The 121896-nt window shown below is 39.9% G+C and overlaps 9 protein-coding genes across 17 annotated transcripts in view; 5 read left to right on the top strand and 4 right to left on the bottom strand.

The window, feature by feature from the left end:
* Window positions 1-308: 308 nt before the first annotated feature.
* On the top strand, window positions 309-8038 carry hmbox1b (homeobox containing 1 b). 7 transcript variants are annotated; one of them, XR_008964380.1, is made up of 10 exons: window positions 309-462; window positions 3556-4077; window positions 4197-4282; window positions 4360-4470; window positions 4559-4712; window positions 4906-4988; window positions 5071-5166; window positions 5260-5391; window positions 5595-5678; window positions 5759-5870. XR_008964380.1 is itself a non-coding variant. In XM_057352220.1 (10 exons), the coding sequence occupies exons 2-10, from the start codon at window positions 3557-3559 to the stop codon at window positions 5923-5925; spliced, it is 1389 nt and encodes a 462-aa protein (XP_057208203.1). In that variant the 5' UTR covers window positions 309-462; window position 3556; the 3' UTR covers window positions 5926-8038. The 7 variants fall into 7 exon arrangements, 3 of the variants coding, with proteins under 3 accessions (XP_057208203.1, XP_057208205.1, XP_057208204.1); XR_008964379.1 differs by having other exon boundaries at window positions 5782-5812; XM_057352220.1 differs by having other exon boundaries at window positions 5282-5391; window positions 5782-8038.
* A 99-nt stretch (window positions 8039-8137) lies between these two features.
* On the bottom strand, window positions 8138-27896 carry kif13bb (kinesin family member 13Bb). 2 transcript variants are annotated; one of them, XM_057352219.1, is made up of 43 exons: window positions 27798-27896; window positions 27643-27730; window positions 27128-27212; window positions 26725-26818; window positions 24636-24648; window positions 24425-24485; window positions 24217-24309; window positions 22840-23020; window positions 22675-22762; window positions 22462-22596; window positions 22263-22375; window positions 21085-21196; window positions 20793-21005; window positions 20605-20715; window positions 20387-20521; window positions 20106-20236; window positions 19938-20024; window positions 19581-19720; window positions 19264-19492; window positions 18766-18928; window positions 18180-18326; window positions 17500-17649; window positions 17302-17427; window positions 17051-17218; window positions 16820-16977; window positions 16598-16730; window positions 14667-14807; window positions 14538-14567; window positions 14354-14453; window positions 14140-14266; window positions 14015-14070; window positions 13820-13938; window positions 13578-13754; window positions 13414-13506; window positions 13186-13335; window positions 13020-13097; window positions 12052-12105; window positions 11263-11344; window positions 10639-10772; window positions 10377-10436; window positions 9958-10092; window positions 8941-9865; window positions 8138-8866 (listed from the first exon to the last, which is right to left on the bottom strand). In XM_057352219.1, exons 3-43 carry the CDS (start codon window positions 27210-27212, stop codon window positions 8634-8636), a joined length of 5760 nt encoding a protein of 1919 aa, XP_057208202.1. In that variant the 5' UTR covers window positions 27643-27730; window positions 27798-27896; the 3' UTR covers window positions 8138-8633. The 2 variants fall into 2 exon arrangements, with proteins under 2 accessions (XP_057208202.1, XP_057208200.1); XM_057352217.1 differs by lacking the exon at window positions 27798-27896 and having other exon boundaries at window positions 27643-27791.
* A 516-nt stretch (window positions 27897-28412) lies between these two features.
* Window positions 28413-35357, top strand: ints9 (integrator complex subunit 9). The gene is made up of 17 exons (XM_057352763.1): window positions 28413-28543; window positions 28725-28852; window positions 29089-29149; window positions 29224-29286; window positions 29397-29536; window positions 29631-29717; window positions 29807-29927; window positions 30006-30140; window positions 30243-30354; window positions 30447-30627; window positions 31538-31598; window positions 31681-31852; window positions 32324-32448; window positions 32541-32708; window positions 32942-33040; window positions 33234-33371; window positions 34970-35357. Exons 1-17 carry the CDS (start codon window positions 28535-28537, stop codon window positions 35144-35146), a joined length of 1977 nt encoding a protein of 658 aa, XP_057208746.1. The 5' UTR covers window positions 28413-28534; the 3' UTR covers window positions 35147-35357.
* A 4843-nt stretch (window positions 35358-40200) lies between these two features.
* On the bottom strand, window positions 40201-61613 carry extl3 (exostosin-like glycosyltransferase 3). The gene is made up of 6 exons (XM_057353228.1): window positions 61458-61613; window positions 48125-50653; window positions 47420-47547; window positions 45216-45360; window positions 44861-44989; window positions 40201-42273 (listed from the first exon to the last, which is right to left on the bottom strand). Exons 2-6 carry the CDS (start codon window positions 50267-50269, stop codon window positions 42064-42066), a joined length of 2757 nt encoding a protein of 918 aa, XP_057209211.1. The 5' UTR covers window positions 50270-50653; window positions 61458-61613; the 3' UTR covers window positions 40201-42063.
* Window positions 61614-62453: 840 nt separating this feature from the next.
* Window positions 62454-66833, top strand: riox1 (ribosomal oxygenase 1). Of its 2 annotated transcripts, none has more exons than XR_008964464.1 (15): window positions 62454-62593; window positions 63248-63385; window positions 63458-63609; window positions 63947-64046; window positions 64153-64266; window positions 64488-64594; window positions 64690-64797; window positions 64934-64968; window positions 65058-65236; window positions 65379-65483; window positions 65770-65911; window positions 66099-66219; window positions 66396-66495; window positions 66576-66655; window positions 66747-66833. XR_008964464.1 is itself a non-coding variant. In XM_057353867.1 (15 exons), exons 1-15 carry the CDS (start codon window positions 62486-62488, stop codon window positions 66813-66815), a joined length of 1665 nt encoding a protein of 554 aa, XP_057209850.1. In that variant the 5' UTR covers window positions 62454-62485; the 3' UTR covers window positions 66816-66833. The 2 variants fall into 2 exon arrangements, 1 of the variants encoding a protein (XP_057209850.1); XM_057353867.1 differs by having other exon boundaries at window positions 66569-66655.
* A 332-nt stretch (window positions 66834-67165) lies between these two features.
* LOC130566410 (NADH dehydrogenase [ubiquinone] 1 beta subcomplex subunit 1-like) lies at window positions 67166-68251 on the bottom strand. Its single transcript, XM_057353868.1, has 3 exons — window positions 68158-68251; window positions 67424-67568; window positions 67166-67332 (listed from the first exon to the last, which is right to left on the bottom strand). Exons 2-3 carry the CDS (start codon window positions 67561-67563, stop codon window positions 67296-67298), a joined length of 177 nt encoding a protein of 58 aa, XP_057209851.1. The 5' UTR covers window positions 67564-67568; window positions 68158-68251; the 3' UTR covers window positions 67166-67295.
* Window positions 68252-68699: 448 nt separating this feature from the next.
* On the top strand, window positions 68700-74238 carry cpsf2 (cleavage and polyadenylation specific factor 2). Its single transcript, XM_057352879.1, has 15 exons — window positions 68700-68855; window positions 69556-69724; window positions 69799-69958; window positions 70068-70173; window positions 70261-70390; window positions 70484-70599; window positions 70817-71004; window positions 71091-71381; window positions 71485-71585; window positions 71828-72031; window positions 72545-72697; window positions 72918-73143; window positions 73233-73547; window positions 73634-73768; window positions 73953-74238. The coding sequence occupies exons 2-15, from the start codon at window positions 69576-69578 to the stop codon at window positions 74043-74045; spliced, it is 2367 nt and encodes a 788-aa protein (XP_057208862.1). The 5' UTR covers window positions 68700-68855; window positions 69556-69575; the 3' UTR covers window positions 74046-74238.
* Window positions 74239-87479: 13241 nt separating this feature from the next.
* On the top strand, window positions 87480-106898 carry slc24a4b (solute carrier family 24 member 4b). Its single transcript, XM_057353695.1, has 17 exons — window positions 87480-88320; window positions 92063-92173; window positions 96110-96186; window positions 97479-97553; window positions 97749-97833; window positions 98879-98982; window positions 99235-99309; window positions 99576-99601; window positions 99689-99742; window positions 99872-99963; window positions 101327-101496; window positions 102354-102495; window positions 102716-102882; window positions 102964-103078; window positions 104110-104222; window positions 104362-104427; window positions 105701-106898. The coding sequence occupies exons 1-17, from the start codon at window positions 88143-88145 to the stop codon at window positions 105848-105850; spliced, it is 1800 nt and encodes a 599-aa protein (XP_057209678.1). The 5' UTR covers window positions 87480-88142; the 3' UTR covers window positions 105851-106898.
* Window positions 106899-113276: 6378 nt separating this feature from the next.
* tmem121ab (transmembrane protein 121Ab) overlaps window positions 113277-121896 on the bottom strand; it is a 28346-nt gene continuing 19726 nt past the window's right edge. Inside the window, exon 2 of the mRNA XM_057352985.1 lies at window positions 113277-116777. Within this exon, the coding sequence (XP_057208968.1) occupies window positions 115061-116011 (951 nt within the window). The 5' untranslated portion in view covers window positions 116012-116777 and the 3' untranslated portion in view covers window positions 113277-115060. The remainder of the gene's footprint in view (window positions 116778-121896) is intronic.

The following is a 121896-nucleotide window of genomic DNA, read 5'->3' as shown; positions in this document are numbered from 1 at the left end:
ATTTTGCAAATCGACTATGGGATCATAATAAAACATCAACCCAGTCATCATCACATACTTGACTTGTCCTTTTCTGATCGTTATTTGTTGTACTTTTCTTATTTAAACTTACCCGTTGGTTTAAATTAGCAGTATAGCTACAGACAATGTACATGGTACCTTTTAGATCAATGAAATAAACTATGATAAACAAACAAATGAATAAATGAACTACAGTCACGAGACGTGGTATATCAAATAACTCGATTAATGCAAGGCTGTGAATGTGATGAACTACATTTCCAACGTGTCTGCGCGGCGTGGTGCGTGACGTCAGCGCGGCTGCTGTCAGTCAGACAAAGACAGTCAGTCAGTCAGGGCGAGTCTTCTTCACAACGTCACATCAAATAACATCTTCACCGCCCGAAAGAGCGCGTTAAATGATCTCCAGCGCTCAGATATTGTGTATTTTCCTCTCTACAGGTAAGAAATGCGATTTTATTTGTGAGGTGATTCAGTTTGTGTTAGCTCGTGCTAAGCTAACTAACAGTTAGCCGCCTGTATAAATCAGTTAGTTTTTGTTTATGTTTAAACGCGCTTCAGAACTCGACATGCAGTTTAAACGCAGAAAGTCTTGCTCACATTTCTAGATAGTTTGCTAATTAATGGCATTGAAAGTTATTGAGTTATGCAGCTAGTTAGCCCCGAGTTAAAGTGCTGAACTCGTGTAACGTTATTTATTAATGCAGTATTGCACATTCGTCATATTTGTTCATGAATATTAACGAGCAATTGTGCGAATAACGCTGCGGGAATTATATATGCAAGTGTGCAGTTATTTAAAATGTAAAGCTCGTTTGGTGTCTGTTTGCAGAGGTCAGGACTCAGGACAAATGAGTCATGCAAAACTCTTTTGTTTATATGAGTTCAATCCGGCCATCTTTGTGATTTACATCACGTTTCATGCAAAGTACGTGTTGGCATTTGTATTCTATGTATTATAGATATGAGTTTGTTTATTTGCATGCACACAGATGAACACTGGGCGTTTGATCTGCTTATGTCGTCATCATCATCATCATCATCATCATCATCATCATATGACATGCATTTAGAAGATTTCTTGTTTTACACTCAACCTGGGCTTTAACAGATTCAGAGATCTCTGAAGGTCCTGCACACCATGTGCTTTCTGAAGTTCTCCGATGGAAATGAAGTGCGGTTTGTCAATAAACCTCATTGATCATCAGTTTGGTGCAGTTTTGTCTGATCTGCATTCAGAACTTGAGTTTACAGAATCTGTAAGTGGCTTGCAGATACTCCACCCATCATGTGTTCAGCGCAGATAAAGGTTCCATTCTTTTTGCTTTACATCATTTGATGCACATTAATGTCGTATACCGAAGCTCATGATTTTAAACACTAAAAGGTCTGTAGCTGTGCCTGTTTCAATAGGTCTGCTGTCAAAATGCATAGATTATTTAAAGGGATAGTTCACCCAGAAAATGAGAATTCTAGAATCATTTATTCACCCTGATGTCATTCCAGACATGTCTGACTTTCTTTCTTCTGCAGAAGACAAAAGAAGATATTTTGAAGAATGTTGATGATCAAACAACCCTGAAACCCATTGACTTTCATTGTATGAACACAAAACCACTAGAACATTTCTCAAAATATCTTCTTTTGTGTTCCACTGAAGAAAGAGTTATAAATGAAGAAAGTTTGATTTTGGGGTGAACTGTTTCTTTATGGTACAGTAAAAGTTTTAGGACAGTAATACAGGTAGCATTCTTTCTTCAGGATATTTTCATGTTTCTGATGTTCATAGTTAACATGACATTTTATATGCTAATTAAAGGGACAGTTCACCCAAAAATGAAAATTCTGTCATTATTTATTCACCCTCAGGTTGTTTCAAATCTGTATACGTTTCTTTGTTCTGTTGAACACAAAGAAAGATATTTGAAAGAATGTCAGCGACTTTCTGCTGTGGGACATCCTCCACTACCATAGTAGGAAAAAACGTTTGTATTTTTTTGTTCCGTGGAACATGGAATTTAGGAAAACAAACAGTTCTGGGGCACCTTTGACTACCATTACATTTTTTCCTGCTATGGATGTCCCGGAACTGAAAATAACTAACATTCTTTCAAATATCTTTCTTTGTGTTCATCAGAACAAAGTCATTTATACGGGTATGAAATGACATGAGGGTGAGTAAATGATGACAGAATTTTCATTTTAGGGTGAACTGTCCCTTTAAGGTTTTTCAAAATGTCTCGCATTATTCTCTTGAATACAGATGAGAAAAGTGTTATCATGACAAATATTATTTTTAGCCGTGGCTGAACTCATGCAGTCAGGATTGTGTTGATCTGATGCACGTGTGTGTGGTGCAGTGAACCGCATCTTTGACAAGCAGTCTCTCTGCAGCTGTGTCTTCTTCACAAAGAGCCCCGCAGTGAGCGTCCGCAGTGTTTCATGCTGGGTTTAGGCTTTTATAAGCGCCACACGGGCAGGAATCCAGCAGGGCTTACGACCGATAACCCCCTGCGCATGCCAAAAAAGGATTGCATTAGTTCTTCAGATCATAAGAACATGGCAGCGTGCCGGCCGTCTCCTTCTCATTTCTCAGCCGTGGCGCAGACTCGCATTTTTGTCAATTTATATTTGTGTCAAAAGCCTTACAGCGATGTATTTTTAGAAAGCCGCAGTGGCTGCCACGTTCCAATCACAGACGACTCATCTGATATCTAAACGGATGCAATTATGTGGAGACTATCACAGCGTTTTTGTGCGGAGTGCTTGGCTTTCAGCGGTGGAAGGTTAACGCATAACCAGTGTAGATATAGTTTGTGTGGAACCACGGAAAACACATAGGCCGCCTCGAACCAGATGCACTGTTGGGATGGTGAAGTTAGTTGCCACGTGGACCCTGGGGTTTTATTTTTCGGGATCGGCTGCTACGTTTAGCTTTAATAGGGGCGTTTGTTGACACAAGCGTCACTTTGCCTGTTTCTCAGAGATATCAACATCTATGTTGTTCCACATAATTAAAATGTAACCTGTTGGCTGGTTATCTATTACCAACCAGTTGCAAAGTTACCCATTTAGTGTGTAACCATTAGCTGAATATAAACCCATGTGCTCGAGATGAACCAGTCAAACAGAACACGCTTTATATTTGTGTTGTGTGCTTTACATGCAAAGTTATATTAACATCTTCATCCGTCGTCGGGGCGGGATGGTTTCCCTGACAACAGAGAGCGTAATGGCTCTTTGTTGATGAAAGCCGTCTTGGATAAGTAGGTCAGATGAAAGGAATTCTGCTATCATAACTCGACTCTTTTGCATTTGATGGCGCTACGCTTGAAAACATGATCATTCACTCATTGGCATCTTGGGTGAACAAAATCTGCAGGATACAGCCAGAAAACATTGTGAACAGTACATTTTCCCGCAATGCAAAGCGTTCAGCTTGACCATTTTTTTATTGTAATGCACAAGCTGGAAGCGAGTCATCTTTATAACTCATCATTTGCAACGATAACGTCCGTTTGTGTCTCTCGACAGAATGTCTCACTACACCGATGAGCCGCGGTTCACCATCGAGCAGATCGACCTGCTCCAGAGACTGCGGCGCACAGGCATGACCAAACCCGAGATCCTGCACGCCCTGGACACCCTGGAGCGACTCGACCGCGAGCACGGGGATAAATTCGGCCGGCGCGGCCCGACGGACTCTAACGCCAACAACAGTACCACCTCCAGCACTACACCCACCTCAAACACCGCTAACAGCGCCCCCCTGGCAACGTCCTCCACCACTTCCACGGCGACGCAGACTCAGTTCCCCGGTAACCTATCGCCGTCTCCCAGCAACAGTTACGCCATTTCTCCACCCACGGTCTTACCCTCGCCGGTCTCTCTGGTCGCCATGGCGCAGAACGGGCGGGACGCTTTGGCAGCCATGCCCAACGGGAAGCTATCTCCAAACCGTTACCCGGTGAACAGCGCGGCGGCTGTGAGGTCATACGGGCTGGAGGCGTCAGAGGAGGACCTGGATGTAGATGACAAAGTGGAGGAGCTCATGAGGTCAGGGTCAAAGGTCAATTTAAAGTGAATATTCTGTCATGTACTCGCAAGCCTGTCGTTCAATAAATATAAAAGCAGAAGTTGCCGTGTTGAATTGCGGTCACGGTGTTTGTGTGCAGACGGGACAGCACGCTGGTGAAAGATGAAATCAAAGCCTTCCTGGGCAACAGACGCATCTCTCAGGCCGTGGTGGCTCAGGTCACAGGTCAGTCTGCTTTCACCCCTCATGTGACATCTTCTGCTCGTTCCAGTCGTAAGTAAATGACATTCTCTCTCTCTCAGGCATCAGTCAGAGTCGAATCTCTCACTGGCTTCTCCAGCAGGGTTCAGATCTGAGCGAACAGAAGAAACGCGCTTTCTACCGCTGGTACCAGCTCGAGAGGACCACACCTGGTAAACACATCCGTGTTTGTGTATAAGAGAGAGAAAGAGGTTCACGAACATGAATGTGTTTGAGCTTGACATGTTTATCTGTCTTCAGGTGCCACACTAAACATGCGGCCCGCCCCTGTGGCGTTGGACGAGATGGAATGGCGTCAAACCCCTCCTCCTATAAACTCCGTCACCGGAAGCTTCCGTCTGCGCAGAGGCAGTCGATTCACCTGGAGGAAAGAATGTCTCGCTGTCATGGAGAGGTGAGACGGAGCGATCGCCACCTCAAACTCGCACCGTTGGCTGAGCTGGAAGTGGACTTCACATCACTCTTCAGCAGCAGTGCATTGGTTGTTTAGATTAAACCGATGTCAGATTATTAGTCAAGTAGACGTCCCTTTGAACTGTCCCGTGTCTAAGATGGAAACATGAACATTTTCACTCTTATCTCTACAGTTATTTCAGTGATAATCAATATCCAGATGAAGCCAAGCGAGAGGAGATCGCCAACGCCTGCAACGCCGTCATTCAGAAACCAGGTGCAGATACTGCAGTCTCATGCCGTACAGACGAGCATTACATTCGTGCTCTTCAGTCATCTCTAAACCTTCTTTTGTTCAGGAAAGAAGCTGTCAGACTTAGAAAGAGTCACGTCTCTAAAAGTCTACAACTGGTTTGCCAACCGTCGCAAGGAGATCAAGAGGCGGGCTAATATCGGTACTGTATTTCTTCCGTCTCTGTTTTTAGCGTGTTTACGAGCTGGGTCACGGGCTGTAAATGTTCGCTGAATGTTTGTTGTGGTTTTTGAAGAGCCTCAGATGTGTCATGACAGGGTCTTTTTTCCAAGAAGCCACAATCCTGGAGAACCACGGGATAGACGTGCAGAGTCCCGGTGGACATTCGAACAGCGACGACGTCGACGCCAACGACTACAACGAACAGGTGACCTATGAATATATCACGTGTTCTGAGACCTCAGACACACGTATGTGAACACAAGCCAGTTTAAGTGAACAGTAAACGAAATGCTTGTCACAGGTACGCAGAGAATTGGTGCGTACTTGCATGTAGTATGAATTAAAGATAAACATTCGTATTTAAATGAGATGTCCTAATACTAGTTCTCATTGATTTCATTACTGTAGGGTTGTGATGTTTCCTATTTTGAAAAGAGAGGCGCGAACCGGCCCTTCGGTTACTACCGGCTGGAGCCAACGTCACCAACACAGGTACATGCATGACTTATTAACATTTATTACGACTGGCAAAGATCTTGCTTTTAAATCTTGTTTTAACTTTACTATGTGAGAAACATCATTGACTCTCTTCAAGGATGATGCTGCCAGTCACACAGACCACCAGGACCCCATCTCTCTCGCCGTGGAGATGGCAGCCGTCAATCACAGCATCCTCGCCCTATCACAGCCTGGAAGCGTGGCCGGTGAAATCAAGACGGAGGCAATCGACGACGACTGAGGAAGGGATAAAGCGGGCTGTGTGTGTGTGTGTGGCAGTTGACCAAAACAATGCTCTTATCTCAAGCTTTTAGAATCTAATATCACCTCGACATTCCTGCTGAACCACTGAACGTACACGGCGTTCAAACCCTCGCAGAACTCAAACCTCGTACCTCATTCCAGTAACTCGAATAGTTTTGTGTGCTTCCAGTCTGTATATTCCACTAAACGTGTTTTCATCGGTTCTCACGGACTCTCCGTTCAGGAGAGAGGCCAGTCGGTAACACTTCCATACAGTTTCTGCTTTAGCATCTGTGACGGATTGTGATGTCTGTATGCTTTATTTCCACGACAGTCAGCTTTTCATTTGATTCGCGAGTCGTTTTGTCACACCGTGATTGGGTGAAAAGCTGTTAAGAAGTCTTCAAGGTCACATTTCACCACAACATCATTTTGCTTAAGCGAGTTTTTAGCGGCATTTAGCTGTTTTGCATTGTGACATTTGCGTTGTCAAAAACAACCCTCACCTCAGCAAATCTCATTACTGTAATGCAAATTAAGACTGTAATGCGTCGTAGTGTTCGCTGTACTGCCATCATGCATGCCATGTGGTGTTCAAGCACTAGATTACAGTATTTCTCCACTGTAGTATGCGTCACATGCAAAATGTCACGGTGCTTCAGAATGGTTTTGGGTGTAATGTGACCTGATCCAGTTTGATTTGGTTAATGCATTAAGAATTATAAGTGGAATGTTACCTTGTGCAAAAGTCTCCTGGACTCTAAATGAACCTGCAGAGAGAGAGAGACCTCAATTTACAGAGACGGCGCTTTATTTAACACTAAATGTCCAGCGTTACCCAAAGTGACTGTTCAGCGTTATTATGTTTGTATTTATTTAGCTTCTGTTTTGTATTCATGCGAAAAGAACCGGGACGTTACCCGTGTCTGTCCAGACGTGACATCATTCGGCTGAAGATGACAGCAGTCAGAAACACGATGTGAAGAGTAAACGTGCACGCTCGCTGTTGTTTTATTTGGCCAGTGCATCACGACGCTTTCGTTTTTACTGTATGTTGATATCATTTCTCAAGTGTTAAGAAGCCAGACTGACTCATGCGTATCTCCTCTCTGCTGAGAGTCTGAACTCTCGTCTCACATAAGCTTGGATCCAAAATGTAGCACATTTAACTCAGAAGAGATTTTAGATGAACTTTATTCCTTCTTTGGGCCGCATTCATGATGCAGGAGCAGATGAATTTTGCGAATTGTTGGTAGAGCTGTTCTCATCACCTGCCAATCAAAATCTTTGTTATGCAAATTTACACAGATTTATTGTGCTCACGTTTCATGAATGAAGCTCATCTTACCTTGTACAAATATTCAAGTGATATTTATGAAACGATGCCATTTTTGTTGATTAAATCAAGGTTTTTTTATTTTTTATTGTCGAACACTATTATTTGTTCAGAGCAGTCTCGTGTTAATGTGTGTCTCAAATACACGTGAAAATCAAGCACCCCTTCGTTCTAAAAACACTATTTTAAAAGCACGAGAGCCATTTCACTTTGTTTTAGCTCACCTTAAACTATCATCGAAAGAAAACTGAGACTTTGCTGTTTACTTCAGCACACAGAATGTGTTTCCAAGTGAGCCATTCTAAGCCTCCGTACACAAAAATCGTGCCAAACTACACAGCATCGCTTCAAGCACCGGTGACACATTATCACAGAGACGCAGAATATTTACTGTCTGTGATTTAAGTTTTTGGGTTGTATCAGACCACCAAATGTTGTTTGTTTGTTTGTTTTTCGTGAACCCTTCTGGTTTAAAGGGGCTGCTTTCAATTCAGTTGTTCAGGGTGCATTCTCTTCTTTCTCTGTCAAACATGTCATGACTGTAAAAAGAAACATAGATCAGTTGAATCAAATAATGATATTGATTTCTGTTCTGAATCATCTGTATTTCCCTTTTAAGAATTTAGTGCCTTTTTTGGACAGTAGACTGTTCTGTAATTATACTATAGTATATATGAACATTTTTGTACAGTTTCTTTGTTTAAAATGACTTTTTTTAAAACTTCTGTTTATTTTAGTACTTTATCTTCTGGAGAATAAAAGTATATTAATGATGCAGAGGGTGTGTTTGCTTGTTCGTTTTGTTGTCCAATAGGTTTAAAGGTTCATACACGCACACAGAGATACACAACGTGATCTAAACTACTATACGAAATATGAATAATATAAGAGTTTATTCATTCAACATTTCAATATAAAATTCTCTGCGAAATAAATAAAAAGGAATTTGATCATAAATTACTCATTTAAAAAGACGACGACAACAACACAAAAGAACCGAGCCAATCGAGAGAGGATACAAAACCACCCCACCAGACTAACACTTGAAATACATTCTCTCATAAAACTGTCTGGCACTTTAAATCTCCATAAATTAAACGCCACATGTTTGCAAGCAAAATATAATCCAATTTAAAAATGATGGATCAAAACATTCTGTTAATATTCTGATTTCACACATTTAAAAAAAGAGAATGCTTTCTGATATACATAAACAAACAAAATATCAAATACTGTTCGTTGAGGCTGAAATCGAGTCTCAAATCACAAGGCACTATGTAATGTTGATATGTATGAGCAAATGGAAGTGTTCCAAATCATCTCCTGCAGTCGTACCAGTAAATCCTCACAGTGGCACTGAAGAGACGTCTTCAGCTAACCCAAGACTTCCTGTTGTCTCCCTTCCGTCCGCCACCGTCTCCTTTGGCCAGCTCTGTGAGGGCTGCCAGGTTTGGACTGGATCCTGACAGGTTCTGCTGCCGCTTCTGTCTCTGTCTTTTAGCCGTACCCGTGGCTTTCGTGACTCGATCCGGTCTCACGAGAACGCCATATCCGGGGTTACAGTGGAAATATTGGCGGCCGCCGACCGAACCGTCATTTTTACCTTGAAATAAAAACACAACACACAGTACTGCACAGGCGTCTGTACTGATGTAAGATTTAAAGCGAACAACGTACCTGCAGGAACATCGAGCTCCACTCCGACCCAAACACCCTTCGCAAAGTCGGTCGGCCCAACGTAACGGACCGTTCCGGTTTTATTGGTACCCACGGTGACGTATTCCCCCTCCTTCAGCCAATCGGGAAGCGGAGCGTCAAGGCCTTCCTCTGAATCGGACAGGATCTCCAGTGTCTCCTGAGATAAACTCAATGTTGATAAAGAGTGGCTGTCTTTATCTTTAGCGTCCTCGTGCAGGATGCCTCCGAAAGACTTCAGGCCTGATGTCTTCACTCTCTGGATGTGGAAAGGATTGCCGGTGGAGGCAGAAAGAGACTTTCGGTGTTGCTCAGGTTTGGATGGATGGATGTTTGCAGACGGCTGCGGTGGAGGAACTGATGGCTCTGATGATTTCGATGAAGCGAAAGGTTTTGACGGGTTTGTGTTTTCTGCACCTGAAGATGAAGGAACCGCGTTTTCTTGAGGACGTTCGGCTGGAGGAGACACCCGACCGTGTTCTTCTGATGCTCTCTGGACGTCTGTAGAAGTCTGTTCTCCGTGTTCTAGGCTGGCAGGTTTAAGCGGTGTCTGGTCTTCTGGCGATGTGCTCGTCGCCGACAGAACCTCAGTGCTCGCCTCTGGTTCGGCTTCTGTAGATTTGCCCATTTCACTCTCATCCAAGATGACCGATTCGGAGAGCGTCGCTGTGGAGACGCTTGTGGAGATGTATCCGCTGGAGACATCACTGACAGGACTGTTTGTGGAATCAGCAGCCGGGCTTTGCTTGGGATCCTCGGCCTCCGCGAGAACAGAAGGTGGATCCTCGTCGAACTCTTGAGGTGGAACACTTTCATCCGCAGGAGAAACAGAAGACTGTGGAACCTCTTCAACCTCTGAATGGGCAGGAGGGGGCGTTTCTGAACGTGACGTCTCCACAGCTGCACCCTGAGAAGATCAGCAGGAACAGATACAGTAAGAGAAGAACTGAATAGACCGAACACAAAGTATATGAAAGTATATTTTAAGATGTCACATACCATCTGAACATCAGTGGTTGTTTCTAAAGGAACATCCGATTCTTCAGTGACGTCACTGCGGTCAGTAATGACAGAAATAATTGGGACGTATGACGCAGACTCTGATTGGCCGGCTGGGAGAGCATCTGCAGGAGCCTGTTGTGTTTTTAATGTAAAACTTCAGTGACGTTTTCACAAGTGCACAAGTTCAGAGATTGCAATTAAAGATTTTAATACTTCTAAAATGTGACTATACATAATATTTTGGTCAAGGCAGATGTTAATGTTTGTGTCTGTGTATGCACGTGTTGGAGATGAGAAAAGAACAACCATCCAAAAATAAACCAACAAACCATCGATCAGAAAAAAACAAGTCAAACATGTATGATGGTTATATCATTGTTATTGCTCTGATTTAAGCGCTAAACAAAGAGATTTACCTGCTGACAGCTGCTGAGGTCCTCGAGACTAACAGACTGTACAACAATGCGGGGTAGATTCTAAGACAAATTCAAAGGGAAAAAAAAGATTTTTAAATGTCTTAAATATATTTGGCAAAAATCTTTCGACTGTTGACTGCAAATGTGTGAATTAATTTATAATCATTGAATCCAAAAAATATATTCAAACACAATAACAAGCCAACATTTTCTATGAATAAATCAAAAACACTGATGGATGAAGCAACGGGAGATATGTCACCTGCTCAAAGACAGCCGGTGGTGACGGATCTTTCTTCTCTTCTTTCTTAGATAACAGAGACATGAACATCTTGGGCACTGGAGCCACGAGAGCTTTAACTGGGGAAAAATAAGATGCAGCTGATCCCGAGACACCTGCAGGGACAGTGACACGGGTTCAAGAAACAGAGACCGAGAGAGCGACAAGAGAAGCAGCAAACTCATCCGAGTACAAAAGTGCAAAGGCAACAGAGAAATACACAAATATAGACAGAAAACCGCTGAAGCCGAGCAGTGATGGGCACGAACCACACAAACACCGTACAAACGAAGCTCAAGATGTCACGCAACATGGGAAATGATGGGAAAGTACATTTCTGTAGTTTCTGAGGATTGTTAGTAACTGGAGATTCATTTTAAATCGACGGCTGGTTTAAATGAACCTTTCCTGGATAGCGATTGGGTCGAATATCGACACGTTCAAGATTCATTTGAACCAGCGGTTGGGTTCCTCATATTTTACCCAACCATGGTTCGAAACATTCCAGCTATTTTTTGTTTTGTTTTGCTTGAGTTCAGTAAAACTCACAGTGATGTGACATTCATCTCATCTCTCAAGGAAGAGAACCAACTTAAGATGTTTTACCTGACTCGGGACTTTGGGTGTGTGATGATGGTGAATGTGAGGAACTCTTTGTGGACCATGTGGATGATGTTAACACAGGAACCTGACAAACACAACATGTGACTGAACAGACGGTTGCCAAAACTCAAAACGAAACGTGCAATACGCAACTTCAGTAACAAATACAACTACAGCCCTTTCAGACGGTCAATGTTTTTCATGAGGACAGCTGGGAATATAAATCTGCATGAAGATACATTTACTGCGGATGTTTGAGCATGTTACCCTATGAACCCCAAAAATACAAAAGCAAGTGATGGGAGAAAAACAACAACAATCAAGATTTAGACAGCGATTAAATGAATCCATCCCGATAAAACACAATCTGAACAGGGGTTATGAGAATGAGGCATAATGATCATGTGAATTTGGGAAGTGGAAAATATCTGCTTACGTCACATTAATCCCGATTCTTTTTCATTTTTGTAACACTTTATAATAAGGTGTCATGCATTAGCTAACATGAACAATGAGCAATAGCGTTTTTCCAGATTTTTTGCTAATGTTATAAATGTTCATGTGAATGAATGTGTGAGATAAATGCTGCAGATGGATCGTTTATTGTTAGTTTATGTTAACATCTGGACATTTACTGTAAAGTGTTACCTAAATGTCATTCTGCCTTCAATAGGACTTGATGTGTTAAAACATGTTCTTGATCATTTTTTAAATGTAATTCATAGAATAGTTGATGGATTTGTGTTACTGATAAAGAAATCTTCAACAGAAACAGGTGAATGCTTTTCTTACTCTGTGTTCTTCTGGGTTCTGGCTGTCGATCAGATCTTTCCTGCTGCCAGACAGCTGAAACATACAGACACAGAATGTGTTTGTGTTTCGTGTGTATGTAATGTGTGTGTGTGTGTTTGTGTGTGCGTGCGCGTGTGTGTATCATGTGTGTGTAATGTGTGTGAGTGCGTGTGTGATTCGTGTTTGTGTGTAATGTGTGTGTGTGTGTGTGCGTGCACGTGTGTGTTGTGGATTCGTATACACTGATGTTTGTGTTATGTAAACTGGTGTTTGGTGTGCGTGCACGTGTGCTGTAATCATGTGTGTGTAATTTGTGTGGTGTGTGTGTAATGTGTGTGAAGTTGCGGTGTGATTTCGTGTAACACTTGTTGAAGTCAGCCCAAGCAACTAAATTAAACACTCAAGTACATATAAGATCTCCAATATCATTCGAGTCCTGTGTTTGTGTGCAAATAGTGTGTGGTGTGTGCTTGTGTGTTGTGCGTGCAAATTTGCTATTTGATCCTCCTGTGGCATGAATCTGTCAGCATTGTGTGTAATGTGTGTTGTGTGTAATGTGTGTGAGTGGCAGCCAATGACGAGATAAAACTGTGTGTGATGTTCTGTGTTGAGTGTTTGTTGTGTGTGGTGTGATAGTGCACATTGTGTGATGATTGTGAGTGCGTGTGTGATCTACGTGTGTTTGTGTGTATCATGTGTGTGTATGTGTGTGTGTGTGTGTGTGTATCTGTAGCATGTGTGTATGTGTGTGATTCGTTGTTTGTGTGTAATGTGTGTGTGGTGTGTGTGTGCGTGCACGGTGTGTGTGTGTGTGTGTGTGTGTGTGTGTGCGTGCACGTGTGTGTAATGTGTGTGTGTGTGAGTGCGTGTGTGATTCGTGTGTTTGTGTGTAATGTGTGAGTGTGTGATTCGTGTGTTTTGTGTGTAACGTGTGCGTGTGTGTTTGTGTGCGTGTATGTGCGTCTTACTCGGTTTACACTGGGTGAGCTGACGGCACGTTTGGGGATTTTTCCTTTTTCTGACAGATGCTCCCGCACTGAAACCTCCTGAATTCACACACAACGCAAACATTCCACATGCATAAAAACATGCAGTATAACACACGACACACACGATGGAGATGTGCGCACACACCTGTCTGAGGCGGTCCAGCGTCAGCACGTTCTCCACAGCTAACACACTCCTCAGATATTTCTCGATGGCAGCCTCACTGTGAGCGCTGGAGTTCTCAGCGCTGGTGGCCAGTCTCGCCAGCGTCTCTCTGTCCTCTGAGCTCTGCATGTCCTGTACGCCAACGACAAAACATCTCTTCAGCGTGCAGACAAAAGCCAAATGCACAGAATTCAGAGAGCCTCGACGTACCCCTGGAATGTTGGAGACCACGTCAAACGTGACTCCACAGCTGTGAACCGAGCTGCGATGTGAAATCCTCCTGAGAAGACTCTGAGCGAAACCCTGCACAATCACATCATCCCGATCAAATCTCAAATCACAGAAACATCAAACGCCCGTGGTGAACGTCAGACCTGTCGTGCGGTGAGGTTGACGCAGATGCGTTTGCGCAGGACGAGCTGCATGCGCGCCGGGTGGCTGAGCAGAACGCCGGTGCAGACGGTGAGATAAACTCGGTGTTCCCGAGCGCCCGCTCGACTCAGCTCAGGACACTCGTGAACCGTGCAATCCCACGATGCCTCAGCCTTCACCTGCGAGAGAGAGTGACGTCAGAACGTGTCTGGCTTCACCGAGCGTCAGGATGCGGACTCATTACCTCGTTCTCGTAGTGTCGGACGATCTGCAAGTCCATGAAATCCTCCTTGTCCTCTCTGCTCAAAACAGCATCCTGACCTCCAGCTGGAGGAGTGGAGAGATGATCGTGGAGGTCGTCGGCTGCGGATCCAAACACAAACGTAAGTGACGGGATTTCTCGGATGAGGTGAAATCTTTGAAAAGGGCAAACATGTACCTCTCAGATTGAGGAAGATGACAGGGACGTGAGTCTCCATCGCTGGAGCAGGAACCCTGCGGAGACAGCACACGTGAGAGAGAAGTCGATCTGAGCTCGGCGAGTCGCTGAACACAGACGCTCACCACTCCGCTGGAGCTCCCGGGATCCCGCTGCCAGCAGACGGCACCATCCCAGCGTTTCTCTCCTCGGTGAGCGTCAGTCGACACTCCAGGAGCCGAGACTCGCTCTCCACGTCTTCCTCAGATTTATCTACGCGCGGCCAGACAACACGGCCTTCTTAAATCTCGGACATCTAACACGACGCTGACAGACCGGCACGTGTGCCCGGAGACTTACCCTGCTTGCAGACCAGTTCCTGGAGACGGCGGTCCAGACATTCCTGGCGTTTGGCTAGAGCCGTCAGCCACTGCGCTCGGAGTCTCTCCAGATCCACTTCCTGCGGTTCGGAACACACAGAAAGTCCTTAAAACCCTGAGCGGGAGCAGAAGAGCGCTGCGAGTTGAAACAGACAGGTCTGTACCTGATAACTGTCTGCGTCTTTATCTCCCGCCTGCGAAACAAGAAAGGCAGAAGACGGAGGTTCAGAAGGACGTGATGATGAATAAATGATGACGGTCTTTGAAGGATTATCATTAAATGAAGGTTTTACCCTCGGTGTGGTTCTGCCAGGCTGGATGTGATGGACCTCCACGTTACCGATGGAGATGTTGAGCACAGAATCTGTGATGAGCGGCATGGTGCCAGAATCCTGAACTGAACGCACGGCCACCTGAACACGCCGCGTCTGACCCTAAACACACACACACCAGATCCAGCGATTATAATCAACACCCACCATTCACAATCTCTACCCATAACATCATTCGGAGCTTGGACATCTCATTATTCATGTCTTCATTATATAAAGAACCAACCACTAAGATTTATGGGCTATTCTGTGAAAATGTCAACCTTACCATGAAAAATCGTTTTTTACCAGGTTTTTACTTCACTAACAGCACAGATATTAACATGTGGTGGTTTAAATATCCACGTGAGGTCTCTCTAAGTTTTTAGAGCAGTTGTTTTATTTTTCATAATCAGGTAAGCGCCATTTTCAGGATTGTCACATCCATAACGGTCCATAGTCCTCATAAAATTAAGCAACTGTGTTTTGTTCTATAAAGAGGAATCCCATCACTATTTGTTGGGTATAATTGCTTCAGGTTTGCGCATTTTAATTTACAAAAATCTTACAAAGTTGATCGTCTCCCAAAAACCGTGTCCTTTTTTTGTCACGTCCATAACGCAGGTTTATTTCCTTTTTTTTTTAAATAGAAAACTTGTGCATAGACTGATCTTTTTCTGATGTTAAAAGTCTATCAACAAGGGTTTAGTCAAATATAAACACTGGAATTGCCTATACTGTATATTGTTTTTTTAGTAGCATTAAGTTTATTTCAATGCTTGTTTTGGCCTTTTTGAAATCATTTGAAGTCATCTTGAGGCCCTCTGGTGGACCAAACCAAAAACATTTCATTTTTACAGTTTCTAAGTAACATTAATCTCTTCATATACAGCCACGGAAACAATTAAGAGACTAGCTCAAAATTATTTTCATTTTTTCTTAATTGACTGTTTATAGGTCTGTGAACTACTAACAATATTTCTCCCAAATCTCAAATCAAAATATTATTTCTATCTGCATTTCTTTGCAGAAAATGAAAACTGGAGAAACAAGAAACAAGTGAAAACAACAGAAAAGATGCTCTGTATTTTTCAGACCTCAAATGCTGCAAAGAAAACAAGTTCAGATTCACTTTGAAGCAACACAACTGTAATATTTCTACATGTGTTTAAAACTATTTTTGAATGTGATAACCTGTATTTTGATCACAGATTTCATGTGTCTTGTGTCAGTCTTTCACGTTGCTGTTGGAGGACTTTGTGTCACTCCTGAGGTCTGATTTGATTGAAATTCAACAGACGCTGGACTGGAATGACCACAATACATCTAGAAATGATGATTACATGAAAATCTGGAATGGTCTCTTTTTCCATGGCTGCACATATTGTTTTGACAAACAACCCAAATTGTACACACAGCTCCTGCTAGTTATTAATACTGTGACCCCAAAAAGAGCTTTTGCTTCTGTTTTGCTCACTTTTGGGTACAAACATGTCCCTGAAATACAGTTAAAGGGACAGTTCACCCAAAAATGAATGTCTCGAGTTGTTCCAAATCTGTATACATTGCTTTGTTTTGAAGAACACAGAGAAAGATATTTGGAAGAATGCGTGTCACCAAACAGTTCTTGGCCATCATTGACTCAAAAGTCAAAAGTGCCCCAGAACTGTTTGCTTTCCTACATTCTTCAAAATATCTTCTTTTGTGTTCATTCAAACAAATACATTTTTCTACTATGGTAGTCAATGTTGGCCAAGATCTGTTTGGTTACAAGCATTCTTCCAATTATCTTTCTCTGTGTTCATCGGAACAAAAAAATTTGGAACAACTCAAGGGTGAGTAAACGATGACAGAATTGTCCTTTTTGGGTGAACTATCACTTTAAGTACACACACACACACACACACACACACCTGTTTCAGTTGAAAGATTCCTCCCGTATGGACATCTTTAGCTGCTTGAACTTCCACCGGCACAAACTCTCCTACATCATTCAGCTCCAGAATCTGCACCCAGAGCTCCAGCCTGCGCGTCACCTCACTCCACCTGCACAACACACACAGCCGATGAAAAACCCGGAGATGAAAGCCGAGAATAATGTGCACTAGAAGATGAAATAGTTGTTGATGTTGTGCCTCTCTCGGAGCGAGCGACTCTTCGACTGAATCACCCCCACATCCCAGAGTGCCAGATTTCTGCGCGGGTTTGACTGCTTGTGACCATAAACCTCAACAGCCACCGCGCCGTCCGTCACAAACTCCAGGAAATCTTCCGTCACCGTCACTTCCAGCTTCTACTGACACACAGAGATGTGTTGACCCACACGCTTCTCAACAAGAAACATTTGCTAAGCGAGTGCGTTTAACCTTGCAGTTATTGAAGAGGACGGATCTCTGCGGCTCTTTACTGCTGACGGCGCTCAGGTTCACCTCGGGAGCTATGAACACAGCTTCTGACTGATCCCAGAAATGATACTGACAGAACACGAAGTTTGAGAGGTGCTGGGGTAATCCTGTCGCCTGCAAGATCTTCATCTGGAAACACAAGACACCATTCACCCTTGACCCGTGACGAAGATCAAGCATCTGTGTAGTAGGGAGAGACTTCCTGGACCCACCATGCAGGTAAATCTGCGTTCTTGCGTCTCGCCGTCTGCTGTGGTCTCGGAGTCTCCTCCCCCTGCTTCACGCTCCTCCGGCCTGCCAATCACACGCTCGACCTCGACGTGAAGCCGACCTGCGACCTGAAGCGCACATACACACCAATGACATCACCGTTCTGAGTTAAACATGCTGGTCTGGTCTGGTTCACACACCTCCCCCTTCTGGTTGATGATGGGTACTGCATACCGCAGCCGGACGTCATACAGCAGACAGGAGAGGAAGACGTTCGCCACACCGATGAGACTGTGATTCTCCTGCTCGTCGAAGAACGGATCAGCACGCTTGAAGTAAGAGCGCATGACCTGCGCAGAGACACCAGCAGAGATTGTGACACACCTTGCTGTTGTGTTTCGATGTGTGTACAGGACACTTCAATCGTCGGGGAAAATTACTTCTGTGTGCAAGAAAATCTGCCAATAAACTGTGTGTGTGTATGTGTGTTTGAAGAATGTTTGGTGTGTGATTTTTTGGAGTGTGTGTATGCAGTGTTTTCAAATTGTGTGTGTGTAGTGTGTTTGAAGAGTGAGTGTAGTGTGTGTGCGCACGTGCGTGCGTAGTGCTTTTGGAGTGTGTTTGAAGAGAGTTTGGTGTGTGTGTGTTTGTGTGTGTATAATGTTTTTGGAGTGTGTGTGTTTGGAGAATGTGTGTTTGTGGCCTTGTTTTAATATCCTGGTGGGGAGCTAAACCCGAATACACACCAACTCGTGGTGACTCGTGTCACCGGGCAAAAAAGCTTATAAATCGTACAGAACACTATGTTTTGTGTTATTTACGCAGTAAATGATTGTTGCTGTTGTTGTTATTGTTGTTGTTCTCGTGTGGTTTGACGTACAGGATCGTCTTCATCGAAGTCTTTCCACTCCTGATAGAGTTCTCTCATATCCACCAGTCTGTTCTCCATCTTCTCCATGGCCCAGATCTGTTTGCCTTTACTGCTCCTCCTCACCTCCACCGCCGGCTCGCTCAGAACAGAGTCGCGCTGCAGAACACACAACAACACTTCTGTGTTTAAAGGAGCGGTTCACCTTCACAATGAAAATTCTGTCATCGTTTACTCACCCTCTTGTCATTTCAAACTCGTTTGACTTTCTTTCCTCTGCAGAACACAAAAGAAGATATTTTGAAAAATGTTTTGAAAGCCCCCCATTCACTTGCATTGGTTACAATAGAGATAGAACAAAGAGAGAACATTTTTCCAAAATATCTTCTTTTGTGTACTCCAGAAGAAAGAAAGAGGGTGGTGATGACAGAACTTTCATTCTGAAGGTGAACTCCTCCTTCAAACTCTTGTCAACTTTAACATCGAGAGCACAGGCAGACAGATCAGTTCTTCATACCACAGCAATGACCTCAAACCTCACACACAGAGAGAGAGAGAGAGAGAGAGAGACAGAGTGTGTGTACGCGCGTGTGTTGACCTTGCGGTTGGCGTTGAGGTTAGCTGCAGGTATCTGTAGAGTGACTCTGTAGTCAGTTTTCTTGTTGAGCTCTTCAGCGATGAATCCAGCTTCCTGCACCAGAAGATTTGCTCTCACAATCTGATCTCTGAGCTTACGAAGAGTGCGACTCATCAAAGCCTCCCTGACACAACACAACACACACACTTCAGACCCCTTCATTCTGCATCACTTTTATCTATTTGGGTCACAGAGTTTTTCTTTACCCTGACAACCAACACAAGACACATGAAGAAAATGTGTGTGTCTGCTGAGTGTGTGTGTGTGTGTGTGTGTGCATGCGTACGTGTGTGTGTGTGTGCAATGTGTATATGTATGTGTGTGTAATGTATGTGTGTAAAGCATAATGTGTGTGTGTGCGTGTGTAAAGTATGTGTGTGTGTGCGCGTGTGCGTATGTGATGTGTAATGTATTTGTGTGTGTGTGTGTGTGTGTGCGTGCGCGCGTGCGGTTTCTCACCTCTCTTCACTCCACTGTTGCAGTCTGCTCTGTGTGTTTGAGGTCACGTTGAGATGTTCAGTGCTTCTGTGTCTCTGTGGATGAGAGCTCTGCGTCTGCAGCTCTGATGACAGCCGTCTGCGCAGCTGCTGCAGCTCCTGCTCGTACATGAGCCGCTGGCGCTCCAGAGCCGAGCGTTTCTCCTCCTCATGTCTGCGCTCCAGAGAATGAACAACTGACTGCATGGGATCTGAGAGAAAGAGAGAGATGTTGTAATGTGCACTACAGTACGGCCTGCATCTTACAAACAGAAAAAAGCAGATGTGCGTTCATCTCACCGTTGTTTTCCAAAGCTTTCATCATCACCTCCGTCTGCGCAGACTCAAAACTGAAGCTGGAGTCATGACTGAGCTCAGTGTTCGGAGCAGCCTTCATCACACCGGCCTCCTCGCCACGGTACACGTGAGACATGCTAATCCTGACAGACAACACAGAATGTACCAGCACTGTCAATGTTTACGTCGTGTGTCATCATGGATAGTGACCTTCATAACAAAGTCAAGAAGCGATATTTTGAACCATCTTTCAAATGTTTTAATGTACACTGTATTATAAAAGATGACATCAAACCGAGGTCTCTGATTGGCCGATTGGAGACATAGTGGAAATAATAACTTGTGATGCATCTCACGGACCTGAAGAAGTGGTTGTTACCCCAGAGGATTCGATCTCCGTGATGTAACTGAACAGGAGAAGAGACGACAGCCCCGTTCACACACGTGCTGCAGACAGACAGACAGACAGACGTGATAGTGGCTGTATTCAGCGCCGAACGCTTGTGATTGGATTAGAAGTGATATTACCGAGCGTTTCTCTTTGGTGTGAGCGTTACACCCGTCTCTGGCTTCATGTCTATCACACAATGCTCGGGGTTAATCGCCAAACCACACAGCTGAATGTCCTGAGAGTCCGCAGAGCCCACACGCGTGTGTTCCTGTATCAAGACACACACACACAAACAAATCCAACAAACCTAACATACCATTCCTCAAGCCACCGTGTTGCAAAATGATTCACTTTCTTGCAAATCAAGAGAAGAAGAAAAGTGATCATAATGATTTTGCAAAACAAATGTCTTCTGTACCTTTAAATAGTAGACGAGGAGCTCGTTGAGGGCGGGGTCAGCGTTCAGATTGACCAGGAAGCATTTATCATCGATGACTCTGATCCCGGACGACTGCAGAGAAATCCCCAAGCTTTCCAGCTGCTTCTGTCTCTCCTGCAGACGAGAAACTCCTTCTCAGAACGACAGACTGCCAGCGACATCACTCACGCACGAATGTGTGTTTGAGAAAGTCTCACCTGTGCGATCTCCTCCGTCTTCCTGAGCTTCTCCTCCCAGCTCACCGTCATCTCCTGGATCAGCTTCTCAGACTCCTCCAGTCTCTCTTTGAGCTCGGGAGCCTTCATCGACTGACCGAACACAAACGCACACCGTTAAACGTCTGCTAAAGGTCAAAGGTCACGTGAGGAGTGTCTGCGCGCATCACCTCGGCCTCCGTCAGCTGACTGCGCAGTTTCTCCACCTCCTCTCTCAGCTCTCTGATGATGCGGGCGTTGGGGTCTTCGTTGACCACGGCGTGATTGACGATGCTTTTGGCCCGGTCAGCGTATCTCAGCGTGGAGAGAGTTTCTTCGTAGTTGTCGGCCGCAGGGCTCACCGTGGCCACCATAGCCGTACGACTGTTTCCTCCTAAACTGTCCTGCATAAAGAGAGGAAATGACATCAGCGCGAACCAAGCCAAAGCATTCCTTTCATCTCTACTGTAAACCTATGATCACCTTCAGCAGCCACGTGAGCACAGAATCTCTGTAGGGGACAAATTTACTCTTGCTTCTTCCAGCGCCCTGCTCTGCTAACGCCGAGATCACCAAGCCCAGTGTAGTGAGAGATCTACAAACACACACACGTATAACATGAAACCAACACTGTGTAGATCTACTGTTCAGCACTCAGAGTTTCATAGACACATAAGCCAGTAGATGACTAAAACTTGTGTTTTAACAATTTTAGATCTGCAGTGGTTATAATAAGCTTCACCGTGGATAATGAGGGACAATTGTTTTGAAACAGAATTGGGTCAAATGACGACCTAAAAATCCCTTTTATAAAAGAAAATAATTGCACCAGATGGACCTAACATCTATTATTTTTTCTAACTTTCTCTATGTTAGGCCCGGAAGACCTATCGTTTCACACAGTCATGTGACCACGGTAATATTGAGACAATTTTGCTATTGCGATAACATGATATCGATCGTATTGTTACATCCCTGTGTGCGCTTGTGCATGTGAGTATGAGCGTTTGGGTACATTGAGTAAATGTGTGTGTGTGTGTGCGTATGAGTGTGTGTGTGTGTGTGTGTGCGTGTGTGTATGTGTGTGCACGTCTTTGTGAGAGTATATAAGTGTGCGTGTTTAAGTGTGTGTGTGTGTGTATGAGTGTGTATGTGTGTGCACGTCTTTGTGAGAGTATGTAAGTGTGCGTGTTTAGGTGTGTGTGTGTGTTCATGTTTGTATATCCCGGTGGGGACCTACACCTGAATACACACCAACACATGGGGACTCGTGTCACCGTGGGGACCAAAATTGAGGTCCTCATGAGCAAAAAAGCTAATAAATTGTACAGAACAATATTTTTTACAAATCTAAAAATACAAAAAGTGTTCTATGATCTTTAGGTTTAGGGGTTGGGTTAGGGATAGAATATACAGTTTCTACAGTATAAAAACATTACACCTATGGACTGTCCCCACGGAGATAGTAAACCATACATGTGTGTGTGTGTGTGTGTGTGTGTGTGTGTGTGTGTGTATGAGTGTGTATGTGTGTGCACGTCTTTGTGAGAGTATGTAAGTGTGCGTGTTTAGGTGTGTGTAAACTTTTGACAGACCCTCACAAGGTCTCCTTGGGTCTGTGTGTATGTGCGAGTATGTGTGGCTGAATGTGTGTGTGTGACCTGTTAATATTGCTGCCTTCTTTAAGTCTCTCTCCAGCAGCTGCGGTTTTATCTGCTCTCTCACTCCCAGCCAGATCCACCAGACTGAGTTTACTCACTTTCTCTCCACTCGTCTGAAACAAACAGTTCACAAATCACACATCACACTCGAGAAAAACGCATGTCAAAGTTCCTGTGGTGTCAGTGATGTGCGTGTCACCCCGGTCTTCAGGTCTCTGAGCGTGTGAGTCAGAACGATGTTAAACACGGCGTGTGAGCGACTGCTCTCCTCGTTCATGTTTGTGGCCGCCACGGTGCGAGATTTATTCCCCTCTGACATCAGCGACTCAATGTCCTGGAATACAAAAGATGAAACTCTACAAACTTTCAACAAGAGGAAGACGAATGAACGAAATGTCGGAGGTTGAAGAACCTTGAAGCTGGTCACAGCGAGTCGAGACAGACCGTCCACGTACGGCCCCAACACGTTATGCTCCCGGACCCTCAAAGCATGTCGGCTCCTGAAAAAAAATCTGTAACTCGATTTTATAAAGTAATGCAATTGAAACACTTCCAGCACAAAGACGGTTGTCCTCACCCTTTAGGATCCAGAAGATCTCGCACCTTCTCATTATAGATCTCCATGAAAGAGACCTCCACGGCGAAGCTCTCGCCCTCCCTCTGCTCTTGAACCGTACGCTCAAACAGAGAACTGCAAAGCCGTGGAATCAGACCCGGCTGCTCGGCCGTTCCCATCATCGTGTATGACTTTCCTGAGCCTGCAGCCAATCGCCACAAAGAGAAACACGGCAGGAGCCAATCAGAAAACAGAATACTGAGAGACACCCATCCCCATAGTTGGGTGAAGGTTGAGCCAATGAGATCAGAACGTTTTTATTAGTCATGAAAAACTCTACCATAACAAAATCTGTCAGAATGATGTTTGATGCCAAATATTAGCAAGTAAACTAGATAACTGTTATATCGTTAAATAAAACTGTTAAAAATGATTAAAACATCTCTGTTAACTGAAATGAAATAAAATATAGTCCTAAATATTATTTGACAACTTTAAAACGAAAATGAGATATGTTGCCAATAAACTGAATCGAGTTTTGGCTGAGCCACTAAAATTATTAACTGGAAATAAATAAAAAATAGAATAGAAACAAAATGAAATAAAAATGACTTAAACCTATATCAATAAATTAAACCTATATTACAATATCTAAAAGAATATCGCTGTTGTCCTTCTAAAACCTTGTATATCCATATTTTGCGATTTTTATTTTTTGCCAAAAATCATTATTATTATTAGTCACCCTTTATGTTTGTCACTGGGTTTTGCAAATATTTAACCAATTAGGAGTCATGAAAAGTTTTGCATTTCATGAAATTTTTCCATTTCCTGAAAAACGGTGAATTTGGAGATCCGAGGTTTTGAGGTTTTAGAACGACAGTGACAATAGAAATATATATATATATATATATACTGTATGAAGAGTGAGATAAATAAAAATGAGATTTTATTAATATAAAAAATCATGTTTTTTATTGTGCCTTCCACACACACACACATATAAACATATATATGTGTGTGTGTGTATGTATATATACACATATATATATATGTATATGTAAAGGAATAATCCACGGCTAGCCGTGCATTAAAGGATTTTAGAAGGGTGGAAGCCTCCACGTGTGCGTCTGTGTAATATGATTACATTATAGGAAGCGCATCCATTTCAAATTGTGATCAAAGTGACTAAAACTACCTGTGCATTAAACAGTTTTAATGCACACCTTCCAGCCAATCGCAATCTAATATTCAGACAGACCATGGTATAAATAAATAAATAAATATATATATATACTGTATATTACACTTACATTAACAAAAATATAAAAACAAAAGCTAATTCAAAATATTAATACAAAATTACCCCGCAAAATAACTCTTTGCATGTATGTGTACCTGTTTGGCCATATGCAAATATACAGGCGTTATATCCCTGGAAAGCGCTGTCCAGAAGACTCTCTCCAAGACACTGAAACACCACATCCTGACCTGTGACATTCATAAAAACCATTAGATATGCACATTTCACCTTTCATAATAAATCAATCTGGTAGATCAGTTTGAACAGAATAATACAAGCTTGTAAATAAATCAACAGACAGACCTGCAAACTTGGTGACCTCAGTCTCATCTATAGACCAGAAGCAATAATCATACGCAAAGACCTTCAGGAAAACATTTGAAATAGCAAGCAACACACACACGGCCTTGTGTCAATTTGACAAATGTTTATTTAACATAACACACATTATTCAGTGATGGTAATGAATTCATTTGTGTTCATAATATAATGCAGAACAGACGTGAGGACTCACCTTCGGTTTGCCCCTGTATTTGTGAAAAAGAATACATGAAACATTAATACATGAAAGCAAAAATCACATGAAGAAATGAACAAAATAAACTACATTTCTATCATTTTTGAAGTGAGAAGCTATGACGCTCGGGTGTTGTAGATGGTTGCCTGCATTTTCTGACTGGTTTAATCATGTTGCTTAGCGGTTTTTAACCGACCCGAGTCAAGAAAGAAGGACGGGTTATGTACTGAAGTCACAAGTATGAGTACAAACATCACAAACAACTGCAGTGTCCTTTTGAAATATCGAAAATAGTCATGCAGCACCGTTCCTTTCTGTTCTTTCCCATAAAGCAATAAACTTTTCTCGAGACAACCTTTCTGGTTTCTTCCACTTGTTTCTTTCTCAAATCTGTGTGATATAGAGATCAGCTCAACCCATGTGTGAGAACACATACATCAAATCCCAAAATGACTCAATTTCCTTCATTACACACGAGAAAAGCGTCATGATTTACATGATAACCGCCGAGCGTGACTTGTCTGCACATAACTTGGGCTGAACAATAAAACCAGCTAATTGCCAGAAGGGATTAATGAGGAATTTGGGTGAACTTTCTTGCACAAGCCTGTTAAACCTGTTTGCAGTAGGTTGAAACACTGAAAACTGTTGCAAGGTACAGCGGAGACAGTTCAGACGTCAGGAACACAACCTGAAGGTTTTCAAAACTTCATTTTGAGTTTTATACAGCTGAAGGATCGAATCTCATCCGGGTCATATTTCGACACCAAATGTAAATTTGACTTTGTTCTTTTGATTTCATGATGAAACGCGTCTTCAGAATTCGGGGTGAAATATGAGCAGGACTGGATTTATCCAGAGAGATTCCTGCAGGAGCAGGTGACCTGAAGGAGGGCCAGATCCTTGAGAAACAGTCACACCCTTTGTAAAGAGACGAGGTGGAATTCATGAGGAGAAACGACGGAAGTCAAAGATCATCTAATAGTCTCTCTTCATATAACACACACACATACATGTAACTGCACGCTGACAAAAAAACAACAAGAACAAACACAGAGTTTAAACATTGAGTTTAAACACACGCCAACTGATACACGAACTACCGCTGACGGATAAACTCATCTGTGTGTGTTTGCAGAGAGCCCTTAAAACTACAGTGACTCAAAAACAAACGACCAATAACAACCAATGCAACATTATAAGCGCTCATATTCATACCTCAAACGTATTCAATTGGATTTACAACCAACTATGGACGCAACACCCAAGAAATCCCACAAAATCCTTTAGAAACACCCTGGCAACCTCTCAGAAAACCTTTCATGTGAATCAATTTTTTTAAGCTGCTCATATATTTAACATATCTTTCTCAAGCCAACATTCAAAAGCTTTACGTTTCTAGCTTTAAAGTGCCTTTTCGACTGAAAAAGAATCAAGTGATGTTGTGTCGGACTAAAGGAACTTGCAAAAGAAGTCCTGACGCTTTGTATTTAGGAGACTTGAAAAGAGCCAAAGAAACACAAGTGATTTATTCTCCTTGGTTTTTAATCACGAGTATTTACGGCTACTTTTGGCCCGCCAATGAACTTTCACGTGTTTCCATGGACACTGAAGGCCACTGGAGAGAAGGAATGTTGGGAAAGAAGAGAACACGTCTGATAAAGAGAGACAGAACTGTATTGTATCTTGTATTATTAGTGCTGTTTGTTAAGGTGCCACCGTTACTACTGATAATAACAAAATCTAAATATTAAACTCGGTTTGCTTTGACATCACGAATGATACCTCAGGTCGTGCGGCTTGTTGAGCACACGAGTGCTGTTCATTTTCTACGCGAGCAGATTTACAAATTTGGCAAAATGTGAAAGAAAGATTTCAATTGGATCGTGAGGCATATCTTATGGCAAAGCCCAGGCGACCACACACAACGCCTGACAGTCACACTGTGGCAATTCTGCAAATTAATTTGTTTAGAATCTACAAAAATCTAGTTATTAACAATCCAGCGACACAAAACTTTTCATGGTAGATTTAGAGAATTGTCATGACGTGTACAAAATCCCACACACCCCTGCTGTCCGTTTACCTGCTGTCACCTTTTCCCAGGTTTCCACTGGCTGGATACAGCACAGTTTGATTTCCTTCCGCATCCACGACACATTTTGTCTTCAGGTCCCGCTCTGTATAAACACAGCCACGATCATGAGCGTTCATCATGCTAACTCTCCCATGAAGGCTTCTAATAATACCCCATTCATCCGTCAGGAATTTATTGGAAAGTGAAAAGTGAGCTCCGTATGACAGGTGGTTGGACGGAGGCGATGAAAACAAGAGGGTTTGATGGTGATGTCATTAAAAACAAAAGGTGTTACAGAATAGAACCAGTTAATAGGAATATGAAAGATGATCCTTTACAGATCAACATAAGGTGCATAAATGATCAAAACACGCACACACTCTTCGTGATCGTCACATGTTTGGAGACTCACCTCTCCTGTTCATGGGTCGGACCCGCACGGCCACTTTCACATTAGAATCACTTTGAGTTCTGTCGTCCATTGTAATCTTCTGCATCTGTCATGTGTTATGAATCATAATGAAACACCAAATCAAACAAGCATGCAGTTTTATGTCTATGATGAACCTAAAAACAAAACAATGTTGCATTTTATCAGTCATTGTTTGTGTTACAATGTTTTTACATTATGAACCCTGCTGAAAATAAGCAACAGAGATTATCTCAGCAATTCTAATAGATTGAATGGCTATAAAATGGGAATTGCATTGGTTTGAATGGAAATGATAATGGTATCTATGGGTCTCTATTGGTCATGTATATTGGTGGGATGTTATCTGCTGAATGAAAACCATTGAAACGCCATTAAATTCCATTAGAACGAGACCCAAAACATGACAACAAAGATTTCTCTACTGGCTTTAATGGTAACCATACTGTAATTACACACACATAAATAAAGGTTTTCATAAGGTAAAAACAGTTTACCTCAGATTTCCTCGTCACAGGTCTGTGTGTGGCATTCCAGCACAGATTACAGATTAAACGACACGATTATCCAGCGTTTCACATCCACCTGCGGAACACACGGGCGGTCGTTAGCGCTCAAACACAAGTGCATTTCCTCATTTTCGCCATATTACCGTGTTAAACTCTCGAAGCTGTCGAGCCGGTGTCGCCGGTGTGGGACTGAACGAACGAAAACTGTGCTGTGCCTGACTGCCTGTGCGCGTGAAAGTGAGAGAGTCTTCATGCGGCGCTGCGCAGACCGACAGCCATTTGACATCGGTATCGCGAGAGCGACTGGAAAGCCCAGTTTTAAAAATGGATCTCGCGATACTTATGTGCCAGACGTGGATCGGTCTGCGCAGCGCTGCGTCAAGTTGAAACACACTGAAAGCAGGCACGGTTGTGATTAGTAACGTAACATTTGTGTGCGATACACACCAAATGAACTAGATCAAGAGGCTAAAGGTTAATAAAGCGTAATTTCTTCACAGTCACAATTTAAGATTGCTGCTAAACGCATTATCATGTGACACCTGTTACGTTACTAAGCTGTTAAAAGGCCCCCACCAAGAAGGTTTTCACAGAAATGTAATTTTATTGTATTGTGTGCGTAGATTTATACCAAAGCATTCCACTGCGTGTCGTACTTTGGTTGTGTATGTAACCAATAAACTTGCAACTAAAAAATGCAACTTGAACTGACAGTTGTAACGCAGTGTCGCTCCCGCCGCTAGAGGGCGATGAATCAGTCATGAGCTGAATCACTCACGCAGAGACACACAACAGAAGAAAACAACATCGCCTCCCAAATACGTGTATTCGCTTTACAGAAAACAAAACAAGAGAATTATCCACTGTATAAGGATCAAACATGAAATTAGTGAGTATATTAATAGGTTTTTATTAATGCGTGGATGGGATCTATATATATATATATATATATGTGTGTGTGTGACTGTGTCTGATGAAAGTCTGTGTGCTGCAGGCTGCACTTGAATCATTCCAGCTGTATGTTCGTACATGATTGTGTGTGTTTATGACCATGTGTGTGTGTTGTGCAGTACTGTCTGTCGGGTCACCCGACTCTTCCCTGTAATGTGCTGAGGTTTAAGTCCACCACCATCATGCTGGACTGTGGGCTGGACATCACAGCTTCACTGTATTTCCTGCCACTGCCTCTGGTTCACAGGTAAGATCACATGACTCATGTCATGTCAAGATGTCTGAGAAGATGCCTAATGATCATCATAACATTTGAGTTATTCACATATATTTTGATATGATTGATATTATTCACTATTATGTTTTGTTCACATGTATGTTATGCACAAACTTTACATATGAAAGATAAATGTCATTTAAGCTGTAATGCAAGGCTTGGTTTGATCTACTAATTCAGATTCATTTTGTTTCATTCATTTACAGTCCAAGATTATCCAAACTCCCAGGATGGGTGTCCAAGGATGGAGCCGTCAACCTGGAAAAAGTGAGAGCTTGTTCTCAGTTTTCAAGATAAAAACCGATGGCATTCATTGAAACGTGTCTTTGTGTGTGTTGTAGGAGTTAAAGGAATGCTCTGGCCGAGTGTTTGTGGACTCACAGCCGGAATTTTGTCTCCCTGAAGTAAATATTTGAATTGCCCCTTTTTAAGAACATGTCATTCAAACTCACAAAACTAGATTTTCACGATTAAGAAAGATGTTTTTACTAAAGGAATTACGTGACTTTTTCAGAGAGAACTGCTGGACCTCTCCACCATAGATGTGATCTTGATATCCAACTATCACTGCATGATGGCTCTGCCGTACATCACAGAACACACAGGGTTTACAGGAACAGTATACGCCACAGAACCCACCCTGCAGATCGGCAGGTGTGCTTTCTTAAGCCTCCCATTGTCCACCATGTAACACTTTATTTTGGGTTAAAGGGCTCAGTTTGGTTGATTTCGGTGTTTCTTGCTGTAGGCTGTTGATGGAGGAGCTGGTGGCGTTCATGGAGAGGGTTCCAAAAGCTCACACCGCCACCTGCTGGAAGAACAAAGACATACAGAGGTACTGACGCAGAGTCAACATGGCTTTAATATGATCTTGAAAAGGAGACTCGTGAAGGTCCTGATGTTTGCTTGTTTGTATGGCGTCAGGTTGCTCCCGGCTCCTCTGAAAGACGCTGTGGACGTGTGCAGCTGGAGGAGGTGTTACAGCATGCAGGAGGTGAATTCTGCTCTCAGTAAAGTCCAGCTGGTGGGATATTCACAGAAAGTGGTGAGTCGTTCTTCTCGTGTCCGATGCTTTTTGTCATGTCCGGCTGTATGAGCTCTCAGGATCTTCTCTGTCTCTCAGGAGTTATTCGGAGCGGTTCAGGTCTCTCCTCTGAGTTCTGGATATTCTCTGGGCAGCTCCAACTGGATCATTCAGTCGCATTATGAGAAAGTGTCGTACGTGTCGGGGTCTTCGCTGCTCACCACGCACCCTCAGGTGATGATGTCACACGGGCATGATGTTCTCATACAGAAGTTTTTCCTCAGCTGCACACTTGGACACTGAAAATGTCCTGAGACGTGTGTTGTGTTTCTTCAGCCCATGGACCAGAGCTCACTGAAGAACAGTGATGTTCTCATCCTGACAGGCCTGACCCAGATCCCCACCGCTAACCCAGACGGCATGCTGGGAGAATTTTGCAGTAATCTGTGTGAGTTCTTCACACCCGTCTGATGACAGAAAGAGATCACGTGTGAACGTCAGTGATCCAGTGAGTGTTTGTTGTGTCTCTCTCTCTCTCAGCGATGACCATCCGTGCCGGAGGGAACGTGTTGGTTCCGTGTTATTCCTCTGGGGTGATTTATGATCTGCTGGAGTGTCTCTATCAGTTTATGGACTCGGCTAACCTGGGCAACACTCCCTTTTACTTCATTTCTCCCGTGGCCAACAGCTCTCTGGAGTTCTCACAGATCTTTGCAGAATGGTGAGATCACAGTTGAACCGCCTGATGTCTGAGATCATCTGTATTATTTTAGACCACACTAAGTTACATTATACTAATCAGAGTTGTTTAAGGTCATTATAAATCTTTTATACAACAATACATTTACATTTATGCATTTGGCAGACGCTTTTTTCCAAAGCGACTTACGTTGCATGACACTATACATTTGTATTTGAGTATGTGCAATCCCTGGGATCCAACCCATGACCTTGGCGTTGCTAGCGCCACGCTCTAACCACTGAGCTACAATATTTATACAACATTTTAAATGTTTTTACATTTCATGTTATTTTGGTGTAATTTTAGGAACTTTGTTTTGCGCTTTTGTCATTTCATTTTTTATTACTTTCATATAATATTGTTTTAAAATTCCTAATAGTTTAAAAGTCTTTTTTCATAAAAAATATTTTATAGTTTTTTATAATGAAGTGTGGTTTTTTTTAGGTTAGGTGCAATTTCATTTATATACTATACTGTATTTTATTCTCTATCATATTATATTAAACTATTATTACGAGTTATTTTCTTTTTTTCGTAGTTGTATTGACATTTTGAATTAGCTTTCATTGTAAACTTTTAGTTTTTATTACGTTTTTATTTATTTAAAGTAAAGAATTTTAGTGACTTAATCCATTTAAATTGAGTGAACTTAAGTTTTAGTTTATTGTTATAATATTGTTATAGTTATACCTTTTTAATATTTAGATCTAGATTATATTTGATTTCACCAAACATTTAATAGTTTTAGCTGCAGTTATAAATGCACTTTATTATATTATGTCAGATTATACCGTACTAATATGTTATTGGTATATGTACACTACTATCATTGGTACTGTCATATGTTAGCAGAAGTGTTTTCTCTCTGATTTTCTTTGTTTTGGTGAAGGTTGTGTCAGAACAAACAGTCTAAAGTTTATCTGCCCGAGCCGCCGTTCCCTCACGCTGAGGTAAACCATCATCCCAATCCCAGCGTTCTGTGGTTCAGCATCATGTTCAGAAGAGCGCTCAGTGTTTGTGTTTCTTGTGCAGCTGATCCAGACCAATAAACTGAAGCATTATCCCAGCATTCACGGAGACTTCAGCAGTGAGTTTCGTCAGCCCTGTGTGGTGTTTACAGGACATCCATCGCTGAGGTTCGGTGATGTGGTGCACTTCATGGAACTGTGGGGTAAATCAAGCCTGAACACCATCATTTTTACTGGTGAGTCACAAAAACACCACAGTCTGTAACGTCTAATGATTTCTCTCTAGTAACATATAGCTTTTATCTGTCCGAAATACAACTAGAGTTTCTGAAAATCGAAAACCAAAAAATGATATATGACTTTTCAATTCATAATTTTTTTTAAATAATGACCTGCTATATCGATCGTTTCCATTTGCTCCTCTTTTAATCTCACTGATGTCTTTAAAAAAATTGAGATATTAACATGCTCACAAGTGTTTTCCCACATGAATATGCTAATTCATAATTGTGTGAAAAAACCTTAAAAATTATTTGGATGATGAGGATGAAAAGGTCTCACTGATAAACTAATAGAATGCGCAGAGAGTTACGGATGCAGTTGCCATGGAAACCGAAACGGAAGAATTAGTTGTGATGTGTTTTCTGGCCCTGAAGCTTTGTGGTAGTTTAGCTTTGCCAACTTTGATTTAATACGATCGCAAACAGAACCAGACTTCTCCTACCTGGAAGCTCTGGCGCCGTACCAGCCGCTGGCCATGAAGTGTGTTTACTGTCCCATCGACACGCGCCTCAACTTCCACCAGGTGTCTAAACTCCTCAAGGAGATCCAGGTACAGCCTGACTCATCTCTTCGTCTTCTGTAGCGTGTTGTGATCCAGAAATCCAGAAATCGACGTTTCTCTGTAATGACCTTTCCCATCAGCCTCTTCACGTGGTCTGTCCCGAGCCGTACACTCAACCTCCTCCAGCTCAACCTCACCGCACGGACCTGATGCTGGAGCTGCAGCATCCTCCCATGGCGTACCGCCGCTGCTCCGTCCTGGGGCTTCCCTTCCGCCGGCGCTACGAGCGCATCCACCTGCTGCCCGAGGTCAGAACCGCCCAAGAATTACTCTGATTAAAGCTGCAATCCAAAACCCGTTTGTGTGAAATGAAAAGAAATTCACTTATATATGAAAAATAAGACACGAAGTCAGTATTTGTATAGGTTGTCAAAAGGATATCGATGTCTATCAGAATATCTCTATCTCAGAATATCTCAGTCTATCATGGATTTGGAGGTTTGACAGGTGATGTTCAGCGTGTGTTTTGTCTCGCACACAGCTGGCTAAATCTCTGGTTCTTTCTGAGATGAAGACGGGTGTTTCTGTGGCTACAGTATCTGCAGTGCTGCACTCAAAAGACAACAAGCACGTGCTGCAGGTGAGAGAGTTTCAGAACAAGCCCCGCCCACATGCGTCATGTCATGGAACTGCTTAAACGTTGTGTGACCTTTTGCACTTTTAAAATGAGCATTTGATGTTCGCAACTTAACATCTTCACAGTCCGTACTGTAAAAGTGACCCCGTGACGGTCCACATACGCGCTCGTTTGTGTGTTTGTTTTTGTGTCGTAGCCGGTGGCCAAACCCGCTCCGGTGCCGCCCAGTAAGAAGAGGAAGAGAGTGATGGAGGATCCTCCTGAAGTTCTCGACCCTAAACCTCTGCTGACCGGAGCCGTTCCTCTGGAACCTTTCCTGGCTTTACTACACAAGGTACATTATTCTGACAACACAACACATTCTGACACATTTAGGAAAGCGTTCGGAGGCTTGAGTATATTCAGATCTGTAGTTCTCCTCGGTCTAGACGATCGTGTGAAATGAGTTCAACGGAACTGAAGCTTGAGGTCAAGATGATTGACCGGAGAGATTTGCTCTCGCTCTTTCTCCACAGATCCCAAAACACTTCCAAAAAATAGTAGGTGTACATAAAACAACAAGCAAAGTGATATAAATCTTGAGTCTCTTCGATATGTCAAACTGCACGTTCTGTACCACAGATCATGAATCAGGAAACAGAATTTCAAGGTGACTTTGTGTTTTTCTAATCAAGTCTTCTCATTACTGAAAAGCGCTTTAGTGCTGAACAAGCACCTCACCGCAAGTTCTGTTGGCTTTTTATCAAGAAACCTTGTATTTGTAAGCATTTTATTTCATCGGTGACCTAATACGACCCAAACAGAATGCCATGGCAGCCGTCCATGAACACCTTAGTAACCGCATAGCAACATCCCCATCATCCCAGGAAGTCTGTACGAGCGAGCATCACTCTCGCTCGGGTGCACATGTAACGGAGGCCAGCTAGTGAAGAGCTGTGCAGAGTGTAAACCAACAGAGACGCTCTAGCGACAGACGCTAGAAACTGCGATCTTTAGCCTCCTCGTTAGAGCGCCCGTCTCCCATCCGGACCGACGCCGGTTCCAGGCCCGCGCAGAGTAGAACCGGTTACACACAGACATGCTGCACATAGATGTTGCATTGATCACATGATGGTGATGTTGTGAAAGTGAGAATAGTTGATGGTTCGTGCATCAGTGATCTGCTGGAGATCGTACCGAACGTCCCACCGAGAGTCTGTGGCTTTGACCGCAGCTGTTATCAGACCCATTAACCGTGAGATCGGCCACCCAAATCCACCGTGAGCCGTTTGCCAGCGTCTGATGCTTTTTAAACACCATTAAAGTATCAAATAAAGCATTTCCCCTGATGAATTCTTAAACACAGATCAGATGTTGTTATGAAAAACATCACTGGTTAAGTCTACAAAAAAAATCAGCTCTAGAGCTGTAAATATCTGACGCATCTACCGCAGCATAAACGTAAATGTAAACGCAAAACGTATGAAACCTTCCGGGTGATAAATGGGGTGGAATGATATATTATGACCCAATATATCACTGTTTTTTATTGCATCAACCTTAATGTTTGTCTGTGGGGTTTGCTGATATTTAACCAACAAAAAGTATTTAAAAAAAGAGCTTTTCTGCTTTGATAACATGGTTAGAAAATTCTGTGTTTTTCCACTTTCCTAAAAAGTAGTGGTTTTGGACATGCAAGGTTTCCATTTCAAATGTTTTCCTATTTTTCGTGCTTTTATTTGTTTAATAAAAGTTCCCTCTTAGGATTTAAGCTTCTCACCGTCTGTCCTGATTTTAATTTTGGGAGTTTTAGACCCGTTCGATTTATTTTCACTTACATACAGAAGGTCCAGTTAAACAAGTGTGTATGTTTAACAGAAAACATTGAAAAGTTAACGTCAGCATCTTTCAGTCTGTGAATGAGGTGTGTGTGTGTGTGTGTGTGTCCTGTAGAACGGCATCATGGAGGTGAAGGTGGAGGAGACGTCAGGCGGTCACATTCTTCACCTGCAGGCGGAGGATGTGCTCATTCAGCTGGAGGAGGAGGGAACGCACATCATCTGTGACCACAATGAATCTCTGCGGACCGCCCTGAGAGACCTGGTGCTGCGCTTCCTACACAAACTCTGACCTCTCCTACCATTCTCCCTGACAGTGACTGAAGGTGTCGGTATGTGCATTATTTCTGCTGCACAGCAGATGGCAGGATCTAAAGCAGCTCAGTTCTGCTCATTTGCAGACACTCGGATGCTATTATCCCATTCACTTTTGAATAAGAGTTTTAGTTTGTTGTTAAATATCATTGTAAAATATTTTTTGGAATAAAATGTTTTTTTATAGATTTGTTGTCGGCTGATTTGGGTTTTTCTTTGTACCAAACATGTTTCGAGAGTGTACTTTTAATGTGAAACTGATCATATACAGTCTACGGCTGTGTCCGAAATCGCCTACTTCCGTACTATATAGTAGGCGAAATTGAGCATGAGTCATGAATAGTATGTCCGAAACCTCAGTATGCAAAAAACAGTAGGCGAGAAATACCCGGATGGTCTACTACTTCCGCCAAGATTCGTGAGTGTGGATCGGATGGACACTTCTCTATCCATGATGCCACGGGAGCTGAGCAACGGTCACATTTCAAAAGTAACTCAAATAAATATAGTGGAAAACTTCAAGGTGGACGTCCGTTTTTAATGTAAGTGCCAATAAATGAATTTCTTGTGACTTAATTATGTTTTTCTAAGCGCTCACATATAGGTTGTTGTTAAAACATCATAGGTCAAAGAGCATATGGGTCACATGACCATAAAACATGGTGGACGCAGTATGTCCCAAATGTATTCATACTACACCCACTCACACTATATAGAACGTACTGTTTTAACGGCCGATAGATACTTATTCAAATTCAGTACGTACTGTCACAGTATGCCATTTCAGACGCAGCCAATGGCTTTGTGTCTCCTGCTGCACCAGAGGTCAAAGTTCATCAATGCACAACTATAAAAATACAACTTCACATGCTTTTCTGTAAACTAACTTGGATAGCCACGTAATTGACCTCATTACCCTTCTGAGTGCGATTCATTGGCCAAAGCGCATTATTTTCTGCAATAAATATTGCGAAAAGAACACTTTCTCGGGATAATGTTGTAGTAGTGAAAATCTGATATTGTTTGGAAACATTAAAGAGCAAGCATTGGCAGAGGTTAGAATCATGTTAAATTATATTACAGAAATATTGAGCTGTAATGATTTTGAGACTTGAAAGTAATCATTCCGTTACGATAACTGTTTTCTCAAATGCATCTTAAGATTTCTTGTTTATCTCATTTCTGTGTTGTACCGCACCAGTCGGTCAGGGTGGGAAGTGAGAAGGTAATGGGATTCTCTCTCTTCAGGGGCGTAGGCTGTGTTCTCAGTCTTCAGTGAGCTCAAGATCGTGTGTCTCTGAGGGGCTGTAAACACATGCATAGTTGTGTGATACTATCAGGAGGACTGGGAAACCCCATTTTTGTTGGACACAAACTAAAGTTCAGTTTAGTTTTCTCTATTTAATGAGGAAAACAAATGAACTTCGTTTCATTCATTAGGATTTCATTGGATGATGTCATATCAGAGGAGTCTGAATATGACATCACAGGGGATTGTGGGAGATTTACTGTCCTTCACAAACACAACCGACTCACAATATCTCCATGTGTATCAAACTCGCCTTGTTGATGCCAAACGTTTATCACGTTCATCTGACAGACATTTGAAAACGATATCAAATAATGGCAAGATTTTAGAAAAGCTACAGTAACATGATCTAATGTCCATTGCTTTGTTGGGTTTGAAGTCGGCATGAAACGGAAGTAGCGAATGTGTTTTTCCCGTATCGTGTCCCGAGTGAAAGGTTTTGACTAGATGGGATACAGCTACCTCCACTGGGCATGCGCACTTCAATACCGCATATTTTTTGTCACGCGAAAACAGTAAATTACTTTTTTTTATTGTAAGGTTAGTTTTAGGGTTGGGGTAGGTGTAGGCGATAGCTAATGTAATTTATTGTAATTATATGGCGAGATATTGCACTACTTCCGGCCGTGCCTGTATCCCTTCTAGCAACAACCTGAAATGAGGGAAAATATGTAGGGCGGGACTTGATTTCAGACACAGACAACTGATTGGATCGTTAAAAAGTGAAAGATCTAAACGTCAGTTTGCAATCTGTCAGTCATTGCAGCCCCGCCCTCGCGCCATTCCTCGTGACCAGAAGTGAAGCGAGGTCGTTTTGAGGCACTCACTTAATCCTTGGTGTTTCGAGTCAGATCCGTGGGCGTGGCTTGTTGGTTTTGACTATATCTTTGGTGTTTCAAAGTCTTACGAAACCTTTACCCACACCCACACCCTAACCTTACTCTAACCATGTAAACTACCTATGATTGTTAAAATTGATAAAAAAACACGTTTGGGTGATGACGTCAGACTCGAAACACCAAGGATTTAGTGAGAGCCTAGTTTTGACGTGGGTGGGGGGTTAACGTGTTTGATTAGCGATTGCAAGTGCATAAAATACTAATTGTTAACCAACTTATTGACAAGAATGGGGAACTATACACCTATCAACGTTTTATTTCAACATATGGATTTTCCATAAATGAAAAAGAGTTGAAGAAAGTAATTAAGGCCATTCCCTGTGGCATAATAACATTAACCAAACACTTAGAGATTGAACAAAATTGTTCATAGATATTATCCTGTGAATGTTACCATTGGTAGATATATTCATACAATTTGTGATAAATGTACCTTTTGTAATGCATCTGTTGAGGATATTGAACACTTGTTCTATTACTGCCCTTACTCACTTTCATTTTGGATTGATTTTAAAACGGATATCACCAAAAATTTACACCTTGACACCTTAAGCTTGGAGTCATGCTATATCTTACTTGGGATACAGAACCCTTATTTGTCTGACAAAACAAATTATGTTCTTAACCTTTTTATTATTTTAGCCAAGTTTTACATCCATAAAACCAAAATAACACATTCAAAACCATCATATATTACTTTCTGCCATACTGATCTTGATTTTTATCTTAAAACCATTTTAAATATAAAAACACAGAATAAGAAACTTGAAAAAACTAAAAAAAGTTTTGAAGCTTTTCAAATTTTTGTAATTGAATGCCCTTTTTATTTTTTGTTTTTAATTTCTTCTTTTATATTTTGTATCGTTATTTAATTGGTATATTGTTATTCATTTTTCTCTTATTTTATATATGTCTTTGTTTATATTGTGTAATTACGGTGCTTTTGTTACTTATATTAATCTTTAATAAAAAATAATTAAAAAGTGCAAAATTAAAAAAATAATGATGTGCACGGACAAATAATTAATAATAAATACGTCACCACCACTGTGTAAAACCATTAGAATGATCATTTTTAATTTCATGCCGACTTTAAAGTGAAACAAAAATAAGTTATTGAGCAAGTTAATAATATATAAAGCAATGTTTAAAAGTGTGTACTTACACCAGTTCACAAGGGAAAGCTTAATGATTTAAAGAGCTGTCCAGTGTGATTCTGTGGGAAATGCAAGTTCTGCAGTATGAGTGCTTCCTGCGTTTTCATTAAATATAACAAAACAATTGTTTTTTTCTTTAGAACATTATGTTGACTTAAATTAAACCTAAAACACAAATGTATTTGTTTGTCTAGTCAACATGAACTAAACATAATATTCCAGTACATGCCGAGTTTCAGGAGGAGGTGGTTTAATATCACTTTGGGCCGGTTTAGTGCTGGTTTGAAGTCTCTCATCATGTTGTAGAGAGGCAGATTTGTGTCTGGTCTTTCATTACACACCGCAGGGTTTCCGGATGTTCGACACCTACTGAAAACGCCACGGCTGAGGTGCGGACCCGCCTGAGCCCCAGGCAAAAGAAAACAGCTGTGTGTGACGGAAAGCAAAACAAAAGCACTTCTGTCAAGACGTGTTCACACTACACACCTCTGATTCTTTTTTAATCAGTTCATTCATATCAGAATGCAAAATGTATGAAAATCACACAGAGAACGTTGGAATAGAACAGGGCTGCGTTCAGCCCCGACAAAACGTTGCAAAACGTTTTTTAAACGGAAACGGTGGTGCGGTTGAACACCCTGTTGTGATGACGCAAGAGTTGAACTATGGCAGCTGAGAAGGCCATTCTTAGTGTTCTTTTTGAAGAATTTTCGGAGCCTGATGAAATCGGTATAAATACGTGTAGAATACTGCAAAATACATGTCTTTTAATATCTTTAATTGTTGCGTATACCGAGCTGCAGCGGACACATTTAAACGACTTTACTTGGACCCATTGTGCGAGCTGTCTCTTTAATACCACGTGGGTTATATACATGTTGCTGCTGATTGGGCCGACATTCTTGACACGCCCACCAAACAAGAGAAAACGCATCTCAAACCCTGTTGCACACCGTTTCCAGGAAACGTGTCGTTCAACCCGGAAACCGTAGCGCACCGGTTTGAGCTTGAACATGCCCCTGGGTATTTTTCCAAGATTTTGATAACTTGTTTTATTTACTTGGATGTTTTTTTCTCCATTCAAATTTGGCTGGGTGGTTAATAACACACGTTTCTGTTGTGTGACAAACTCAGAACGCATATTTCAATGTCACTTTACTCGGACTTTAATGTTTTTGATTAAAGATTACAAGTGCAAATGAATTTTGAAAAAATAGTGGTGTCCGCGGATAAATCATTTATAATAATCACTGCAGCACTGTGTTAAACACTTGGCATATTCCTGTTGGATTTCATGGTGATTTTAAAGTACCCGTGAACCGGAAAGTTGTGACCGTTTTTACTTCCGTATTTTGACGCATTTCCGAGTGAAATCGAATTTTTAATGAGGAAAATAGTAGGCGTGTCTTTCGTCTCTGTGATTTGATTGGATGTGTACAAACAGCCGTTGCATTTTGAAATGGAACTGGCAGCAGACTGACAGTTGAAGAGGAGGAGTTAACAGATGCTCCACCCGAGCCGTCTAACATACGTCATTTGAGATGGATGGTCATTACAGGAAGGAAGTGCATTTTCAGATTTTAACTCAAGATTATGAGGGCACGAGAATTTTAAAAAGAGAATGACCCACATTGATAAACAATTTACAATAAACGCTGCGATATTTCATGAAAAAATAGGCATTGTCATGTTTTATTAGACTGGGACTTTAAACAAAGATGGGCTAAAGTTACAGACTGGAGCTTTAATTATTTTATTTACAAAATAAAGCCACCTGGCACGACCCACAAATTTATCAAACTTTAGCATCATAAAAACAGCCACAACAGTATTTAAGAACTAAAATTTATTTGACAACAAAAATGATTCTTTGCCCTGGTTGAGATGGATTTGTGGTGCGTGAACACACTGACGCTGGACTGATGGAGATGTTCACCAGAATGAAAGCTGATGGCTGGTTTATTAGTGTGCTTGAAGAACATCTGCTGGCATTTAATGACACTTAACTACTGTTGACTGATGCTCCCATCCCAAAGGCCATGCAACAAATAAAAACATCATGGCCTGGATCCAGATTGTTCAAAAGACTTATACATACTTATTACAAAACAATGGCCAGAAAAATCCGTCTTCAATCATACATGTTCCTCTTCACCGAGCGGAACAGAGTCACATTAAAGTGTTTAAAAACACACGTACATTTACAACTGTGATGTCATTTTCCTTTACGTACCTGTTAAGTGTCAGAAAAAAACGATTGTGAATGGACCAATGAAAAAGAAAAACAGCAGAATATTGTCAGGTATTTCAGCATGGATATCTCCAGGGTGGCAGAAGTGACCCGGTACAATATATAATTAACCGCCATCGCTCTCACGTGAGAGTTTCTGACATCTGCTCTCCAAATCATCTTACAGTGTCACAAACACACTCATAAAAACTCAGATGTTTAACCATCAGAGTGAAATACATTATACATTGCTTCAAGAAAGTGAATTGTTTAGGACCATTGAGATTTCTGCACACTGACATTAACTTCATGACAAGCACATTTCCCCATGAAATGCCATCGCTGTAATCTGGACATAAAACAGGAAGTACAGTTCATTATGATCGCATTTGATGTACTGAATCCAATTCATGCTGATAGATATTTTTACTAAACAGCAATTACAGTGTATGGTATTAAAGCAATGAGAGATTTGCAAAGCAATAATAAGACCTGGTGAGGAAATGTGCTCATGTAATGAAAAAGAAATCAATGCAACACAATCTCAGTGTTACTAGAAACAGATTTCAATTTCTCAACGCAAAAAACGATTTGTACTTTTTTATTAAGGTAAAATACGATCCTGCCGTTTGTGTCAGAAATCACACGAGCTCCTTCAAGATTGCGCACGCGAGCCAGACATCACAATGCATTAGCTGATTATTCTGTAACAGGTTACATGAGGAACGTTTGATTTTCTTATACGACTTGAAAACATTCAAGAGTTTGATTTGGTGCTATTCCTATGCAGATCTGTTTAAATCCTCCTGTTTATTCTTGTGCTATTCCTAATCTGACGATCAACAGCGACTTCACTGGGGTTAGTGACATGTAGTCACACTCATGCTACGCTACACAACACGCACGCACGCGCACACACACACACGCACGCACGCACGCACGCACACACACGCGAGTAAAAAAGCCATCAGTGCGTTTCATACATGAGTGTGTATATGCAAAAGAAGTCTAAAATCATGATACTTCCCAGATACGTCATCACAGAGTCTCAGTTTGTTTGTTTTGTCAGTGTAACATGATCGTAACGTTAGTTTGACGTAGAGCTGTCCCGGTCGAGTGGTGCAAATCAAGCCTGTAGTGGTTGCTAATGAATCCCGCACGAGTTAAAAATGTTTCTCAGCCTGTAATCGTTCTCCCTTTCTTCAAGGAAGACAAATGCAAAGTAAAATCCTCCGATATTTACAAAAAAGCTATTATTCCCTTCACATTCCCAGAGAGATGTGCTTGTTTTGTCCTGCGCTATATGAATTTAAAACACTTAGTCTTGTCGTGTGGCAGTCGTGTCTTGAAGAGTACAGAGTCTACTCGAAACTGAGTATATAACAGCGGCATGTATCCGTAGACTTTCACGAAGAAGTTGATGCACTTGTGACGCTCGTGAAAGTGAGAATCATCATGTGACAGAGCCTGCGGACAGCCGGGACAGCGGAAGGTCCAGCGGGACGTCACCTGATGAGATGAAAAACACAATTCAGTCACGGACTCTAAACTGATATGAACGACTTCTGTGGAGCACAACTCGAGTTCCTTAAGAAAGATGAGCTGCTCTTTCCATTCAATTAACATAATGAGCATTCTGCTAAAAATGTCCTTGTGTGTCCCACAGAGAAAAGTCACACAAGTATAGAACCACAGGGGGTTTGTGAAGACCGAATTTTAATTTTTGGTCTAAATATGACAGTCTTAATCATAACTTCATATCAATATCATCTCGTTCGCTTGTGCTGCCTGATTCTTTTCCATTTCAATCAGTCTGAAATGTAATTGATTTGTCTAATGCACTGGGACATATCAAGCGTGTGTGAACTGATGAAATGCATCACATTTCATTCTCTGGATAATTCTGAGCACAAATGAAATTCAGAACATCAAAGAGTGTTTAAAGCTTACTCAAATCCTAGCTCTAAAACTTTGTAACGTGCAGGAGTAAAACTGAATCTCTGCACGTCTCCGACATAATATGACATTTGTTCATTTAGCAGAGGCTTTCATCTACACTGCGTTCCAAATTATTATGCAAATTGGATTTAAGTGTCGTAAACATTTAATTTTATATTGTTCAATTAAACTTATGGATGGTATTGTGTCTCAGTGCTCTTTGGATCACTGAAATCAATCTCAGACACCTGTGATAAGTAGTTTGCCAGGTGAGCCCAATTAAAGGAAAACTACTTAAGAAGGACGTTCCACATTATTAAGCAGGCCACAGGTTTCAAGCAATATGGGAAAGAAAAAGGATCTGTCTGCTGCCGAAAAGCGTCAAATAGTGCAATGTCATGGACAAGGTATGAAAACATTAGATATTTCACGAAAACTTAAGCGAGATCATCGTACTGTGAAGAGATTTGTGGCTGATTCAGAGCACAGAAGGGTTCGTGCAGATAAAGGCAGAATGAGGAAGGTTTCTTCCAGACAAATTCATCGGATTAAGAGAGCAGCTGCAAAAATGCCATTGCAAAGCAGCAAACAGGTATTTGAAGCTGCTGGTGCCTCGGGAGTCCCGAAAACCTCAAGGTGTAGGATCCTCCAGATGCTTGCAGTTGTGCATAAACCTACTATTCGGCCACCCCTAACCAATGCTCACAAGCAGAAACGGTTGCAGTGGGCCCACACATACATGAAGACTAATTTTCAAACAGTCTTGTTTACTGATGAGTGCCGTGCAACCCTGGATGGTCCAGATGGATGGAGTAGTGGATGGTTGGTGGATGGCCACCATGTCCCAACAAAGCTGCGACGTCAGCAAGGAGGTGGCGGAGTCATGTTTTGGGCTGGAATCATGGGGAGACAGCTGGTGGGCCCCTTTAGGGTCCCTGAAGGTGTGAAAATGAACTCTGCAAGGTATGTAGAGTTTCTGACTGAGCACTTTCTTCCATGGTACAAAAAGAAGAACCATGCCATGGTGTGGCCACCATCCTCCCCTGACCTCAACCCTATTGAGAACCTTTGGAGCATCCTCAAGCGAAAGATCTATGATGGTGGGAGGCAGTTAGCATCAAAACAGCAGCTCTGGGAGGCTATTCTGACATCCTGCAAAGAAATTCAATCAGAAACTATCCAAAAACTCACAAGTTCAATGGATGCAAGAATTGTGAAGGTGATATCAAAGAAGGGGTCCTATGTTAACATGTAACTTGCCCTGTTAGGATGTTTTTGATTGAAATAGCTTTTGATTTCAGTAAATATGACCTCCTAATGCGGCAAATTCAACAAATGACCATTTTCAGTTTTTTACAACCTATGAAATGTTTTCAAACTCTGTTGTGCATAATAATTTGGAACAGTGCATTTTGAGTTTTTCATTTTTTAAATAAATACTGTTGTCAGTGGGAGGTTTGTTCAATAAAATTCCAAATGTACCCTAACTGTTGATTACTTGAAAATTATACTGACTGTCATTTGCATCGACAAATTAGGAAAACCAGAGAAAGATATCATTTGCATAATAATTTGGAACGCAGTGTAAAGTGATTTGCAAATCACTTTTTTATTGTTGCAAATTTATAGTAAGAGACTATAACTGTAGGTTAAGATATGTACAACAACTGGTGGATATCACAAAACGTGTCACAACAAAATCAGAAGAAAAATAACTACAACTAGTACATTGTTGTTTGTAATACTCATTTTAACCAAGGTTCTTTCTGGCACCAGCTATATAGAATTTTTTTATTATTTGTATTGTACTGTTTTAAGCATAATTGTAATGACAGTATAGCACATTTCTTATGGCTATTTAATAATTAGCATATTTAATATAGTATATTTCTTAAGGCTATGACTATGTTGTCCTTCTAAAACCTCTGAAATCTCCATATTTCGTGATTTTTATTATTTTGCCATAAATCATTATTATAAGACACCCTTTGTGTTTGTCACTGGGTTTTGCAAATATCTAACCAAAAAAGGTGCTTGTCAACTTTGACAACCCAGTATGCGATCAATGATAAAGTTCAGTTTTATTTCCTAAAAAATGTGATGTTTCAGAAGGACAGCGACGACATGCAAAATAAACCATTGAAATTAAGCCACTGACCTTGATAGGGGGTTTGCGTGTTATATGTGACACGAGGAAGTTCATGGCGATGTCCTCACAGTTGATGTACTCGTCCACCATATCACGAATGGCCTGAGGCATGACGTATGAATAAAGGTACGCGTAATACTGCAGAGACAATTAAAAACTTTAATACACGCTCAACACAAGAAGAGATTTAATGTGTCGGGGTACAAAACATGCTGTGCTGTATGCTTATCCATAAATAAATAAAAACACAACACAAACATCAACTTGTGATTAGCAAATGTTATCTGAATAAAACAACATTTGCTTTAAAAGATCTGTGTCTGTGTTTGAAGATGATGTAGAATTGTCAAACGTTCAGCTTCACCTTATGAAAGAAGGCGGCTCCCGTCAGGACCATGGAGAGCTCGCACGAGTAGTTGGAATTGTAGAGCCAAGACTGATGGTTCACATCCCAGGCATGAAATCTTCCCGGAAATCCCACGATCCGGTCTCTGGCCTCCCGCCACACCCTGACAATAAACATGAGACCATCAACACCAGAATAATCTCATAACACCATTAGCTGAATAAACTTTAGTACTACATTTACAGCATCACAGAGAGTATTGGGGATTATTTGATTTGTATAACATTTAATAAAACAAATACAGAGCCTATAAAAAGCATCAACCCCCTTTGACCTTTTCCACTGAATGACAGTTCTTTTGCTATTTTTGAGGCTTTGATTATGTTTTTTGGATGTTGATCATTCTTAATTCAAAAAACGCTTTATATTTCACATATTTCAAGTCTACTGTTCACCGCTGTCTCTCTTCTAACAAAACGACTGGATTTCTTCCGGTATATATAAAGTCCCTCCTTCCGAAACGCTCTGATTGGTAAAGCTGACCAGGTCTGTCGTGATTGGTGTGTGTGTGAAGATGTCCCACCCATACCATAATCAGCGAGCTTACACTTCTCAGGCTGTTGTGATTGGTCGGTCCCCTTTCAGTGCACGTGTATTCATAAGCTTTGGCTTTTAGCAATAAACAGTAACAATGGCGTCAACTTCACTTCATCAGTTAAACAAATGCGGATCCATCGAAGTGTAACGGAGGTCTGCTAGTGCATGAGCAAACGTCAATCTTTGTTAGAGATCGCTTTTTACCTACTATGGCGAGGGAAATGACACCAGACTGATTGGCGACCGACCGGTTATATTAATTAACACTAATAACAGAAGCGTTAGTTTTTTATATTGGACCCGAGTTGGATAATAAAACAAGCAGATTGACGAGGAGACATTTGCAAGCAGGACTTCAAAGGACGTTTCATAGAAGTGTTTTAGAGGTATGTGCACACGCACACAATATCAGTGTGTTACACAGAACAGCTTTCACAGCCGATGTTAAAGTCATGAAGCTGTTATTTGACCGTTGGTTCTCTTAGTCGCTGAACTCTTATGACCAGCTGTAGGACTGTGATGAAAGTGAAAGTAGTTTAGCGCGTAGCTCAGTCAAATGTTTACAATCTCTGATAACCAAACACTACTCCAGTCTCTAAGGAAGGCCTCGCCCCTTTTTTGGCGTATTTAAAAGCACTCGGAATAGTGACATCATGTAACCGGGAAGTAAAGGGCTGTAGTCTGATTCCAGCCATTCTCTGTAGGCCTTGAAAAGCGAATTCTGTTAAACTATTGATCGAATACTGAATTCGCGATTTTAGAAACATCTGCCTTCTCCCGTTCAAAGTGGATAGGACTGTGGACTTGCTATGACGTAAATAGCCGCCTAGAGGCGTTGCAAACATGGCCGCCGAGTGGCACGACTTCCTTAAACGGACTTTGGTGAAACACATTTGGTGTGTCTGCCACTCATCAACAACAACCAAAATTATGTTGAAGTTGAAATGCAAAGACGACTCAACAAAGTGATCTATAACAGCAATGAAGAGAAGACACGACAGAAAGTCTTTTATATTTTTATAGGCACTGTATTGTTCCAAAGCATCTTTCCAGAAAACAGTGCTTCAGTCAGCAACTCAAAGCTATGCAGCTGAAGAAAGATGAAATCTATCTGCTCATTTCTCTGTCTGAACCTGCACATAAACACAGAGCAGAGAACACAACACGCCACACATTCTTTATCACATCACATGCTTTACATTCCTCAAGCTAACAACTGAATCTAACAGCTGTCTGCATCACGTGACCCAGACAATGTCAATCCACAGACACGGTGGCATACAAATGTTATCAGAAAAATCACAGATTTTTTCTCTGGATCATATTAAAATTGTATAAATATGCAGACAGGGCCGAGAATAACAGATCAGCTTACGCTGACTTTCCAAAATAAATATTACACATCTGTTGCTTCATAAAAGCCAATTTACACTTTTCAAACATGCTTTAGTCTCAAGTCATTGAACATTTCTAACATTCTTTTCTTATAATGCAAAGGACAAAAAATATCTTAGAATAAGGTTTAGCGAAATTAAATAAAATTTTAGACTCTTATGCCTGGTGCAAGACACAGAAGGATGATAAAAAACTGCTCACATTCTTCTATGACATCCAAAAAAACTCACCTGAACCCAAACATGATTTCATCATGTCGAAGATGAGCATCATCATCGATAGACAGTATAGCCTCGGTCTCAACTGCATCCCAGGGAAGAAAGCGATTGTTTAAGCTGTTCTTCTCTGTTCGTACCACCTGTGAAGAGAAAGGCCATCTGCTGATTCCATGTACCACATTGTGAACACTACTGGACATTATTAAGATACACGACCTCATGTAACCCAAAAACTGCCGAGCAACATTCATTTAAGACTTCGTTTGAATAAATAAAGCAAAGGTTTGGTGCGCTGCTACTGTTAAAACTTTAAATTTTTTCAGACCCTCAACTGCAAAGCTGCACTACAACTACATCTCAGAGAAGAAACTTTTAAAGACGCTATGAAACTTGGAGTACTTAAGCATTCTATTTGTGCTTTTATTACAAAGTCTAACCTTACTGCAGGCTTTATACAGCTCTGTTTCCTTTAATATCACCAAAACTAATGTTGCCTGCCACCCTAGAGACCTGAACACAACGCTTCACACAAATCAGACCAAATCTACCACAAAAGAACACATCGCTGCAGGGTTATATTACGTCCAATAATATTGCATTTAACTCAAGAAACGAAAAAGCATCCTTAGTGGTTATAAGAGTTGCTTACTGGTCCAAATAACAAAAGCCCAGCCCAGATCTCTAAACATAACTACTAAAAATATATAACGTTCTTACCACGATAGGCAGCCCAATGTCTGGCCAAAGGAGGTCATCTGAAGGTGGTTTAGGGGAATTCCACACGACCACCACTTTATTGAGATAAGGAAGTCCATTCAGTCTCTCCAGTGAGTTCATAAGCACCTCCTCCCGTTCATAGGTAAGCATAACCACAGTGAACTGTTCCCGCGGTACATTACCTCCGAGAGCCGCCTGAAACTCTTTCCCAGATCCTCCTGAACCTCCACCGATAGGACGGAAACCAGTCCCTGACCCCAGAAACTTGGCTTCTGAAGGAAGTACAGGGTCTAGGGGAGTATGTGGGAATAGATGGAAAGGTCCCGGTGCACGATTCCAGGTGCGGTACACGTCGGCAGCAGTGTACGTGAAATTGCGTAAGAAGCGTGGCGATGCGTACGGAGGCTCAACTTCAACGGGTCCTAGATCAAGGTCGCCATTATCCGCCATGTTGGCATCGGTTCCTGCCAACTTTCCAGCTTTGTGAGGAATCTCTTGAGCGGGCTCCTCACGTATGGGTGCTGCCGGTATCTGAATGCTGGTCCTCACGCTAGCCAGGATAGTGTTGAAGATGCTCTCTGAAGTGGAGAAGTACGTCTCCCAAAGAAATCGACCCTGTCGTCGCATAGCCAGAAGGTCGTTGTCTGAGATGCTACGTAAGAGAAAGTGGAGCTCTGTAATGCGTGGTTTGGGTACCATAATAACAGCCTCGCTCCAGCGGATGAGGTGATTGTAGGGTAACTTTGAGTGGTCACCAAGAACAACAGGTATTGCCCCAACTTCCAAAGCCTCAAACAGTCTCACGCTACAGCCAGCGGTAGCCACCAGCTGCCCATCACCTGGAGATATCACCAAAGCAAAAGTAGACACCTTCAGTACCTCCAAACGATCCTCACGCTCTCCGCACAACGCCCACTCAGTTGGTAAACTTGGCTTGGCTTGATTCTTGCACGTAAATTCCATGAGAACCTGGTCTAGGTGACTGTCCTGTACAGCTTTAAGGGTGCCGATAATACGATCGTCGTAGTCGGCTGGTGGATCCCCTTCCATTTCCTCTTCGAAGGACTGTGGAGGAGCTTCAAGCAAGCTGCTTCTCAAAGACTCCACCTTTTCTCCCTGAAACGTGAAGAGATACTTCCTCTTTACTGGCACTTGTGGAGGCACCTCCAGGAAGTTGGGTTCAGACAGGGCGTGGACCAGTGGAGACACCACCATGTCGAAACCCTCTCGGTACTGTTGCTCGAAAAATGTGGACTGTGCCACTGCCGCCCGTCCCGCGCTCACGTTGTACAGGAAGTTCTGCGTCAGAGACTTTCTCGACAGGTGGACGAGCAGGTGGTTATGTCCATCCATCCGCCAATATGGCAATGCTTTGAGCTGCTTTTCGAGATCTGAAGGTGAAGGAGGTGAAGAGGAGGGCGCCTCTTGAATCTCCCCAACCAGCACTACATACAAACAAGCAATATTGGGATTATCGGTCACATATACGCTGCTCTTGACAGATGATGCGAAAGCTTGCTTAACAAGCGGGTCCAACTTTTCACCCCATGGATACGATCCCGCGTCATAAACGTAGACGGGAAAGCCAGATGTAAGAGGGCATCTGGCGTAATCAAAACAAGTGTGCAAGCGACAACTCTGGGCTGATTTTGGAGGAGGAAACCCAGGATCATCCTTATCGGGTAAAAGTCTAACTGGCAAAGAGAGTTTGGGCTGGTTTTGTGCCATGAGTTCTTTATAAGAGTGTTCGGTCTGGCTGATGACATTTTTAAGTTGCAGCAGGTCCTGTTTTGCACTGTCTATACTACGTTTGCACGCCTCAATGCGTAGGTTAAGTCGGGCTATCTCGCCGTTGAGCTCCTGCCGTTTGGCCTCCAGCTGAAGAAGCTCCTCGCTGACGGATTCCCGTATACGGCACAGGTCTTGCACGTGCTTCGCTTCACACAACTCTCCTCCGGGTCGTGGCCCAAAAATGCGTTTATCTGGCCCGCCTGCTTCATCGATCGTGGTGAGGTAGTAATGTGCAATGAGAGGGAAAAATACCAAAATGAAAAAGAGCATAAAACTGAGCCAGGTAAGCCGCACTCGCCGCAGAACCCATGGCTGACCACCGTTTCCCACGATGCCTGCACCTCGCTGCATCATTCAACCGTCACTCTCCTCCGAACCAGATATGTGACTGCAGCCGCTGAGGTGATTCAGCTGCCATAATGCATCTGTACCTTGAGTTTGTCTTCTTAACTTACGAGTCCTTGTTTCATCTTTTTCCCAACATCATCCGTCTTTCTGGTTGTATTGATGTACCTTGATGTTCAAACTATCCAAGAGAAGAGAAAGAGTGCAAGACAGCAGTAAGAGTTGAGCGTCCTGGATTGAGATCAGCGAGGGAAGCATGGCTGATCGGCATGTTGCTTTGTGAAGTCACACATGGGTCAGTCTTCCATCGCTGGAACTCACGAAGCGGCTATGGTGCGCAGTAAACTCCATGAGATGATGCTCTCAAACCCGCTGATTTTAAACGTTACAAACCTGAAAAACAGAAAGTGACAGGTAGGTTTTTATACAAGTCATATAAATAAGTGTGCTCTAAATTTAGCATTACAGTTTACTTCTAGCTATCCATCCATCCTGAAATTACAAGTTTCTTGTTCCAGCATAAAAAGTCTTGATCTTTTTAAGAACTATAAAACTATTAAAAGACAAAGAAGTTGAGTTGACAAAATAGTTTTAAAGCTTTGCACATACAAAGCATGGCTAACATTGTCATGCAGACAAGACAAGCCACATAAAATGTACTTTGCGATATTATATTCAGCGCTCTATTAGTATCTGGCATTTCTCAGTAATCTTTTCATGCACACACACACTGCCACAAAGAACAGTTCACACCCATCTGAGAGATTCTCGTGCCTGAGTTGAGAATGACCTCACAGCCTTGTTCAATTCACTGCACATTTAATCTGGTACGTTGACAGCAAGCTCCAAGCATCAGCAGCTGTTCCAAAGCAAACGCACAGAGCAAACACTACATAAGGTCTAACCCCAAGTGAATGGCCTCTAGTGAGGGTCTGCACTAGATTTATCAGAGCAGCCATCAGTGAAAGTCACAGAAGACTTCAGACAGCTTTATTATCTCTGGATGAGAGGATACACAGGCGAGATCATTTTCTCTTTAATGGAACAGATTCTGACATCGCCACTGATCCTGCTACGAGGCGCATAACACACAGCCTGATATACAGACCGTACCCGCTTTGAATACAAGCTTATATCAAAATAAATCCATGAAAGCAAAGCTATGATGTTTTTATAATGCTTTCAAATGTTACATTAGACAAACAGAGAATCAGCAAGGCCGCATAATATCCATCCTTACAGGAATAGTTTTAGCCAAAAATGTTGTCACCATTTGCTCACCCTCCAGTTGTAACAAACCTGTAAACATTTCTTTGTTGTGCTGAACACAACTGAAGATATTTCATTGAAAGTTTGAAACTAAGCCGTTTAGGTCACCATTGACTCCCATGAAGCAGGACAAAAACTACTATGGTAAACTATTCCTTTAATATTTTTCAAGATTAGGATAAGTGTGCCACAATATCAGCAAATCTACACAAAACCGCCAGACACAATGTAACATCTCAACATGTTTATCTGACACATCTATATGTAGACCAATCATTAAAAAACTACTAGATAGCACTGTCCTATGACATCACATGAGAACACCACAGTCTGTAAAGTATGAGAAGGAAGAACATGTTTCAGATGAATGACTCTAGATCTCCAGACATATGCTGAAGTGATGAGAGACAGATGTTGGTACCAAGAGGCAAATTACGGCTCATAAAAGACCTCATGTGGATCATCATTCAAGGTGATGTTTTCATTTTCTTTAGCCTACTTGCATTATTATTCATGCTAACATCTCATCTTTGGGATTGATTTTAAGAAGGTTGATTAGCGGCATAAGTCTGTGAAATGTTGATGTGCTAAAACACGGGCATGTAAACTAGAAAAACAAAGGCTTTGTGTTGTTTACATTATACAGAATGCTTGGAAAGGTTGAGATTTTTACTCTATTGCTGATTTAGGAAGATTCATTTCCCCTGAGATTAAACCCCTATAAAAACACGCATCTCTTGGATCGAATGTCTGATTTCAAGCAAACAAACATTTGAGCACTTCTCTGTCAAACATTAAAGAACACATTAACACACAAAATCAAGCACATGTGCACATCCCAAGCTCAGTAGGGTACAGGTGCAAGAACTAAACAAACCTCACAAGAAAAAGTTATAGATGTGTCCACACTGAAAACAAAGCTGAAAATCCAGCTGACCCAAGACCTGTCTCTGTCATATACATGGAACTCCTGTGATTAGAAGAAGAGCTTAACACTGACCTGTAGGGCTGTGTATTGGCAAGTGCCTCCCGATACGATACATATCACGATAGATGGGTCACGATACAGTATATTGCTATGCATTTCGATACGATACACATTTGCGGTATATTGCAATACTTTAAATAGAAAATGTAAAAAGTAGAGCTAGTAATACAACGTGCTGTGCACCAGCGGGGGTTTTCTGTAAGGATAAGTGTAAAAACATCCCTTACCTCTGCAGAGCGGCCATGATGTGCGATGCATGGACCTTTAGATCAGAGGTTTGGCTTCTCAAACAGGATTGCACCCCTCAAGTGGGTAGCACAGGGGAATAAGGGGGCTCACACAAGTCACTTGGCTGTTGTGGTGCATTACAGTTAAAACACTGAACATGGGCAGTAGGGCTGTCACGATTATTAAATAATCGTCTCATCGCGATTGTTTGACCTCATCGCGATGGTTTCAGATCATCGCAATTATTGCACATCTCTATAGAAGACACTAGGGGGAGCTGTAGTGCATCTGCATATTGCATATTTTATTGTATATATTGTAACTAAAGCATGGTAATACTTGTAAAATGTACCACCACAACACAATCACTTTAAAAAACACTAAAGCATATACCATAAAAATAACCTGCAGTACAATTGAATGTTATTTCAGTGTGAAAACCAGTCTACCAAACTCTCATTAACATAGAAGTAAACTTTTATTGTAGTCTTGCAAGTGAGGAAAAAACAGACTAGAAGCTTTTCTATGACTGATAGCATTTTAATTGTGGCTTCAATTCACTCCTGATCAATTTACTTCATTTACAAGTATTTGGCGGTTGTATTATTGACAGGTAAAAGCCTAAACCTTAAATATATGATTTACCCAATTTTTTCCGATGTATTTCCAAGAAAAAGAACATTATACAGTATATAACATCTTTATATTCAGAACAATATGGTCATTTCAAAGCTGAATAAAAAATGTATGAGAATTAAAAGTCAAAGCTCTAAAACAGTCAACAAATCGTCATAATCGCAATGATTTATTAGACAATTAATCATCAGCCAAATTTCATAATCGTGACAGCCCTAATGGGCAGTAGAAAACCCGTTTCATCCATGCTGTAAATGCGCTGGTGTCACATCCGTGAAAGCACAATAAATGTAGGGCTGTACGATAATTTATCGCGATACCACTAAATCCTATTGTAATCGAGCTGTGTCAATATATTTTTTAATGCGTCGCTTGTCCGTGAAACACGGCTCTGGGATCAGTAGAAATGCTGCTCGATCTAAAAGCAGTGCGAGTTTGAGTCGCTTATAATGTGCATTTGAAAAAGCAACACCTGTCAAACATGATCATTATAAATATACTTTATTATCATGAAAATACCTGATGAGGCTTGAGTAACGGTGATAAAAAGATGTCCATATGCATTTCCTAGATTCTAGAAGGTGTTATGGTCTTCTTCTGCAGTGTGTATTTGGAGTTTCCGCATGAGAGCGCCCTCTGGCTTTCGGATGCAGCAGCATTTTCCGTACTTCACTCAAAAGCTGTGCATAAATCACCTGATATTTATCGTCGGTTTATCGTGACAGCCCTAAATAAATGTCATTGTTACTTTTCTTATTAAACATTTTATCTAATGCACTGCAGTAGCCAAGTGACTTGTGTCATGACTTGCGAAGCCTACAAACAGCATTATTTTATATAACTCATTACTCCATTACTTCTTTTGAAAACCAAAGCACATGCACACATCAGCTCTGAGAGCTCCAAGCGTTCTTATATTTTTCGCCATGCTCGTTCCACTTACTTTTGGCCATATGTATATGACATGATTTAAAAAATATATATTTACAGTAGAGGTATCACTATCGATACACTATCGAAAAAAAAATATTGCAAGCTTACATGTATAGATATTTTTGCACAGCCCTACTGACCTGTGATAAGGTTTGTAAAGTTTTTTAACACTCTTTCCACTGCTGCTGGGTTGTGAAGGCAAAGAAAACTGACCACAAGTCAATATTTAACCAGCTTTGTAAATGGAAGATTTTTCTCAGTTGAGTAACAACAAATGCAGAATGATGGATCTCTTATTATCAGTGAGAGCATAGTTACAGCAGCCCTGACGACATCTGCTGATACCGTGACCAATGTTCCATGAGTTCAGTGTAAAATTCAAGGACGAGCGTATACACAAAAAGCTGAAACATGTTTTGCATTCTAATTCAGCAATTCAGATTTATCAGACAGAAACAGAAGGCACTTCTGGATTTGAGATATCCTTCCCTTTTTATGTCTCTGTTTTCTTTTCTTTTCTGCTATTATAAAACCCTTTTACAAATTGAATTTATGATGTTTGCCAAGGCATGCATCACCTTTACTATGGTAAAAAATCAGGCTGCATAAAATAACTCAGAAGAATTTACAGTACACAAGTAAACTAGTACAGGCGTTTAGCTGGATGTATGTTCTACATAAGGCGGTTTGATCATCAGACAGATGTTGGGCTGCTCTTTGGGACGTCGTGCCAGAACGATTTGGCAGGAGGTTCTCTCTGATGATCACCAGAAAAAAACTGCAGATCACAGTGAAATGAGTCAAACCGGTCGAAAGCATTCATTGAGGTAATGCAACCTGTCTTACCGAATTACTTTACATGCATTTCTGCTCGAGGTGAGACACAATGATGTCAATATAGAAAATTGTCAACAGCTGATTTCAGTGCCAAATGAACAATGCCAACAGATGTAATAAAATTGTCCAAAACTTTTTAATAAAAGAGTTTCCTTTCATTTTTTAAGTCTGAATAGCGAGCCTTTTCCAAAGTTGTTAATGCTCTGTTTTCATGGTGAAGAACTTCATTTTACTTTTATAGTGCATCGTTTTTATTTACAATTCGTTAATAAAAAGGAATCTGAGCTTTTAAGACTCAGAAAGGGTAAATAAACCAGTCCAGATGCTTACTAAGTACTTACATTTTCACTACAAAACCATTTGAATCTCAAGAGCTTGCACATTTCAAATCTGAAACTGTACTATGTGAGTTTAGAATGAGCTCAACGTTATTTTATGTTGGTGTGAGCGCTACTACAGTTATCATTTTAGTTCTTGGTGTGAATGGGCCTTTAAACACCTAATATCTGTCAAACACCTTGACTTGACTGTTTATGTGAGCTGTCCATAATATTTCAGTGGTTGGATGAGCACCATGTATTATTTTGATACAATACAGATATCCAATACTACATTTCGAAAAACCAGAACCTTTACTTCAAACACAATATTCATTCCGCACCTGGGTAGGGGTGCACCAGCCATCCGTAAGTTCCTTCTTAAATGAGAACGTAAAGTCCACACTAGAGGCTTAGTAACTAACTACTAGCTAGTTTGTAACTTACTTTGTACGTTATTTGGTTGCACCATTTGCTCATAAGACAGAACGTAGCAAGTAGTGTGTAAGCTCTCAGTAAAATTATGCGTAGTCTTTGCGTAATATGACGTTTACATTCAATAGTCCAATAGCAGCCTTTAATTTCGTGAGAAAAAGTTGTGTTGAAGTGTTGTGAATTTCAAAACGTTCTTGATGTAAACTTATTTTACCTAACATAATAATAGTAAAATAAGTTTTTATTAAATATAATACTACCTAATCATGAGTAACATAATAGGTATTTTATTAAATATTTTACAAATATTAAAAAAACGGATTAAAAATAATACAACTTAAATTAAAACTCTTTTTGTTATTGCCGCTAATAAAGTAATTTAATCACATATTGTTCTCTGTTTTAAAGGAGCGTGACTGTAAATGTCAGCATTATCATATATGTTTAAAGTATTGAAGAACATTGAGTGAAACTAGTTTATTTAGCTTGTTCAGTGAGTCTACAATTTTATTCCTACATTTACTCCCGACGGGAGGCTTCTGTAAATACTTAGTTTAAACTAGGGCTGTCGCGAAAAACCGACGAAAAATATCACGTGATTTATGCACAGCTTTTGAGTGAAGTACGGGAAAATGCTGCTGCATCCGAAAGCCAGAGGGCGCTCTCGTGCGGAAACTCCAAATACGCACTGCAGAAGAAGACCACGACACCTTCTAGAATCTAGGAGATGCATATGGACATCTTTTTATCACCGTTACTCAAGCCTCATCAGGTATTTTTATGATAATAAAGTATATTTATAATGATCATGTTTGACAGGTGTTGCTTTTTCAAATGCACATTATAAGCGACTCAAACTCGCACTGCTTTTAGATCGAGCAGCATTTCTACTGATCCCAGAGCCGTGTTTCACGGACAAGCTACGCATTAAAACAAATATTGACACATTGCATATCGCAGCTAGCTTGATTTCAATAGGATTTAGTGGTATCACGATAAATTATCGTGCAGTCCTAGTTTAAACGCAACGTTACGCTTCAACTTAGTTGGATGGTGCAACTCAAAAATATTTAGTAATGCGTAAGTTGTAACTTAGAGCCCACTTAAGTCAAAACTAGGCTAAGTTGTAACTTACGCACAGCTGGTGCAACCAGCCCCTGCAGTCTATACACAGACGGTCTAGAAACGCTGTGGTTTTCTTCAGATAACTTCTCTCCTGTGCTTCAGTGTGGAAATCCTAACAGTCTTACAAGCACTGCCTGAACACGGTAAAACAGATTGAATGATGATAGTTTGGCTGCATACTTTCACTGTGCACCTAGTGTAGTTCAACCCGAGTTCAGCAAGCGAAAGATGTGATATAAAGATGATGTGTTTATTCCAGTTCCAGCATGCCTTTCACTTTTCAGTCATGTAGGAGAACTCGGCTCTAGGCTAATTATATTCAGGACAGGTTCTTGTTGCCTACAGGCATGTTTAACGGTCTTTATGGGGAGTCACATAAGGACCCTAACACACAGAATCACCTTAATGCTTTCCTATAAAGTCAAACATTACAAATTTAAATGTATATTTGCTTTTCTGAAATCATACTCCTACTTCAATGCAAATAACAAAATCGGTCCTCTGAATTTTAACATCTAACCCTACATATGAATATATTAATAAGATAAAATCATTCCTCTGAGGAAAAAGACAAACCTCCTCCCGTCTGTATCCTTTCAATATCTAAGGAAGAAGATATGATCACCTGATGTTATGGTACTGACACCCGTACTGAATGATTCTATTATGACTGTGATGGACTACCGGTGAGATGTTACGCTTTTCATTTACACATCCATTAGCTTTGAGCCTGGCTGCGGCCGCGGGTCTGGAGCTGCGCTGCCTATAATTAGCACTTTAATTCAACGTGACTGCACACTTTGTGGGTTTTCTCATTTCCACTTCCAAGAAAAGATGTGCCGGGAAAAAACGTGAACTTTAGGAATGAAAAGAGAAGCTATGTGATTCAGCAACACCTAACACCTTTAAACCAGACTCCAAACAGAGCGGAACGGGCTCAGAAATTGCAGATTTACATTTACATGAACTCATCGAGCAGATACTTTTATTTAAAGACTTTTAAAATCCCAGTGAAATTAAAAATTACAATGGCTATTTTTCAAGAAATATTGCAGGGTTTATTTTAAATAGTTCATCAATGTGGGTCATTCTCTTTTTAAAATCCGTGTGCCCTCATAAATCTTCAGTTAAAATCTGAAAATGCACTTCCGTCCTGTAGTGACTATCCATCTTAAATGACGCGTGTTAGACGGCTTGGGTGGAGCATCCGTTAACTCCTCCCCTTCAACTGTCAGTCTGCTGCGAGTTCCATTTCAAAATGCAACGGCTGTTTTTACACATCCAATCAAATCGCAGAGAAAGACGAATGCCACGCACACTATTTTTATTATTCGAAATTCAATTTCACTTGGAAATGCATCAAATTCTGGAAGTAAAAACGATCGCAACTTCCAGTTCACGGGGACTTTAACATCATGTTAATGAGCCAACAATAAGTGCAGTCTACTGTACAATGTCTAGAATGCCATGTTTATAAGTAAAAATAGAGTTAAAGCCAATCATGGAAGACAGACAATATAGAAGACAAAAGGTGTTTTTATTCATGTATAGAAACAGTTAAATTGTTTAGTTAGGGGTTAATCAGGTGAGTCCAGAACAGGTGTTTTAAGATCAGATCAGACTGCGGTCCGGTAGATCATACTCGAGCAAATGGCTCATCCTTGTGAAGCACATCAGATAAAAAAGATCTGATTGAAATAATACTCTGACAGAGCACATCAGACCTTAAGGCAAATCAGACTCAAGTAATGCAGATCATACGACGAGGCGAAAACAGACAAACAAGTGCCTGCTTTGTTCGCAATCAGAGCAAGTTTCTAAGAAACTGGGCTTTCAGTAAAAAAACAACTTTATGACATTCCTTTGATAAAGAACTAAAAATAAGTGCGTACAGTGAGTCATAATAGTCTTATACATCATATTAGGGCAGTGTTTTTCATGATCAGGATGCAACACGGCTCTTCTCAGTCACAGTCTTACTAAAATAAATAAACAATTCAAGCAATCCCTTGTAGAATTTCTAAAGCTATTGATTTTAGATCAATGAGTCCTGAGCGCACTTGCCACAGTGCCTGTTCAAAATATGCCAAATCACAGCAGCGTTATCTCCCCCCACAAACCCAGCAGACCCTGAGTGACCACAAATCTAACACCACACCTCTACACAAGCCCACCCCACTGGACAGCACTGGACAGTGGGAGTCGAGCCAGAGCCATTAATTCCTTCCCTGAGGGGTACTACTGCATTACGATGTCGCGATGTAGGAATGATGCTCAAAATAATAAAAGACTAGTAATACCAGCACATGTGGAATAACAAAAAAACACTGAGTTTAGACTACACTCATACAATACCATCTGAGGCAAAACATAGCCTAAAGAAATATCAGCCTAAAGTTGTTTTATTTTCAATGGCATACTTCCTCATTCAATCCCAGTATTCAAAGTATCCCATGTGAAAGTTGATTTCCCCAAAAATGTAACCACTGTGGTTCAATATCAGAATATTGTGATTCCCAAAAGCACTGTATGAAACCATCTTTGGCTGTAAAAGCTACGATCAATTTGAACATATAATGCTTTTGGGAAACATCCCTTTTTGTTTAAGCATCCTAGACACCCCAACATGCAACGTTTTGGAACAGGCAACCAAAACATGTTTTAAACCCGTTTGAAAACACTACTATACAAATAATTTTTAGTAATTATTTTGGTAACAGAGATATATTATCGGCCATATTGGTATTGGCCGATATATGGTCATTTTCAATGTTTTCAGTATTGGACCGATAACAGAAACTGTATATCGGCCAATATATCATTCATCGAATTCTAAAGAATTATTAGCTATCATCAGTTATCATTTATACAATTTACATATATCTGTGCATCCCAATTGAAAAATATTCACACATCACCACCTTGAAAACAACATGAATTGGTACCTTCAACACATTTTGACTTTCATACATTTTTTACATGTATTTTACTCTAATCTGACATTGAGTTATTTAAGGCTAAACTTTAAAATCAATAGCTCATAAAAAACGGTCGGTGAGTGCCTGATAACAGAGGATCATCAGGTTTAATGATGTGGGTTGAGGGATCAAACCACACGCTACTGAATGAGAAGCTGCCAAATTTCAAGTCAAACTACATCAAGCACACATTATCCCAGAAAAAGACATACAGCCGAATCTGTTGGGTTCCCAATGAAATCAAATCGAAAGTTGTCTATGACAAAATTAACCTTAAAAATGTCTCATTTTCAAAAACACAGAGCAAAGATATTGATGATTCACACCGTACTCTCTTATTTTGTTTTTGTATAAAAGCTCTCTGGAATGACAAGGTCAAGACAATACATCTCCACATGAGCTATATTTTGGAGTTTAATATCTAAATAAAGCAGCCAAATAAAGACTCCACACTTCGACGACAGCTGCTGGGCTATGAAATGCTTTGGTGATATAGTATTTGTTTTAGTCACGCCTGAACTGGCATTGCATGGCACAGATGGTCTCCCATCAGGGCATAGACACTGAGAAATACACAATCACACTATTCCCTTTCACAGATAACATGTGCAACGAGTTACAAGCCTCACAGATGGGTGAGAAGTAAAACTACAGTCCTGCAACAACAAATGATTTACACAAACACACAACTGGTCACCAGCATGTCAAACAGCGACCGCCCAGTGCAACACAACAGACACACACGTCTGCTTCTCCAATTCATCAGACAGCAGTCTGACAGTAAAAAATTACATTGCAGACATAAAATAGTATGATCTGACCTTAACAAAATCAGACTGAGACATTTACAGCCCTAATGTGACCTCATCTCATCTCAGTCTGATTTCATGCCAGTGTTTGTCTGATATTCTCAGCATGTCACAATGAATGTCAATAATACGTATGTGTAACCCTCATCACATTCTGATATTACTGATCTGATTAGGTCAATATGTTTTTAATATTATAGATCAGATCGGTAGATCAGACCATGGTAAATACTGTATGTATATCAGTTTGCGTCTAACGTTAATGTTTTTGACCTGACAAAATCAGAATGCGCCTCACATTACACATCAGATCGCATTTTATATGCTAATATATAAGTGCGTGCGTCTGATATTATTGATCAGATCGAAATGTGTCTAAATTATCGATCATCAGTGTGCGTCTGGTTTGTTATACGCGCTGTTTAAATCGCCAACTTACATCTTGCTACACACCTACTAATCAAACATAATGCAATCATAACCTCTATTATTAATCACAGATCGATATTATAACTACCAATAATACAAATACACGCAACGTTAATAACAAAACAGGACATTTTACTCCATCTATACGTATGTGGTGTTAGCCGCTGCTAATTAATTGAGCCGTTAACTAAAGACACGAACGTTACATTTTACCTCAGAACAAATCCATCAAATGCGCACCATTCTTCACAAACTGCGTCTTTCAGCCGGTCCACGGCGACGGAAACGGAGAAACGGCCCGGTAAACGACTGCTGGAACCGCTCCGTACCTGAGGTGCAGCAAAACGCGTGCGCGTTCCCGCAGGCAGCCGCCGCACTAACGCGCATGCGTGACAGAATAGTAGGTGCGCGGACATGAGCTGTCGCTGTTTCGGTACGTGCGCGTGCTGCCATCTAGCGCTGTGAGGGGAAAACGCGGATGTTTGTTTGTTGTAAAAACACATTTCCTCAGAAACAATTTTTAAAACGATGCATGTTTAAAATGATAGATATAAGGAGACATGACTATTAAACAGCCAAGTGTGGAAAATGTTTAGCAAAAAATATTTAATGTCACTTTTTATTTCATTTGCACTAAAGTAAACATATCCACATATATTTTTTTTTAAATATTTTATATATTTTATGGCCTTTATCACCAGGACACGTTGCCCTAATAAGGCATAAAAATTAACCACTTCTTTGTTTATTATGATGCAAAATTAAGAGTTTCTGATTTCAGTTATTTTGTTATATTGATTAATTTTTGCAGTGCACGTGAGGGTTAGAGTTGGTTTAGTTGTAGATTTAGGGTCAGAATATACAATTTGTACAGTATAAATATCTTTATGGAAAAATAGAAACACAACATGTGTATGTGTGGGGGGGTTCTCAGTTTCGGTTGTCTCAAAACCTGAAGATCATACTGGGATCTGCTCTATAATTTAGCATTCTCCCTCTACTCTTATTTCTTTCAGCACAGTAAAAAGTAGGCCTATAATTAAAATGCTAAAATAAAGTCACGTGATATATTTTTATCTGTTCAACATGTAAATATACAAATTTGCTATAAAACTCTAAACACACTTCATGTCAATATTGTGGATAAAGCAGGTGTGTGTGCTCATCCACTCCTGTAGGTGGCGGTAAGCGCGCAGTCTGATTGCATTGACTCCTGCAGAAGAAAACATCTCACGCGTTTCATGTGTGCTATGTGTGCGCAGTTTAATATACAAGCCATGGAAAGGAAACATATGTCCGCGTTTTCTATTTATCAGTCAGTATCAGGGACAACAACACCAGCGGTGCAGGTATGAATGTTCGATATGAAAATATATCATTTGTTTGCATGCGAAGCCTCTTAAAGGGACATCGACCCTAACATCAATTAAAAGTCAATTCCATATTAAAGTATAAATGTAAAATATACGTCAGAAATAGAGTTTGCAGTTTAAACATATTGTGTAAAAGATCTGTTATCTCTTGGTGGGACCATGGTATTCTTTGAGTAACGTTACCGTGTAAATAGCATGAGCATGAGGGCTGGAAGTTTTAGGGATGTAACAATACAAAAATCTCACCGTGCGATAATACCTCGATACAGACTCCACGGCACGACATTTATTGCAATATTTAAAATGACATATGATGACTTGGAAACGTGCCACAAGCATCTTTTTTCGTTATCCTCTAATCATAACTGTTGCTTAGAGGTATGAGTTATAGTATGAGATGGGTCAAATGACCTAAAAATCCCTTTTATAAAATAAAATAATTGCACCAGATGGACCTTGACAAAGGTAACTTCTATCATTTTCTCTAACTTTCTATATGTTAGGCCCGGAAAACCTATCGTTTTATACAGTCATGTGACCACGATAATATTGAGACAATTTTGCTATTTGCGATAACACGATATCGATCATATTGTTACATCCCTTGTAAGTTTACTTTCTGTTTTGCAGGCTGTGTCCCCCCCAGCAAAGAAACCCAAAAAGAAAGAGAATGCCATGCATTCCAACAAGAAAACAAATCAACAGAAAAGAGGGAAAGCTGTGAAATCCAGCGGAAAGCCCAGCAGCAGTGATAAAGCTCAAGGCGAGGTGAGTGTTTGACTCTTATACACCAGTGTCAGTGGAGATGTTGAAGCTCATGTGTTTGATGTGGTTTTCCAGGAGTCCTGTGTGACCGAATGCAGGGAAGGATTCAACAATCCAGCTCTTCACACGCTTCTGACAGATCTAGCAAAGGTCAACAACAGCAGAGAGAGAGCCAATAGACTTTTCCAGTGGCTTATTCATCCAGTTCAAGCCAAAAGCTTCTTCAGGTCAACACACGCAAATTTCTTTAAAAAAAGATAATTTAGTATGTTTTATAAGCGATTCAGTTTACGAGGACACAGGAAGTGTCCCCTTTAACCATGTTTACGTTGTTATACACATGTCATTACACAGATTTGTGTCCTCGTAAACCATGTTTGCAAGCACATACACACACACACACACACACACAGCTCACAATAGATGCTTGAAATCATTACAATTTTATTGGTCTTGAAGAAAAGTTTTACTTTAAATATGACCCTGACATTTCTTGACAATTTAGATGATGAAGTGTCTTACAAGTTACTTTGGAATAAGAAACTAATTCTTCCCAAATTATAGGGATAACTGGGAGAAGAAACCGATTTTAATCCAACGACAGAATCCAGACTATTTCAAAGGACTCTTTTCAACAGCAGAGTTTGACCTCATTTTAAGAAATGTAAGTCATTTCTGCTCCGTGATTTGATCTCTGGGTTATGTTTTGATGGAAACAGATGAAGGGTTTAGGAGTATATGGTTGTCAGACGTAAAGGTTATGTGTTCAGGAAAATGTTCAGTATGGAGTGAATTTAGATGTGACGAGCTACACGAACGGCAAAAGAGAGACGCACAATCCTCCAGGAAGAGCTTTACCCTATACAGTCTGGGACTTTTATGAGGTACAGAATCTGTCGACCCTGCTTTCCTTCCTACAGTTTGCTTTACAGTAAATAAAAGATGACAATAATATAACATTCTTTACTGTTAGTCACATAGGAGATATATATTGTTGATGTGTAAACATTGCTGAAGTTGTCATTACTTTACAATCAGTAGATATGAATATGAAACGTGATGTTTCGGTGTTGCTTCACAGATGTTATTGTTTGTTTGTTGTCAGAGCGGTTGTTCAATCAGAATGCTCAATCCTCAAGCTTTCTCCTCCGCCGTTTGGCAAGTGCTGTCTATTCTTCAGGAGACGTTTGGCAGTATGGTGGGAGCAAACACGTATGTGACAATCATTTAATCAGATTCCTTTGCTTTACGGATTTGATTTCTCATCGAAAAGGTTTTGTTCTGTTGGCATTGACTGTGGTTTTCAGATATCTGACGCCGCCGGGGACGCAGGGTTTTGCTCCACACTATGATGATATTGAAGCGTTTGTAGTGCAACTGGAGGGTAAAAAACACTGGAGGGTGTACAAACCTCGGTGAGTTCTATATTCATGATATTCTTTATTAATGGGGCTAAGGTGCCCAAATACATTTTAGGCCCACAGTATCTTGGTGAGATAAATGAGATTAGGGGCTGTAATAACTAGTAGCACCTGGTTTTCCATCCCACAGTTCTGAAGATGAAGTGTTGCCCCTGGTGTCCAGCCGTAAGGACACAATCTTTAGTTTCATACAAGGAGATTTTATTTTAGTATTATTTGTGTCCCGAGTCATTCTCTGTGTTGTTTTCTTCAAGCTAATTTCAGTCAGGCAGAGATCGGGCAGCCCATCATGGACGTGGTGCTGGAAGCGGGAGATCTGCTGTATTTTCCACGTGGTTTCATTCATCAGGGAGACTGTCTGCCAGATGCCCATTCACTGCACATCACCGTCTCCTCGTACCAGAGGAACAGCTGGGGAGATCTGATGCTGAAGGTACATCTCGGCTGGACAATGTCTCCACTCTCTTATTAAAGAATTAAAATATTGACATTAAGTGTCTTTCTCGGAAACGATAATGTCCTGGAAGGTTCTTTGTGAGATTCACTTCAGAAGTGTGCGTTTATTTGATGAGCAGTTAATGCCGGCAGCCATGGAGATCGCCATGGAGGAAGATGTTGAGTTCAGGAGGGGGTTACCGCTCGATTATCTTCAGTACATGGGAGTTCAGCACTCTGAGAAGGTATTTGTCGTTGTTTGATGGTATTTGTGTTGATGCGTATCTCCTACTGTTCGGCCTCCACCGTGTTAAACTGAAGTTGTTCATGCAACTTCACGCAAGCTTGAGTTGCTATCTGTTTGCACATTCCTGCTCATGTAAATATTTACAGTTTATCATAGACTATACAGTATATACCTTTAACTTTATATTATTTATATTTTCCGTCTTTGGAGCTGACCTAACCTAAATTTCACTGCTGGTATGTGACCAATAAAAATCTTGAATCTTGAATCATGCCTGCGAACAGGAAGATCCACGGCGAGATAAATTCATGGCACACGTTCAGGGTCTGACGAAGAAACTGGCTCATTTTGCACCGATAGATGCGGCTGTGGATCAGAAGGCCAGAGATTTCTTGCACGACTGTCTTCCTCCTATGCTGACCGCAGGTCAGTTCCACACAAACAATCCAGAATTAAATCAGTATTATAAGTATTATAACTAAAGACAGCGAAGGTAAAAAAAATGTGTTTGTACTATTGGCTGTATTAGGGTAGAAATCCAGTGATGTGTGGTCATTCCTGAATATCATGTCAAATGTTGTTTCAGTCATAAATCATTGTTGGTGTTTTGTAGAGGAACAGGCCAGCAGTGTGTATGGTGCTCCTGCCCGGTGGAGAGATGGAGAGGCTCTTGATGTGGCTGTTCAGATAAAGGGTCAAACTCAAATCAGACTCGTGCGTGCTGGAGCTGCCAGGTAACAGTCAGATCCTTCCTTTAGTGGTTTCTACTGCAGCGTACATTTGTATTCTATATACATTGAATATAAATTGTGAATATTTTGTGTATTTGTGAACGTTGATGTTATTATACTAAGTGTTTGTAGATTTGTATGAGTATGGGGTTTTGTTGGAATAATTTTTGTCTCTACAGATTGTGCAGTGATGGGGACAATGTGTTGCTTTGTTACACTACAGAGAACTCTAGAGTTTACCATAAAGAACAACCCAAGAGTTTCAAGATACAAGCAGAGGTGAATGTAAACTTCTTGAATTACTTCATTTTTGATGTTTTTTTGAACACTTGACTGATTTTTTTTATGTCAGCACATAGATGCCGTGGAACTTCTGATTCATTCATATCCTAAGTTCATTACTGTGGCCAGTTTACCGTGCGACAAAGCGGCAGCAAAGGTACTACATAGATAAATCATTTTTAAACTGAAAAACGTTTAATACAATTATTTATTATGATCAGTTTGGAAGACTTATTTTATTTTTACAGGCATCACTGGCCGAGCTGCTCTTTGAGAAAGGACTGATTCACACTGCCAAACCTTTGACTGCTGAATAAAAATACTGTTCTGTATCACACCGTTGTTATTTGTTCAGATCTTTATGAAATCTTAAAGTTCATGTACTTTTGTACAGAAAAATATGAATACTTTTGCAGTGATTAGATTCTCTCAGTTTATTCATTTAAATACTGAAAGACTAAAAGAAGTAGATTTGGAAAATGCCTCAAGGAAGATCTTTGTGGATATTGATCAGTTTATGGTGGAATGTTAAACTACACTAACTCTCCCTAAATATTGTTTGCAGCAGGTGAAGAAATGAGCGATGTGGGATGTTGATTACAAGGTTTTATTGATGCTGTAATCAACATGTAATGGCATAGCATCTGTAAATAAAAACCACAAGGAATTAAGAGAACTAAATGCAAAATTTATTGTCATCATGCTTGGAATCAGAGACAAAGTGGCTGAACAGACAGTACAAACATACTGACAATTTAGGGGTCAGAGGGTCAAATAAATATCACTGCAGGGCAATCTCACTTCCAGGTGTACTGCTCGCCCGGTTTCAGTTCCCTGAAATTCCAAAGATATACATTAGGGAATATCATTTACTAAGATGTACCGTTACTGAAACATCTTCATGTGATGTACCGAGTCAGATCACCTGCTGTATAAAGCACTCTTGTTTCTGAATGCTGTGAGTTTCTGATCGTTCCATCTGTCCAGATAAACGCCGACAACAAAACCCAGTGGAACCAAAATATTGACCCAATGTTCACGGATCGCTGCTGCAAAGTTCACCATGATGCCTGTTCGGAAAGAAAAGATACTTTTTCCATTGACAATTAAGTATTTTTTTATTTCAACAGAAGAAATGAGACATTTACCATTTCACCATTTAAGTAAAGTGCAGTGAGAGACATTGTATGATCAAAGCAACTGAACACACTTCTTTGCCATGTCTAGTTAATTTTTAATGGTTCTGCGGTTTGACAAATGAACCTTTAAAATTAAATTCTCCAAATAATCTCTCGATAATATGAGGTCATAAAACTGGCATGCATAACAGAAAAATAAAGAAATGCTGTTTTTAATACAGTAAGGAGTAAGTTACAGCATGTCACTATCTATCTGTCCAAACACAGTAAACTAGTTTGCTAAATCAAGTCTAAAGCAAAACAATTTGCAATATAAACGATTATATTAATAACGTGTTATGTTGGGCTGAAGGTGACTGACCGTACTGGGCCCGAAAGTATATCTGCTACTAAACACGCGATTTCACCTCATTCTTTATAAAAAAAATCCCATTACAAACATCTCTCTAAACTAAATGTTCCCCATTGAGCGTTATAATGTCTGTGTTAATGGAATAAATATGCATTTTATCACACTTACCGTCTGACTCCTCTGTGTTATTAGCACAGCAGCGTTAGCATTAGCATTAGGGGTTGGAGGGCACTGGACGAAACCAACTATCAACGCTCGGGGGAGAACTGAAACTCAAAACCAATTACATATTTTTTTAAACAGTTAAAAGGTATTTTGACTAAATATCTAAAAAATTAAATTAAATAAAACGGAGGAATATAACCTGGGGTTTCCATGCCACACACATAAGCATTACTGTATCATTTCTATAACGTTAATTAAAAGACGTGAATTTTCGGGTAAGTATTTTTGCAGTTTTACCACCTCATATTAACACTTTAAATAAAAAAGTGTGTTTATCTCTATTTGTTGCTGCGCCGGCCGATCAATGACGATGTATGGCATCAAAATTCCTGCAAAAACGATTTTGATAGTAAAACTCTCTTAATTAAACGATAAGCACGGTTATTATACGTTAACTACAAAAGCAAATTTATTTATAACTTACCTGCCACTTGCAAACTATTGTTATTTTTGCTCAGTTTCAAAACATCCCTTTAGTCGGTGAGTGGAAGAGTCCGGTGGTGTGACGTCGCAGTTATGGCGCTGGTCTCATGCCGCAAGTGTCCAGTTTAACTATGAGTTAGAGATGATTTTTCATCGTTTACAGCATTTTATCGTTAAAAAAAACGCCTGGAAAAGAAAAGTGACACAACGAGATACGGGTAAGAATAGTTTTATTTAAACATGTTTCATCCTTTTTATAAATCTGTTGCCTTATTCTGCACTGCTTGTGTTGAATGAGTTTGATGAGGAGAAAATGTAGATTATACGTTAATATTAAATGCATATTATCATTAAATCATGGTCTAGATGAGAGCTCATAATAATAAGTCTGCATGGTGTGTTTTGAATGTAATGAATGAGGAAAAGTGTTTTCGTGTACCATTTAATTTCCTTTATTTTCTTGTATAATCTGCAGTAAAATTCCTAAATACTATAAAGTTTGTGAACCTTAGTATAGTATTTACTATGCTTCATAAATTTCCTGTAGATAACACTGCAGAATACTACAGTACATTAAAAGTTAAGTGATAACTACAATTTTCTACAGTAGTTGATATATTAAATACTACAGAATTGTTCATGTGGGATTACTGGAGTAAATTCAGCCGCTGTAAATAATCGGGGGGATTTAGTTACATCTGGACACGTTTTGGTCATCTCAATGTCAATACGTGTCCCAGTAGATGTGAATTCTTACAGCAGATGTTTTTCTGGTGTCCTTTGTCTAGTGCATGTGTCCACCAGCTTCCAAACCACAACACGTGCTGATGATGTCAGGAGAAAAATGTGAAAACAAAATTAAAACATTGTCGTCATCATGTTAAAACGCGCTGTTGTGTGTTATGTTCTTCCTCGCAGTGTGACCGTCAGAAATCAGAATGACGTCCATCATCAAACTGACGGCTCTGTCCGGCGTACAGGAGGAATCTGCTCTGTGTTACCTGTTACAGGTGGATGAGTTTCGCTTCCTGCTGGACTGTGGCTGGGATGAGAGTTTCTCCATGGACATCATAGATTCCCTGAAGCGGTACGAGATGATCCGAGCACCTTGGACCTCTTTCCACGTGTCATGCGTTTGATTTTCGGTTCCGTCTCTCTCAGGTATGTGCATCAGGTGGACGCGGTGCTGCTCTCTCACCCTGATCATCTGCACCTGGGAGCTTTGCCGTACGCTGTGGGTAAACTGGGACTCAACTGCACCATCTACGCCACAATCCCTGTCTACAAGATGGGCCAGATGTTCATGTACGATCTCTATCAGGTGAGAAAGATCTTCACAGGTTCATTGATGACTCGGCATACGGCACTACGAATTCCAGCAATTTTTGATGTTAATTATAAAAATGTTAATAGCTTGTTCAATGTCGTAGTCCCGTCACAACACTGAAGATTTTAGCCTCTTCACGCTAGACGATGTAGATACAGCATTTGACAAAATCCAGCAGTTGAAATACTCGCAGATCATCAACCTGAAAGGTAAGACTCGTACTGTAACTAGATTCAATTCTCTGTTGTGGTGTTCTGTTTGGTCTGGAGTCTTGATCATGATTTGGAATCGAACAGGCAAAGGTCACGGTCTGTCCATCACCCCGCTGCCTGCCGGTCACATGATCGGTGGCACTATCTGGAAAATCGTGAAAGATGGAGAGGAGGAGATTGTGTATGCTGTGGATTTCAACCACAAGAGGGAGATGTGAGTAGGAAAAATGTAAATGGAGAAAGTGTGCAAATCATATTAAAAGTGAAGTTCGCTCAAAAATGATGTCACTGTTGTGTTCGATGTCAGTCATCTGAACGGTTGCTCGCTGGAGTCGATCAGCAGGCCGTCTCTCCTCATCACCGACTCCTTCAACGCCGCATACGTGCAGCCTCGCAGGAAACAGCGCGACGAGCAACTGCTCAGTAAGAGAAATCCTATTTCAAGTTTAAAGGTGTAATGATCAAGATGACTTTTCTATGTTCAGATCGTTCGCACGCAAGCCATTTGTAGTTTTCGGAAGCATGAAATCACAACATTTGACGTGACCATTGGTGTGAGTGACTGTATCTGATTATCCAGCCAATTACGAGTGCGGGATTTCGCTTCATTTGCACGTGTGTGTATACATATCATCCTCAGCTAATGTCTTGGAGACGCTCCGCGGTGACGGGAACGTGTTGATCGCTGTGGACACCGCGGGGAGAGTGCTGGAGCTGGCACAGCTCCTGGATCAGATCTGGAGGACCAAAGACGCAGGGTTAGGCGTCTACTCGCTCGCCCTGCTCAATAACGTCAGCTACAATGTGGTGGAGTTCTCAAAGTCTCAGGTCACTTTTCATTTGAATAATAGCTCACTATAGCTTCAGCGGGAAGCGGCGTGATCACTCACTGTGATCTTCACGTTCTCTCGCAGGTGGAGTGGATGAGCGATAAACTCATGCGGTGCTTCGAGGACAAACGCAACAACCCCTTCCAGTTCCGTCACCTCTCCCTCTGTCACAGTCTGGCAGATCTGTCCCGCGTGCCGAGCCCGAAGGTGGTTCTGTGCAGCCAGCCAGACCTGGAGTCCGGTTTCTCACGAGAGCTCTTCATTCAGTGGTGCCAGGACGCGAGAAACTCGGTGATCCTCACGTACAGGACCACGCCGGGAACTCTGGGACGCTACCTCATCGATAACCCGGGAGAGAAGAGGATTGAGCTGGAGGTCAGGAGGAAGATATGAGACCAGGCAGCGGTCATTTTACTTGCCAAATACTTGAGAATTGTGATGTTTAACAAGGTTTTCTATTTGTTTTGAACTAAACCAGATAAGAAAACGCTGCAGACTGGAGGGTCGTGAACTGGAGGAGTACGCGGAGAAAGAAAAGATGAAGAAAGAAGCTGCCAAGAAACTGGAGCAGGCGAAAGAGTGAGTGACTGGGTTTGCTAATGAAATACTGTGGGACTTTTATGTTTATTAGTGATGTTCATTTTTTCTCTACAAATCTGATTGAATAAGTGACACATTTCAACATTGTATTGCTGCGGTTTGGATCTCAGCGATATTGCACGATGAATTATTCTGCGAGGAGTTGGCCACGTTAGGATGCCTGCTTTGGGTGGCGTCACGTTAAATGTAAGGATTAGTAACAGCATAGCATTGATGTTCAGGGAGGATCTGGACTCGAGCGATGAAAGCGACATGGACGATGACCTGGAACAGCCTGCCGTAGTGAAGACCAAACATCACGATCTGATGATGAAAGGAGAGGGAGGCAGGAAGGGCAGCTTCTTCAAACAGGCCAAAAAATCCTACCCCATGTTTCCCACACACGAGGAGAGGATTAAATGGGACGAGTATGGAGAAATCATCAGGTGAGTGTCAAAAGCGACTTTTTTGTTTTCCTGTACAGCACTGTGGTGTTACGTCAAAGAACACTATGGTATTATGTCTGAACAGATATAGAAATACTGTGAAACTTTATGCAAGGGTCGGTTTCAGTGTACAGAAGGATTTGATGCTGACTTTGGCTTCCCTTAAACATGATATTCTGTCATCATTTACTCACCCTGTCGTCATTTCAAACCTGTTTGACTTTCTTTCTTCTGCAGAACACAAAAGAAGATATTTTGATAAATGTTGGCAACCAAAAACCATTGGTCCCCATTGGACGCAAAACCAATGCAAGTCAATGGGGACCAACGGCTTTCTGTCACCGGCATTCTTCAAAATATCTTCTTTTGTGTTCTGCAGTAGAAAGAAATGACAACAGGGAGAGCAAACGATGACAGAATCTTTATTTTGAAGGTGAACTATTCCTTTAAGAATCGCTATTCACTTTTCGCCTGTTTATTGAGTGATCTGTGCATCATGACCTTTGACTCCAGGCCGGAGGAGTTTCTGGTTCCTGAACTTCAAGCCACTGAAGACGAGAAGAGCAAGCTGGAGTTTGGATTGACCAACGGAGACGAGCCGATGGAGCAGGACCTGTCCGACGTGCCCACCAAATGCAACAGCATCACACAAACGTTAGACATCAGGTGAGCACCTCGGAGCTCATAAAACCCCCATGCCCTCCCCAATATGGCGGTGCTGTGATGTACATTTCTGCGAACAATGCGACATCTGCGTGTGTTTATGATATGACCTCGGCTACAACTGGAACGGTTTAATCGGGTTTAAAAAAGACAATTCGGGGATTATGTGTAGCTTTGGATAAAAGCATAAATGTGAACCATTATCTTCTGCTGTGACCCTCAGAGCTCGAGTCACGTACATCGACTACGAGGGCCGATCTGACGGCGACTCCATTAAGAAGATTATAAACCAGATGAAACCCCGACAGCTGATCATCGTTCACGGTCCCCCCGAGGACAGTCAGGATCTGGCTGAGTCCTGTAAGGCCTTCAGTGGAAAAGACATCAAAGTTTACACCCCCAAACTTCAAGAGACCGTGGACGCCACCAGCGAAACACACATTTACCAGGTGACGCTTCCCTCTTCTCTGTGTTGAAGTAGTTGGTTTTCCAGCGATGAGTGATTGTCAACGTGTGGTTTTGTTCATGTGTCGGGCAGGTGAGGCTGAAGGACGCGCTGGTCAGCTCTCTGCAGTTCTGTAGAGCCAAAGACACAGAGCTGGCCTGGATCGACGGCGTCCTGGACATGCGTGTGGAGAAAGTGGACACGGGGGTTGTCGCGGAGGTCGGGGATGTGAAGGATGACGGGGAGGACGGCGATCCGGCCATGGAAGTGACGACGTCAGACCTGACGACTGAACCCAGCAGCGTGGCTAACCAGCGCGCCATGAAGACCCTGTTTGGAGAGGACGAGCGAGAGATCTCGGAGGAGAGTGATGTCATACCCACGCTGGAACCGCTGCCTGTTCAGGAAGTGAGCGAGAGAGATAAAAACATCGCACTACTCGCTTCATCATCATCATCATCGTGTTTTTTTAACATCGTGCTTTTTTCTCACAGGTGTCAGGTCATCAGTCTGTGTTCATCAACGAACCGCGGCTGTCGGACTTTAAACAGGTTCTTCTGCGTGAAGGGATCCAGGCGGAGTTTGTGGGAGGAGTTCTGGTGTGTAATAATCTGGTGGCCGTGAGGAGAGTAAGTGATTTGAGATTACAGCATCTATAAAGTGTCTGTTGTGATGCTCCTCGAGTTTGGCTGACCAAAGCTGATCCCAGACCTGTCTTTACACAACATTTGAATATATTTGTCATCTGAATTGCATGGAATTTAGAACAAAATCTATTTTATTGTCATTATTTTCTCTCTCTCTCTCTCTCAGACGGAGGCTGGTCGAATCTGTCTAGAGGGCTGTCACTGTGATGATTATTACAGGATCCGTCAGCTGTTGTATCAGCAGTACGCCGTCATTTAGTTCCTCTCGTTCTCATCGGGACTCCAGCTTTTCATTTTTTTTCACTTTGTAGCTTTATAGATTGTGTATATTTAATTGTTTTCCCAAGTGAGGAGGCCTGTCCGGACTGTAGATTTTGTTCAGAACTGCTCAACGCGAAGAAATGGATTTTTCACACTTTCGTTGGTTCACTGATAAATTTCTGTTTACGTAACTATCGTTGTGTCAGTGTGGGTTTGTGCGTTTACATGCAGACTTCTGTCTAAAACTTAAGGCTGCGTTTGAAGCAGAACACAATACAGAGCGTACACACGTGTGTTATGAATTCACGCAGTTCGTTATGCAAAGAAATTGGATGTTGAACGTAATGTTGCCGTGATCAGCGCCATACCAGTTCAGTAAAAGACCATTCAAAGACAATGTTTGCGATCTATATTAATAAGAATAACTTATGATAGAAAAAATAACTTTCTTCTGTAGAACCCAAAAAGAGATATTTTGAGAAATGTCTCAGTGGTTTTGTGTTCGTACAATGGAAGTCAACAGGGTTCAGTGTTGTTTGGTTGTCAACATTCTTCAAAATATTTTTTGTGTTCTGAAGAAGGAAGAAACTCATACAGGTTTGGAATGACATGAGAGTGAAACGTGCAATGAAGATGACATCATTGTTTATTTTCCCTTCACATATATTGTTCTTCAGGTCATCTTCGAGTGATCAAGTGTTATATTCCTACACTTAAAAAAAAAAGGTTCTTCACAGCAATGCCATAGAAGAACTTTCTTCGAAGATCTCTTTCTTACCTTTTTATAATCCGAAGAACCATTTTTGCCTTTTTTGAAACAGAAAGGTTCTTCAGATGTTAAAGGTTCTTTATGGAACCAAAAGGTTCTTCTATGGCATCAAAGAACATTTTGAAGCACCTTTTTTAGGAGTGTAAGTATATCCAGCACAGTAATCTTTACGCCCTCTAACACGGTGAAACCAGTTCATTCTTTGCCATTCTAGCTCAATTGCTAGATCATTGTTTTCAGCATAAAGGTCATGGGTTTGATCCCAGTGAACACGCATCCAGATGAAATAAGCTTTCCAAATGCATAAATGTACACATAATTTTGATCTCTTTGCAGTATAATGCATCTTACAGTTTGTTATTCTGATGATAAGAACACCTGAAGGTTCCACATTGGGTTTCAGTTTTTCCCAGTTATGTGACGTGTTCTTTTACTCGTGTGCTGTTGTGTAACAACAGTTCTTGAACAAACGTTTGATGTGTAGACTTCACACAGCTGATTTAACTGTCTAACTCCCATTTAAGATGATTTTACATTTGATCTATTCATTCTGAAATCAGAGCTCTAGTCATAGTATAGATTCTCATTCCTCTTCCTCCAAACTTCCTAGTTGACTCTGTATGTTCAGGTATCATGGTGTTCTCTGGACGTCTGTCAAACCAAAAACCTGTAGACAGATGTTGAAGCGTGACCCATCACACCAAAGAACATGGTCTTACAGACCCACAGTTCAACAGGGTCGAGCGTTACACCCCCTGAATGACACCTGACAACAGCCATTAAAAATCAGTTGAGGCCAGCTAATGACAGTGGTGTAAAGTATTGGAGTAAATGTACTTAGTTACTTTACTTAAGTATCTTTTTGGCTACTTTGTAGTTGTACTGAGTATTAAAGATATTAGCAACTTTTACTCTCTACTTAACTACATTTTTGAACAAGTATATGTACTCTTTACTCCACTACATTTGTAATGACTAATGCAATTACACATTACATTTTGCATGCCACCTATCTTATAATTAATATTGCCATTCACAGGGCATTGAAGGTACTACAATCTTGTGGATTTTGCCATAAATTACAAAAACTTGTCAACATGGCTTCTTTATATGAATATGAGTGCAGTATCAGGTAGATGTCAATCGCTGGCGGTTTATACATGGTTAGCCCTTACCCGCTATTTCTACAGTAATATATTGGCAACACTCTTGCCAGCTAGTTACTGTAGGTCACACATCTACAAAAGCTCTTATTTTTAAAACTAACTCTTCCTAAATGTGCTCTAAACATGTTTGCTCAAAATTTGACCATATGGTGGGACTATTGCCATGAAGTGATGTAAACCAGTAAAAAGAATGTATAGTATTTCAATTTTCAAAAGTGCTCTCACACTATATAGACAAAATATTAACCTATAGAATGAGTCGGACACAGAGAAATGAACAATCCACATATGAATCTCAACAATGGTGACAATCAACTGAACAGCTTCATGCTGCAATGCATGCTGGGTACATAGTACAAAACTCATTCATGATTGTTTGTCACCATTGATGAGGTTTGTATGTCAAGTGTCTAACTGTGTCTCAATTGCAAAGAAAGATTTTCTGACAGAGATCTTTCCATTATAACATGTAATCACTTTACCAAACATATCTTAATAAATCTTAAATGCTATATTATTATTATTTAATGATTGAATTCTTTCAGATGTATCTTCAGTTACTAAGCAAACATAAAGTTGCGGTTCCTGTAAAGTCCCTTTCAGTGTTATTGTATAAGTGTACATTTTAAAGCTACAAGAAAGTCAAAGAGTCCAACCAAAGCAAACACTGATCGCCATAATGGTGACTTAAAACATAATTGAACCACTATGAACTAGAGTTAAATCTCAATAAGATCTTACACAGATGACAGAAATAAAGTGAAAGTGGTGTCTGTAATATGTGAAGATGTTATTGATGTTTGTGTTTAATTCTCCTCTGGTGAAATCTTGACAGATTTATTGTGTTCATCTGTTATTTACACTTGTTCATCTAAGACTGTGTGACTTAAGTGCGTTAATAGATTCTTTAATAATGTATCTTCAAACAGCCATTGCAGTAGTTTACTGTAAAACACCTACAGTAACTAGCTGGCAACAGTGTTGCCAATATATTACTGTAGAAATGGCAGGTAAGGGCTAACAGTGTATGTGAAATGAGGACATGACTGCAGCTGGCGATGAGGCCCAAACCAGCATGTCCAGTGCAAAAAGGCTTTGACTTTAATTCTACTTAACATTATTTTATTTATCCGTTATATTGAAGAGACCTTTTTGAAGGAATTTGGTTTACTTATGAGCAATTGAGCTTAAATGAGACTTAGGGTGTTTGTAATAGATGTAGGTTATGGTGTCTACCATGATTTGTTGCAATTTTGAGGTGTTCAGTCTTATTATGATTTAAGAAAATAAATGCGATTGCTCTCCTCACAAATCAACTGTTTCTAGTTTTTAACTGACGTGTCTCTTAAGTGTTGAGGACTAGTGCTTCTTTGAGCCTACATTCAGTTGAGTAAAATACTCAAGTACTGTTAAAATCAGATACTCTAAGACTTTTACTCAAGTCGTTTTGGAATTGGTGACTTGTAACTTGTAATGGAGTAATTTTCACTGCAAGGTATCTGTACTTTTACTTAAGTATGGTTTTCAGGTACTCTTTACACCTCTGGCTAATGACGGCGTATTTTCAATAAGATATATCGTATAAGCGGTATCGAAATGGATGAATAGGCTTTTATTTACTTGGAAGTAAGCAGTTGGCAGAGGCTTTTTTCCAAAGCAAGTTGTGGTTTTCTAGGATTCAAACCCATGACTAACAATGCTGTACCAACTGAGCTTCAGAGTACACTTATTTTTATGAGTATCACTTAAAGACGTTTGTTTAAAACGATTTATAATGTTTATCGTAACTGTTATTTAAAATGATTTATAATGTTTATCGTAACTGTTATTTAAAATGATTTATAATGTTTATCGTAACTGTTATTATTGCACATACTGTATGCGCCCCTGGACAACAAAATCTTAAGGGTCAATTTTTCGAAATTGAGATTTTGACGTAATCTGAAAGCTGAATAAATGAGCTTTCCGTTGGTATATGGTTTGTTAGAATAGTTCAATATTTGGCTGAGATACAACTATTTAAAAGTCTGGAATCTGAGAGTGTAAAAAAAATCGAAATATTGAGAAAATGGCCTTTGAAGTTGATAATCAGAGGCGCTGTGGCAGGCCGTTGCTAAGATGAAACAGGTTTGTTTTAACACTCTCTTTTGGCTAATGGCGTTGTGGAGAGTAGATAAACCCCAAAGCAGAAATTCTAAACTTTACATAGAAACCAAACTTGATGGGTAATTCCCAAAGAGCGTCAGCAGCAAGTGAAGTTTGTAGGCGTGTTCTCGGCCATTTTTGCTCCCAATTTTGCTGCATCCACTCATAAAAATAAAGTTTTTATATATTTACAGTTGGAAATTGACAAAATATCTTCATTGAACTTGATCTTTACTTAATCTGCTTATGATATTTGGCATCAAAGAAAAATCGATAATTTTGACCCACACAATGTATTTTTGGCGATTACTCAAAATGTTCTCGTGCTACTTAAGACTGGTTTTCCCTGTTGACAAAAACAGCATATACTGGTTTGCTAGTTTGTGCTGGTTTATGGTCATGTGCTGGTTTAAGATGGTCAAACCAGCATCAAAACATACCTAACCCAGCATATGCTGGTTTCTTCAACAGGGTTGTGGTCCAGGGTCACATATGTATAAACTGAGCAAACCCTTGAAGAATGAAACTTCTACACTCGTCTCACCAGGGCTGGACTGGGAAGAAAAATGTGTCGTTGTGTTGATTCTGTTATCGTGTTGTGATTATGTAGTTGTGTGTCTGCGTGTGATTATGTGTTTGTGTTTTGATTATGTGTGGTTGTGTTGATTCTGTTATCGTGTTGTGATTATGTAGTTGTGTGTCTGCGTGTGATGATGTGTTTGTGTTTTGATTATGTGTGGTTGTGTTGATTCTGTTATCGTGTTGTGATTATGTAGTTGTGTGTGATGATGTGTTTGTGTTTTGATTATGTGTGATTGTGTTGTGTTGCTTGTGTGATTGCGTTGTGATGATCTCGCTATATGATTATGTGTGTTTGTGTTTTGTTGTGTGACTGTGTTTTGATTACTTTGTGATTGAGTTGTGTTGATTTTGTGATTGTGTTGTGATGATCTTGCTATGATTTGTGGTGTGACTGTGTTTGTATTTTGATTATCATGTGATTGTGTTGTGTTGATTGTGTGAGTGTGTTTGTGTGTGATGATGTGTTTTGATTATGTGTGAATGTGCTGTGTGATTGTGTGTCTGTATGTGATGATGTGTTTGTGTTTTGATTATGTGTGATGATTGTGTTGTGTGTTTTGATTATTGTGTGATTGTGTTTTGATGATCTTGCTATGATTTGTAGTGTGACTGTGTTTGTATTTTGATTATCATGTGATTGTGTTGTGATTATCTTGCTATGATTTGTTGTGTGACTATGTTTGTATTTTGATTGTTTTGTGATTGTGTGTTTGTGTGTGATGATGTGTTTTGATTGTGTATGAATGTGCTGTGATTATGTTGTTGTGTGTCTGTGTATGATGATGTGTTTGTGTTTTAAACATATCTGATGATTGTGTTGTGTGTTTGTGTTTTGATTATGTGTGACTGTGTTGGGATTCTCGTTTGATTGCTACGTGGTGATTTGTGTTTGTATTTGATTGTTTTGTTTGTGTTATAATTGATGTGTGATTTTCTCTGTGATGTTGTGTGTTTGTGTGGTGTTGTGTGTTTGCCCGAAGTGTCGCTCTGATTTCAGCTCCGGTTAGCAGAATAAAATCTTGTTCAAATTCTTTGTCACCTCTTTCATCACACCAGTAGGACTGTGTGGACACACAAGGAACACAACATGCACACATGAGGTAAATCCATGAACTAAAATGGATTCTGTTCTGTTGTGGAGAGACTCAAAACGTAACACAACATATAAAAGTGTTAAAGTCGCTGATCATTTTCACTGTTTGAATATTGCAGATACTCAAGCACACATTTGTTCCCAAGACAATGAACATTTCAGCAGTGAACCGAGCTGTCAGAAGAACAAATGATGTTACAATATGAGAACACAGTGCATTGTGGGTAAGGTGACACTGTCATTTTTCTGCCGGAGAGAAAGATGCAGCGGGGCAGATATCAGATGACATTCAATGCAAAACTAAATCAAAACCAAATATGAACCATATGTTTGTATCTATCGCACAAAATGAATGCACGAACAATAAATATTGATCTGAGTATAAATGATTTTATTATCTGGTCTTTGTTGTTTCACAGATAATCTCACACTCATGACCACATGACAAACTTTAGATGACAAACCGCATGTTCTGAGCATTTGATCAAGATGAGAAAAAGCTTCAGTTGAACAGCATCGGATGTGAGTTTGATAGGAGGTTCTGTGATGCATGAGCCACAGATCCATCACAACAACTGAATCACATCGATCATGTTTAGCTGCTTCTTGTGAAGTTTTGTGTGTGATTTATCCAGTGCTGTTGTCTCAATCTAATGACTGTACAGTATATTTCGCACGTTGAAGGCGTTTTAAAACAGATGTTCAAGAGAAAACACAATCTTACTGTGGTGATATTATCATGTTTTGATATGGTACAGAATGATTGCTATATTCACGTATCATGAACTGGGATCTGTGAACTATTCAGTTCATTTCAAATTCATTTATATAGTGCTTTTTACATTTTTACAATAGAGAAAAACAGTATAGAAATAAGAAAAATAAATGTGAAAACATCTGTTACCAAAATAATGGTGTTATTGCAAATATTCCATCAGATGAACATTAGCACTTCTACCTGAAAGGAAGCCTTTTATTAACTCTTAAAATCACTTTACATTTTTCTTTGGACATTTTTCGTGAAAAGGGATTTTGACAAGTCTGACATAAAATTGGGCAATGTTTTTTTTCTGTAAGATTTCTATCTTAAAGGTACAGTTCAGCCAAAATTAAAATAATTTCCTTTTATCATTCACTCATCCTCATGTCACTCCAAACCTGCATGACATTTGTGATATTTTGAAGAGCGTTGATAACCAAACAACACTGAACCCCACACTGTAAAACCCGATGAGTTAGTTCAACTTAAACCATTTAAGGAAACCGATTGCCTTGAATGGTTTAAGTTTATTAACTCAAACAATTTAAGCATAAAAAATTATTTGATTTGAGTACAAGTAACTCAAGTATTTATTGTTAAAGTAACTTGGATAAAGTTCATTGTACTAATTCCATTCAGTTAATAGGACTCAAAACCAGTAAGTATGTTACACTTATATGCAGCATTTATCTAAACTTGCTTAAAATGTGTTAACAGAATTAATCTGAATAAAGTAAGAACAATTTAAGTATTAACATTTGAATAAAGATGATTAATTTAAGTTGAATTTACGGTTTCCTTCTGCTAAATCAAATTATTACATTCTAGTTCTGACAACTTCAAACTTTGTTGTGGCTACTTACTTCATTTGAGGAAACCGATTGCCTTAAACCATTTAAGTTGTATTAACTCATTACAAACAAACACACATCTGACAATACTTAAACGATTTATTTAGTTGAATCCTCTCAACTGAATACACAACATTTCAATGTGTACAACTCCAGGAACAAACTGTACTAATCTACACTTACTTTTATATTTATCTAACCTTAAATAAGTCACTCAAATCATCAACAAATAAATCTTTTTTCATCCATTTCACTCATCAGCTTCTTTTGTTAATATTTTGGACACTAAGGACTATGATCTGTGGGCTCCGTCACACTACAATAAAATAATTCTGCATAGTCCATTGTATTGTAAAGTTACCTGCTGGTTCAAGGTTCAAAAAAAGTCTACCAAGTTTCCCATATACATGTGCAATTTATGTGGTACCATATAAACTATCATGTACATTTTAATAGCTGCTTTAATTGCCGATTTAACTACAATAATGATGCCAGCGATACTAGAAAGCCTTCCTGGAGCAGATGCACCTTGCAGGAGAGGGGAACAATTTGGGGGAGGAGGCAATGCAAAACTAATAAAGCATGTAGTTGAGCTTGCTGTGGCCTTCAACATTGATATTATGCTCGATTATTATTACACTGCCTCTACCCCAAACTTTTCCCCTCTCCTGCAAGCAGCAGGTTATTGTATTCATACCCAACAGTTAAGGCACATCTATTTACTCTAATTACCTGATTTAGAACACTTTGTTCAATTTTATGTTTTGATACCTTTGTGCACCCCTGAGTAACAGTGTCCATAATGTTACACAATGAAGCTGGTGAATAAATATCATTCACATTTATGTGTACAATGAAACATGCGGAAAGTGTGAATAACTCACATAATACACAAACCTATTGTAGAAAAAACTATGATATCAAACTAACTAGAATAGAACTAGAATCAACAATCCTTGTTCAGTGATGCACAGTATCTGTTTAAACACAAAATCAGAATAGAAAAGAACTGAGGGGTCATTAGTTCACTGTACGCAAATTATTATCAGCAGTAAAATGCCCCGAAGTTTCTCACTCGTTTAACTATTTTAGGCTTGCAAGCTAAAACAAAAACATGCTGACCTATAACAACAAAACCTGTTTCACCTGTGTCAATTTACTCCAGCTCATTTCTCAAGGCCTGTAACTTAGGTTTGAGCTGCTTTCTCCCATCATCAAGATTCAGGAGGACCACCTGGATGAACTCAAAGAAGCCACTGAGCTTCTCAGGGTAGCTCAAATGGAGAGCGTAGATCAGTCCAAACAAAATGACAAGTGAATCTGTCCAAGATCTGTGAGCCATTACAACTTGATTCTCGAGGACGATAGACATGGTGAGTTTCAAAGGGAACTCCTGCAGGAACCTTATCTTCATTCACTACTGCCACCAGAGCCACTGCCCCTGGGTTGCTTCCAACTCATCCTGAAAAGGGAACACATGTTCAGTGTTTTCAGTGTATTTGGACAAATCATTAAACTTAAAAAAGACTAATGATATAAAAGAAAACATTATGTCATCATCACTGCTTAATGCAATAGTCAAATAGAAGCAATATCAATAAAAAGGTAAATATGTTCCATGTATTAGTTCTGAAATGTGGTGTTACACTGTACTAACATCTTATACCAAACTGAGAATACAAGATTTAGGGAAGATCGTCACCCTTAATTTCTCCTTCCATATGATGAGGAGAGAGTTTGAGTCTGTGTCTTCACTTGTTACTAAGTTTTTCTCAAAATATCAGACGTGTATCTGAATCTTATACCTGAATCTTTGTAGTACTAATAGTAAAAAATTGTTAAAGACACAATAGACACACAGCAGAAGGCAGTTTATAATTTCATGTTCATCAGTGATTTTTCTTTGAAAAGTATATGAAGGTATTGAGCTATGGATATTGGTAAAGGAGAATAGAAAAATACCTTGCATGTTTTGAAGACCTCTGTTGAATCCTCCTTTAAATACAGCGGCTGGCCGGCCAGGGCTGCTGTTCTAGCTGCAGTGATGTTTTTGTCCTGTTCCACAAACAAAAAGGTATGCACAGGGGGGTGTTAGGGTCTGCTCCTCACATTCAACAGCAATGTAATGCATTAAAAATATTCTTACCTGTTCCTCATATGCCATCAAAACATCTTCCATCTTCTCGCCAAAACTTCCAGTCTTCCTCTTCTTGTAGAGTTTTAGCAGCTGAGGTAAAAGTACTAAATGTACACATGCAGCTGTTATGCAGGCATGGTAAAGGTGAAACTGTGGAATACTGGCCATGGTAGAGTCTGTAATGTCTCAATAACTGCACTTTTAAGGCACTGGAAAAAACACACAATTTGCATTTCCACATGTTTTATACCTGTCAAAACACCAGAGTACAGTAAAGCAAATTTAAGTCAGGCCAGTAAGCATGTTTTTGTTTCTGTTCATGGCTTTAATTTACTATTACTCTTTTCACCTATCGAATGAAGAGGGTTTTCTTGTCAACTTCACTTTTCAATCCCTGAGACCTTACATGTATATGTGAAGAAACTAAAATATTTTCATGGTTATTCTCTTTAATATGGTGATTAGCTGTTCCCTCATTGCGCGCTTCAAAATTAACCTGACGTCAGCTAACCGAAATAAAAACAGCACGTTACTCTAGTTTGAAAAGCATGGGGATATTAGCTAACAAGCTAACGAACTATAGTTGCTTTATATATTTTTACACTTTTAACATACTGACGTTACTACAGCTTTACTCGACGAACGAGTTTGACCGCGACTACAGTAACGTTAACGTTTTGAATGTTTTTTTTTAAAGCAGAATGAGGTGTGCTTGCAAGCTAATGCTATCGTTTCCACAACTCAGTAACTTGGCAAGTTTCACACAACGCGCTTTTATATTTTAACAGCATGTAAAGCAGTGATAAAATAATAGCTTACCTTACCTCGTATGCAAAACAACAACGTCGACAAATACATGAAAAAGACACACAGCAGCGGTCATCCGTAGCTTCTCCGCTAATTGAAGCTGCTTATAATTGAACACGTTTCATTGAGTGCAGCAGGTCCGAACTTATAAGCAGGTCCAAATAAAGTTTAAGTCAGCAACAATTCTTAATTGTGTTAAAATTAGTTCAGTGCCACCCTCCAAAAGAAAAATGTGTGAAACCCCAAATTATTCCAATTACGTATTTAAAAAATCAACAAATCTTTACATTAGACAATCTGGAAACATGAACTGATTGTATTTTTTATTTGAAAATGTTAGACAATAAATCAATTATCTTAGTGTTTCTGTGGATCAACTAATGTAATTACTGCTGTAATTAAGTTATTAACAATATATTGTGATGGACAATTTAGGCATCATTAAGAATTATTTGGATACACTGTAATAAAAACAAAAAATCCTAAACTATATAGCTCTATATTACTGTGGGACTTAGATTTGTGTAATGGTATAAAGCCAACTTTTAAAGAATGAGTGAATGGAACAAGCTGGAACTAAATCAACAATACTTAAAATACTACACAAATTTAAATGCACTCAAACCAATTGAGTTATTACTTCAACAATTCATCTTTGAGTTAGGTTAAATTCATGGGAATGAGTGACTCCAAAATTTTTTGAGATTTGAGTTATATAAACTTACTTCTTTTAGTAAGATACGCTGTTAGGTTTGACTTCCATTGTACGAACACAAACGTTTACAGAGACATTTTTCAAAATATATTCTTTTGTGTTCCATCGAAGAAAATGTCAGGTTTTGAACCACAAGTGGGGGAATAAATGACGTCAGAATGATTTGGGTGAACTATCCCTTCATGGATGCTTGAGGCTCTTTTTAAAGATAAATTAAAGTAGATTTTTTTGTCAGTAAAACTTTGGCAGTAACATTGAGGACAGAGAACAAAAGAAGCCTGCATTAACACACTGATGTCAGCTGGATGAAAGGTTTGAAGTGGGGGACATTTTTCTGCCTACTTACTTTCACATCACGAGTTTGCATATTAAAACGAGTAGGCCGTTTTGGATCAGCGTCTCCACTTAACACCTTTAGAGTTTTCTGTGTTATAAAAAAATCTGTAAGCACAGCAGAAATCAGACAAGAGACTCGTTCTTCTCTTCTGTGAACATGACGGTGAACAGATGAAGCTGCGCTGTGAGTCAGTGTTAAAGTCATCATGAAATTAAAAATGATCATTCTAATTGTTTTACACAGTGGTTAAGTATTCATTATAAATGATGTATCCGTGCACATCATTATTATTTTTAAAATCCATTTTCACTTGTAATCGCTAATCAAAAACGTAAACCTCGTGCCGTCTCGAAACGACTTCTCATTACTTCTGGTCAGGAGGAATGGCGTGAGGGCGGGGCTGCAATGACTGACAGATTGCAAACGCGCGTTAAAATCTTTCACCTTTTCACGATCCAATCAGTTGTCGGTGGATGAAATCAAGTCCCGCCCTTCATTTTTTCCCTCATTTCAGAAGTCGTTTCCTGTCGGATCTTCGGCGCCGCATCAAGTCGAACAAGCCTATTCGCTACGTCCGTTTCATGCCGACTTTAAAGTCCCAGTGAAATAAAAAATGACCATTCTTGTTTTTTTCATGGAATATTGTAGCGTTTATAGTAAATAACTTATCAAGGTGGGTCCTTTTCTTTTTAAATTCATGCGCCCTCATAATCTTCAATTAAAATCTGAAAATGCACTTCAGCCCTGAAATGACAATCCATCCCAAATTACGTAAATTAGACGGCTTGGCCAGATCAGAGCCATTGAGAGAGAGAGAGTTCTGCCAACGGAAGTCCAAAACGCTGGAGCGTCACGTGATTCACGGAGCCTTCAGATAGTTCCAGGAAGTTATGTTTTCTCTTTAAATGCTTTATTCTTTCATTTTTTTATTCATTAAATGGCTTTCGTCTTTAAATGGGTTAGAAGTTTACCTCAGTTGGTCTGTTTAGTCGCAGCTCCATGCGTAACTAGTAACTTCCGGGAACTATTGAAACTGTGAAAAACCTTTTCACTCGGAAGTGTCTCAGAATACGGAAGTAAAAACGATCCCAACTTCCGGTTCACGGGGACTTTAAAGGTGAATGGCTACAGGTCTGAGGGTTTATATTCGTTAGCATTCATTAGCGCACACGCTCTGATATCTTTATTCCTGCAACATCACTGTAAATCTGAGTTTTAAGATTACTCTTAGAATGGTAGAATGGTAAATCAATGGTATCAGTGCATATTATTTTACAGATTTTGCCTTATAGTCTTCTATCACACTGTACACTAATGTGCGCCTCTGAATTCACTTTCCTTATCTGCTGGACCGCACAACTTTAGTTTATCTGTATAACTAATATGTTGATGGTCATTGTGTTCATCTCAGGAAGTTACAGGTCATTTGCATGACATTTAGTCTAGTCAGTGTATCTTTGTGTTGTCTTAGTTTAGTTTATTTAGTTTAGTGTTCCTGTTTAGTCTGTGTTATTATGTTCCCCGTGTCATTGTTATTTTACCCCCTCGTGGGTCTTTGTTTTGTATTTTTTGTCAAATAAATCTTTGTTTTTTGTTAACCCCTTAATTGCTGCCTGCATCTGGGTTCTTCTCCACCAAATCCGTGACAGATGCAGACAAATCCACGCATGTGGTATGTTAAACAGATGACATATTTGCACGCGTGCTACATGGGAAATTGACTCTTCGCACACACCGATTTTTTTTCGCAGCATGTGTGACATATATGTCGCACTGTACAGCCCTGCCAAAAGCTCTGAACTGTACCTCAAAGGTCAAATCCAATGTGTATTCCTCATATTTGTGGTTCTGCCTGAAACTATCATTTGACCTTCAAAGACCTTCAATGTTTACTGATGTTAAGGGAGATGTTAACACGATAATAAACGCTGAATACACACACACAGGTTTGTTTTTAAACATTTATACATTGTGGGGGACTTTATGCCGTATATTCTATTCCCCTCACACAAAACCTCTCAGAAACATATTTACGTTTTCAAATAATTATATTCATATCATCTTGCGTTAATCATATTAATGTATTTTGCGTTTGTTTTTCTCATGTAGTCAGTGAATGTTGAAATAAAATGTTATTGGAATAATTCTCTCTGTATGATTTTTTTTAACGAATGCATGTATCTGCACCTGCACGGATCAAGTAAAATGTATATAAACACACGCGCATTGAATACAGTAATGAAGTAATAACACACGTCCTCTGCTGCAGATGCCAGATGCGTCGGTTCGGTTCTGCTGGACCGGAGCGCGCGTGACTGATCGCGGAGCGTCACGTGCCTCCGGTGGACACCAACGAGCGGTGCAAAGTTCCCGATGGTCCTGAGGGGTGAAACGGGGATGATCGTACAGTCAGAGGAAGCAAAGGACATCACCTGAGACCCGCTGGCCGTGTACCGAGAAATGTGTAACGCGTGCAGCTCTGGAGGATGCATGCGGGGATTTAACGCTTTCTGCATTGTTGCAATGCGGCGCAGGAGACTCTGATGAGAGCAGATATCTGGGGCAGTAACACTGGGATTGCTGGCGTATCGTGCTGCTTTATTCTGGATCCGCGCGTCCGATCTGCCCGTCTCCGGTTGCGCATTACATGCGAGGGTCCGAGCGCGCGTCTCCTCTCCAGCGCGACTCCGTCTGTCTCCGTTCGTCCATCCGACCCCGTTAAACCCGCCGACGATGACCAGCACCGACCAGAACCAGCATCAGGACGGGACCATGACGGTCTCCAAGAAATCCATCATCGCCAAGATGTTTGAAGTGCGCAAGAGGAGAGAGATGCTGCTGGCGCAGGTGTGTTTGGTCTGCAGTGTGCTGTTCCTGGCGTGGGGCATGTCAACCCTGCTCACGAGGACAGGTGAGTCCCATCACAACCGATATTATAAACCATTAAACAAAGAAACAATTTGAAAGAACCTTTCAGTCAAGCGGTTTTTTAACGATTTCTTTTTTATTTGGGAAAAAAGGATCTAGACTGTATACCTTTATAGTCCTTTATTGAACCAAGCAGGCAGAGTGTGTGTCCGGCGGAACAGACAGCTCTCATGAGAGATTTGTCATCTGTCACCAACAATCCATCATTATCAGTTCAACGAAAGTCATCAAAGATAGGATTCAACAATGGCTTATATATTGGAGGAATCTTTTTTATGGAGAAACTAACTGACTTATCTGACTTTCCAGTAATCATCATCTTAAACCTAAGCATCCTGAATCAACAAAGCATAGTGTTAAGAATTAGATGAGACATGGTTTATTCAAGCTATACATTTGATCCGAATCCGAATCCATGGGCTTCAAACTCAAAACCTTTGAGCTGCTCTTCTAAGACCCCACAATCAAGTTCTTGAGCGGCTTCTGTTTGCATTTCTGTTTAACTTATATAACCATATCTACTTAAAGAAGCTGTTTTTGAGATGTGTTGGCTTTGAGATTCTTGTAGTTTAAGCTCTTTCTAAGAAAGGGATGCTAAACACAGAAAGGTTTTGGCTACTGCTAAAGATATTTAGAAACATTATTTGTCCAAGAGAAATTAGAAGTGAAATACATTTTCTCTCAAATATACATCATAAATGATCTTTACAGGCAATTTTACACCATCACGACTGCTTCCATATTACAACATAGACCATTCAATTTAAGTTGACATACAAACATACGTAAAATGGGAAGAGCAACATTCGGCATCTCATACAGGCTTCGTCCCAAAGTGTGCTGTATAGGCATCATTGGTAATGATATCCAGACTAGCTTTTGAGACACAGTGTGTTTTTGTTGAAGGTGTGTGCGTGTCTATATTTTTGTATACAAATGTTATAAATTGTTGGTGTTTTTGCTGCTGTCATGTATTATTTTAGCACATGTATTATACACTTCATTTATGTGTCATGTACATTGTAATGGCTGTTGTTGGTTTTAGTGTGTAATTTATCAGCGCTCATTATTCTAAATAAAGAAGAAATGTTTGTATTCACAAATCACAATCGTTAATTGACATTTATCAATCCCGTTAGCTAATCCCTCCATTCCCTTTGATAGGATGCCCATTCTCCAGGTCTTGATCGGTTTCCATGTAATAAAATCAAGCCCCTCTCTATGCCTTACTAAATATCTTGTTTTATGTAAAAACATCAGATTATGACATTGAGATGTTTAATGTGGACTTTAGACAGTGTGTGGGTTGTTGAAAAGCAGAGTTGTGTTCATGGATGAATCAAACAGAGACCAAAAACATTCATTTACAGTACAGAACAACAGGCTTACAGTAGAAGATGATCCAGCACTTACAGCATAAAGACAAGAGGAAATCTGTTGTCTCACAGCAGGGGCTTTTACCGGCATAAAAGTGTGTGTGTGTGATACTCGTAATGACGAGAGATTATACAGACACTCCAGCAGAAAGTTTGCAAGCCTTCATCACTTATTTAAATCAAAATGTTTGAGATGTTGACATATAAAGAATGATAGATCATATATATTCAGCGTAGATTACATTTTGGGGGGGATTCTCTGTGGTTGTACACTGTCAGAAAAAAGGTTTAAAATTGTTCCTTTTTTGTCGCTGGGCTGTTCACATTTTGCGCCTAAAACCGCGCGGAAAACGCGAGCCGCGCTGCTTTCTCTTGTCAAATGACCCGCGCTGCGCGCGCAGCATTCCGAAGAGTTGAAATATTTCCATCTCGATGCGGCGACGACGGGCCTAGAAAAATGTGCGCATCGCATTTAAAATAACGAACTTGCGCGTGAAAAAACAAAACAAAATATGAATCGCCCCTTAAAGGTGCAGTTTGTAACAATTTTGCAGTAAAATATACCAAAACCACTAGGCCAGTGTTATATATTTTGTTGAGCTGAGTACTTACAATATCTCAAATGTTTCCAACTACTTGTAAATCGTGAGAAAATCGCCATTCTAAACAGTGACACGGAGCTGCGCAGTCACCTGGTGTCATATCCGCGTCACCCTTTGTTACCGCCTTTACTGACGTAGAAATCACATGACAACAGTGTCGTGGACAAATGCGGAAGTAGTGTCTAGCGTCTAGTAAGCCACTAGCTTGTTTCGAGCGGTCACTTATTTATGGACCACAATTATACACAACATTTATAAAACTTTACCTCATCCGCTAACATGATTTCTCGTTCCCGTCTGATTGATGGCCATGAAGACAACAGATCCCATCATTCCACGCTCCTTCACAGCGTCATCAAGCTACGGCATTGTTGTTGTTTTGATGGTGCGCCCTCTAGCGGCGGTTTAACTGTAGCTTAGTTTAAAGGTTCCTTTTTGTACCTTTACGGGTATACACCACATTAAATGTTGTACCTTTTCGGGTACATCATTGACCTATTGTGTACCTTAAAGGGATAGTTCACCCAAAATGAAAATTCTATCATCATTTACTCACCCTCGTATAATTTCATACCTGAATAAATGACTTTGTTCTGATGAAGACAGATAAAGATATTTGGAAGAATGTTAGTAATTTTCAGTTCTGGGACATCATTGACTACCAATAGAAAAACTTAAAATGGTAGTAAAAGGTGCCCCAGAACTGTTTGTTTTCCTAAATTCTTCATAATATCTCATTTTGTGTTCAACAGTGTTCTCATTTTGTGTCCTACTATGGTCGTGGATGATGTCCCAGAACTGAAAATTGCTCATATTCTTCCAAATATCTTTCTCTGTGTTTATTGGAACAAAGACATGTACACAGGTTTGGAACAATCTGAGGGTGAGTAAATGATGACAGAATTTTCATTTTTGGGTGAACTGTCCCTTTAAGGACCTATTGTGTACCAGTTAAATATTAGGGGTACAAAACATTTAACCGTACCTTTAAAGGTACACAATAGCAAGCAACCACAAAAGTGCTGTACAGAAAAAAAGAATAAACTCATGCAAACATGAAATACAAATATAACACATTAAAAGACCCCAATAGGTTTTTAGGAAACAAAAATGTACCAAAAAGCTACACATTGTATTGTTTTTTTAAAGGTACAGAAAAGAACCTTAGGGTATCACTCCAGCGACCAAACCGATACAGTTTTAAACCATTTTTTTTCTGACGGTGTATAAGGTCAAACTAACATCTGATTATTTCTTTCCTCAAACGGTTTGTGATATAAGTGATGTAAGACATCTGGAGGGTTCAGTTTTTTTTTGGTCTGAAGAGGTGAAATGGATCTCTTCGAGATAAATTGTCCTGGGTGTGTGTTCAGCGTGGTGTTCAGAGTGAATTTCCAGCAGTTTATTTCCATTGACACCCTGTGATGAAGCCGAATCGCTGGTGTGGAGAAAACACTACCCGGGTCTTAACAGATATTTACCTCTACAACACAACAACAAAACATTTCTTTACTGCATTTCAACTCTTGCTTTATGTAGAAGACGCACATTCGTAAAGCTCAACTCAAATATTATGATCATCATTTTGCATCTCGGCGACTACTGAGATTGAACTGCACTTTAAGTCTTTATAGAAGTATTTTTATTCATTCAATTACATCCATTCCATATGTTGCAACTCGCTATACATGTTTTTCCGTGTGTTTCATTGTCTGATCAACTTATCATGTCACTGTTTTTGTTTTAGGTCACGGCATGACTGTGGAGGAACCGATGGAGTCACATGACCACTGGGGCCGACGGCTGATGTCATCAGCATCTGATAATGACACGGTGGAGAAAAACTGCACCGCACCAGGTGAGAGCGGCCCAAACCCGAGCGATGTTCCCTTTATAGGCAGCATACGGAGGTGTGATATTGAGACGCGTCCAACATCTCTTCCGAGTCTGTGGATGGAGACATTTGAGAGATTTCTGCCTCTTTTTCTCAGGAGAAATATCTGCGATCTTTATTTAATCTCGTTGATGTCCAGAAGAAATAACTGAGATGATGTCTCTTATGATTTGACGGATGAGGTTTTTGTCGTTGTTGTTTATCAGACAGAAAAGCCTCAGCGAGTGCTTTAGAGCTCTGGAGAGATTTGAAGTACTCAACTCCGTGTCAGGCTGTCCGGCGAGATTTAAGCGAAGGTTTGATGTGACTGTGCTGTTCACTTGAGGGAATTTAAATCAGCTTTGGTGGGTCTGCGTTTAGCTGACACAAGCGCTCGCTGTCCTGGACCCACGCTTGTTACCCTCGCTGCACTTCTTCTCATTAAATCTCTTCAACCCAAATTAAAAATCTCATTTTATCCGGGGATTTGTTCAGGTTCTTACGTTTGCAAACTTGATCTAAAAGGTGTTTGAAGTTTGCGTGGCTTTATGAACGTGGGACTCGTTTTGAAATGACGTTTGAAGTGATTTTTTTGTGTTTTGGCATTTCAGAAGTAACCTTCATTCATTATACATGCAGATTCATTATGTATTTCATAAAGCGCAGAAACCCAATACGCATTTGCTCTTGTTAGTCATTCAGGTTTTGCGGCATGCAGGTACTTGATCAGCTTGCTTTTTTGAATGTTCTGATTTTTTATTTCTTTCTGAAAGCAAATGTAAGTAAACGGTGTCCTGTGAGTCACTTCTCAGCTTTAGGTTTGTGTTTTTTGACTCTCTCACGTCATGTTCTGTCATGAATGTTTCAGTGGGAGCTGACCACATCTTTCTTCCTCCTCTTCAACATGCGCTGCCTCTTGTTTCTACATTTTCTTTTTCTCTTGTTTCGTTTTTTACCCCCCTGTTCTTATATGTCGACAACACTGCGTTTAAGGAGTAGTTCACAGTCAAGCCCCCGTTGACTTTCCATAGTCATTTTTATATTGACTGTCCAATGGCGAGGCTTCCAACGGTCCAATCAGTTCCTGAAGGATGACATCCAATCCCGCCCTACATTTTTCCTTATTCCAGAAGCCGTATCATTCAGATATATGTCACACTCAGTGTGTGCATGTGTGTGCATGTTTGTATGTGTGTGTGTGTGTGTGCATGTTTATGTGTGCGCATTTGTGTATGTGTGTGTGTGTGTGTGTGTGTGTGTGTGTTTGTGTGCAGATGTGTTTGTGTGTCTGTGCATGTTTATGTGTGCGCATTTGTGTATGTGTGTGTGCAAAAGTCATTATGTGTGCGTGTTTCATGTGTGTATGTGTGTGCAGATGTGTTTGTGTGTCTGTGTGTGTCTGTGCATGTTTATGTGTGCGCATTTGTGTATGTGTGTGTGCAAAAGTCTATATGTGTGTGTGCGTGTGTGTGTGTGTGTGTTTGTGTGCAGATGTGTTTGTGTGTCTTTGCATGTTTATGTGTGCGCATTTGTGTATGTGTGTGTGTGCGCGTGTGGGAAGGGTAAACCCTACGGTCTAAAGATGGCAATATCCAAACCCTTGTCCTTGTGGGGACATTTTTTGGTCCCCATGAGGAAACAAGCTTATAAATCATACAGAATGAACTTTTGTGAAAATGTAAAAGAGCAGACAGTTGTGTGTGATTGTTAGGGGAAGGGAATATGAGATACAGTTTGTACAGTATAAAAACCATTGCGTCTATGGAATGTCCCTATAAAACATGGAAACCCAAGATGTGTGTGCGTGTGCATGTGTGTGTGCGTGTGCATGTGTGTGTGCGTGTGCATATGACGTGACCTCAGGTCACACCACGTGCCGGCCATTGTCCTCATAACGCGCCTGAATCTCACGGCATGCTGTTGGGAAACAGAAACATGTTTGGAGGAAGATGTGGTGGGAGACACAGAACACCAGCTGAAGAGTTTTACCTGAAAATTTACCATGGTTTTACTATAGTAAAAGTTTAGTAACCTGTTTTTGGCGGAATGATTACCATTTGTATATCAATAGTTATACTACAGTTTACCATGGTTTAAGTATAAAAAACATGGTTTTGTTTGTAGTAAAACTTTTTAAGAGGTGATAAAATACTTTTTGCTAAATCAGACTACTATACAGAGACAAGTAAAGTAAAGGTTTGTCATTGGTTTGTTTATAGCCACGAAAAGTCTGAGTACTGTGACTTTGAGATACGCAGAGATTCTCCGGAGGGTGAATTTCACCTTCAGTCTCCATGTCCTGCTACTTTGCATTTCTCTTCATCATTTTCACAGCCGAAGTACATCAGAAGGCACATTTACAGACAGACGGATGATTTAACGTTCATTTATGTTCTTGTGTTTTGAGCAGACGTTAAATATCGTTGTTTCGCCATTCAGACGTCCTGCAGAAGTCCAGACGCACATGAGGAGTGTAACAGTGACCTTCACCTGTCCAGGAGTTTGATCTATAGGCTTTTATTTTTAGATCAGACTGAGAGGACGGTGTTGACTCATGGCGAGGGCAGAGGCTCTGTTTTGTGTCCTCTGGCATTTTTAATCTTGTCCTGCTGTTCAGGGTTTGTGTGGGGCGGTCATGTAGACGATGAGCGATGCTTTGAATGGAACACAAGCGTATAACCAATATTATCTTGCTTTATGCAGTCAAAAACATAATATATAATAAAATATGCAATATATAATAAGACACAAATTTTCAATAAAAATGTGCTTAATTATTATTATTATTAATAAGAAGAAGAAAAAGAAGAACCATGTCATGTGCTTAAACATTCAAGCACACGGCCATTTTTAAAGCGAACAACATCTTTGCTCCACAGTTATTTATCAAACAAACTCAGACGTGGAGGAATCAATAACTTATTCATGAATGTTAGTGATGCAGAAACACAAGACAGATTTCACGCTCACAGATTCTGAATACAAACGTTCAGTTCTCTTTTTTACTTGAACTTATTTATCTCAGTCTCTCTTCAGTTCTGAAACATCTGCGGCCATTGAATCTGTCCTCTGGTTTTGCATCAGCAGCGTTCGTGAATAAGTTATTGATTTCTGCAATTTCTGTGTTTATTAGATAAAAAGCTGCAGACCGGAGACGTTGATGTGGACTCTGCTGTGTCGTATAAAATTACACATTAAAAATCCATTTAATAAAGAGACTGAAATCTGACTTTATAGAAACTGGAAAAATGATCGTTTTGTGAGAAGAGAGACAGCGGTGAACAATAAAATATTAAACTTGAAATATGTGAAATATAAAGCGTTTTTTGAAACCAGAAACATGAACGTCCATTGTTAAACATCCAAAAAACAGAATCAAAGCTTCGAAAACAGCCAAAGAGTGCTCCTTTAATATAGAATTCAAGTAATGTGATCACAGATGTTTGTATGTTGTACAACAGCTAATGTTTTCAATGCTGATTCTATAAAGTATAAAAAACAACGAAACTGATCAGCGAATGCAGAACAAATGAAGCTGTTTGTTGCTTATGTCATCATTTCTCAAGCTGTAATATGCTCAAAGTTTGTATATTGTGAAATTATGAATGAGGCTGTTCTGGTAAATCATAACATCACAAGAAGTTCAGGTCATGTTTTGTTGTGTCCTCGTGCAGACGCAGTGTGTGTGTCTTTGTTGTAGATTGTATTACAGTAGTTAAAGGGATCATTTACTCACAAATCAAAATTCTGTCATCATTTATTTAATATCATGTGGTTGTAAATCTGCTCTTTCTACAGTGGAACACAAAAGAAGATAGTTTGAGAAATGTCTCAGTGGTTTTGTGTTCATACAATGGAAGTCAATGGGGTTCAGTGTTGTTTGGTTACCAACATTATAAAATATGTTTCATTTTTTTACAGCCGTCCATGAATTTCCCGATGACATGTTTACCAACGCTGAACGAAAGAGCGGCGCCGTACTGCTACATATTATCGCGGTAAATCCTTCTCTCTCTTTCACGGACGTACATTGGAAGTCTAGCCTGTGGAAATGTGAACATTTGACAGAAGAAGGGCAAGAGGAGAGACTGCTGACAGTAATGCTTTAATACCATGTGTGTGTGTGTGTGTGTGTGTGTGTGTGAGCCGATGGCCGCAGTGTGGGTTAATCCACAGGTGATATGAGCAGATTGAAGTCAGTTTGATTGACATGTCTCTCTCTCCCTCTCTCTCTCTCGCCACAACTCAAATCTGTGTGCTTATGTAATGCAGTTTTCTGCTCCTCTGGTGTTTATCATGCATTATGTATTCACCCAAACAACCCTGATGTGCCGTGCCTGCGAGTTCTATTAGTCTTGTGTTGTCCCCATAAGGCAGAAATTCATCATCATAATATCTGCATCTGAAATACAAAACTATATTTTACTCATTTACTCATCCGTTACTGCCAAGAGTAAGTGTAGAGTAGAGTGTTATATTATTGAATTAGTAGTAAAACACAAATCTTGTGCTGCACGCTGGTAATGCAGTTTTAGTGAGTTTTTCCCAATTTTGAATTGCAGCTTTACAGAAAGTTCATTTTTTCACTAGAGACACAGGGCAAGGATATTAGAAAAAACTGTAAAATTGTCATATACATGGTTTATTGCAAATCACTGCATACATATTTCATTATTATTATTTTAGTTTCATTGTAGTTTTGTTAATATTTTGAATAAGCTTTCATTTTTAATTTTTACTTTTCAAGTAATTTCTAGTAATTATATGTGCTTTTGTCATATTTATTTATTATTAATGAAGCTATATTAGTTAATTTTTTTATTTCAGATGTAGTATTAGTTTAGTTTAGTTAATAATCATAGGCCCAGTTTCACAGACAACGCTTAGCTTAAGCCAGGACTATGCTTTAGTTAAATTAGGATATTTAAGTGGCTTTTAATAAAATGCCCGAGATAAAAATATGACTGCTGTGCATCTTGAGACAAAACAATGACACTGACATATTTAAAAATATTTCAGGGCAATTATTTTTAGTAGAGACCGCTCAAACTTTCATTTTTGTCTGCGAAACCGGGCATTAGTGTCTCAACCTAACCCTAAGATTTTATTTTATTATTTTATTTAGTTTAGTTTTATTTTATTTTAGTTTCCTTTCCTTTGCTTATGTCATGTTGGAATTTATTTTTATTATAAGAACTTCAAATGTTAACTGTTGTGACACCCTGTAAAACAACGGTTGGAGTTGAGTTTGAGATGCTCTGACCGCAGATCTTCTGCTGTCCTGTTTCAGGCTCTCTACATGTTCCTGGCCCTGGCAATCGTGTGTGACGATTATTTTGTGACGTCTCTTGAGAAGATCTGCGAGGTAGGATTTTTCATGTTTGTTTTGTATTCCAAACAACTCCAATGAATTTCGCAGAGTAAAACTGCAGTGCAATTTAGGTCTCAGACGATGCTCAGTTCTTCCTCTGACCCACTTTGAGAATCTCATGGAATTGTCGGCTCTGTGCCGCGGCGGTTTTGTTGAATGTGAACGTCTGCTGTTATTGTTGTTCTGCAGAAGTTGAATCTGAGTGAAGATGTGGCTGGTGCAACGTTCATGGCGGCTGGAAGTTCTGCTCCTGAGCTCTTCGCTTCTGTTATAGGTGACGTCATAACCACACACTCCTCCTTAAGAGATATTTATTGATGTTTCTTAAAGGCCCACTGCAATGCCTTGGAACGCGCAGCATTATTTGATTATATTTGTAATTCGAAGCTTGTTATTTACGTTGGTGAGTGACACTGGCGTTTGTCTTCTCCTTCACTCATCAAGGCTGCGATGGCTTGAAACGGGTCAGATGCGTTTTGTTTTCTCAGCGGATTTGCGTGTATGGTCGCGCAAATGATGTGCTATCATGTCTCTGAACCGGAGGACACTCACGTGCAACCGCTCGCATGACACTAACGCAAAATTAAGACTTAAATGTTAATGTTTACACCGTCTGGATCATCCCCTATCTCCAATGCAATGTATTATGCGTCATTCACCATGTAGGACATAATAAATGTGAGAACAAGTGGCTTATAAGAAGCGCCGCTTCCGCATCTCTCATAGTGAAGGGGCGGGACTCTTCGCATTCTAAAGCGGATTTGATTGGACGAGAACTTTTGATTGGACGAGAACTTTGACGAGAGACTGAAGTGTAGCGTGATGTCAGGGAATTTCTAGATTTCAGCTGGATTGACAGAAATATACCGTAAAATAATATTTGTATTCTTATATTTGTATATGTAATCTTTTTCTGTAATTTTATATTTTTTGACTATATAAAAAAATCTTTTTCTGAAATTAACTGTAAAACAACGGTTTTCCCCTGTAAAAGTATGTTTTAACTGTGTTTCTTGTCATTTTTGCTGTAATTTTACGTTTTTTTGACTGTGTTTCAAAAATACCGCAAAAAACATTTTATGTGGAAAATCTGTAAAAAATAACAGGAAAATCACAGGTTTTTTTTACAGTGCACCTTTACAGAGAACACGTGAACTTCACATGGCCAAAAACACATCACATGTCACACTTCAAGTGGTTTAGGAATATTTTCGTGTGAATCCCAAGTAAATGACCATGTAAAACACATGTGATAATGTCAAATTCATGTGTAGGGAAGATAACAGTCTGGTTTTGTGTTTTTTTGTTTTTATCTTCAGGCGTTTTCATCACTCACGGGGATGTTGGTGTCGGGACCATCGTGGGTTCGGCGGTCTTCAACATTCTCTGTATCATAGGAGTCTGTGGCATCTTTGCTGGACACGTATGTGTGTGTGTTGTATTTTTGCATTGTGTGTTCGAAAAACATGTCAAACCTGCAGTTTTGGGACACTTTTGAATTCAATTTCCTTTAAAAAAGAAACACGGGATCACACGTGAAACACGTGGTGATGTGAAATCACATGTCACCGGATGTTGCGTGTGTGACGCCGTGGGCTTCGTGTGGCTTTGAGCGTTGTGATTGGCTAATGTTTGTTTCTACAGTTATGTCAGTAGTTTGTCTTCATGTCTGTAGGTGGTCTTACTGACCCGGTGGGCTGTTTTTCGTGATTCGTTCTTCTACATATTGTCTGTAGTCGCTCTGATCGTGGTGAGTCTCACATGAAACATGTATGAATGTTTAATACAAGCGAAAGTTCATCCCGAAACAAATAATGTGTTTACAGTAATGCATGTACAGAAGTGTAAAGTCACAGATCAGGATGATTGAAATTTAAATGTTTTAAATGCAGAACATCTCCTCAAACACCGCAGCACACATTGTAGGACATTCTACTTTTAATGGCACACACTTTAGAAATACATTTGAACCATCTCTGTGTTCATGACTTTTTCTTTTCACTTTTGTAATATCAGTTCATCTACGATGAGAAGATTGTCTGGTGAGTGTTTTATTCTCGTTTCTTCTGAGTTCATCTCTGTGTTTCTGGTTTTGGTTGATGGATACGTCTCTTCTGTGTGTGTTTTAGGTGGGAGAGTTTAATTCTGGTGTTCATGTACGCTGCGTATATTCTCATCATGAAGTGAGTGTGACACACAGTAAAGTTTAGATTGTACTGTAAAGATAAAGGTGCTGAATCTGCTTTAGAGTTTGCCATAAATGGGTCGTCTAGCTTAATTTATGGAATGTAATTGTATTTTCTCCATTTTAGATTCAATGCAAGCATGCAGAAATTTTTCACAAGGCACTGCGACAAAAACGTTGCAAATGGAAACGCGGCGAGCGGCAGTGAACTCGAAGATGGTAATGAGAGTTTAGACGATCCGTCTGTACCGCTGTTGTGTGAAGGTAAAACTAAACAGACAGGCTTTCATTTTCATATTTCATAATATCTCTGCACTGTAAAACTTTGCTGTAGTTTTCGCAGCAGGTTTGCCAGTAACTTACTGTAGATTTAAATACTGCGTAATACTACTTTCCAATTAGTACCGTTTTCAAGTACTTTAATCAAAATGAAAACACTTTGACTTTTGAGATTCAAAATGAGCAAGAAGAGACTGGCATTAGCACAGTAACACTGCAAAAAATGACATTTTTCTCTTGTTTTCTGTAAAAATATTGAAAACTTCTTAAATTACGATACTTTTACATAACAAGAAACGTGACCAAAGATATTTAGTCTTGTTTTATGAAAGAAAAATATGTAAACTAGGTAAGTTTATGCTCATAACAAAATTGTACATTAAATCTACAGTAAGTTACTGGCAAACCTGCTGCGAAAACTACAGCAAGGTTTTACAGTGTTTATTTATTTTGTCATCTTGTGTACAAATATGAATTTTTCTTGATCTCACAGGAAAAACAACTGTTTTATGAATTTGTAAAATAAAATAAAATAATTCCGCTATCAATCAAATTCGCTTTTTTATATTTTTGTTACATTTTAACTCATTTTTGACCGATAAATCACACCATAATGACACTCTAATTTAAAAATAAAACATTTAATCTTGTATTATTACATATTAAATAAAAGCACTGACGCAGTTTATGTTGTAAAATAATACTAAATATTTTATTAAAGAGCTATACAGTTTTACAGATGTTTGAGAAAATGTTTAAACTTTTATCAATATAAAATCTTTTATTTACCCGTGTGGTGTAACCGGTGACCGTAGGTTGAGTTAGACTTCATATAAAACATTTCTATGAGCCTGGCACATAAACAGATTTCTTTTCTTGATGTTATTGTTGTGAATATCAGGACTGGTTTTGTATGTTTTGTTCATTTTGTGATGCTGTATTAACGCAGTAGTCTGGTCTCTGGGAGATGGTCTTAATTTCCAGCTCTTCTCAGCATCACTTTCCTCTTCCTGCTTCTGAGGTGACATCACTTCCTGCCCTCAGTCACCTCTCCTGCACTTCTCCTTCCATTTCTCTCTCACTTATTTATCATCTCTGCCTCTATTTCTATATTTAACTCAGCCTGTCTGCTTAGTCTTACTGAATCTTCTTCTGAACCTGCTTAAACTCTCGCTCTGATGTTTCTCAGAGAATATCCAAAGTAAACGTCAGCTAATGTTGTTGCTTTTGAAAATCACCAAATGATATCATTCTGTGTATGTTTTATATGTGTTTTTGGGCTCATTCTGTTCTGTCTGTTAAGTCAAGTCCAGTAAAGCGTTCAGTCGGGGTTCTGTTGTCATGGTCGATGAGATCATCAACGCCAGTCCACCACATTACCGTTTCCCTGAAGCGGGTCTACGTATCATGGTCACCAACCACTTTGGACCCAAGACTCGTCTCCGCATGGCCAGTCGTCTCATTATAACAGAGGTGTGTGTGTGTGTGATAGACACTGAACATACAAATAACAAAAAATTAAAGAGTTTACATTCATTCACAGCACTCATCTGCTTAAAACCTTTTTTTGGGGACATGAAAATACAGATAACATTTTTGTTTAATTGTAAAAATGCTGAAAGTTTTCTCTTAGAGTATGGGTTAGGGTAAGTGTTTCCATGAAATGCCCATTTAGATCAAATTGTTTGGTAACTTTTTACAATAAAGTGATATTAGTTAACATAAGTAAATGCATTAACAAACATAAGCTAACAGTAAATCAGCATTTATTCATCCTTATCGATACAGTTATTCATGTTAGTTCATGGTGCATTAATAATGTTAACAGTGACAACGTTTGATTTTAATAATGTATTAGTAAATGCTGAAAGTAACATGAATTAATATGAATAAATGCTGTGGAAGTATTGTTCATTGTTAGTTCATGTTAGCTAATGCATTAACTCATTGTTAACAAATAGCACAGAAACGTGTTGCCAATAGTTTAAATATAAAATGATAATAATTGTACAGATTTCTTAAGGCTTTTTACAATCAAGATTTTCTGTAGGAGACGCCTTGATTTTTCTGTATTATTGCTGTTTTCTGTAGTTTAGAATCAATACTGAAATAACCTGCAGTGACACAATTTTTATGATTTTTTCTGCGAGTATTGATGACACACTGAGTCTCTCAACCAACACAAAACCTTAATACGAGCCTTTAGTTGAACTCTTCTTCAAGAGCGTAAACACACAACTTCAGTCAGGTGTGTCCAAATCTTCGATCCCATTTCTATGCTGTGTTTCGCTAATGTGAAGAGGTGTTGTGTGTGCGTGCGTGTTTCACAGCGTCAGAGGTTGGTCCAGGCAGCCAATGGTGTTGAGACCGCTGTGGTGGACGGTAAACCTGACATTGAAAATGGAAATGTACCGGAGGACAAAGGCACTGAAGATAAAGAGAGTGAGCTCAACTCACCGTTCACACTACCAGGTGAAGAACACACACAATATTTACACACACGAGACAGTCAAGGTGTCAGCATTCATCCATTTGGAGTCTTTCCAAACAACTTCAAGCGTACTGGATATCACTTCTAATTTGATGAGGAAAAGCTGCTGAATTGAAGTGTTGTCTGTATGTTTTTTTTCTTCTTCTGTGTGTACAGTAAAGAAAGATTCCTTTATAATGACAGTGTGTGTTTGTATTTCAGGCGGCTGTATGAACACAACTAAATGGCTGATCTCTTGGCCGTTATTGTTGATCTTGTACTTCACCATCCCAAACTGTGCCAAACCTCGCTGGGAGAAATGCTTCATGCTGTCTTTTATCCTCTCCACCGTCTGGATCGCCGTCTTCTCATACCTGATGGTTTGGATGGTACGTGAACTACATCTCTCTCTCTCTCTCTCTCTCTCTCTCTGTCTTTACATTAACTTCACCACCCACACTGTCTCCTAGGTGACAATCATCGGATACACGCTTGGTATTCCTGATGTTATCATGGGCATCACATTTCTGGCAGCGGGCACGAGTGTTCCAGATTGTATCGCCAGTCTGATTGTCGCTCGGCAAGGTAGATGACGCCATGAGATCAAGAAATGACTGCAGTTTGCAACCGTTCATTAAATTGCATCCACAACAGTGTACTTTAAGCAATGATTTACAAGTTGAGCTGTCCAAGGATTTTGCAGAAATGTCAGTTTGACATCACTTAACTTGAGACAACACATGAGGATTAATGCAAAAAGTAATCTGCAGTTCCACACTTTAAACAGAGATGGCGATAGAGAGTTACAAATGTAGATTTTCAGTATTTTATGTACAACCAGTGTTGGGTGTAACTAGTTACTAAGTAATTAGTTACTGTAATTAAATTACTTTTCCCTTGAAAAAGTAAAGTAAGGGATTACTCTTAGTTTTTCTGTAATTTAATTACAGTTACTTCTGATGTAATTGAACTAAATACTGTGTAATATATTCAATAGTGGAATTGACATCAAAATTCAGTCTAATTAATGTATCTTTTTCACATTTGTATACTTTGGTCAGTTAATAAGAATAATTTATGTAGTTATTTATTTGAATGAATTAAATAATCCGTGAATCAATTGTAATTAAGGTTGATGTAGGATATAGAAAGTCATTAGTAATAAGTAATTAAATACTTTTTGGAGAGAGTCATTTGTACAGTAATCTAATTACACTGTTGAATATGTAATTAGTAACTAGTAATTAATACGTTTTCAGAGTAACTTACCGTGATTTTTCTGTTCTTGTCACAATGAATCATTTTACCACATGCATGAACTTTTACTTTTACAAAACGACATCTTGTTGGACGTAGTGTGTCTTTGTTTCAATAGTTTAGGTTTTTGGTTCTTAATGACTTCGCTTTCATGCTTTTCATTCTTTATTTTTGGTTGCATTCGTTTTGATTTCTTTGCTTATAAAACAATGTACTTTAACCTCTTGTTTCCCATCGCCAGTAAGGTGCTTAATCTCTGTGTATATTTTCTCGGTCAAACATCTCTCGCATCATTTCAGCAGAAATGTGAACATCAGAGGTGATATAGGCATCTGAGAACGGATCTTCTCTGTCTGCAGGTCTGGGGGATATGGCTGTATCAAACACTATCGGCAGTAACGTGTTTGATATTCTGGTGGGTCTCGGTCTTCCCTGGGCTCTACAGACCATGGCCGTCAGTTATGGATCAGTTGTAAGCACACAAGCGCTCTGAACTTTCTGAATCTCATTCTGTTTGAACAGAGATCAGGCTCCACAAGCGTTCTCTGAAACACAAGGGTTATTTTGAGTATGATGGTGGATTGATGATGCGGTTTTGTGTTTCTGTGCAGGTGATGATAAACAGTCGAGGGCTGCTTTACTCTGTTGTGCTTCTGCTGGGGTCTGTAGCGCTCACCGTGAGTGATTCAGTGTGTTCAGACTATTTTCACATATTGTGCCGAAATATTTCATAAACACAAATGAGTCAGGCAATCTGTTCACAGCAAAATAAATCTACAAATCAACAATCAGACGATAAGAAAAATCAATACAAATCCTTAACCAATATTCTGCCAACCCATTTGTGATGCATGAAAAAAATCAAACGATAATAAATTAAGAGTTGAAAATACAATATTAATTTAACAATTGCAAATATAGAAATGAATTACATTGTTTAGTGCACATTAATGATAATACTTTAACAATAATAATATAATTATTATTAATAAATATTATTAACATCTATTACTACTACTAATAATACATGTTATTAATACATATTATTAATACCTATTACTACTACTTATAAAAGTAATTGTTATTAATATTATTAATAATTATTATAAATACGTTGTCAGGAATTGGACAAGGGAGAGAACCCAAGTGCAGGCAGGCTTACAAAAAACACTGATTTATTCATACAGAAATGTAAAACAAAAACCCACGAGGGGGTAAAACAACAAGGACAGAGGGAATAACACTATAGACAAAACAGGAACGTAGACTAACTAAACTAGACTAATACAACACTAGACAAAACTACACTGACTAAACTAGACAATACCTTACAGGACACAGCGCATGAACAGGACATGAAGTCTTTACAGACAGGGTACAAAACGAACTGGCACAGGACAGAAAACACAAGGGCATAATCAAGGGAACCAAATCAAGAGGGGAACAGGTGCGGGGCATGAACTAATTAACAATTAATAATAAGGAAACGAGAGGGCGGGGACATAGACGAGACCCGAGAGAGCGCGTGGTATGCCATAGCAAGCAATACCACATCTCTCTCACACTAAACGCGTGGGTCTGACATACGTATTACTACTAATACTACTAATGATAATATATATGAACAATATAATATAATGTATACATTGATTAATAATGATATAATTGTTAATAAAAATGTTGTTAATTCTATTTTTAGGTTAGTTAAAAATGTATTTAATTTTATAAGTTAATTAACTTCACTTGACATTGAATACTGTTTTCAATTTGCATATTTATCTGAGCTTTTTTTATGAGGTATGTTTTAATAAAAAAATGATTGAACCGTTTTCTATTTATTTATGTTTAGATGCTTTGTTGTTGGCTTTTCTCATTTCGAAGCCAGTCAGATGTAGCGTTTTTTATTTATAAATGAATTGTAGTTGTAATCTGGCGTGTGTTTACCTGCAGATTCTTGGCATTCATCTGAACGGATGGAAGTTGGACTTTAAGCTGGGTGTTTATGTGCTGGTGCTGTACGCCATCTTCCTCTGCTTCTCCATCATGATCGAATACAACGTCTTCACTTTCGTCAACTTACCCATGTGTCAAGAAGACTAGAATGTCTCCTGTCATCCATTTCCCAGAATGCACCATCAGTCTCCTCTAATGATGTTGACGTGGTGACCATCTTGCACTTTGATCTCAGTTTGATCTTCCTTCTTTCACTCCTGAAGCATCATCACCTCAGGCTGGATGAATGTGAGGTTTTATAGCGCTCGATTAAAGCTTCTCGCGTCGTCTCTGGCTGTATGGAAACGCGCATTTCACTGTGGACGAACGGACGGATCGGATCTTCCAGTGAGCCCTAGGAAGAGAAAGCTCTCTTAGACAGCACTTTTTCTTTTCTTTTTGCTGCAAAACGTCTTTTGTAAACGTTGTTAGATGAACTCTTTTTTGCTTAGACGACTGTGATTTGTGATTTTTTTTCAGCACGGCACTTTTTGGTCTACAAGAAAATGAAGCAGTTACCGTTTTGCACGTGACCTATTACTATTATCCAAACATCATGGTGACATAACCTCATGTAGGACTTTTTTTCTGTATATTGATGAGGTACAGACAGAGAGCTCGGGCAGATTTGTTTTGGGTTGCTCCACCCGCAGTGAAATCCCATTGGCATAACGTGAAGCACCAAATGTAAAATCGAATATGTTCTGCTGCGTTTGCATCACGTCACACATTACTTTGCGTCGCATGGTGCCTGGTTAGTACATAGTGTAACGAATATTGCAGAATTGATTGACTTATTTTTGTGTATAAAAAAGAACGTTCTAGAGTTTCACAGCACAAATTGTTTCTTCATATTAAGAGGCTTTCATTATGAACTTGCTTACTAAGATTTGTTCATTTAGAAGTGAGGATTCGGGTGGTATTGGACTGATCTTGTCAAAGCAGGTTGGTATCAGGGATGCTCGTGACACCGGATGTGGCGAGTGCACACATTTCAATGCACATTTACGCTCACTTCAAGTCTTGAGGCAAAATGTAGAAATGCGCCCTTTAATGCGAGCCGCGTGTATTTAATTTCAGTCGGTCCGATGTGTGTTTGTGTGTGTGTTCGTGTCAGGGAATCCTCCTCCTCTTCCGTACCTGATGACTCCGTGAGCACAGCCACAAGAGCACAACCTGAATCTGCAGTGCATTATGGGACGTGGCACCGAGGCAATCTCCCGGCGACCGTCTCCATGGCAACCACGGCCCTTGCTCGGTTTCCACCTGGCAGCTACTGAACCAAAACTCTGTGGAAAAATTCCCCCGTCGTTCGGGAAGCCAGAGACCCTTGTTCGGTTTTTGGGCAGCCACGTGTGCTTTCGTGCTTCTTTATGCAATATGAAGTCAGTTTTTGGAAAAGTTGGTGTGAAACAGCAATAGGATTTGGAGGTGGGAACGTTCTCGCATTAACCTCCCGCTGACAGGGCAGTTGAAGGACGGATCTGTGCTGAACTCTGGCGAGATGAAACTGGTTTTGAGATGTTTGTGGGTTGTTTTTTCGTTTCAGGATCACAAATATAAAGCTATATGTTCTTGCACGTCCTCCTGACACCCCTTTCGGACTAAGACACGGTTTGTTCCTATGGTCTGTTCATACATTCACCTCACGTGTAAGCAAACCAAGCATTAAAGAATCTTCTCTGGTGCCATTTTCTAAAAAAAAGAGGGAGTGACTCTCAAAAACATGTCCAGGTCAAACCACAAAAGCAATTTATCAAAAGAAGGTGATGCATTTATTGATGACAGATTCTAAAGACATTTTTCGTAAATGCCATTATTGCCGATGGAGATTCTTCTTAGATTTTCATTGTAATGTAATCATTTATTGACTTTTATTTGACCATAAATCAGTTAAGTACAGAAAACCCCATGATGTACAATATAAATACACATATGTACTGTATATATTTTGCTTAATGGAAATCATGCTTAATTTTCTCAATGCAAAATGTTATTTATTTTGATTCTAGGGTGAAAAAATGACCCGAATATGTTGAATATGAGTCCAAAAACACACATGCACATGTTGATCATGCAAAACGTATTTAGCTGGTGCAACTTATTTGTTCTTTATAAAATATTTTTGTATATAAATGTTTAACATTCACTTGCCTGCAAATGTTTTTCCATCAACTGAATTGGTGGGGTGTTATTTTGAGTTGTTGTTGATGATCTTCATTCTGTGATCTTACCCGTCAAAACAATGAATAGTGGTCACACATGTTTATAACGTCACTTTTTTTTTAAAGTATAATTCAAATTGTAATTGTAGTGTGTCTACATATTGTGGATTGTATGAGAACCGGGGACTAAATAAGCGCACACGTATTTAATACATGTATGATAAACAAAGAAAGTCTGTGTATTTGTGTGTAATGACAGTGACCCCATGCACTGTGAGCTCAATGTGATGTGGGATTCATGTCAATAAGAAACTGTATGATGATCAAAACATATATCTATGTAAAGTTAGTTACTATGAACTATGAGAAAAATACAAATGTAAAACTTATATGAATGTATTGTCAAGCTATAATGGACTTATCCAACCAATGCATTTTACTGTAAAGCAATAACATACTGTATGTAGAAAATATAAGTCAAAAGAATTCCTGTACATTTGTCATATGAATCTTTGAGAAAGGAATGTTTAAAATAACTCCCAAATTAAATGACGCCATTTATACCTGTTTCATAGTTTTTGTGGCTTGTGCTTTGTTTTTAATGCCTGTTAATAATTCTAATCTGCTAAAATCTAACACGCACGCACATTATAGGGATTTTTTTAGATTTAGATATAGACACACATTTATCAAAAGTGATTTTAGATAATGACATTTGTGTAGACATTTGTGAGATTTATCAGTATATATTTTTAAATTATTTTATTTGTGTATTTTTACAATGAAGCTAAAAATGTTATCGCCCCCTCCACGTAAACTAATGGGACGCGAGCCAAACCAAGAACGAAATATACTTCAAAAACATTTTTCCAAAGATGGATTCTGTAATTTTGTTAGTTCGTAGATGTATGTTCAAGTGTTCGTGTTTCTAATAAGTGTGATAAAAAAACAAGATGCTACAAAAACGGGGTGTGACGAGATGATTGACATCTGTGATTGACAGCATCTCTGATTGTGCACTCATTCTATCCCAAAAGCACGAGTGTACAAGTGAAGCACACTTCGCCATACCCATAATGCACTGCGAGTCTCAGCGATTACCGAAAACGTTTTTCTTTGTTAAATTATTTGACAGGCCAAAATAAATGACAAACAATATCCGGGCATTACAGACATCCTTTTTGAAGTTTTGTGTGACGCGAGTGATTGACGCATTAAAGAAGCCTGAATCGACTCGGGATTCAGTTTGACTCACACAGCTCGCTCACTCACCTGACACTCCTGAATTGTTTGGGGCGTTTTTTTTTTACTTTGCTGAACTCTGTAGAAGACAGAGTTGGATGAAGTGAAATATTACAAAACACACAATCCAGTGAAACAAAACACGAGACCCATCTGTCGTCAGTCATCGATAAAGATTTCAAGATGATACTCTCGTGTGCAGTATAACTTACAGGTAAGTTAAAGACATTTTCCAATCCAGTGAGTATCAAACACGTATATAATGCCATCGAACGAAAGATAAACACCAAAGCACATGTATTACAATTTGATTCTAGTTTCTCATGCAGTCAAGAAACGTTAAAGGGATTCTGCAGTCAGCGTGTATGTTTTTAGTTAAACAGTGAGTCGACCAGCAGGTGGCGCTCCAACTTCAACGTTTGGTTTTTATGCGTTTGAAATCGTTTTGTTGTGATACTGCACCTGTATTCACTTTTTCTCTGGCCTCATGACACAGAAGTGCTCAAGGTTCTGATTTCTTTAAACAACCAGAACTGATTTCCTGTACTTGTTTGGTTGTTCCTTGAAATATCTTGTTGTTTTCCTCCATTTTCTTGTTATTGTCCTCTGAAGCAATCTGTATTGTAAAGTGCAATATAAATACAAGTGTCTTGACCTTGCGGGGACACTTGTGTGAAATTGATGTGAACTGACTTTTACTTAAAAACATTAGTTGGTTAAGTTGTTTCCCAACCAAAAACAACGAAAAATATCAAGTCTTATTTTTGTTATCCAGTGCAGTGAAACCAAGACTTGTTTTTTGCATCACTATCACAGTACAGAGTATGAATAAATAATTAATGCCTCGGGTTGAAAATCTGTGGATTTGTAACTTGTCTGACAAATAGAGCCGTGCCTATCAGCCTCTGGGTCCAGATGTAAAAAAAAAACGCCATTTCAACTCCCGCGTGCACCACATTTATGTGTTTTAAAATCTGATTTTATGGAGTGTTCATGTCTGTGAGATATAATCCATCTGTTGCCGCTAAACTCTCTGGTTTTACAGCTTCATTCTCAGGTGAAAGCTCTTGTTTAAGTGCTGACGCTCCAGCTGTCAGTACGCTGCATTTGGTCCATGATGACTTTCTCATTGACTGCTTGTGTCTCAATTCTTCCCCGCTAGTCGAGCGTGTATAACAGCACGGTTTGATGACACTGTCAGGGCTCGTGCAGTTTTGCATGGAGAGAAGTCCTTTTCTGAATTTCACCGACTTTCTGTTGACTTGACGTGGATCGAGTAGAATAGCCGTTGTCTTGATGGGTTTGTGTAACGTAGCTGTGCAGTTTCTGACATTTACACCCTCTTGTATTCCTTAGAGAGAGATTTTCTTGTTCAGGTTCAGTCTGAATTTCACAGATATTCGATCAAACCGTTCAAACACGGGCCCATCACAGAATCTGTCTAATGATGAAACCTTTCCCTGGTTTTATAGATTTGTGTTCGAAGAATGTGATTTTTTGCGTTCTCGAGGAGAAACGGGGTTAATGCGTCCTGCAGTGAGTTATTCTCATAATTCATCTAAATACATTCATGCTAATTCATCATTTCAGCGCCCTGTTGAAAAAACCAGCATATGCTGGGTTAGGTCTGTTTTGATGCTGGTTTGACCGGCTTAAACCAGCTAAGGACCAGCACATGACCAGCTTAAACCAGCAAAGCATCATCAAAACATACCAAACCAGCCTATGCTGTTTTTTTCAACAGGGCGTTTAGCATTAAAAACAATTGTAAGACACACAAACACAGCGTGTGTTGAGACTCATTAGCATAATCTAATTAAACTTTAGTCCTTTCCAGTCGAACTCTTAATAATAAATGTTATTAAAGTGAATAAACAGCGTCGCCGTATCCGTCTTTCCGTAAGGAAGCCGCACACAAAGCATTGGAATTAAATTAAGACCCAAAATTCTCCTGTCATGCTACACTTCCCAAATGAGTCATTTGCAGTTTTGGATTAGTTCCATGCGTTGCCTTTTAAATACGGAAGATGACGATTTCCTGTCCAAACAAAACTGTGTAATCGGTGACTGCTGAAGTGAACAAACCCCGATTCTGGGGTTTCCTGGAGGTTTGAATGAAGATTGTAGACGTTTCACATCATGAAACGCTCTGTGAGAAGAGCATTAGTGTTGGAGAAGATCCAAGTCACACATTTCCCAGCGAGTTTAACATTATGGGTAACTTTTATTTTGTGTGACATTTTAAATGTACTGAAGTGTTTTTAATGGAAATTATTTTTTTCATGTGGCGCTGCATCATTGTATTGACGTCCATAGGGAATCTTGCAATAGTCATTCTTTATATATATTCAGTGTTTTTAAATGCAGTTATTATGTCGATAATGTATCGCGATACCACGAAATCCTATTGTAATCAAGCTGGCTGTGATATGCAAAGTGTTGATATTTGTTTTAATGCGTCGCTTGTCCGTGAAGCACGGCTCTGGGATCAGTAGGAAATGCTGCTCGATCTAAAAGCAGTGCGAGTTTGAGCCGCTTATAATGTGCATTTGCAAAAGCAACACCTGTCAAACATGATCATTATAAATATACTTTATTATCATGAAAATACCTGATGAGGCTTGAGTAACAGTGATAAAAAGATGTCCATATGCATTTCCTAGATTCTAGAAGGTGTCGTGGTCTTCTTCTGCAGTGCGTATTTGGAGTTTCCGCACGAGAGCGCCCTCTGGCTTTCGGATGCAGCAGCATTTTCCCGTACTTCACTCAAAAGCTGTGCATAAATCACCTGATATTTATCGTCGGTTTATCGTGACAGCCCTTGTCTGGTCAATAATAGTAAACAAACATGGGAATTGCGTGTTATGGAATGTTTACGGAGGAATATAATTTAATCTGAAATGTTGTATTTCAACTTGAAATGAATGGAGCAAATTTTAGGTTTCATTTCACTTCTGCAAAGTATTGTTTTATTGATATTTGGGTGGTATGTGACCCTGGAAAAGTTTGTGGCAGATTTTTTGACTTTCACAACAATTCGCGCTTGTAAAAAGACCTTTATAATGCATTCTCGTGACTTTTATGTTTATGCATTTGAAAGTGAATTGCATGACATTAAATGGATCGAACTGGGGATCGAACCTTTGACCTTGTGTTGCTATCGCAATGCTTTACCGACTTTAGGCCTTAAAGGTACAGTTCTCTCAAAAATGAGAATTCCTTCATCATTTATTCACCCTCATGTCGTGTCAAACCTGTTAGACTTGCTTTATTCCGCAGAAGATATTTTGAAGAATGTCGATAACCAAACAACACTGAACACCATTGACTTCCATTGCATAAACACAAAACCACTTGAGACATTTCTCAAAATATCTTCTTTTGTGTTCCACTGAAGACAGACTCGCATACAGATTTACAACGATGATAGAATTCTTATTTTTGGCTTTAGAACTGTCTTTATGATTGTTCTTGCCCAAACATTGACTGCGGTTCAGAGAGACTTTTGATATTTTAAAACTAAGAATGTTTCTATTAATGAGTTCAATTAAGCTGACAAATATATATCTAGCAGTCTGTTTTAATAACTGCCTGTCCGTCTGTAGAAATGACTGCCGGGACATTCCAACAATGTAATTTGTTGTAGCTTTTCGTGATAAAGTGAAGGGAAATGATATGTTGCCGTGTTCCTGTTGTCAGGTGGTGGGCGGTTGCTGAAGTAGACAAATTCTCTTAAAAGCACTGAACCCAGAGGGGCGAGTCAACGCTCATTGTGAGCATGACACCGACCGTATGCAGGTGGCAATAAATGAATGTCGTTGAAATGTAATACATCGTTTACTCATTCGTGTCTCGTGTGAGAGGAAAAGGTGTTTAATTCCCGAGTGCTCGGCCCTGATGTTTTCTGGAATGGGTTCGGTGCTGTGTGGCTCTAGAGAGGCGAGCATCCGCTGATGGAGGCCACGTGTCATTTATTTCATTTTCTCGTGGCGTTTACCCCCCCAACCCCGATCTGATTCTGCACACACCGTGCGTTTATTTGTACAAGAGCTGAAATAGAAACGCCGTAATCTCTCGTGTTCACCTGCTGAGAAACATGTGAATCATATGCGTTTTTTTTTCTCACTTTTTTTATTAAACAGCTGAATCCTTGAACAAAAACGTAAAAAAAGCAAGTACACAATAATAATAATAAATAATAATAATTTACGTATCCATATACGATCCAAGAAGTGCATTCTCTGTTTTTATTTTCTGAGGGAAAGCAACTCCATAATGGTTATCTGCACGATTATTATTTTTATACTGTACCTCTCTCGTCCTCCTCTGTTCAGTCTTTCAAATATACTAATATCTGTAAAGCCAACACAAACTCATACACGCGCAGTGCTAAATCTCCATTCAGGATGTGTGTAAAAGAGATAAATATCTGATGTCACCTGAACATCAGACACAGCCGATGGACGTGAGAAATATTTTGTACAGCAGTCTTTACTGTGCCCCCACTTTTATTTGACCTCATACTGTAAGTCACTAGACCGTAACAGAAATAGAAACCCCACAATGCTTCAGCTTCTCGCTGTGTCAAAGGAGCCGACAGAAGTCATTTCATATCAACTCAACTTCTGTCAGGAGTGAGTAAATAGAGTCTTTTCTTTTCTCATTTTTAGACACCATTCATGTGCTCTGTCTGATCTTCTAGTGTCTCCTCTACAATTATTGTATGACTCTTATATATCAAGAAAACATGTATGGAAGACTTTTTCATAAAATTGTGTTTGTTTTTAGTGTTGAGGTCTGATTAAGGTATGAACGCATTGCCAGCAGATTTTTGTGGTCATAATATGAAAAATCATCCTTTTTAGCTGCATTTGTGGTGGCCATTTGTTAAAAGGGGAGACACCTATTACATCACTTATAATTCTTTCAGCTCAAAGGTCAATCTTTAGGCTACATATGAAATAGTCAAGGATGTCAGATGTTTTTGTTAAAAAAATGGTCTAGACTAAACGATTCACCCAAACAAATTATGACTTTAAAGTGATAAATCACCCAAAAAAGGAAAGTCTGTCATTATTTACTCATCATCTTGTTGTTTCAAACCTAATGACTTCCTTCCTTCCGCAGAACACGAAAGAAGATATTTTAAAGAAAGTTGGGAAACGAACAGCACTGGATCCCATTCACTTCTATTGTATGAACACAAAACCAATGCAAATGAATGGGGTCCAGTTAACAACATTCTTCAAAATATCTTCTAATGTGTTCTGCGCAAGAAAGAAAGTCATACAGGTTTGAAATGACAAAAGAGTGAGTAAATGACAGAATTTTTACTATCCCTTTTATACAGTTTTAATGACTTAAACGTCTTGCATCGTGCACTTTGACATTTTTTGCACTATTCTGTAAAATAATTTATATATTTTTTTGGTGAGCTTTTGCCCTGATTGGTCACCTCCGGATCCATTTATTTAAAAAAGTGTTGATTTATGCATCTTAAAAATGTTCTAACATTTGGCTTTATATTACACTACACTATTCTTTCATTCATATAAAAAATCTCTCTTTATGTACCGCGATCATACAAATCCTGTTAAATTAAAACATGACATCTCTCAATGTTTTATTTTCTTTAGAGAGTGTTGACAATTTTTTTGAGTTGTCGTTAGTTTTATATTATTATATTCTAGGGTCTTGTTTCGACTTCAAATGTGTACGTTTCATCTCGGATCCTTTCTTTATTTTTTATCATATACACGGTATGATTGTACAATTTGGGTTTAACGTTAACATTTCATCATGAGACGTCTATGATAAAGCAAAATTCCAACTTCTGGTTGAGTTGACATGAAATGAGTCACTTTCTCTTACAACTGTGCCAAACATACGTTTTGTGTTTTCTTATGTCATGTCATGTATCCATGATCTCTCGCGCTGGAGTGGGTTCGTGCGGAAGGCTCGTAGCGTTGGGCAAAGCCTGTCCGTGTCCTACAGAGTTCTGCTGGACTTCCATGGGAATACCGGAGGCGTTCTCCCGAGCGGGGAATTCCATCGTCTGTTTCCGATACTCGAGGAAGGTACACACCTTGGTGGCGATGGCCACCACGTTCTTTCCGATGAAGATGGTTGAAACCCGGCTGTCCTGAAAGAGCACCATGTTGACTCCACGTATGAGGATGGTGACGACGTTGATGGTGACCAGACTGAGGAGAGGATACAGCATCATCTTTTGCGGAGACGCGTGGTCGCCCTGAACGCTGATCTCGCTCAAAGACACGCAGGGGAGAATCAGCAGCAAAATGTAACCGTAGAAGAACATCAAACCTTCCGCCCAAATGGGCAGACCCGTCCGCTGGGGCTCCCAGAGGTTCGCCTGCATGTCGAGCAAGTCCAACAAGTCCAGGGCCACCCAGAAGAGCCGGCCCCTCATGTCCTCTTTCCTCCTAAAGGTCCGAACGTATTCCATGCTGTCCAGAGCCACCAGAACCAGATAGAGACCCGGCACGCACACGGATAGCAACAGAGTCAACGCCTTCCTGGCCACCGTCTCCAAACTCTTGCGGTCGGCCTTACAGTTCTGGAAGACGAAGTAAAGCTTGATCTCCAGAACGAAGATGTAGAGGAACCAGAGGACCATGGCGTAGCCGCGCCGGGCCGTCCGCACCTCCGCACCCACCCACACCGCCACGTAACGGAGGACTATGAGAAAGCAGACGTCTCCCACCAGCACAATGATGCAGACGCCGATCTTGCGCGGGCCCTGGTTCTGCTCCACTAGGTAGGCGTCCATGAAGGCCATGCTTGTCATGATGACGAAGGTGGTGAGACACACATGCCGCTTGTCCGGTGGTGGCAACACCATGCTGAGGGCCACCACGGCATGCGCTCGCTCGCGGTAACGTCGTCCCCTCCGTTGATTTGCTTTTTGGGCACAGTTTGAAAATAAATACGGGACGTTTACGTATCCGGTCGGAGAGAGCTTTAATTTCTAAAAGTCCAAAGGTACACCCGCGAAGACAGGATTCTCCCCAAAACCCATTTGCCACCAGCTGACAGTTTGATTCATAGCTTGGCCAGGGTCGTGTATCGATTCTGATTCTTGAGAAACGGTGTTAAACGATACAAAGTTTGTACTGCAGTACATCGCCACGGTAACACAACTCATAAATAGCCAAGCTAATTGCGCAATCTCCGTCCTGGCAGATGATTCTTCTCCGACCCAACGCACGAGAAATCCGCTCATTTATCAGTGGGGTCGTATCGATCGCGTCGGACCGCACAACCTCAGCATTCTCAGATGACATGCGGTAATCCTCTCTCTCGTCGTCATGGTAACGGAAGGTGATGAGAGGATGCATCGGGGTCAGAGTTCCTCGAGGTAAAGTACAGTCCTCTCCTCCGTAAGCCGGTTCTGGTTTACGTGGTACCGCAAAGAAAACCTTTTAAATGATTTTTGTGTTTTGGATGCAGGGACTGAACGCAGCGGATGGAGCGGCTGGTTTTTAGCCATAGATCATTTGGACAAAGGGTCAGTGGCCCCCGGGACCTGACATCTCGGTGAGGCTCCCTCGGGGCAAAGCTCTTTTACTGGGCTTCAGTTGCATCCTTTCCTCTTTCTCTGGCACGACCTGGAAAAGAGAGTGAAGAACAGGGTCTGTCAGCATAAAGAGGATAATAAATCACATCTCTGAGTAAGAAGCCGACACTGCATCCTCTCCTGCCATTGTGTCAGCATTTACATGTGCGCTTTATCCAGTGCGACCGGTCGAGGTATAAGCTTCATCAGAACCTGTGAGCTTTAACTGTTGAGCTACAGGAACGATTGAAAAGAGCTTGGAGAAAAAACACCGTTACTTTCTTTTTAAAGAGACTGTCTATGTAACCTCACAATTCAGGGCAATAATCCGTGGCAGTTTTCAAGCATTGATTTGATCTTTACATGCAAGATGGTGGAAGCCAAGAACACCTCTTTTTTTCTATATATGAAAGTACTGTAGTATAAACATCAGCTATTACATGTTTTATATTGACAGTGCTTTTAAATGCACATGCTTTATTTTTACCAAGTATCACCATTTTTAAACTCTTACATTACTTTCTGATATCTGATACTTTGAATAAAAGCATCTGCTAAATGACTAAATGTAAACGTAATTATCACTGTTCTGGTTTTGTCTGGTAACATAGAAACTCGCATTTTCTGTAAAGCTGCTTTGAAACATTATGCATTATTAAAAGTGCTTTACCAGTAAACAGGGCTGTACGTTAAATTTTTGCACATAGCACCGGTGTTACAGAGGTTTAAAGTTTTGTAGCACAGGCCAAACAGTTGTAGCGCAAGTATACGTCTGATATCATCTTTAAAAAAACAAAAGTGCTGGTGATCACATAAATAGACAGGTAACTGAAAATGGACATTAACGTTATATAAATTGGGTTCATAAAATTTTTAGTTATTCCCAAATTATTTTTTTCCTTTTAAATCTTTCTGAGTTCTGTATTTTCAATGATTTACTCTACAGTAGTAAATACATTTGTACTATAGTATTTACAACACTAAACTGCAGTAAAATTCTTGTGTACTATAGTTTATTTGAACCTTACTATAATAAATATTAAAGTTTACTATAGTGTTTACTACAGTTTATACAAGTTAATTATTTTATCATCTGGTTCAAATAAAAGCGGACTTTTATTTTGGCGGGTGGTCGCGAAGACGCATGAGTTACAGTGTTTGACAGTAGCTTCACTTAAACAGTGAAATGCTCGTAAAATAAATTCGAAAAACTCTGTGGATAAAGTTCATGTGTTCATGTCCTTGTATTGTGAGATACAGATAAATCCACGAGTGTCACGCTTGTAACATGTTAAAGTTTGCAGCTCATTCACTCATAGACATGCAGAACATGTTTAAATAGTAGAATTCCGGTTTCGTGATCCCTTGCATGTTTTCCCACATCGTGCAGATCACAGGGCTCAATGGACGCGATGCAGCCGGAAAACAAGTTTTAATTGCAAAAACGAAAATAAATAGTGATGGGCCTAAGTTAAAGTAAAATAAAAGTAAAATAAAAAATTACAATGCTTATTTTTTCATGAAGCATTGCAGCGTTTATTGTAAATAGTTTATCAATGTGGGTCATTGTCCTTTAAAAATTTGTGTGCCCTCAAAATCATCCGTTAACTCCTCCCCGTCAACTGTCAGTCTGCTGCCAGTTCCATTTCAAAATGCAACGGCTGTTTTTATTCATCCAATCAAATCGCAGAGAAAGACACAAACCACGTCCACTATTTTTCTTATTAGAAATTCCATTTCACTCGGAAATGTGTCAAAATCTGGAAGTAAAAACGATCGCAACTTCCGGTCCACGAGGACTTTAACCTCACATACCAACACGCACAACCACAAACGCACTTCACACAAACAAGCGACTCTGTCTGATGCACCTGCCAAACTGTATCGCACGCTAAACATTTCCTAGTGGATGGTTGTCCAGTTCTGAGAAAATTGTACACGGCACAGCATGAAAATTCATGCTGGTGTAAACTGGATTTTACACCGGAGGTCCTCCGTTTTTACTTAATCCCAGGGGAAGATGTCATTGCTCAAAAGCTACTCGTTCGTGGAAAGATTTCTTGTATGTCAGCTGACTGTGTGCATTTGTGTTTCTCCTCATGTAGTAGAAATAATGTTTAGGTGTAAATAATAGAAGTATTAAATGAATGTAGAACGTTGGTGTTTGTTGCCATTTGTCGGATAAATTGCCTCAAAGGAAACACATGAGAAAGGACAAAGGACACACTTTTGCTCTCACTTTTGTTTTCATGATCATTACATTTGAAAATTGCAGAATTGCAGTCCCACCTTAAGTAAATGACACAAAATAAACAAATGTATAAAAAGTAAATAACAAAGAACAGAGAAAGGTGAGACTCTCTCTCACATGATGCTGTATCATTTTAAGGCTTGTGTTGACTTGATGGCTCGTAGAGTTGTATAATTTCTAATTGACTGTTTGATGGATTCATGCGGGTCAATTAAGATGAATAATTTAAACGCAAGAAACTGTGAAACAGCATTTGGAGATCCATTAACACTGACCCGTTTAATATTCACACACAGCCGCTGGCGTTTGTCTGCTAGCCAAGGTCACGAAAACCCTAATGAACACACCCGCTGACATTTTACAAAAAATTACACACAAATAATAGAATTTAGCACAACACATAACCAGACTCAATCTCACGAGTCCCTTTATACTGTAGATTGAGGTGTCCGGGAGACAACGTTAAAGAGATGATGACAGAAATGTGAACTATTTATTCTCTCTCATGGGGTCGTAAACCTGTATGTGACTCTTTATTCAGTGGAACACAAAAGAAGATAGTTTGAGAAATGTCTCAAAAGTGGTTTTGTGTTCATAAAATGACATTCAATAGGGTTCAGTGTTGATTGGTTACCAACGTTCTTCAAAATATCTTCAAGAAAGAAAGTCATTTTTAGATAAACTAGCTCGTTAAAGTGTTCAATCGGTGTATTTCAAATGCAGACCATCAGTAGATCTCTTATGACTTCTGTCATGTTCAACACAATCTTTTAAGCATTTAGCAGAATGGACGAGACACAGAGCTCATTTATATTCCTGTCTGCTGTACCGCGGTAAACAAGGTCGGTTTTAAATCAGTCTAATAGTCTTTAGAAAGATGCATCAGTGATCAGCCTCAGATGTTTAGCCTTGAACTTTGATTTTGCAGTCTTCTGTTTGCTTCATTATTTTTGTAAATGTTGATCTTTTAATTAGTTATTTTTGTCAAATGCTACATAATAACATTGGTTTTCTCCACCGGGTACTGTAGATCGGTGCCAAACCTTGTTCGCTCTCATATTTCTATATTAAATAATTAAGTGCAGTAGACGAGAGCTCATTTATTAGTGCCAGTTTTAAAAAAAAGGAATTATAAATAATGAAGTCTCGGAGGTTACTGAGGTCACATTTGCTTTGAGTTGAATGAACGTGATTAATCACGGTTACTTTTGCTCATTTTAATCTATAATTGCATTAAAGGGACAGTTCACCCAAAAATGAAAATTCTGTAATCATTTCCTCACCCTCAGGTTGTTCCAAACCTGTAAAAATGTCTTTGTTCTGCTGAACACAAAGGAAGATATTTGTAAGAATGCCCCCCAATTACTGCCATAGTACAGGAAAATAAACACTATGGGAGTCAATGGGGGATGAGATCTGTTTGCTAACTGACATTCTTCCAAATATATTCCTTTGTGTTTAACAGAACAAAGAAATTTATACAGGTTTGGAACAATCTGAGAGTGAGTAAATGATGACAGAATTTTCATTTTTGGGTGAACTGTCCCTTTAATATATTTCAAGCTAATAATATTTGATGTCACTGAAATATGAACCAATTTTGTGCAGTCGCTTAACAAAAATAAACTATAATCATTGGTCACAAATATTGCCTTTTATTTTTTCATGAATTTCTCAGAAATCTTTCATCATTCTGTCATTTCAGTTCAATTCCGTTTTATTTTCATAGCACTTTTTTTTTACAATTTGCATCGCATCAATGCAACTGTACTGTACAAGAAAACCAAAACCAAAAAGAACAATATAAGTTCAACACACACAAAATAGTAATATAAAAAACAGAAAGAAAGCGAATAAAGCACATTTCCCACATTATGTAAGATGTTTGGATGTTTCAAAGTGTTCTTGTATTGTGCCAGTGGGAGGACATTTCTCACCGAACATCTCATCAGATTCTTCCAATATCTGAGCTGTTCTTACTGTATATAAACATTGTTTAGTTTGTGTCTTTTTGTTTGCCTTTAGGATTAAGAATCAAAAGCTGAGACACTGCAAACTCCATCACGTCTCTTGAGTAACAAGAAACGGATTCCCCCCAGGTCCCGTTCAAACTTCAAGCCATCCTCTGAAGAAAGTCACAATAAAGAAAGTAGAGACAAAATTCGATTCTCAGACATGACAGATGAAATCGTATATCTGCATCCCTTCCCGAATTAAAACAATGAATTATGAAATGATGCTCTTTCAAGTCCTATTACATGCATTATGAAAATATCTGATTTATTCATGAGGAATTCACAAATGCACTTTGTCTGATGTCTTTATCTAGTGGAGTGAAATCTGATTTTATTAATTGTCAAATGTGTTTAAGAAATCCTTCGCATGGGTTAACATTATCCTGACAAAACTCTATTAGTGATTTCTGTATCGTTTCAAAGGGTGTCAGTTTATATTAGGGATGTAAGGATTCGCAGTGAGCGGTTGAGATGTTATTTTAATAGCAATACATGTTTTGAACAGCAGGGGCCGCTGTGTTTACTGCAAACTTGGAAATCGTGGAAATGCTGATATTTCTAAAATGTAAAAATCCAAGAAAAGCGCAGACAAAGTCTTAGGCCGTGTTCACATTTGACTTCTTTTTTGACAAGAAAAAGTTGACAATGGCGTTTTTTTAGTAAAAAAATACTCGCAGCATTGTGGTTACAAATAACAGCTGGCAATGTTCAAAGATAGCTTTTGTGCACGAAGTCAGCGTAGAGAGACAGGCTTTATAGGCAGAGTAAGGGAATTCTATTTGAATTATAAACAGAGAGCGTCTTTGCAATAACCAATCACTTATTTAAAAACTACAATACTAATTTATCGCTAGAAATGCAATCAAATTTATTGTAAGTGAATATTAAACTTACATTTATGCAAG

This window comes from Triplophysa rosa, linkage group LG15 (genome assembly GCF_024868665.1).
Source record: "Triplophysa rosa linkage group LG15, Trosa_1v2, whole genome shotgun sequence".
Taxonomy (NCBI): domain Eukaryota; kingdom Metazoa; phylum Chordata; class Actinopteri; order Cypriniformes; family Nemacheilidae; genus Triplophysa; species Triplophysa rosa.
This window is presented reverse-complemented; position numbering and strand designations above follow the sequence as displayed.

What these genes read in the sequence shown, in the direction of transcription:
- LOC130566410 (XM_057353868.1), bottom strand. Translation starts at nt 67,563, where the DNA reads ATGGTGAACTTTGCAGCAGCGATCCGTGAACATTGGGTCAATATTTTG. An exon ending in AAGAGTGCTTTATACAGCAG is followed by an intron (nt 67,333 to 67,423) that starts GTGATCTGACTC and finishes TTGGAATTTCAG; the next exon opens with GGAACTGAAACCGGGCGAGC.
- hmbox1b (XM_057352220.1), top strand. Translation starts at nt 3,557, where the DNA reads ATGTCTCACTACACCGATGAGCCGCGGTTCACCATCGAGCAGATCGAC. An exon ending in CGCCGTCATTCAGAAACCAG is followed by an intron (nt 4,989 to 5,070) that starts GTGCAGATACTG and finishes TCTTTTGTTCAG; the next exon opens with GAAAGAAGCTGTCAGACTTA. An exon ending in CAAGAGGCGGGCTAATATCG is followed by an intron (nt 5,167 to 5,281) that starts GTACTGTATTTC and finishes GTGTCATGACAG; the next exon opens with GGTCTTTTTTCCAAGAAGCC.
- extl3 (XM_057353228.1), bottom strand. Translation starts at nt 50,269, where the DNA reads ATGATGCAGCGAGGTGCAGGCATCGTGGGAAACGGTGGTCAGCCATGG. An exon ending in GAAATCATGTTTGGGTTCAG is followed by an intron (nt 45,361 to 47,419) that starts GTGAGTTTTTTT and finishes GTTTATTGTCAG; the next exon opens with GGTGTGGCGGGAGGCCAGAG. An exon ending in CACGCAAACCCCCTATCAAG is followed by an intron (nt 42,274 to 44,860) that starts GTCAGTGGCTTA and finishes TCATCTCATCAG; the next exon opens with GTGACGTCCCGCTGGACCTT.
- kif13bb (XM_057352219.1), bottom strand. Translation starts at nt 27,212, where the DNA reads ATGCAGAAGATTACAATGGACGACAGAACTCAAAGTGATTCTAATGTG. An exon ending in GGTAACAACCACTTCTTCAG is followed by an intron (nt 19,721 to 19,937) that starts GTCCGTGAGATG and finishes GTTGTCTGTCAG; the next exon opens with GATTAGCATGTCTCACGTGT. An exon ending in ACTTCGATGAAGACGATCCT is followed by an intron (nt 17,650 to 18,179) that starts GTACGTCAAACC and finishes GTCTCTGCGCAG; the next exon opens with GTCATGCGCTCTTACTTCAA.
- cpsf2 (XM_057352879.1), top strand. Translation starts at nt 69,576, where the DNA reads ATGACGTCCATCATCAAACTGACGGCTCTGTCCGGCGTACAGGAGGAA. An exon ending in TCATGTACGATCTCTATCAG is followed by an intron (nt 69,959 to 70,067) that starts GTGAGAAAGATC and finishes TCAATGTCGTAG; the next exon opens with TCCCGTCACAACACTGAAGA. An exon ending in AGAAGAGGATTGAGCTGGAG is followed by an intron (nt 71,382 to 71,484) that starts GTCAGGAGGAAG and finishes GAACTAAACCAG; the next exon opens with ATAAGAAAACGCTGCAGACT.
- riox1 (XM_057353867.1), top strand. Translation starts at nt 62,486, where the DNA reads ATGTGTGCTATGTGTGCGCAGTTTAATATACAAGCCATGGAAAGGAAA. An exon ending in GAGTTCAGCACTCTGAGAAG is followed by an intron (nt 65,484 to 65,769) that starts GTATTTGTCGTT and finishes GCCTGCGAACAG; the next exon opens with GAAGATCCACGGCGAGATAA. An exon ending in TCCTCCTATGCTGACCGCAG is followed by an intron (nt 65,912 to 66,098) that starts GTCAGTTCCACA and finishes GGTGTTTTGTAG; the next exon opens with AGGAACAGGCCAGCAGTGTG.
- slc24a4b (XM_057353695.1), top strand. Translation starts at nt 88,143, where the DNA reads ATGACCAGCACCGACCAGAACCAGCATCAGGACGGGACCATGACGGTC. An exon ending in GTGGCATCTTTGCTGGACAC is followed by an intron (nt 98,983 to 99,234) that starts GTATGTGTGTGT and finishes TCATGTCTGTAG; the next exon opens with GTGGTCTTACTGACCCGGTG. An exon ending in CGGCAGTGAACTCGAAGATG is followed by an intron (nt 99,964 to 101,326) that starts GTAATGAGAGTT and finishes CTGTCTGTTAAG; the next exon opens with TCAAGTCCAGTAAAGCGTTC.
- ints9 (XM_057352763.1), top strand. An exon ending in GAGCCGTCAACCTGGAAAAA is followed by an intron (nt 29,150 to 29,223) that starts GTGAGAGCTTGT and finishes TGTGTGTTGTAG; the next exon opens with GAGTTAAAGGAATGCTCTGG. An exon ending in GAACACCATCATTTTTACTG is followed by an intron (nt 31,853 to 32,323) that starts GTGAGTCACAAA and finishes GATCGCAAACAG; the next exon opens with AACCAGACTTCTCCTACCTG.